Source organism: Camelus dromedarius, chromosome 1, assembly GCF_036321535.1.
Source record: "Camelus dromedarius isolate mCamDro1 chromosome 1, mCamDro1.pat, whole genome shotgun sequence".
In the NCBI taxonomy this organism is placed as follows: domain Eukaryota; kingdom Metazoa; phylum Chordata; class Mammalia; order Artiodactyla; family Camelidae; genus Camelus; species Camelus dromedarius.
The window spans coordinates 36,908,758-37,052,936 of NC_087436.1; the positions used below are offsets into that span (position 1 = coordinate 36,908,758).

Below are 144,179 nucleotides of genomic sequence, written 5' to 3' on the forward strand. Positions count from 1 at the left end.
ACCTCTTCTTAAAATCATTAAAAAGATAAGACAGTTTTTGAAAAGACCAAGCATGGAGGGAAAATGAGAACTTTGGAAGGTAATGGACACAGAAAGGAGGTGGGCAAAGAAACAGCTTTTGACCTGAAGTCATTTCCCAGTCTGGTTAAGTCAGAAGCTTCATTCTGATGGCCTTGTTGGACAAGGGAGATGACACAGTGGAGAATCTAGTAGAAGACCCTCCTTTCAATAAACTGGGAACCCTCCTCCAAAAGGCTGCACATTCAGGATAGGCACGAATCAGAAGGGAAACAGCCCAAAAGAAAATTAAAACCTCTGATTTAATTGTTATCTCAAGACTTAAACTTACAGTTTAAATGGAAATGCTCCCAGAAGCCTAGCAAAAGCAGAAAAAAATTCTCTGGAGTTGAGTACCTTCATCTGGGTCTCAAACTGTTTCCACAAATAATTTTCAAATATAGTGCTCTACATATGAAGAAAATGAGGAATATAAAGAAACTAGACTTACGACCCCAAAAGACTCCAGAGGCAGACAGTAAAAGAACTATGCTGACTTTGTTAAAATAAATAAAAGATAAGCTTGAAGACATCGGTAGGAAATAGAAAACTATTAAGTGGCTGCCTTGTAAAGAAGGAACTTAAGGTGGAAAATGGTAGAGACAACAATTAAAAGGCCATCGTAAGAGTCTGCACAAGGGTTATTATTTAAAGACTATGATGTATAGTTATCAACCAAAATAACGGACTTGTCTTGGCCACATCTTAACACTATATTCAAAGCTTAGATGAAGTTTTAAAACTATCTATCAAATCTGTGGGTAACGCGCAGTTAAGAACAAAGGAGACGACTTGAGGTGATTATTTAGTACCCAGGAAGATATCATCTTCTTGGTGTGAACAAATAAAATAAACTGAAATTAAGCAGAGTAAATGTAACATCGGAATGACAGGCCTTCATACAGCTCATATAAGACAAGAAAGAAAGATTTTCTTTGACAGTGAGTCCAAGATGAGTAAACAGTGATTTCAATAGTGGGTTTATTAATTACTGTAAGTGATGATACCACGTTTCTTTTACTACTTAAAGCAAACCTTAAAGTTAAGGTCAGTTATGGGCACCTTGCCGAGAAAATGAAGACAAAGGTGATGAGCAAGGACACACCACCGTATCATGTTAAGGGTTTTGGAAGAGCTGGGAATATTTAACATTGATAATCGAATCTTATTCCACCAATATTTGCTGAACATTTTCTTTATGCCAAGGATTATAGGCACAGGAGATACAAGAAAACAGGATTGGTTCCCAGTCTCAGAAAGTTCATAGTTTCATTACAGTGTAAACAAGAATAGAAGATTAGAAATAAAAAGCATAGCTGTGTTAAAATCATTTAAGATTTATTTATGTGGAAGAAAAAATGGACGTGACACCTAGCTAAGAGTCAGGACCTATGAATCAAATATTTAACTTACTAAAATGAACTATTTCCTAAACATTATAATTTCCTCAAGATGGAATGGACTGTCATTTATAGTAGTGAGTTTTCTGTCATCTGGACCATTTAAACATAAGCTAGACATGCACTTGGAGGAGATTCACAGTAGAATATAAGGTTGAACTGTGTGATTTTTAAAAAGATTCTTCACACCCTGGGAATCTATTATTCAATGTGTATTGGTTGTCTATCACTGACTAACAAATTACCACAAGCTTGGTGGCTTAAAACAATACACATTCATTATGTCACAGTTTCTGTAAGTCAGGGGTGGTTCAGCTGGGTTCTCTGCTTCCAGTCTCTTACAGGGCTACAACTAAGGTTTGCCCAGGGCTGGGGTCCCATGCGAATATTTGACTGAGAAAGGATCAAGTTATTGGCAAAATTTCAGTTCTTCGAGGGTTATTGGACTGAGGGCTGTTGGCCATAGGTCACCCTCATTTCCTTACCACGTGGACCTCTCCAACATGGGAACTTGTGTTATCAGAGTCTGGAAGGAGAGAAGACTCTCTCCTGTTGACAAGACAGGAGTCACTCTCTTATGTAACCTGATCATGGAAGTGACATTCCATCTTCTTTGCCATATTCTATTGGTTAGAAACAAATCATAGCTCCTTCTCACATTCAAGGCGAGGGGATTATACTCAGGCATAACTACCAGGAAGTGGGCATCTCTGGAGGCCAAGTCAGAAACTACCTGTGTTGCACTAGGAATAAATAAAAGGTGTGTTTGAGGAGATAGAAAAATTGTGAGTCATCAAGTAAAGAATAAAGGGATTGAGAAATAGAAGTAAAAATCCAACCAGAATTTAGCAATCTATGATGTGACGTTCTTTAGGACAAAATCTGTTATGTTGGAAATTTTGCTCTGAACAGAGAGTTATAACTAATACCAAAAACTGACAAATGTATCACAAAAAGAAAGCCATACTCCATTCATATACAGATGAAATCTTAATACCAGCAAAGAGATCAATCAGTGTAGTAAAAGGACTATAACCACAATAAAGTAAAGTACTTCCCAGGCAGGCAAAGAAGTTTCAATGTTAGAAAATCTATTAAGATAATCAATCCTATGATTCAAAGAAGAATTCCAAACCATGACCATCTTCACATATGCAGAAAAGGGGGGGGGTGGCATTTAATAAAATGAAACATTCAGTCCCAAATAAAAAATCTTGATAAAATAGGAATAAGAAAGATACCTTAATAAACGTTTTAAAGTGTTAGAAGAACAGTAGCTAGTGTGGTAGACTGGCCACTGACTGTCTGCATTCACAGCCTGCCTGTCTTCATGCCTTTTTAATATGACTCTGCCTCTCCCCCCATCAAGAGGTAGTGTCTACTTCCCACGTCTTGAATCTGAGTTGGCCTTTTGACTTGCTTAGGCTAACAGAACATGGCAGAGTGAGCCTGTGTCAGTTTTAAGTCTAGTCCCCAAGAACCCTTGCATGCTTCCACTTCCTCTCTGGGACCTCTGCCTCCAGCTTGAGCACAAACTCTGGCCAGCTGGCTGGAGGATGATAAATCATATGAGGGAGAGCCAAGAGGTGCCAGCCAAGCCCTGGAAGAAGAGTTACCACGCCATCACATGGCTGCATGTGGACACACGAGGGAGCCCAGGTGAGACCAGCCTAAACTGCCAGCTTGATTTGTGGTATTAGGAACTAAATAAATGGTTGTTTGAAACCATGAAGTTTTGAGGTCCTTTGTTATGCAACAGGAGCTCATTGATACAGCAAGCAAGTCCGTGAAAATCCTTAATTGACTGTCTTGGTTTTCGGAAGTGATAACTTCTGGCTACTTCATCCCTCCATTCAAAAGAATGGAAGGAAGGAAGAAGGCAGGGAGGAAAGGATGGAGGGAGAAGGGAGTTCAGGTTACACCCAATTCACTATTACATTATATTTCTGAATGGTGACAAAGGGAAACATAATGAAATGTTTAATCTATATAGTTAAGAGATTTTATTAGCGATTTTTAGATCAAACTTAGGATGGCTCCTCATCTCATGAAGTTATTTCTAAGAATGCTTTGATGTACTTAAAGGACAGTTGGCTTGGATGAGAATTTTAGCTAGTTTATCCTTTTTCCCTTACTCACAGCTTGAAAGTCAGATTAATGATAATTACTTGGGCTTCTTATTCATGTTTTGCTTTTGCCAAGATGATTCCTATAAGCTAAATCACGGTGGAGACAGAGAATTTCCAGAGACATAATATTGCCTTCATGTTTTGGTTCAAAATCCACCTACCTCAAACACGTTCTTATGAAAGTTGAGCACTTTTCCCCCTTGTTGTGCAATTAAATTATAACCCTCATATTTCCATGTCCTTTCGGAAATTTTCCAGCAAACGATGGCATTGGAAGCATAGCTTGGGGGATACTATCTCCTTGCTACTTACTGATTTTCATTTGTATTACATGTTACTCATTGTTATGCATTAAATACTACTTCTTTTCCTTTGCTGGTGCTCTGCAGGATTGGTTACAAAGTAAAATATAACTCAAATATTCAAGATTATCCTTTGAGGACTAGCTAGTTGTTCTAACTACTATATGCCATAAAAACAGACCTCTCGGGGAAAGGGTATAGCTCAGTGGTAGAGTGCATGGTTAGCATGCACGGTCCTGGGTTCAATCCCCAGCACCTCCATTAAAAATAAATAAATAAATAAATCTAATGATTCCCCCAAAAAGGGAAAAAAATTATTAAAAAAAAAACTTAAAAAAAAATTAGAGCTCTAGCTTAGAGTGCAAAAAGCAATGTAACTCTGACAAAATTAAACAACCAAAGTCATGATTAAATAATCATTATGATCTCTAGACTTTTCTTGAGGAAGAAGCGATGGGCCTTGGGGATTCTTCATAGTCCTCATAATGTCCTTGAGTCCAACATAGTTGAAGGAGATGAGCAAATTGAATCTGTTTAGAATCTCTGGAACTGAGATCTTCCTCTAAATTTAATTCCAACTCTTGAGTCAAATCCTATAAATGAGTGAACCAAAGAGTCCTCAAGAGTAAACATTCTTCCCTCTTTATTTTTTCTTTCCTCTGAAGATCTATTTATTTTTCAACTACCTGAGTGCAAGATGGCTCTCCTGGCATAAAAGCTTTTAAAATTCTACCACTGCTTAGGATTTCTCTCATCTTAGGTCTTCTCTGTTTGCTACAGTCTTTTCCCGCTATTTATCTTATAGCAGGAGCAATTAGTATGATCATGACACTAGGCTCTATGACAGAGTTTATGGTCTTCCCTCCAGAAGAGAGATATTGAAGCTGTTCTTTGAAAAACATTACTTTAAAAGGTATTGTTACCTCTGTTATCATCAAGAAAGCTTTTTGGCAGCCTTTCCTTAAGAACTACGTTTGCAATCCCTCCTCTTTAATAGTAAAGAGAATTATGCTTTGGTGTCAAGTTCCAAGCTCAGTTTTCCTGCTTAGAAAATGAATGCACTCAAGCCAATAAACTGAATTCTGAAAAACTGTAAAAAAATACATCCTTAATTGCTTGGCAATCAGAGACTCAGCTCTGGCAGGTTCTGATAGCGAGCTGGGAGGGCAATGAAGGTGCAAAGAGCTCTCAACACACTTTTCTTTTCCTCTCCTGTCATTGGAACACACACTTGCTTGGTCAAAAGCAGTACTACTGTTAACCCCAGGAGACAGAGGAGTCTGTTTGCAGGCAGATTCTTTTCACATGTACCCCTTCATCACTTTGTTTTTTGCTTGTTTCATTTTGTTACAAATATGCTCTCAAAATAGCTTGTAAATTGGGAATCATTTCACTAGCAAGATGGTTCTGCAGAAAACATAACACGATGTGAAATAATTTTCAACCTCTGGGACCAGCTTTCCTGACAATGATCCAGTTCCTCTTAATCATGCACTACTCACACCCAATCAGAGATCAACTCCTGTCAAGCTCTCCTCCATAAATTCCCCCACTCCTCTACAGTCTACAACCGTGATCCTAATTCACTTCCTTTCCTCTGCCCTCTGTTCTCTTACTTTGGGCTCTAATTTGGTCTCCCCATGTCCTGTGTTCCCCTTTCCTGTCCATTCTGATTCTAATCATCTTGAAGACCACTTCATTTTTCATCAATGACACGTTTAAAAGGCTTTTCTTGTTGTCCATTACCTACAGGATAAGATCCAAACCTCTTCTTTGGCATTCACAACACTCCTCCGTCTTGACACAGCTTCTCTCTCCCACTCCCTTCAGCCCTCCGCACTCTCACACATCCCATGGCAGTGTCAGCTTGATCACCTCCTTCTGTGCTGTGTCCACTCTTCTCTTTCCTGCCCCTCTGCCTCAGCACGTTCAGTTCCCTTTAACTGAAATATCTTTCTTAACACTGCTAGTGTAAAGGCTATCTTTCCTTCTCAGGTCAAATCTGATGCCTCCTTATTCACAAAATTTCCCTTATATCCCCATGTAAATGAGCCTGATCTAGCCCACTTCCCCAGCTTGAGTGGGAGAAAGAACTACTGTTCCTTTCATTTTCATTTTACGTCAATCTGAGGCTCTACCTTAGAGAACAGCCTTCCCGTTGGAGAGCCCTCCCTCCATGGTAATTCCAGTAACCCTGAGGCAAGCTTTCTCAGTTCCTGTGGGTAATGTTAATTACTCTTATCTCCTGGAGGGGTTGGACACACAGAAAACCTGCTTTCTCAGCCAAGGGGCCCTTTCCTGTCACGCTCATTGCTCTCATTATCATACTAAGGTGTTGGGAAAACACCAAGAGTCTGGTTATCCCTGTGCCACACTTCGTGTCCATTATTTGAGAATCTTCATCATCTTGGACATGTACTACCACCCAGATCTGGCAACTTACCAGCAGGCGCAACCCCTGTTCCCTGAAGAAATTCCCTTGGGCTACCTAGGATTACACCACTGCTGTTGCCCTGACCATCATTCCCGCCACAGGGTGGGCAGAAGAAAAGCCTCTCTACTGGGCAGGCACGCAGAGCTGCCTTCATCCCCTGCCACCCAGAACGTCGCTGTTCTTCAGTCACTCGGTTCCTCAAGTCTACAGCAATGTATCCAAAGAGCCTTTGCCCAGGGCACTGTGAGCAGTGCCAGAATAGTGTGTTCTTGACGGATTTTCACCTCAGCCCCATGCTCTAGCTGGAGCCCTCCATCCCATGCCACCCCACCCCTGGCTGCCTGTCTTGCATCTCATTCCCATGATGAAGCTTCACGCCACTCTCCATTCAGTTAAATGTGCCTTCCAAGTAACCATCCAAGTCCTAAGGAGATGTGTTGGTTAAAATGCCCTTAGTTTTAATTATCAAAAAAAAAAAAAAAAAAAAAAAAAAAGCCCAAAGATGAAAAAACAAGAAAAACCTCAAACTGGATTAAACAAGAATGAGATTTGCTGAATAACATAACTGGAAACTCAGAGGTAGGACAGGCTTAAGGATGAGTTAACCCTGTAGATCCGCCTGCTTCCTTGTGATTCTTAGCTCTGTCATCTTCCTCGTATTGACTTCATCCTCAGGCCTGGTAATGGGGTATCCTTAGAGGTCTGAGTCTCACATCTGCACATGACAACATCCAGAGTAAGAGTTAGGGGGTCACTTCTGCAAGCATTCCTGGAGTAGTGGGCAAAAAAATTCCTGGGAGCCCCAGGAAGCCTCTCCTCAGTTCTCATTGGTCAAAATCCCATTCCTCAGCCAATCACTGGCAGAAGGAGCACGATTACCAATCCAGCTCACCCCACCATGAGTCACATGGGTTGCACAGGGCACTGGAACAAAAGTGGGGTCTGTTAGGAATGTCAGTAAAGAATGCTGAACAGGCATCCTCCAGAGAGAAATTTCACGCATGCCCCTTAATAGCTGCCTTCTTTCCAAACTGGAGATATGGAAAACATCTCATACATGTTGATTAAAATCTTAGACACTGCAATATTACTTATTTTTTAAGAAAGCTTTTAGAATCTTACAAGCATCATATCAAGCAAAAGAAGACAGACACAAAAGAGAATACGCACTGTATCATTCCATTTATATAAAGTTCAGGCAACACTTTACTGTGTTAGAAATAAGAGGGGTTAATGACTGGAAAGGGGCATGAAGAGGAATTCTGAGGTAATGTTCTGTTTCTTGATTTCTGCTAGTTACAGCATGACTTTAAATTGTGATTCATCCAGGTGTCTGTATATGATTTATGCACTTTTTGAAATGCATGTTTTACTTCAATTAAAAAGGTAAAAATTACAAAATGAAACTATAGTGCGAAGTGTTGTGCAGGTATTACAGATACTGAGATAAACAAAATCTCTTCAAAATTCAAAGAAGTCATGATCGGAGGATTCATATAGGTCCATAATCCATTATTATACAGTGTTAGGAAACTTTCTATGATATGGGGCATCAAATCCAAGGTTGGGGAAGGCTATCCAAAGAGGATGACATGGAAGTGGAAACAAACAAAATCTGTGGGTATGACTTTGCCTGGTGAGGGACGAAGGGCTGCTGTGACTGCAGAGATAACAGGCTACCTGAGACTAGGTTAGTCTGACTGGGTCTGAGTGTTTGAGAAGAGCAAACGTAAAAGCTGGAGAGGTCAACACAGGCCTTCTAGGTCACGTTAAGGAGGTAGACTTTATCCCATGGGCAAAGGAAAGATGGAAACATCTCTGATCCGTCACTCTCAGCACCCGGAGTGAAGGGACTTCGACTTGTGTGTCTAGGAGATTGGAAACAACCTCCATGAAGATGGTGAGAGGCCTCAGAGCTTGGCTGAAAGGAATGTGTGGGAAGCTAACTGGCCTACAAGACAGATGACCTAGAGTCTTGCCCCAGTTCTCCTACAATCTGTGCCCTTACGCTAGGGGGAACAGGGAAGGGAAAGAACACTTTCTGAATAGATCCACTCCTTAGGCTTAGGAATCTCTCCAGGCATAACAGAAAGTAGGCAAGTTCATCTCCCAGGACCAGAGGAGGATGAGTACGGAGGCCACTGTACAAACAAAGGCATCGAGGCACTAGGTGTGGTCATGCAAAGTGACCCGACTCAGAAGCAGGAGTGTGGTGAGGGGAGGATGCTGGATGAGTGAGAAGTAGCAGGATAGGAGTTGCAAAGGTATCTTAGGGCGGAGTTCAGTCCTGGAAGGATAGCAGACTAGTTCCTCTGAATGGCTCTCCACGATCACACTGCCAATTCCTTAAAACATTTTAAAAAGCATGCTTTTAAGAGAATTGCTCACCTCACAAGAAATCGAGAGAAATAGCTTAGGGCCAACTTATTCAAGTGATGGAGAGGATGATGAGGGAGACGGAAAATGCAGGTTTGTAAGGGAATTGGCCAGCTGAGTGACCTTCGAGAAGTCAGTTGGATCCTTTATCTCTCATTTTCCTTACGTGTGAAATGAGGGTGTGGGGCAAGGAGATCTCTAAGACCCCGGCTCTGATGCTCTCACTGTCTGGCAGCAGCGTGCTTTTCCTTCCAAGCCCTCAATTCACACAACTAACATTTACCACTCAGATCTCCAAGAGGCAGAGAGGACCTTTGGAAAGATCATAGAATTTCCTTCTTCTATTCTTGTTGTCCTCTGGAAATGTAGACCCTAATAAATTATTCAGGACTTTAAAATTTTCTGGTAAAAATTAACATCAAGAATATTCAGCTTTTGTCACAAAGGTGCTTCATCTTTAAGATTCATAGGAACGTTATAGGAGTGGTTACAACAATTTCACATCATAATGATGGTTATGCAAGGATTCCAGCCCATACCACCCTCTGACTCAAAAACAAGAAGGTGTCCTGTCCCTGGGGCCCCTAGATTAGGCATTCAGAGATTTTTACTCCCTGACAGGCAGGGTCAACGCCCCTACTCAGCCCTGAAGTAGCTACGGAAGACAGACTTTCACCCTTCTGCACCCCAACAAGACTATGGGAGTAAAATCTCTGAGAGGCGAATGAGATAGGAAGGAAGGGGGCAGGGCACAGCCATTCCAGGAATGACACAGCAATTAACACCAAAGTGGCAGAAAATTTAACTCCCAACAGACCTTGAGGCCCAAGATAGTGGGAGATTTGACTTCCAGTAGACTTTGAGCTTCATTATGTGCTCATTGTAATATATTAGCATGGTGAATGGCACTCCCACCGGCACCATGACAGTTCTGAGACTAACTGTGCCAGGCCAAAAAGTGGGCAGTGGCTAAATTCCTGGGAATTCCCGCCCCTTCCCCAAAGTAGTTGGAATAATCCTCCCACGTGTTAGCATATGAAATTACAGACAGAGCTCATAAAAATTAACTCCCACACCTCGTGGCCACTCTCCCTTCTGAGTGAGATAGCCTGCACTCTGTCCATGGGTTATGTATCTTTCCGAATATATCAACGTTAACTCAAAAGAGACAAAAGAATATTCAGCTTGGTCAAAAGCAGCAGAGAAAAAGCAAATGCTATTTCATTTTTTAAAAATCTTAAATTTACCTCATATCAAGTAAATAATGTAAACAGTGACTTCCAGAGAGGGGAGGGGAAATCACTTACTCAGGACAATGTTTCGCTCTGTTCCATCAGTAGTTTTATAAGCAAAATTTCTAGCTTCAGGTATAGAAAAGTACTTAATGAATATTATCTTATGAAAATGATAATGTATTCACCTAAATGAGAAATTTGTGTGTTTTAACAGGCTTATACTAATGTAAGAGTGAGTGTAATGTTAAGAAGTCATTCTCTTAAAAACATTTCTATTTCAGAGAAACAACATTCTGGGAAAACAGTGATTTAATTTTCTTTTTACATAAAAAAATACTTCACTTGAAAAAAGCACTCATTTGGTTATGCTTTTTTTTTTTGTTTCAAATAAATTATTTTTAGGTTTTAAAAGAGCCATTGAAAAGTTCTCTTTCAATAGGCTTCTCTCTTTCAGGAGGCTACTGTTGTTTCTCTTTGGGCTTACTATTTTTGCTTTGTTTCCAGACAAAAGGATTTATAAGCTTTTGTATTCGTGAAATCAGTGAGAAAAGACACAAACGCTCCTCAGAAGTACCTATGGAAATCTAATTTCAAACACATGTATGCAAATTATTGGAAGAAAATAGGATGGAAGGAAAGAAGGGTGGAAGGGAAGGAAGGAGGGAGAAATCTATGATAAGGAAGAAAATATAAATTTTCATTAGCTAAATACATTTGCAAGTGCTGTGGGAAAATACTTATCCCTGCATCTTTCTCGCTCACCAGGCATGAAGTGTCATTAAGACCCTGTTATCACTTTTATTGTATCACTTTTTAAATTTATCCTATGCTTAAGTCTCTTCTGGGGGGAATACACATTCTCATACAAGGTTTTGAAAATCACTCTGTAAGGAAATCTGTGAAAATCTATATAGTGTAACAGAAGGATGTGATTCAATGATTACTTGTCTTACCTACACCATAGGTAACATTTAGGGAAATATAAACCAACATCTTCCATTATTATAGGTAAGAATACTAATTTTCTTTCAGTGCTAAATAATATATTTCTTTCCAGTGGAATTAGCTTCTCTAAATGACAATAATTCATTCCCAGTCTTCCCCATTAGAAGAATTAGCAAACATGGTCAAATACTGAGGGAGAAAAGCAACCAAGTTAGGTCTTATTTGAAATATATTTAGTTTCTCTCAGTTCAACCCTCTTTATTTTACCACTTTACTGACTGACATGCACCATTGTGTTTTGGTATTAGTGCATTTCTACATACGTCTCAAGAAATAGCCATTGACTAAATGACAGATTAATTTACTGTACCCTCCCTTCTTTGGCTGGGAAAATATGTCAAGATCTCCAGAGCAAAAACACATGACTTTTTTTTCCTCCCCCATCTTTTAATCTACATCAGCAAATGGGGAAGGAAGAAAGTTTTACACGCTATCCCTAAGTTGAAATCTCTGACAAAGGATAAAGACTGAAATGACAACTATGTTGTAAAGTTCTTACATGTTACTAAACAGCTGTAGTCAAAGAACTAGGAGGTTCCAGAATTGTGCTTTGCTAAATGCCACTGAAATTGAACTCAAGGACAGGATTATCCACAAATGATGAGGTCATCAATGAAACACGACTAGGCTTAAGTACAAATTTATGTACAAATAGGAATGAGAAAAGCATGAATTTGTTATACTATATCAATGAAACGCAGGCATGTTAAGCAGAAAAGTGATTCTCCCCATAGCAGAAACTGTCAATATAATTAATCAAATATGCTTATCTTCTTTCTGTTCCTGGCTTGACTTGTTATTTAAATATTATTGATTTTTTTTAACATTTTATATTTTTACATCGAATACTTCTGAAATATGTCTGGAAGCTCCTTGACTTCAGGAAAAATTGTCTTTCAGAAATATCTTCTTACAATGTCTTGCACTAGGTTGGTGTTCTATAAATATTGATTTGGATAATGAAATTAAACAAAAACTGACTTTAATCTGAGCAATTTGGTTTAAAAATTTTCTTCTACTTAGAAATAACACATGGTCAGTGCAGAAAATTTGGAAAACACAGAAAAGCTAAAGGAAAATTTAAAAGTCATCACAAATTCTAAACACCTTGTCAACTTCAAAAATAAAATAGCAAGTTATTTTACTAGCAAAATGAGTTTATTTGGGAATGGTAGAGGAATTACAATTCAGGACATGCAAACTATGGCAAAGCATAGGTAAGTTCAGAGAACAAAGGAGAGGAATGTTATTTTTTAGAGAAAAAGGGGGAGTTGGGAGGGGCTGCTCTGAAATGCAAGTTCATTGGAGGAAAGTGGGAGTTTAGAGTGGTAACGGTTTGTCATTGGTTGAGTTGTTGCAGTTCTCATTGGCTGGGCTGTTGCTAGGCAAGGAAAAAAATCTTCCTTTCTCCTGCTAGGGTAGTAAGGTCAGCTTCTTCCTGCTCAGGGATGGGCAGTAAGCTGGGACAGAAGGTCCGTGCCTGAGGGTTCTCCCTTTAGGGTTTCTTAACTCCATTTTAAATGCGGTTTCCCTTTATTAATTTTCACAACCTTTTCCACATTCTTCTCCTGCCCCTAGAAATAGGTGAAAGTTTTTAGAGTCTGTTTTGTCGGTTTGTACGGGGAAAAAGTTTATATAGTTATATAGAAAGTTCAATGGCCCACAAATTTTACTTAATGTGTATCGTGAACTTTTTCCCATGTTAATATCTTCTACAATGTGACTTTTGTGCCAGCACAATATTCTATTGCATGAGATCACCATAGTTACTTTACCAAGATCTTACTGTTTCTAATTTTTTCATTATAAGTTATTCTACAGTGGCTATCCATGTTCATATAATAATCATATATGCATATAATATGATTAATTAATAATTAATCAAGTAATTGAGCTCTGATAAGAGAGGATTTATGATTTAAAAGAGACAAAGAATGGAATTAAATGGATTTGTATAATGTTGTATTATATATGTTACATTTTCATATAGAATAATTACTAACCTTGATTTCTGATGTGGAAATAAGTAAAATAATAAGATTTTACAGGAAAAAAAAGTATGCCTTGATAAAATGACTGATTTCTTTCTTTAGAGAGTAATGTGATTAGAGATAATCAAAGCCTTATATCATTTAACAATGGAACAAACAAAAGGCTTAGCATTTATTTTCTGCACCATTTTCCATATTTCAGTGAGTTACTAAAAAAAAATTAGAATTCTTGCTAATTCAGGAAAGTTTGAAGACAAATGCATTCTAGATAAATTATATAAGTGCTGAATGAATTGATACATGATCATTGCTAAATTTCAATCTTGACTTGTGTCACATGCAAAAATATATGTGGCTTTTTAAAAAAATATAAGATTCTAGATTATAATTACATACTTACTTAATTCTAAGACTGAGACCATCTATTACAGGTCAACATCAGGATGTTTTAAAGATAATTCTATCACCAACAAAGATAAATGAAAAAAACTCAGAAATAACTCAGGCTATGCCATTTAAAGGAATCAGTGTGTGAACTATTGACTTCTACTTCTTTTTATTGGTTATCCCTCCTGATAGCTGGTGACCTTTTTTGTTAATCCAGAAATTTTAATAGGAGATAAAACATCAGATTATTAATAAAGAAAGGCTTTAAGTGAAAGGATTATTACTAAGATTATCATTCTCTTATTCAATTTGATCCCTTGCACACAAAGTAGCTTTATACCTTAATATGGGCCAACAAATAAAAGAGTAATAAAAGAGAGTCACAAGAGTAAAAGACACAAAATGGATTTGGGCCATGGGCTGCAGAGATTCACCAAGAAGCTAGGCCTTCTGCACTGGAGAATTCACAATATTCTCAGAATTAAAATTTGAAGTCTAGCCTCATACATACAACCAGTTATTGCTTAAAAAGGACATTAAAGACTATCAAAGTTCTGAGAGGATGATGTTTAGATAAGATACATTTAAGAAGTGTCTACACTCACATCATCACCATCATTCCCACCCCCACCACCATTTTGTCGATTTACATCACTGCCTATAACAAAGGAATATTCTGGTCAAAAATAATTTCCCAAGCATTTATTGAGTGCTAGGTTGCTAGAACTCAAGAATGAAGAAACATAGTCCTCATCCTTAAGAGTAAAGTAACATCCTGAAGGGAGAGCGATTTGTAAAAACTGTCGTGGTTGCTCATAAATAACATACATTTAAATGTCTGTTTTTCATCACCGTTTAGAGTTAATCTATATGGTTACCCTTTCCCCAAAGAGGACACGACTCTTCACTTATTTCTTCGTGCCTCCATCCCCCACTGCTTTCCACGTTGTGATGGTCAGAGAGCATAAGAGCCCACTGTTATTCTCAGCCTTGATTTCATGTGATTAAATGAAATCAGCTCACTCAGCTGTACAAGTACAAGTAGAGGGATGGTGCAGCAGATTCGTTTTGCCAAGTGAATATGAGGAAGGAAGAGGGGGCAAGGGAGTTGGAGGTATTATGCAGGGAGTGGTAATAATGACAGTCACAGAGTTTAAGTTAAGTAAGGGGGCATGGGGAACAGAGGGAAAGGGGTAGGATCAATGAATTCAAGATTCTGGAAAGACTGAAGTATTGCTAGGGTTGTGCTACTAGAGGGAATGAATGGCAAGCATCGGGGTAAGGCATGAAATGGAGATTATGGAGGGATTTTATGGACTGGTTATGACAAATTCTCGGGTCACAACATGGAGTGATGGCTGAGATAGAGTGTCGGGCAAGACAGAGAAAGGAATTCAAGAAACTGAGAGGCCAGAGTGTTGGAAATATCATCTCTATATATATTGAATCTTCAAAAATTAATACAGGGAAAGTGCTGGGGAGAGTGACAGTGAGTCAGGAGCTAAAATCATAGAGAAATTGGGAGTGGCTCAGGCATAGGTAGATGGTCCCACCAATGAAGTTAATCAGTAAGATCTTTTGATGACATCAGAGTCAAGCTGCAGAGAAATCTACCCTGATTGCAGGTCTATAAATACAAACGGTGTGGTAAATAGCCCCCACTTTCAAAGACTGCAGGGCAAAAAGCATCCTCAGAAGATAGCCAGGTTTTCTGTAAAGCCAGAAGCTGAAGGAAACTTTCAGAAAAGAAGTTGAAGATTAGCAGATTTTTCTTAGGATGGATCTTGAATTCCAGAAGGAACAGTGAAAGGGATTCAAGAATTTGGTGAAGGGTGTGTGGGAGATGGGGTGAGAAGAAGAAATGCACTGAGCTGATGGGAGAGGAGGGGCCACCTGGAATATGGAGTTTCTTGTGGTGAGTGACGTAAACATGTAGACAAAGGGCATAGTGAAGATAGTCCTGGTAGACTCAAGGCAGACAGTGGGGTCATGGGAAGGCTGTGTCTGTTAGGAGGCAGGGAAAGAAGATATTCAGGACTTTCAGTATTCCTTCCTGACCTCAGCAGTTAGACATAAGGAGCCAGAGAAGCCCAATATCAGAGGTTGATGAGGGTATGTGACCCAGGAGATGTGTCTTACTCAAAGTGTACTAGACTCACTCTGGACCCCTGCTGGTCAGGACTGCAGATGGGAATTTAATTGATTCCATACTCCTTAAGGGTAATTCCTTAGTACCTAAGTAAACGAGAAGTGAATATACACTTTGACTCAAAAGTTTTAGGAATTTTCCTGCAAAATACTCTCATGTAGCAATCAACTTAGAAAAAATTAAATAATGAATGGCCAAATCACATACAGTAAATTCACATTACAAAATAAGATAGATAGATTGCTGAGCAAAATTAAAATTTGCAGAACAGCAAGTATAGTATAATTTCATTTATACATTTTTTAAAGCAATATAAAAAGCTATACTTGTATGACATATAGAGCAAACACTTTTTTATGGAAGTATAGTTGATTTACAATGTTCAGGTGTACAGCAAAGTGATATTTATATATTCTTTTTCCGAATGAATACTTTAAAGAACTTACTATGTGCAGCGCACTGTTCTATGTGTTTTATGTATTAACTCAGTCAGCTATGCATTATTATTAATTATTATTAATTATTATTATTATTATTATTATTATTATTATTATTATTACTACTACTACTATTGTTATTCTTGTGGTGACAAGGATAAGGAACCTGAGACACAGAGAGTCTAAGTAATTTGCCAAAGGCCCCCAAAATGTTAAGGAGTAAAGCTTGAATTTTCTCCCAAACAGCCTGGCTCCAAAGTCTGTGTTTTTAAATACATTAAACTGCCTATCAGGTATACAAGCATATAGAAAAAAGCCTGAAACAATATGCCCCTAACTCTTAATTGCAGTTATTTCTGAAAAGGAGAGTAAGGTTGAAGGTGGTGGAAGGTGAAAAAGATTATTAGTTCTTACTTTGAATAACTCATTTGCTTAAACTTCTAACAATTGGAATATATTCACTTGTGTAGTTTTTCACTTTTTATTCCCTCAAAAAAAGGTTGCTTTACGTTCCACCAGCGTTGTGTGCAAGTCTGCACCAGGGTTATATATAAGGACACAGTGGTGGAATTATTTAAAAGGGTGAAAGGAGAGTTATCAACTTGCCTTGAGGAAGGAAACTTCAAGGATGAGATTTTTTGAGTTTTAAAGGATGAAGAGTTTGTTAGGCAGATACTTAGGGAAGGGCATATAATTGGTGCTCGATACATTTTTTTGAATGAATGTATTCTAGTCAAAGGGAACACATATACAAAGTCTCAAAGGGAAGGTAGCAGGAGATAAGGCTGGGAAGATAGTCAAGGGCCAGATCACCAAAGGTCTTACATGTTAAGTAAAAGATATTATCTGGAGGAAATGAGGAGACTTAGAAGGGTTTTGAGTGGTAGACATCTCACTGTTCTTTGCTTGTGGGTTTAATTTAGGCTCACCAGCCTATAGGTGCTTACTTCACATTAAACAGAAAGGGATAGAAGAAAAGGGTAGCGCTGCTGCTGCTGATGGGAGATTCTGGGACACAAAGTATGTGGACTCCGATCATGACTGTGCTGTATGATACACCAGTCTTATATTTTCTATATATAAGATCATTTAATTCATGGCCATATTGGTACTTTGGGATTTTTCATTTCCTTGGGTACTGCTGATTTTGTACTCAATTTTATATTTTGCATTTATATAAAAGTAGTTTTGAAACAGATCTCAACTCAAGGATAAGATCTTCTTATATGTTTTCACAAAAAAAGTCATTCTAATTAAACTATTCCATTTCGTTCCCTTAACGGTACTAATACATAAATCCTTAATACACTCTCATTATTATGAGCTTATTATTCCTCCTGAAATCAATTCATTTGTGGATATTGAGCTTTTGCCAAATTATCTCCAAAAGTGTCTTTGTTGAGGTTCTAATGGATTTGGCTAGAGTACACATAATATTTCCAGCCAAGGATGAGCTGATTATTTTTAAATAAGGTATTATTGGTGGCATAGCCTTTCAGTGCATTTTTGGTAAAAATCCACCTGTGATTCGCTAAGCTGACTTTACATGAAAATTAAAGCCATTATGGCAGGTTTGGGAGGCTGCCATCTTCTTTAGATGTGTGAGCCTCTCTCTCACTTGGGATTTCAGAATTTCAAGCTGCTAGCCAAACAGTTACTGCTAGCTGAGTAGAGAAAAATGTCCTCATAAAACAAACAAAACATCCTAAAGAAATGATTCCTATTTGTGGTTCAGAAGCCAAGACTAATGTCTAACTTCTAAGAGGGATATTTCATGTGCAGGAATTATTTGTTTGATACAGATACCAGCTCCTTCTATTATGATGCCTGGGCTCTGCCTTCACAGGGAGCCAACAAAGTCCCTTGGACAAAGCTCCCTTTCCAGGATAAACCAAATTTAAGCCAAGAGTCAAAGCTTCCAATTTCAAGTTATATTTCAGACCATTCTCCTGTTTTGTAGTCACACCTAAATCTACTGTATACAAAAGTCTGTAATCTGTCTTCTTTCTGGTTTACAATAACATTGATCTTTATTAATTGCTCTTCGCCCCCATCGCCAACTCACAATCATAAGACATTCTGACTGGGTTGTACCCAAGGCTCAAAATTTAAAAGCCCAAACTTTCAATGGAGACTTAATTGTCCTGATTTAATTTGTACAGGTCGGGTTGGACTTTTCCAGTCAGTCCTTGTAGTGCTGGTGTTGGACATCAGTGCTTCCCAGGAACCTTCATAGATATCACTTAACTTCCCCCTTGGGACACATATTCCATCGCTAAGAGATACAACAACCTTCCTCATAAAGGCAGTTACTCATAGATTTGACTCACTGATTAAGATACAAGCTACACAATTTCTTCCCCTGCATCTAAACATCTTCGAAAAAAAGATTTATTGCACTAAAAAGAATCTATGCAGACAGGAGGATCATTTTTAAAAACTGTTGACATAATAAAGCTATTAACGTATACATATGAACATTTAGCTGGGACAGTGCAGAGGGACTGAAGTATGATAAGGTAATCAGATTAGATGTCCTTTAAGCTATGTTTTAAATACATAGCGTTCATGATTTTCTAGACAGTATAATCTCCTCCCTTTACTTTATCCCTAAAGTGCTTAAAGATATTATATTGATTATAATATATCAAAAGTATTAATAATTGAGCTGTATATTTTATGTTGCTGTGTGAATATCTTGTAATTTAATTTTTAATCAAAATTTGCATTAAAATGAGACCATTGAGCATCCATGTATGTAGATACTTCATACATTTTCAGGATAATTTATTCCAAGTGAACACAGGTAGAGAAAAACAGAAAATTCTGAGTCATTTACTTCTCTTTGTTTTTGCTTTCTCTTAATGCTTTAGCCTAAGTTGAGTTTCAAGATAAAGGACTTACATTTGGTGATCAGAGAGAGTTAATGGGGTGGGAGAGGAGGAAGGTCTTGGCTTAAAGCAGTGGGAAACCTTGTCCTTTATATACCCAGAATGTTTAACTAAGGCCCATTTTCCCTTCCCTAAATCCATACCTGGTTAGACCTGGTTACATGTCACAAGGTCAAGTCTCTCTTCATCCATTGTTGGTGAATAAGATAATTATGCTTTTAAACACAACAAAGGACATTAACTGGTAATATGGAGACTAACAACTCTATCCTAATTCTATTACTGAACGATTCAGAACTTAGAATAGGATTGCATTTGCAACGTGTAAAAGGTGCACACGTAGCACAGAACAAATTGGACACTGAAGAGCTATACGATTAGGAAAAGGAGAGAGAATTACACTTGAGTATTTTAAATCACCATTTTTAATATGTTTGAAGGATTCACCCTACACAAAAATAATATAAATAAGAAACAATTTTAGCTCATTTCACTAATGGTGAAAATACTATGACTGGAAAAATTGAAAAACTCTACTTTCTCAAACTCCCTTTCTAACAGGTGACTTACACAGACACATTTCTGCCAGCTTCCAGTACTTATTCCCCTCCCTCAAGGAAGGACAAATATAACTTTGAGGAACATGTCTTTAAATAGGTTTTGGAAGGGGGTGGGCAGGGATCACAGGGGTTGAGATGAGGCAGTTGTTCTTGCCCATGCCAAAAACAGAGGCGGGACAGACTTGACTTCTGCATGTACATGCAGACAGAAGTGGAGGAAGTGAGATCCAGATCTTCACCCTCATCTCTCCTCGCATCTCCGAACACAGCAGCATTCGAAGTCTGGAGGAGCAGTGTTGGCTGAGGAGCAGTGCCCAGCCACTCCTCAGACTGTCAACACGAAGCTGTATCTTACTATGTAGAGGGTATTGACTTCCCTGGGTACTGATTTCACATAAGAAAAACTGCTATTAGCAAGCACAGAAAAATTAATTGGTAAATAATGTATTGAGTCCCAGTGGGAAGTTATTATAGTCCCTTTCAGAACCTAATATCCTCTTGAAGATTTCTGCTTTGGGGAGAGCTGTGAATTTCTTCATCTGTAAAATATAACCTTTGTCAAGAACTACGAAGGGGCTGAGATGTTACAGTATTGGCAAACTAACACGTCAGTCAGTCACAGTCTCATGGATGACGGCAGAAGGCACAAAACTCCCAGACCAGAAACGAAGGACAGCGATATTATTACTCACGGCAACAGCAGTAGCTGGAGTGTCAGCATTTGTGCCAGTTCCCTGAGTCCCCACTCCCACAAAGTGACAGGAAGAGGGCCAGATGATCTCTGGACGTGCAGTGCATTGCACTACCTGAGAGGAAACCCCACTCTTCGGGAATCGAATCTTTCGTAACGATCAGTTAGCCTGCCTGACCTTTGCCCAGTGGGAGCGTTATCTTTATTCTACTGGACAGTCAACAAACCTGCTCTTTACTCCAGAGAGGGACACCTCTCTGCCTTCCAAAGCTATTTACCATACACACACCTTTGAAAAGATATTCCAGAACAAAGGCAGGCTTTGCCTCTGCCTGAGAAATGTATAGAAATGTGAGGCACTCGTGGGGCGTTGCCTTCCAACAATAATCAATTTCTGTCCCTTTTTTCTCAAGATTGAGACTCCACAGAACGTCTCTAGCTCTGCCTCTTTGCCCATTTCGACTCCCTCCTCAAACTGCGAGCCTTTCTTTGCAGTGCTGTGGGGAGATGCTGACGAGGGGGCGAGGGTGCGAATTGAAAACGTTCGGGAAGAGTAACTTTAGTGACCAGGAAGATAAATGTCAGAAACCCTGTAGGAAGTCCCTCCTGGGCCGGCTTGCTACTTGGCGGTCCCTCACTCCTCCCCATCCCTCTAAAAAGTATCTTCCTTTCGCTTCACTTTAATATGCAGCTAATAAGCCCACTAAATGGATATTCACTGCAGTTTTTGAAAAACACAAATCTCTCGGACGCTTAAGAACTCTGAGATATTCATACACATTAGCGTGAATTCATGAAGACATGTTCCCTTTCCTAGCCAGCTGGGACTGGCTGCCCTGAAGGAACAGCTGACTACAGGGGTAGAAGGGTGACTGTAAAGCCGGGCGCACGTTTTCTGCAGAGCCGGCAAGAGAGATAACATTGTGAGAGAAATCAAACCATCTGAAGGCACTGAGTCCAGAAGTGCCAGGGACGACAGGCACCAGAAAGCAGGAAAAGATGTGAGAGAAAGAGAAAGAAGAGATGCCAAAGAGGAACTTGGCTCATTCCCAGACTTCATTTGAAGTTGGCACTGTGCCCAAAGCAGAGGAAGTCCTCTTCTTCCTTCTCACACCTGGATTTTCATTCTATAAATATTTACCCAGTATTGGCTGCTGCAGCTGCCACTGCTACTATTACTAGTTACCATTTATTGAACACTCACTGTTTCCAGTTTTATGATTCCATGTGTGATAATGTCCGATAAGGCACCATCCCCGCCTTAAGTAGAGCTTACAGTCCAGTGGGGGAGACAGACAAGTAAGTCAACAGTTGTGCAATATAGTAAATACTGTTTTCTGAACACAATTATACCATTTAGTAAATGCTTTTATTGAGAGAGGCAACTAAGTCAGAATGGCAGGTCCTTGCCCAAGGACCCAGACTTCAGACCTCCATTGTTAGTTTTATCCTTCACAATAGTGAACTAATAGTAGTTAATTCTTACACAGTACCTGCTAGGTTCCAGGCACAGTTTCCATGCAATTAATCTAGAATCTTTACAGCAATCCCATAAAATAGGTGCTGTGATTATAATCTTCATTTCACAGGGGAAAAACTGAAGCTCAGAGAGGTTAAGTAGCTTCCCTAATGTCACAGAGCAGCAGAGGTGGGATTTGACTCCAGGCCCTGCCCTGGAGTACATGTTCTTAGCTGCTTCCCTATACTGTCACTGAAACAAGTGTAAGTAAGCATTTGTGAGCTGTCCGGGAAATGTAACCATCACTCACAACTTATTTCTATGATAAAGTAAAGTTGGAGTTCCCAACTTCGGACTCATAAAGAAAATATCGAAACAGATGTTTTAAAGTAGGAAACTACCTGAGGCCTCCTGGTCCTGTAAGAGAGCTGCAAGCATTCGTGGACATCGTTAAGAGAACACTGGCAACCCTGCATAAAAGGCGCTAGAGCATCAACGATCACATCGTGCGTTCAGGGATCCTCCTCTTTCAAGTCCAATTGTTCTGATATGCAGCACTCCCATCTTACTAGTTTATGCTGCTCAGAAAAATTAATGACTCGTGTTTACTTTAAAAAGCAAAGAATCAAGGGTGGGGGGAGTGTAGTAGACCAGTGGTAGAGTGTGTGCTTAGCACGCATGACGTCTGGGGTTCAATCCCCAGTACCTCCATTAAATAAATACATACATACATACATACATACATACATACATACATACATAAACAAACAAACAAACAAACAAACAAACAAACAAACCTAATTCCCCCCAAAACAAACAAAGAAAAAAAGTACTTAAAAAGCAAAGAATTAAGAGCATAAGGACAAGCCACAGACAGAGAAAATGCAGTAGTCCTCCATTGTCCTTGAACGATACATTCCAAGACACCCACTGGATGCCTGAAACCATGAATAGTACCCAACCCTATATATTTATATACACTAAGTTTTTTCTTATACATACCAATCATAAAGTTTAATTATAAATTAAACTTTAATTAATCAATTAGACACAGTAAGAAACTGACAACAATAACTAATAAAGCAGAACAATTATAACAACATACTGTGATAAAAGTTATGTAAATGTGGTCTCTCTCTTAAAATAGCTTATTGTACAAATTTAATGCCTTTTTCATCCTAACTAAGCACTTACCACATGTGGTGACTATAACTTTTGCAGTCTGAAGTGCAACAGAAAAACTAGCATCAATTTTTTTTCTTTCCTCACAATTTCATGGATAGAGGATTCGTTCTTACCGTATGTAATCTTAGCAAACTCAGCATACGATTTTTTTCCTTTCCTTAAGGCAAGAACTTTTGGCTTTATAGTTTCTCTTTGGCATATCCAAATTTCCAGCATCACTACCCTTGTGCTTTGGGGCCACTATCAAGTTACATAAGGGTGACTTGAACGCAATACAAGTACTGTGATACCACTATAGTGGACCTAATAACTGAGACGGCTATTAAGTGACAAAGGGAATACCCTGGATAAAAGGATGAGTCACATCCTGAGGAGGATGGTGTGAGATTTCACCACGCTACTCAGAAAAGCGAACAATGTCAAGTTTATGAATTGTTTGTTTTCTGGAATTTTCTGTTTAATATTTTCAAACCATGGAAAATTGAACTGTGGTTAAGAGGGAGCTGCTGTATTTGCAAAAAACATATCTGATAAAGGACCGTTATCCAAAATATACAAAGAACTCTTAAAACTCAACCATAAGAAAACAACCAGATTAAAAATGGGCCAAAGATCTCCACAGACACCTTACCAAAGTCACACAGATGGCAAACAAGCATACGAAAAGATGCTCCGTATTATACCTCATCAGGGAAATTCAAATTATAACAACAACGAGATACCACTACACATCTATTAGAACAGCCAAAATTCAGACCACTGACAACACCAAATGCTGGTGAGGACATGGAACAACAGGAACTCTATTTCAATGCTGGTGGAAATGCAAAATGGTACAGTCATTCAGAAAGACAGTTTAAAGGTTCTCATGAAACTAAACATACTTTTACTATATCCAATAATCATACTCCTTGGTATTTACCCAAAGGAGTTGAAAACTTATGTCTATACAAAAACCTGCACACAGATGTTTATAGCAGCTTTATTCATAATTGCCAAAATTTGGAAGCAACCAAGATGTCCTTCAGTAGGTGAATCAATAAATAAACTGTACTGCATTCAGATAATGGAATATTATTCAGTGCTAAAAAGAAATGAACTATCAAGCCATGAAAGGACATGATGGAAATGTAAATACCTATCACTGATTGAAAAAAGCCAGTCTGAAAAGGCTGTATAATTCCAACTGTATGACATTCTGGAAAAGGCAAAACTATAGAGACAATAAAAAGATCAGCGGTTGCCAGGGGTTAGGCGGGAGGGTGGGATGAATAGGCAAAGCACAGAGGATTTTAGAGTGGTGAAACTACTCTGTGGGATGGAATATGTCATTATAAATTTGTCCAAACCCATAGAATGGACAACACCAAAAGTGAACTATAATGTAAACTATGGACCCTGTGTGATAAAAATATGTCAACGTAGGTTCATCAGTGGTAGCAGATGTACTGCTCTGGGGGGGATGTTGATAATGGGGAAGGTTATGCCTGCGTCAGGGTCAGGGGTATATGGGAACTCTCCATACCTTGCCCTCATTTCTGCTGTGAATCTAAAACTGTTCTAAAAACAAAAGTCTAATTTTTTAAAGCAAAGCAAAATCCACTTATAAAAGAACTTTTATTCTTAAAGATGAAAAAAATGTGCACTGTTTGGAACATTATACCTGCTTCCATGCTCTTGCTCCCTTGAGAAAACTGCTAAGTCTAACCTTCATCCTAGGGTGCAAGAATTACTGTTCAACAGTATCTTCTTATTAGGTGTGTTACAGACAGCCCTGGAGGAAGAGAGAGAGAGAAGACAGAGAGACAGAGAACAGAGCCTTCCACCGTGTGTGAAACAGGATTTAAAGAAGGTATAGCATTTCTTAGAGACTTAGGAGGAACTTGGAATCCATCTTCTGTTACTATGTTTTACAAATCGCTCTTATTTAATTTGGACTTATCATGAAAGTTATGTTTCTCTTATGCCTCAGTGGCCACACACCTCTACTTGAAAATAACCTGCCTCAACAATTGGATTTACTGAATATTGAATATTGATTTTGTTGTTGTTATTCCCCAAAGGAGTAATGGATTTTGAATGTATGTTAGGCAAACACTTATTTCACGAATACATAGACAGCCAACAACATATATGCAGTGATAGACCCTCTTTTACAAAAGAAGAAAAAACCAAAGCCGGCTTATGCCAAGGTGGTCCATGTTTCCTCTCTCTTCTAAGAATCTACTTTCTTTTAGATTTCTTCTCCTCTGGGTTTTCATTAATCTCATAGATGCACTTCTTAAGAATAAAAATGGGGGGGAGGTATAGCTCAGTGGTAGAGTACATGCTTAGCATGCACAAGGTCCTGTGTTCAATTACCTCCATTAAAAAAAAAAAAAGAATAAAAATGTTAGCAGACTCTGGATGGAACAGTTTTCTAAGCCCAGGAGAGAGTCTGTGTTATGGACTGACCTGTGCTTCCCTCCCCCAATTCATATGCTGAAGTCCTAATCACCAGTACCTCAGAATGTGACTGTATTTGAAGATACCATCTTTAAAGAAGTAAAAGAAGTAATTGGCTAAAAAAGAGGTCATTATGTGGGCTGTAATCTAATCTGACTGGTGTCCTTATCAGAAGAGATGAGGACACAGACACCGAGGGAAGACCAAATGAAGACTCCGGAGAAGACAGTCAAGGAGAGAGGCCTCAGAAGAAACCAACCCTGCCGACATCTTGATCTCAGACTTCCAGCCCCCAGAGTTGTCAGAAAACAAATTTCTGTTGTTTAAGCCATCCAGTCTGTGATCCTTTGTTCCAGCAGCCCTAGCAAACTCATATGGTATCGAAGAGTAAACCCTCGTGACTCTGGCACTCCTCTGTTCTCTATTCCCCATCCAGAGCCTCATAAAAGCAGTTCATATGCCTGTAAACATAATATAAAGAACCCGTAGACTTCCTGAATTCATTCAGCAAACATGTATTGCGCTTGTCCTGCACACCAGGCACTGAGCTAAATGCAAAGACAAAAAGATAAACTCCCAAGTAGCTCAAAATAAATAAGACCCCAAACTATCCTAAGGAATTCACAGTCTCAAAAGGAAACAGACCCGTGAAGAGTTCATGTCAATGCTGTGACTAGTGGTAAGATTGTGGTATACACAGAGTGCCTCGGGTGAGGACCAACGGCTGTGGGAAATACACTGGCACACAGGAGGGGTATCAGATTGGAGGCACATCTAATGTAGGTCTTTAGGAAAAAGTAAAAGTGTGCAGGGTGGATGAGGGGAGAGAGATGCTTCAGTGAAAGGAATACCACAGACCAAGGCTGTGAAATGGGAGAGTGGCTGGAATGCCAAGGGATGAATGAGAAGTTCAGGGTAAGTGGAGTTAGGATGAATATGAAGGAGGATGGGAGGAGAGACTGAAGAATTAGGGTCAGACCACAAAGGGCCAGGCATGCCAAATTTGGATTTTAACCTGAAAGCAGTGGGAAGCCACCAGAGATTTTTACAGTGAAAAATCATGATCAGACTTGCTCTGAGCATGGTCTCTCTAGTAGTGTGGAGGATGAAGTGGTGTGGGAAGAGGGGGGGCTACAGAAAGACTAGACGGCAGGGAGGATCATGGGAGCCTGAAATGAAACAGGAGTTTTGGAGTGGGAAAAGCAGACCTGCTTTAGAGATAGTTCAAATGTGGAATTGAAGGGGTCTGCAAACTTGCATTGTGAGGATTTTAACACTTCTATATGTACTGGTATGGGAAAAGTGCTTCCAACTGTAAAACACTAATATTACTTATTTGTTTTTTCTGTACCAGATATGTAAATAAACAGCATTGCTTCCTTAAACATACAGACATTATCATCTTAATAAAACACACAGTGTATTATTTACTTTTTAAGACTGTAGTTCAAAACAGCTAATTTTCCTTGTTTTTTGTTTAAATTCGAGAAGAACTGCTCTTCAAAAATATAGTATAATTGAATACAGTTAAAAATGAGTATCTTATTTTATTTCATTGTAGCATATCTGGTATTTTTGTGATTCTTCCAAGTTGAACTTGCTGGAAAGCGATTCATCTGAAGCAACAGAAAGCTTTGGAAAATACACTCACCTAATTCTAACGAGTTTTTTCACTACCTCGAATAGTTTACGCAGTCTCTAAGCCTCAGTGTTCTTATTTCTCAAACAAGAGATAAATACTTTGATCCCTAAAACTTCTTCTGACTAAAATTCCATGAGTCTATTTCTCCCAGAAGAAATATTGCTCTTGAATTTTAAAATGCAATTTTTAAGTTTTAAAAGAGATACTTTAAATTTTGCTGGAAAATATGTCTTTAAAAAAGTACATAAATCTTGTTAGTCGCTTTGGGGATTCATAAAAAATAACCCCTAAAGCACCAAGCATGATTAAAACATCACCATTCTTGGGGTACAAAAACTCAGGGGAACGTACTTAAACCTCTGTGGGTTCAGCTAAATCAACACGACGAACAAATGATGCTTTTGAAACATCAAACAACAAATGAAACAAATATAAAGTTACATAGGATAAATACGAATGCAGGAAAATGAACAAGCCAGGCGATTTCCATTTCCCCTCGTTAGGAAACTTGTATCTGTAAATGGAAAAGGGCTCTTTTGGAAGAGGAGTGGGAGGACGGAGAGGGAAGTTTCTCTGATTTCCTTACTCCCTACCTGCTGGTTTGTCTGATTCCCTCTCCAGCTCTCACTGTCTGATAAGGAATTGATTCTTCCACTCCTCTCCCCCTCCCTCCCTCCCTCCCTCTCTTTCCTTCACCCTGAGTAACGGTACTGTCCTAGCAAGTGATGCTGTCGGAGACAGGAGACGGGCACCGAGGAGGCATCGCCCTCGCAGCCGCGGGGCGGGAGAGCCTTTCCCAGCACCAGCTCCCGGCTCGGCCCCGGGCTCCCTCCTCGCAGCCACGGGCGCAGCGGCTGCCCCCACGGTTTGATGGTGGGCGGCGGCGGCGACTCTGCTTTGGTTCCCGCCTCTAACTGCTCGGTCTCGGGCCGCACGGTTCGGTCTTCCTGCCTCTCGGCCCGGGCCCGCCCGGGACTGCAGGAGCCGCGGGAAGTGGGGAAGGGGCGCAGCGGGAAGACCGCGCGGCGGCGGCGGCGGCGGCGGCGGAGGCCAGCAGCCGGCATCCCGGCGCTGGGGCCGCGGCCGGAGCGATGTCCACCAAGGTCAGGAAGTGCAAGGAGCAAGCGAGGGTGACCTTCCCCGCGCCGGAGGAGGAGGAGGAGGAGGGCGAGGACCAAGGCGCGGAGCCGCAGCGCCGCCGGCGGGGCTGGAGGGGCGTCAACGGGGGGCTGGAGCCGCGCTTGGCGCCCTTGCAGCGGGAACCTCACGGCTACTGCCCGCCGCCCAGCTCCCCGGGGCCCGACATGTGAGTACCCGGCCGGCCGCGGCCCCGCGCCTCGAGAGGACAGGGCTGGGGCGGGTAGGCTCGCCCCCGGCGGTCCCGTAATGTATCCCGGACCCCCAGAGCCCACCCTCCACGACAGTTATATTCGGGGCGACTTGAGGGTAGACCTAGGCCGGGGTCTCGCCCCCTTGGTCCTGCTTTGTGGAGGGACTTGGGGGGCCACCGAAGGCGTGGCAGGGGTCTGTGCCGGCTCGAGCCTCGAGCGCTCGGAACAGCCCCGCCGACTGACACGACGGATGCCAAACAAGCTTTCCAGTAAGCGGACGCCTGCTCTCCTATAACCAAGGAGCCGCGCACCGCTACCCCATAGTCGGAGGACCCCGCGGATAAAAGGACCCCGGGGTCCCCGAGCTTACCCCGGGAGGTCAATGAAGGGGAAGGTGTGCTTAGACCCAGGCGCGCACTCGAATCCCGACCTCCTCCGCGGCGTCCAGCGTGGCCCCACCCTGGGAACCCGAGTCGCCTCAGACGCTCCGGGCCGTCGAGAATGAGAAGGGAGGGGACCGTGTGCGATACCGAGTGTGGGCTGAAGGTTTGCCCTGTCGCCTCTTTTCCCGACGGTCCATTTACAGTCGGGGGGAAAACTGGAGCCGAAGCCCCAGCGGGTCTCTCGGGGAGAGAGTGGGCGCGGGGCGGCCTCCGGAACTTGGTTGTAGTTCCCAGGCGGCTGAGGGTCAGTAGCTGTTTCTTTTTTAAAGGAAGGTAGAGGTCGGCGCTTTAATGTGTGAGGAAGAGCAACTTTTTCTTAATTTCCAGATCTTGGAAGTAGCCTTTAACCAGCTGCGAGACGCAGAGAGATGAAAAAGAGGGTGGTTAGTTGTATAGGGGTGCATGCTCTTTATTTCTTTTGTCACGTACCTTGGGCGTGTCGCGAAGTTTACTGTCTTTATTTTAGGAAGAACGCACGGATAGGTAGAGGACTTGGGGCCAGTCTTGGCGGGCGGCACTCACCGCCTGGGCCGGGTAACTAATTTTCCCGGGAAGGGACGGAGGTTCTGCAGCGCCCCCTGCTGCCCACGTGCTGTGCATAGCCCGCGTGCGAGACCTCTGGGGCGACCCCGAACCGACCTGATCTCGTGCTGCTTATCTGGCTCAGAGCCCGCACCTGGCTCGGCCGGACTTGCTTACAGAAAACAGAAATCAGTGTCCGGGAGTAGATCGCCTAGGGAAGGTCTCTGATTGAAAATGAGCAACGCATGCAGACGAGGTTCAATTACTGCTGAAGATTAGCCTGGAGTGGAACAGGCCCAGGAAATGGAGGGAAGGTATGTCCTTTGGGATTAAAGCGCGGCTAGCTCTCTTCCCGCCTCACCTAAGGTTTTAAACAGATTGTCCATTTTTCCGTTTGCCAGTTTGGTTTTTTTGAATTTCTTAATTCTTTTATTGATTTGTTTTTTTGTTTTATCTTAAATCCCCACTAAAAGGGACACCAGAGCATTCTTATCTGAGGAAGTAGGGCGAAGCAGAGGTTCCACACTTTGCTTTTTGAAGCTTGAGGTCAATTACACAAAGCATTGGGACAAATTCTATTGTAGACTTGCTGTCTAACTGGTAATAGAACGAACATTTTTCCTATCTGCCGACTTTACAAAATTCAACAGGTAAATGTAGCGTACTTATTTTGTGAAGCGACCTAGAAGACCCAGTCATTTGGAGGAGACACATGTTAATAAATGTTCTTTCTGGAAGCAGGGCAGCAAGCTCTTCATGTTTCTTTGCGTCCTGTCACTTGGTAGCCTTAGAGACGCACTTAATATCTGTAGCACAGATTAGCTCTTTATTCCATCTTTGAGTGGAATATGGCCACAGTTTAATAGCCCAGAAAGTGAACATACACTCCTAGGATGGAAATGGAGAAGGATACCCAGTTTACCAAAGCCCCAGGGTCATTTTCAGTAGGCAGAACAGAACAGCCGAATTTAACATTCAGCAAGATGAATCCCACTTTTAAACCACAAAGATTCCTTAGCAGAACCCTGTTGCTCATTTCACTGCTCCATGTTCTAGTATTCCATTCAGAAATTTTAAACAGACTAGCTTAGGAAGGAAGTGTCATCTGCTTTAGCACTAACAAGACTTTTTTTTTTAATCCTTTGCTAGAACTCTTAATTCAACCATTGATTCAAACCAAGACTTCCTTTTTCCCAATTGTTTTGCAAACCTAGGACCAAGAAGTATGTTACTGGCAAGATGAATTTATTCTTGAAGTTTTTGGTTATTAAATATGATTGATGAACTCCAAAAGCATTTGAAGGGCATTCTTGTGAATTTTCATTCAAAGACATTTCTTAAGCATTTACATGTGCCAAGTGCAGACTAGGAACAACAAGCCATAAAGACAAGTATGACAACTTTACTACACTTGAGGACTTTTAAGTCTCATAAGGGAGAGGTTGAAATGAAACTGGGCATGATCAATTGTACTATTAGTTAGAATACATTTGTGCATAAATACATACATCAAGGATAGAACTATGAAAAGTCAAATGCAAAGGAGAAATGGGCAACATAATGTTGTGGAGAAATCAAGAAAACCTTATGAGCCTTAAAAGATAAATAGGATAGGAAGCAGAGACAGAGTGGATAATTAATCCAAGCCCCCCTGCTTCCAAAATGCCACACATGTCCAGAGAATATTAACTGAGTTTTGTTGGAACACAGAGCATGTGTAGGAGAGCAGTGAGATTTAGCTGGATGTGTTAGTTTGGGGAATTAATGTAGAGGATCTTGTGTGTCAACGGAGGCGGTAGGGAGCCATCGATTGTTTCATAGCAGCAATAGTTTGATCAAAGCCACTCTGCGGACAGGATGGATTGAAGTGGCAGTTGGCAGAATATGAATAAATAAATCAGGGGGCTATCGTAGCTGTCCAGGCTAAGATTAGGATCTGTAATAGTGTAGGACTGATGGGGTGGAATGGAGAGGGAACACACAGATGGAATCTATGGGAATTTGCAACTCCTATCCATGAGGGTTTTAAAGAGAAAGCAAGATCAGAGATGACTTGGTAATTTTGATGTAGATGACTAAGGTCATGAGGTCATTGTTGAAAAGAAAATAATAAAGAGGAGGATCTGATTTTTCAGCCAGTTCTGATAGAAGTGTCAAGCAGGAAGATGAAATGCAAGTTTGAAGCTTGGGAGAATGTGACAGTCTACTGTCTACTGGCATTGTTAGTGAGTTGTATGAGTTTATGATACTATCCCAGGGAGGAATGTGAAGAGAGATACGAAGAGGGGCTGGCTAGTTTTCTGAGGGAATTTTTTTTGTTTGTTTAGAGGGCAGAAAGAAAGAGGAGCAAGCAAAGGACACAGAAAAAGGTGAAGGAGCAGGTGGTACTTAGACAAGAATGCCTAGAGAGAATTTCAATAAAAGGAAAGAATTGACCCAGAATTGGCAAATACTCGGTAAATCAAGAGAGAAACTCACAGGGGAGGGTTTAGCTTAGTAGTAGATTGTGTGCTTAGCATACACAAGGGCTGGGATTTAATCCCCAGTACCTCCATTAAAAATAAATAAGTAAATAAAAACCTAATTACCTCCCTCCCCCAAAGTGGGGAAAAAATGTAAGAGACAAACTTGCGAGTTTGCTTTTAGTAAGAAGAATCAATCCTTTGTATGTATTAACACACATGAACAAAATCATTAGATTTCTCAGCTGTTATCTTTAGGAGAGAAAGGCTTCTGGAAGAGTGTATTTTGTTTAGTTTTTCTTGTGCTGCCAAAAATTTGTCATAATAAAAGCAGTAATTTGTGTTTACGTAATACCTCATGCTGTCATTTATACAAATTAACTTGAGTTACACCTCTTTAAAGCAGGTTTTGTCATTTGGCAAATGAGAAAATTGGTACACAGTGATGTCAAGTCAATTTCTAAAGGTTATTTAGCAAATCAATAATAGAGCTTCTGTAGTCAATATAGTGTTATTAACTATAGTCCCCATGCTCTACAATAAATCTCTATAGATTTATTCATCCTATGTAACTGTAACTGTGTACCCTTTGACCAGCATCTCCTCATTTCCCCCCACCTCTCAGCCTCTGGTAACTACAGTTCTACTCTGCGTCTTATGTATTTGACTTTGTTAGATTCCATGTATAAGTGAGATCATGAAGTTTTTTTTCTTTCTGTGTCTGGCTTATTTCACTTAGCCTAATGTCTTCCAGGTTCCTTCATATTGTCACAAATGGCAAGATCTCCTTTGTGAAGGCTGAATAATATTACATTGTATACACACACACACACACACATGGTTTCTTTTTCTATTCATCAGTAGGTGACACAAGTTTTTTCCGTATATTGGCTGTTTGCTAAGAGAGTAGGTTTCAGGTTCTCTCATTGCACATACACACAAAAGGTAACTATGTGAGGAGATGGACAGTTAATTACCTTGACTGTAATAATCATTTCACTATGTGCAGTTGACCCTTGAACAATGCAGGGGTTAGGGGTGCCGACTCCCCTGCACTGTCGAAAATCCCTGTTTAACTTTTGACTCCCCTAAACTTAATTACTAGTAGCCTACTGTTGATCAGAGCCTTGCCAATAGCATAAATAGTTGATTAACACATATTTTGTATGTTATATGTATCATATATTGTATCCTTCAATAAAGTAAGCCAAAGAACATGTTATTAAGAAAATCCTAAGGAAGAGAAAACACATTCACAGTATTGTACTGTATTTATTGATACCATAGGCTTATGTCATCTGTTACAAAAGGACTCATCTGTCACAAAAGGATTCATCTGTCTGTCAGTATCTACATCAGTATCGTATTGTATGATACAAAACACTGTAGGTATTATACATATGGCTAACACTAGACATCAAAAATGAAAAAATAATTTGAAAAATTCATAATTTTTTGCAGGTATAATGTACATGCATTGATAACAAAGAAGTAGCAATATGATTGCTTTATGGTAGCCTGGTGTAATCCATACGGTTGCTTCACTAGCCTAGAAACTAATGAATGAACCATTATAAAATTTTTACAGCACACAGTATTACCATGCCATATTCATAATACAGTATTGGAAACATTACTACTTTTTCTTTAAAACCAATTACCTGTGATGCTAGATTGATAGACAGTTTCTCCAGCTGAGAGAGAGAGGCAGGCATACTAAATAGTAATGTAATTCTTTGAAAACAAAGTTATAAAACAGTAAGAAAACTAACATTACTATTATTAAATTTATTTTAAGTATATTATTTAATTATTTAAATATATTTAATTACTTAAATATATTATTATTAAATATCACTCATCTTATGGCTATGCAAAGATAGACTAGTATCTCTATATATTTTATTCATTTGTGACATGCCTAACTTTTTCTTAGTATTTTCAATGTTTCTAGGCTACATGGTTTGTCTGTGAGTTTTTTCAAATTGTTGTAAATCTCTAAAAGTCTTTCCAATATATTTATTTTAAAAATACGTGTACAGGTGAACCCACACAATTCAAAGCAGTGTTGTTCAAAGATCAACTGTATATGTATATCAAATCGTCATATTGTATACTATAAACATATACAATTTCTATTTTGAAAATTATGTAAAATAAAGCCGCAGAGTGACTTGATGATTAAAAAAATAGAGCTTTTGTTGCTCAACTTTGTATGACAAGGGATCTGAATTTGAGTACACAGTGCCTTGCATGCCAGATTTTCTAGCTGGATGTTAGTTTCTGTAGTGCTGGCCTTGTGTAGATGTTCCAGTCTAGGCTTAGCTTGGCTGTGGGACTGAGAACACGTTGCACGTGTTGGATTGGATTTCAGGTTAGAAGCAGCACTTCTCTCCCGTGGCTGGAGTGGAAATCAGAGATTTGCCAAGTCACTGTTGAATCTTCAGGGATAGGAATTTGAACTTCAAGGATTAAAGTCAGACTATCATTATTAAGGAAGAGGCAGGTTTCTCCATAGTTATAATTTTCAAGAATAGCACAGCACAGCATTAGACTTGAGACCTTTAATCATCAGATACTTTGAATTATATTTTTAGTTTATCCCCTAGAGTAGTAATTTTACTATGTACAATGTAGAGTTGTCATGTTGGTTTGTTGTAAATTATTTTCGTATAATATTGAAATAATGCATGAATATAGTTTTAAAACTTAGTGCTAAAAAAAGGCTTACAAGAACAACAAGAAGCTCATGGCAGTTCCCTGGTTCCCTCCCCTTTTCTTCCTGTTCTCTATTTCACTCCACTTTCAACTCCTTTCGGTATTGCTACTTTGTTTTTCATGTATTTTAGATGTCATCAGTAGTCTTAAGTAAGAATTTTCACTCACTTATACCTTTCAGTCTCCCCGATCCTACACCACATGGTTTATCACAGTTTTGGGGTAATATCTTCCTTAACGTCTTCCTTATTATGATCATGTAACTGTCACTCACTGCTAAGTCAAGTTGTGTAGTATGATTACGTTTCTTTTCTTTTATGGTTAGTTGTTTTTCTTAGAGAAAATATTTGTCCCATCTTGTTCTTGCCTCTTTAGCTAAATCTTTTACAGTCTCTGACTGCGTGTGTTTTCCTGAAGACATCTCTTCCAAACCTTCTGACTTCCCTTGTTTGTGGACTTTAACTCCCCTTGCCCTCCCCATGAATGATCTCTTCATTAGTGCTGTTCTGAAATGTCAAGATATGGGTCTTGAAATGCCTTGATATGGGTCTTTTTTTCATTCCATGAATTGGACATTTGGTAAACCCTTTGGTGAACCCTCTCATTATTTAAAGCTTATGCCCTTTGATTCTGGGAAGCTCTCTTGTATTATTTCTTTAATTTTTCCTACCTGCTATTTTCATTCTTCTTTCTGGAATTCCAACTATTTGGATGTTGGGTTTCCTGATCTGATACTCTAGTTTTTGTATCTGTACTATGGTGTTTTCCAGTGGTTGTTTTTTCTGTTCTTCTTTCTGAGGTATTTCCTCAAATATATTTTCTGACTCTTTCACTAATTTTTTTCAATTTTATCTATTATATTTTTCATCTCTAAAACTTTGTTTTAGTCTTATGAGTATTCCTTTGTTATAACATTCTTTCTTATTTCAGAGATACAGTATTTTTAAAAAATTTCTCAGGGAAGGAAGGATTAGAGGATAGTACACCTGGCTGCTGGTATTCTGGAACTAGCCAGGGACCCCCTGTTCTTAGTTCCTACCCTCCCCTGGACCTGGTATCCCCACATTTAGAGAATCTTTTTAGTTTCCCCAGAGATTTTGTTTCCTGTATTTCTTATAGGGAGGTGAGAGTGTTGTCACTTGGTCATATCGGCTGGGGGTTAGTGATCCAGTGGGAGGGTTACTACCTACTTCTTATACAAAATTTCAGCCAATTCCTCCATTTTAGGCTCCTGCCTCATCTCTACTTTCTGAGACTTCTGCCTTCAGTTTCTGAGTCTTTTCTAGTATTGGGTAGATTAGCCTGCTTTTTGTCACAGGCACTCTGGTTGGACCTTCTTTCTTTCTGTTAAGTCCTTCACCATTCTTCCAACTCATCTCCTTTTTGTACATTGTGGAGTGGGGTTACACATGTCTCCTGGTTTTGTGGAAGATGAAATTTGTGTTCTTTGTTCTCTGTGTTGTTTAGGCGGGTAATTTTGGAGAGGTGAAGGGGTGAGAAAGGCCTTTATTCCATCATCTTGAAACAGAACATCCCTACAATTCTGTTTTAGGTGTTCATTTAAGTCCAAATGATGACAGTATTATTAATAGAACCAAGATTGCAGACGGAAGAATATTCTTAATTATGATTGATCCTAATAGGCAAATGGAATTGACAGTAATCTATTCAGTGTGATTTTGGAGGAGGGGGAGCAATTAGATATATTTATTTATTTAATGGAGGTACTGGGGATTGAACCCAGGACCTCATGCATGCTACATATGCACTCTACCACTGAGCTATACCCTCCTCCTATACAGTGTGATTTGAGGATCATCTGACACCCTCCACCTAAAATTATCTTAGTACCATACTTCCTAAATTTAACTCATATAGAATATTTTGAAGAAGAATAGAATGTTTGAGTTTATCTAGTCTAGAATGTTCTTTTACAAGTTGATAAACTGAAGCTGAAGGTTGCCATTGAATTCACAGCAGCTGCGGGACATCTGAAATCTCCATATTCCTAGAACTGCAGTGTTTACACTGTGGCCCCTTTTGGGTTAAGCATTTCTTTCTTCAACGAAATTTTAAATGCATTTACTCCTAGGAGGAGCAACACAGGAGACTACTAATTATTACTAACTCATTTATGAGATTCAATTAATTCATCATTTCAATTTGACTACTGATGGGAGATCAGCTTGAGAAAGTTTGAGCTAAGTAGGAGGACTAAGAATGGGGGGAAAGAGAAAAGGACATCTCAAGGCACAACTGTCCCCCTGCCAAATACCATTTACAGTTTTCTATTTTTTAATATCGAAGAGGTGAAAGGATCCTAGACATCATCAGAGGACTGGGTTAGAATTTTAGAGGTTTTTCATTACTGTGCTAGGATAGCAAAGGTCTGTCTGTTGTGTTCTCTCCTTCTCTCTAAAACTCCACAAGAAATGTAATGGGAGGAAGACAGCTTTTTACAGAGCTCTCTGCTCTTAATAGGAAGACTTTCAACTTCCTCGCCAGAGATCGAGATCGACCCCCTTCAGGTGATCAACACTGCACAGTGTTGTTCTGGCAGGGGAGCCAGATTAGTGGCCTGTTCAGGGTGAATACAGAGGAATCTGGCCCCATACAGAAGGTCTGGTAGTTGAGAACTACGGGTGGACAACTTCACACTTGTGCATTAGGGGCCCAGCAGTGACTTTATGAGAATATTTAGGATTGTTATAGCATTTTGTCTTTAGCGTCTAGAGCAGAGATGTTTCTCTTCACTTATCTAGTCAAAAAAATTCCTCTATTCAAAAGAAAACTCCCCTCTTTTCTTTGCACTATTCAAATAAGAGGTGACAACATGGATTTGGTCCTGGACCTTTTTTAAAATGAGATTTAAATGTCCATAAGTGTGTGACCTGTTAAGGAAAGAGCATGTCAGTACTAAACACTGTACAGCAGTTTTGCATTTCTAAATACATTTTGTCAAATAGGACTGATGCATATGGATTCTCTGTTGAAAAGCAGGTCACAGGGTGATGAGATGGGAGCAAGCATCTGAAAACCTCAGACTTCTGACTTGAATATGGATGATACTGATAGAAACCCAGATCCTTTTTCTTCTAATAATATTAGAGATTTATATATATTTATATAATTGATAGTGACTAATGTATTTTAAAAGCCAAATGTGAACTTATCTTGGGTCAGTAGAGGTTTTTGATTTTATTATTGAGTTCATTTGTCTCAGTTCTTGTTCAGTTATAGACTGAATTTGTATTTCACTTGTAATGTCATTGTCTCTAATCTTCCTGGAATAATAGAAATTAGTTGTAGAAAATATTGTTTAATAAATGATTTTCTTTTTGAAGATAAGCTTAATTATTATTATAAAAGCTTATTTTAAAATTTTTATTAAAGTGAAGTTGATTTACAATGTTAGTTTTAGGTATAAAGTAAAGTGATTCGGTTGTACATATACATACATATATATTTTTCTCTTCAGATTCTTTTCCATTATATGTTATTACAAAAAATTTAATATAGTTCCTTGTGCTATAGAATAGGTCCTTGTTGTTTATCTATTTTATATATGGTAATGTGTGCCTGTTAATCCCCAACCCCAAATTTATCCCTTTTCACCCTATCCCTTTTAGTAACCATAGTTTGTTTTCTACGTCCATGAGTCTGTTTTTGGTTTGTAAATAGCTTGTAAAAAGCTTATTAATTCTATGATTTATCCTCTGTTTGCCCTCAGATTTTCCTGATAAAACGTAACTTTATGTAAGACCAAAGTCAAGAGATGTTAAGATTCATCGATTTCTTTGCATGGTGTAACTAAGAATCGATGAATGTGATTAAGCATAAATCTGCTTCAAAAGAAGAATGATTGTTTACATTACTTTAATTTCTGATAATTAATTTATATTAAAGTATTCATGACATTACTCCCAGTTCCCCTCCATCACTACTTCCACACATTATATGTGACCAAGGGTATTCATTAATCTGAAGAGGAAAAGTGTCTGTTCCCTAGGTCTTCAGTCTTAACAGTTTAAGGACACATGCATCTGTGCCTCCAACAGATGAATCTTCATCAGTCATGTACTAAAAGCCAGGCATACAGAGATACAAAGAGACAGCTTCTGCTCTTATGTATGTTACAGTATTGTTGAGGAAACAGGCACGCAAGCAGACAATTACAAAGCAATACAACAGTCAGTTCAGTGGCGTTACACACAAAATGCAGTTCCTGGAAACAGAAACATCTACGTTCTAGAAGACATTTGCTTCAATGCCTTTTGGGGCATATTCGTCAAGAACTCATGCCATCAATGGTTAGGGGTGCTCACCTCTGCTCTCGGTGGACTTCTAGAGGGAGCAACACACTGTTACATGGCTCTTTTGCTTTTCTGGCCTTAATGCTGAAGGGTCTGGCTGCGCTTTCGTGTGAGGGGTGACAGGGAAAGCGACAGAGAACGGGGACCGGAGCTTCCCTCCAACAACAGCTTCTTGTCTTCGACTTAGTCATTAGGGCAGATACCAAAATTAGCAACTGTCTAATAGATTTATTAAAATGATACATGGAGAATTCTGAATATAACACTGGCCATCAGAAACTCTCAGGGAATTAATTACTGTGGAGACCCAAATCTCTCTCTAGACTTGTGGGTGCTGGAATCGCTACATTTTAATTTTTTTCTCATATGGGAATCTTTAGACATGAAAATGATGCCTTCCTGTTTCTAAAATGGAGCGCCTTATCTTGCTGGTTTGGCTGCTGCCATGACAATGTGTTGCTGAGCAGCGCGCGGTGTCGGTAGATGCAGGCTCGCGGCAGGCCGTGTGGGACGTCCCCGCTACACTAGACAGTCGAGCTGATTGGACCACCTTTCTCTAACTTGCACGCTGGTGCGCTTAGGGACTCCTGACATTCTGAGTGTCCCCCCACTGTACTTCTCCTCCACAAATACACAGATTAAGGGATTTTCGAAATGTGTGGTTTTGATGACATTGTTGAGGCTGTTTGTAAGAAGCCCTTTGCTCTCTCCAAGCGCACTCACACGTAGGCATAGCGGGTAGCTATCGGATGTCTCCAGAGGCAGCCGCTTTGACTGACAGGTGCCTGTTTGCCAGGGGAACTGTGGGGTTTGTCTATTTTTTGACTTATCATCTCTGACTTTCTTGTTCTTTGTCAGTGCCTGCTGCTTCCCACCTTCATTAAACTTCCAATTATCACCAGCCCCGATATGGTAACTATCATGGTGGTTGCTCTCACACACCTCTTCCCCCTCCTCTGTGCTTTTCTCACTCCTTACCTTCTGCTTTCTTGCCCTTCACAGAAGGGCAGACTGGATCCTAGCCGGTGGGCACGTTCACTTTCTTCAGCGTGGTAAACTGATTAGACAAAACAATTTGGGTGTTATTCTCATTGCTTTGACTCACATCTACGGTGGTGGTGTTTTGCTTGCTTGCTAGATGAATTGAGTAGCTGTTTAATTCTTCACCTCATTTAAATAAAAGATTTGAGGTGACTTCTTTAATAATGTTCATTTGTTGCTGACTTTTAAACAGCTTGTGATTCAATCCAAAGAGCCATTTTAGTGTTTTTAAGAGAACCAAAATATTCCAACATATAAGCTAAGCATATATTTTAATAATGCTATTTTGACTTGCAACTTGTTATTCATTTTTTTTTTTATTCCCTAGCAACAGCATGGTAAAGTAGAGAGACCCTTGGAGAGAACCTCTGAGCTCTCATTTTCTGATTGTCTACCTTTCAGTGACCTTAAGGAAGTTAACATTCTGACTGAGTCACTTTGTAGATTAGCATCAATTGACAAGTATTTTTGAACTATATTAGGCACTAGCTAAGAAGTATAAAAATTAAGATAGGAAGCATGGAACATTTATCCTCAATCAAATTTAAAGGGCATGGATATCACAGGAGACAATAGTCAAGGAGACAAAAATCAAGGAGCGGGGGGGGGGAGAAATGTATAGATTTATGGGCGGATGCAATATTACAAAAGCTTAGGCTGAAGTAGTCAGGAGTGGTTTCAGAAGGGGTCAAAAGACAACATTTCAGAATGAACAGAACCCTGCTGGTCTTCTAGTTATGACCTGTGAAGCTCTGCCTTGTTTACAGAGGTGTAACGTAAGGTGGACCACAGAAAGTAGGGAGGATTTGCATTGGTGAAGGGCCGGAATAAGGGTATGCCCAGGGATGAAAACAAAAAGGACCATCCCAGAGGCAGGTGTAGCAGGGTCAAGAAGCCAGAAAAGCTTGGATGGGCAACAAGCTCCTGAACTGGTCTTTCTCCTGAACCTCCTGCCCACTGACGAGGAGAGAAAATAATCGACCAGTGTTCAATCTGTGATTTAAATTAGTTTTTTTTTTAAATCTGCTTTATTTTTTGCTTGCTAAACAGACAGTTGTTCTCATTCAACAAGTGAATTAAGCAATCAATAAATTAAGCAATTAAGTTAATTAAGCAATTAAGTAATTATGTGAGTTAATAGGGAAGGAAGGTTGCCCTACATTATCGCAGGGATTTGGTCAACTAGGACAGTGTCTCCCTGTGCGGCAAGCTGGTGTCTAAGGGACTTTGCTTGCTGATTCTTCCCCCCAATCTCTAAAAGGGGTCAGAGTCTCTTTATGGTTTGCATGTCCACTCCCATTTCACTCTAGAGAGATGCTATGAGGTCAATTTCACTGATCTTAGCCTGATACTATAAAGTAAATTTTCTTTTTAAGAAATACTTTTTCATTTGGATAAAATGGCTTGGGCTCTTGGAAAGCTGCCCCTTCCCCTGCTCTTCTCTGTAACATTGGGGCATTGGGGGAGGAGAGCATATGTGTCCCCTGAGGGTGGGTGGAGGGGGAAGGGTGATGTTCTCTTAACAATTCTGGCCTCTGGGCAATATGCATTGCCTATGTGGGTTTGCTTGTTAATGGCAATAGCTTGATCTTGGCTGACTTGCCTTTGTCACCCAGACGTGCCCCCTGGCATATTTAGTTTCAGCTCAGTTCCCACAAGCTACGGAGCTGGGTGCCTGCAACATCCTCTCTCCAGCTCACAGCACCAGTGGTCATCTCTAGTTCTGGTGCAGGCTCCCTGGCTCTCAGGGCAGGGTTCACACTACATGAGAGCAGAGGATGGCTTGAGAAAGCCCATACCATTCCCTGCTTAACCAGGCTGGGCTGCTTCAGATCTACAAATCAAGCAAGTGGGCCAAGAATCCCCCCTCAGTGTTCCTCACCTTATTGGATTCACATCTTGACTTTTACTTCCCTTCTGTTGTTTCTTTCTTCTCACAGGATGGGAGGCATGACGGCACTGCTGTCAAAAGTGGGAGAGCTACCCTGTCTGTGGATGAGGGAGCTCAGCGATCAGGGTGCTTCAGAAGTAGAGAAATAAATTCTTCCTCAAGACAATTCCCCTTTTCCCAAATTCTGCTTGCAAAAATCCCATTTTTCTTGCAAAAAGCTGAAAATTACCTTGATCTTTCTCTTTATGCTCCTCCTCTAAAATTTATCTCCTCCATTTTCCCCCTTAACACACCTACCCAACTCTATACAGCATTCCTCACCCCTGAGGCTGCAAGATGTACTGAGTTAACCAGGGCCAAGATCTCGTATTTGGAAAGGCAAAAGAGAAAAGCATGTTGCTAACTTTTCAAAAAAATATCCTTGATAGCGTAGGAATACCCTTGATAGTACAGAAATAAGCAGAATAATATGTTTATAGGGCAGTGAAGAGTGAATCTGAGGAGCAAGGAAAAGAAGGTTGGTCAGGAAGGGTGGGGCAGGCTGCCAACATCCTTGGAAATCAGCTGGAGGAGCCTAGTACTGTTTTGCTTTTAAGAGAAGTGTGACAGTAAAAGCAGAGTTGAAGAAGCACAGGCTGCTGGGGATGGCCGTTGGGTAGCAAATCTGGAGCAGCAGGAAGCCCTGGAAAGAATAGGAGTCAGACAGCCCCTGGGTTGAATCCCAATTCTGAATTGTACTATGTGGGTCTCCTTGGGCTCTGTCCTTTGAGTTCACTTTTCTTGTTTCTGAAACAGAAAATAATACTTGCTTCATAGCAGTGTTATGAGAATTAAATATGATAGTGCATGAAAAACGTACATATATACCAGGTACGCAGTAAAGTTTGGTTGCCTCCTCTTGTGCCATCTCTGCTGGAAAGCTGTTGTAATAACCCTGCCACGATGTGTTAAAGATCTGGGGGAGAGTGTTGACAATAAGAATTGGAAGGAAGGTGGTCCAGTATAGGAAACATTCCAAAGGAGAAGCTTCAGAACCTTGTGACTGACAGGGTCAAGACAGTGAGTCACAGATGACCTTGAAATTGCTGAGCCTGAATAACTAGCCTGAGATGCAAGTGTTGCGGGGTTTGGGGGGAATGTAGGGAGTACTGATTTAAGGGAGAATGTGAGTTGGGACATTTCAGAGTGACCAGAGGGCAGATAGTTGTACATGTGGGACCTGAAGTCAAGTGACAGGATGAGGCCCGGGAGAAGATTTGGGAACTCAGTTGGACATTTATTGAGCATGTACTCCCTAGGGAGCATTGGGTAATGACAAGTAAAGCATGACTGTACCGTCCAGGAATGTGGGCAGTGGTGGACATAGAAGGGGCAATTTATTCATACTCTATTAAAAAAAAAGAATTTAGAAACCATAAAATAGGCTTAAGACACATGGAATATAGGATAACTGATTTAAAATCTATGTGAGAAATTACTTAGGAGGAGGGGAAAGACTGTGCCAGAAATCTGGGATAGACTAGTGATGGTAGTTGAGCATTTTTAGATCTAAGCCAAATTCCTGGATACCCTGGGCCACAAAAAAAGGTGAGGGTTAAATAGTTCATATTGTTAGATCAAGGGAAGCAAACTCATCTGGAGAGACAGTCTTCTTGATACACAATTCTAGGATGATGTTAGCACTTGAATCCTCATAAAAGGTACAAGAGATGCTATAATGGAAACACTTCTTTAATCCTTTAAAAGCAGTTTTGAAGGAAACATAGTAACCCTTTAAAAATATCAATCCTTGATAAAAGAAAGGGCGTGACATTAAATGGTCACTAGTGAAGGCATTTTGCAGGCTTCTTATTAACTGTGATTCAGGGAAATAGCCTCCTGGAGATGAGATTTGAAGTGGTAATAAAGCATGGAAAACCTAAACGAAGGTAAGGCTGCTTGTCCTCTAGCCAACACTGCTCAAACCCATTATTCCAGCTTTGCTTTTGGCAGGGCCAGTGTGACAAGTGTCTAAAGGCCTACTAATTTGGGCTCATTGACCCAGGATATGTCCATTGCTTTTATATGGGAGATGGTCAGCCTTCAGCGTGCATAGGAATTGCAAAGGATGCTCATTCAAAATACATATTCCAGGGCCCCATCCCTGAGAGATTCTGATTTAGTTCATCTAGAATGGAGCCCAGAAATCTGGATTTTTAACAGGTACTCCAAGTGATCTTGAGGCAGGTGGTCCTCAAGTTACGCTTAGAGAAACACTGTTAGAAGTCAGAGGAGTTGATGGCAAAGTTATGAAAACTGAGGAGTGTTGCTTGTATTTCTGCCTCTGAATAGAATGGAGCAAAAGGATTGCCTCCGGGTACACTAAAATATTTCTTTTTATCTGCTTAAGTGTTTGGATAAGTACTGAGAACCCAAAGTTTGTTTCATAAAGCATGAAAAAATTTTTCTTTGCCTTAAGATGTGTGTTCAGTGTCTTACTCAGCTCGGGCTGTCATAACAAAGGACCACAGACTGGGTGGCTTAAACAACGAAAACATATTTTCTCACAGTTCTGGAAGCTAGAAGTTGGAGATCAAGGTGCCAGCATCATCAGGTTCTAGTGAACGCTCGGTCCCTGGCTTGCAGACAGTTGCCTTCTCTCTGCTTTCTCTTCTTACAAGGGCACTGATTCCATCATAAGGGCTCTACCCTTATAACCTCATCTAACCCCAATTACTTCCCAAAGGCCCCATCTCCAACTACTATATTGGGTGTTAGATCTTCAACATATGGATTTGTGCGTGGACACAGTTCAGTCCATAGCAGTCAGATACTACCGGCCATCCATATCAGCCATGAAGGAGATTGCACATGGCACTTGTAGAGCAATTGATTTAGGTCAGTGGTATTCCAATGCTTTTACCAGAAAGAAGGCTCTACCTAAAGTACCCTTGCAGTTCTGAATGAGTTGACTCATTGGATGGGGATCTACAGGTAAGAAAAGATCTGGCAAAATGATTTTAGTTTTAGCATCATTAAAGTTGAGCATCCTTTCCCATTCACCCTCACTCCTTCCTTATTTCTCATGTTGGAAGAGATGCATTGTCAAGACCAGCTGAGATTTAGGCCATGTTTATGCATTGTGGATGAATTGAATGTGACTCATACCATTTTATCAGTCCAGATTAATGAAGTTTATCTTGATACTGTAAGGAAAATTTTATAAAAAAGACTCTTCTTATGTGGATTCACCATGAAGACAAGCAGCATGGTCAATGCTTTTATTCTGAAATAGCAGTATAATTTGTTCTAATTAAGAAATCTGACTTTACACTTAACTCAGTGTTAGAATCTTTTCAAGACAAAATCAAAATGACTCATGTGACTTGCGTTGTATAGTACTAATCCCACATTTCAGCTTGAATACACAAAATGAAGGTATAGTTTCCAAAAGAAGAAGAAATTCTAAGAAAAAACTTTAAAATACTAAAAAATGCAAAGAAGAAATTCAGGAAAGAGTAATTTCCTAATATTTTGAGATCACATTCTTTTGGAGGAAAAGGTGATGTTTTTATAAGTGATTTTCTTTGTATGTAGCAATCTTAGATAAAAATCCCTATTCCATTAAGATGTGACACTTTAATAATGAGTTTATTTCCCCAAAGATAACTCATCTGAGATTCATTGGAATTCTGCAGATATGTATATTCTGCATATATATTCTCTACTTATAGATAATGTCAGTATATCATCAGTGGTTAAGCACAAAATTCATCATATGGAAATTATACCCAATTGAACAGTACCAATGTGCAGCTTAGTAGCAATTAAGCTACTAATATAACAAGTGAGTACTCACTTATTATAATAAGAATATTTTAAAGATTTTTTAAAAACTCTTGTCACAGCGTTCGGTCTTAAAACAAAGTTCTCTTCTATACAGTCCAGTGAATACTATTTCCCAGTTCTTGTTTACCTAAAAATCGTCATTATACCAACAAAGACACGCACACAACACATGCTTCCACCCAACCTTGCACCTCCTAGTCTCCCACACACAGCACACACTTTACACACTTCACTCTGCACACAACTCTACACACCACACCTATTAATAATAGTCAAGACACATGGCCTTTGTTTAGCTTCAGAAAGATTATGATGTAATGGTTGCCAATATGTACCTATATTTTTAAAAATTTTTGTCAACTAAGGGATTACAATTTTTTAAAATTTAAAGATGATTTTATTTTTTAATAAAAATACTCAAACTATGGTTAAAACTATTCAAAATGTATAAAAGGGTATAAGTGAAAAGTAAAAATCTCCTTCCTCTGTGACTCCTCAGTCTCACTCCCCAGAGCCCCAAGTACAAATACAATGAAAAGCTTCTTATATTGCTTTCTAGAAATTTCTACGTATACATGTGTATCTGTACATATATGTATGGCTATGTATTCATAGAAATGTGTGTGTATATATGAATACTAAATTTAATTTTTAAAAGTTGATCACCTACACTAGTTGAGCAGTTAGAATGGGGGCTAGTCACAGCACTCCCTGTCCTTGGACAAGTTAACAAGCTTGTGTGAGGACTTCTTTGGTTTCCTGACCCCTGTAGGTTTGCTGGCCATGCCTTGGTCTCTATCTGGGAGACCTCTGCCTGTGGCTTCAGTGCTTCTCTCTTAGTTTGGGGCCCACAGGGCTGAGAACTGAGTGGGCACTGGTAACCACCTCTGAGTCCTCCTGCTAGAGATGTCCCTACTGTCCACGCCCAGACCCCCGGGGAGGCCAGTGTCCTCTCTAGTTAGTTTTGAACCCCTGACTATGTGAATATCCTTCTGTCAATGGTAGAAGTTATTTCTGGAATATATATTATAGAAGGAAAGCTCTCCCCACCCCAGCCTTTCACTTTCAATTTGTAACTTTTATTTGTTCTTATTCAAAAGTCAGTAATGTGAAAAGAGCTTAACTGGTACCTTTGGTTTAACTCATGCAAAAACCAAAAATCACATTTTTTTAAGGGAAGTTATCTTAAGCATTTCAGTCAGCAAGAATGTTAGAACTGGGTAAAGATGCAGATGTGTACTTATAATAATAACCACTGAAATAATAAAAATAATCTATTAAAATTATATTGTTTATCTAGCATCATTTTTCAGAGACTCAGAATTTTAAAAAAGCTTTTTATTCATGAGCTCACAAGGAAAATCTGGAGCCCTTTATAAATTTCCATTTTACACTTGGGATAAGGAGGCCCAGGGAAATGAAATTATTTACCCAGCATCACAGAAATTAAAATGTGAACTCAAATTGCTGTACACATCAATTAATGACATGACTTTCATAATGCAGCTAAATCTCAGCTAACATGGTTGGTGTTAGGATTTCAGTGTACACTATTCTGGATGTACAGTTGCTTTATTCACAAAGTAATACTAGTGCTTTTTAAACCATAAATCATACCATCTTCTTTTAGTACAAAGAGGCAATTATATAATATTGGTAATTAAACAACTCTTATAACAAAAGCCAATTATTTCCAAGAATATAATTATTTCCAAGAATATAAATCTAGATACAATTATTCATTTCCAAGAATATAAATATTATTTCCAAGAATATAAATTATTCCCAATTACTTCCAAGAAAATAAATCTAGATACTCTGATTTTATAATTGCTAAATCTTGTCTGTGTCATTGAAAAACTGAATCTTGTAAGTTTTTCGTAAGGGGGCTGGGAGGAGGATACCCTCAAGTGAAAAAGATGACAAACCTGAGATAATACTCGGCCTAAATACTGGTGTGTGTGTGTATGTGTGTGAGTGGTTTTATGTAGTTAAAAACATGCAATGACTTGAGAGGATTGTTCTGACCTAATTCTTGAAAAATTTAACTTCTTCAGCCTTCAAGCCTAGTGCTTTGGTGTCAGGTATCTGCTAGCCCCTGTTTTCAAGACTTCTTAGAGTAGAAGAAAGGTTATTTCCACAAGGTACGATGAGTGTCACAACGGAGACGTTGGTGTCTGGAAGTTGTTTCTATTATTATTCCTTGTGAAAGTCACTTTCTATTGAACAAGAACTCTTGTTCTGAAGGGCTTCCCGCTTCTCTCTGGGTTCAAGCAGCCGTGTTAAGTACAGGTATAAATTTCAGGCGAGTGATGAGTAACTGACCCGGCTGTCCACGAGCCACAGATCTGCGATGGGTGCTGTGGTTGCTCCAGAAATAGCCTGATAATGTGGAGGAAGCAATATGCCTTAATATTCTACAGTCATTTTTGTTCGTTGCTGCTGATTAGGTCCATGGAGGAAAGCCCATCCCTGAGGCGCAAGACGGTGATGCGCGAGAAGGGCCGGCGCCAGGCTGTCCGGGGCCCGGCCTTCATGTTCAACGACCGGGGCACCAGCCTCACCGCAGAGGAGGAGCGCTTCCTGGACGCCGCGGAGTATGGCAACATCCCCGTGGTGCGCAAGATGCTGGAGGAGTCCAAGACGCTGAACGTCAACTGCGTGGACTACATGGGCCAGAACGCGCTGCAGCTGGCGGTGGGCAACGAGCACCTGGAGGTGACAGAGCTGTTGCTCAAGAAGGAGAACCTGGCGCGCATCGGCGACGCCCTGCTGCTCGCCATCAGCAAGGGCTATGTGCGCATCGTGGAGGCCATTCTCAACCACCCCGGCTTCGCGGCCAGCAAGCGCCTGACCCTGAGCCCCTGTGAGCAGGAGCTGCAGGACGACGACTTCTACGCCTACGACGAGGACGGCACGCGCTTCTCCCCAGACATCACCCCCATCATCCTGGCGGCGCACTGCCAGAAGTACGAGGTGGTGCACATGCTGCTGATGAAGGGCGCCAGGATCGAGCGGCCGCACGACTACTTCTGCAAATGCGGGGACTGCACCGAGAAGCAGAGGCACGACTCCTTCAGTCACTCGCGCTCAAGGATCAATGCCTACAAGGGGCTGGCCAGCCCGGCGTATCTGTCCTTGTCCAGCGAGGACCCGGTGCTCACCGCCCTGGAGCTCAGCAACGAGCTGGCCAAGCTGGCCAACATAGAGAAGGAGTTCAAGGTAAGTTGCGCCCTCCACCCGGCTGCCCTGCGCGCTCATCCACTTCCCCACTGCTGCCCGGTGCCTTCCGTAGTTTGCTCCCAAATTAGTTTTGCCCACTGGATTTTAAATCAGGAGGAGTTGGGAGCGTCATTCAGAAATGATGTGATGATCTTCCCCTCTCAGCTGTGGTAAATTCGCTTTGGGAATGGTTATATACTGGATCAGAGAGCCATAATTATAGTGCTACTCGGTGCTCTGGATAAGTGTTAAGTAGAACGTCAGACTTCCCTTTTGTTAAAGGAAGGATTTGGTGTGATCTTCTCCCTTCCAGATTATTCCTCTTTTGTGGTTAGTTATATCGTGGCACCCAGCACAGAAGTTGCATTAGTTTTGCATGCACTGCTTATTGATCTAAACATTTGTATATCCCTTTAGATTGAAAGTCAAGCAGCTAATATAAAATACTAAATGAGTGACTAAAGTCATTTTGTTAATACGACAAAAATTGCCCTCCCTGAAATCCACAAATAAAATCTACAATATTCAGAATGGTGAGCCATAGACATCAGGTCAACCCAGAAATATAAGGACAACTTTGCTTTAACAGTTTTTTTTTTTTAAATGAGTAAAGCTTTTTCTGAACATCATCTCCAGTCAAGTACTGTTACTTATTTTTATAAAAATTATACATTAATGGTAGAAAATTTTAATTTTTATTCAGTTGCTACATCCTGCCATGCATTTTGGATGGTTCTACCTACTAAATCTGAGGCAAAAGGAGATTTCTAGTGCTGGTGAAAGTCAGACTGTTTCTCAGTTCTTATCCACCTAAGAAGATGATCGTAGACATCAATTCCTAGAATTATTCTCTGAATGTTGAGTTATTCTTTTTAGTTTACTGTCAGACCACAGACAGAATGATTATTCTGTTTTTCAGATTGTAGTACAATTTTTCATACTTAAATGAGAGTTACACAAATGCAAATAGCAATATAATTCAAGTAATGGGGTTGAAAGAACATGGTAGGAAAGTTTTGTGGGTTTTTTTTTTTCCCCTTCTATACATACCAAATTCCCTAGATATTCATCAACCTTCATCTTGTCCTAGTGGAGATCTGGCCTTAGTATAATTTTATTAAGTTTTTTTCTGATACAAAAGCTATATATATTTATTATAAAAATTTTGGAAAATGTGGAAAATATAAAGAAGGAAATAAATATCACCTATATCTACCCCTTCTGAAGAAATTCATTGTGTGGTATTTGAAAAGATTTTCTTCTTTGGACCTAAAATGAATTATTATTATTTTTTTTTTGACAGAACTCAGGTGGAGCAAATTTAAAAGTTCAAATTCTGTTTAGAGAGAATAGGAAAGCATTCAGGTAAAAGCTGAAGTGTCATTTTATTTTGACATAGTAATAAAAAGTATAATTCTGAATTTGTTAATTCACTATTCCAAGTGTTACTCAGACCTTGTTTTTATGCATTTTGCTTGCTATATATTGAAAGTCTATAAAAGAGAGTCTAACAAAAGGGACTATTTCCCTACATTATGTTTTAATAATTCATGAAAGATGGTGATGTGTGCAGTTCTGCCCAGAGAAGTCATCTTAGGGAAGCAATGTGAAGAAAATCTGTTATTCATACTTTTCCCCTGAAGTTGGCTAAATCCACACTGATAATACTTAGACTCTCCTCTATCCTGATACAGAGTCACCTCTGATAACCTTTTAAAGGTAGGAAACTATTGCAAAAATGAAGAGGCAAATAGAGGAGAAAACACAACTGAGTTTAAGAAGACATCCATAAAGCTGCCCAATATCTAAGGATATGCAAAAATTACTTAAATCTCACAGCTCCCTTTTCTGAATTATACGGAAAGCATTTGTGTAGCATAACCACCTCTGAGCCAAAATACAGACCATTCTTCGAAAGTTACGGTCTCTAAGGACTACAGGTCTCTGTCCCCTGCCTGAGTGTTCCTTTTCATTCCCATTCTTACCTGTCCTTGTTATTTTTTTCTTATCTGCCTTCCTTTCACCTCTCGGTCCTCTCATCCCACACTCACGTCCATCTGTCAGGGCTTTAGACAGACAGAGAAAATAGTGCTTTCACAGCAAGACCCAGAGATGTGTAGTTCTGAAAGGGCAGGAAGTGAAGCTTATTTCTGAGGCAGGCAGGTCACGTCATTTGCCCTATTCCATGGTGTTCCCTCTATTCTTTCCACTGAGACTTTGAGCTCAAAGTCCTAGCCTTGAAATGAAGAAACAGATCATGCGTTCCCTAGTGAAAAAGGCATGACTTTTTTTTCCCCTTTTCAGACACATATACCTGTTTTATCTTATCCATGGCCTGTAAGATCCAGTATCTCACCTCTCAAATTGCCATCGCTTAGGTGCTTCGGGGAAGGTTCTTAGCCACCATGCAGTTTTCAAATTTCCTTGAAGAGTATAGGAAGCATGGTGCTGAAAACATATGAAGGTCATTACCCCCAGAGATGAACATTCTAGAATATAGATTTAGATAGATTAATGGAGGACAGCTTGGTGACAGGTTATTAAAGAAATATTTTTTGATGTGCAAATGCTGTCTGAAGCTATTCTGAGAAGCAGAATATTGGACAGGATGGACTCCAGGTCTAATCCTCCAAATGTCAGTGGCAAGGAAACTGGTCATTCATTAAACTACAAGAACACAGAGTAAAATTTCCTAATTCTGAATCAATGATGCACTTTTTTGCAAAAAAAATAAAAAATAAAAAGCCATTTGTCTTCCCTATGCCTCAGTTTTCCTCTCTTTAAATTAAAAAAAAAACCAATTTCAACTTATATCACAGTGGGGCTGTAAGGAAGAAGAAAATAAATATATTCCAGAAGCAAGATAGCATCTTATAGCGAGGAGATACTCTAGGAATCGTCTAGCTTTGCAGACTTCTCATTTTACAAATGGGAAAATGAAGGCTGTAGTCAAAGTCCCATCTGCTAAGCCTAGATTTGGGTGCCTTGGGTCCCAATCCTACCTATTCTGACATACTGAGCCTGGTAACAACTGAAGCACTTCTATAGTATTTGATGTGTACCAAGCACACTCAAAGCATGTAATCCTTATGGTAGCAATATTAGATAGGCTTATTCTCATCAGAGAGGCTAAGTTACTTCCACAAGATCACACAGCTCCTAAGTGGTAGAAGCAGTATTTGAACCTAGGCAATCTGGTTTCAGCTTTATGCTTTTAACTGCTGCACTATCTTGTCTCTTTTGTTACTAAGGAGAGGATCTGACAGAACTAAGACTGCTTAGAGCTGAATTTCAATTTTCCTGTTAAGGATGAAAAGAGATTAGAACAATGATTAAAATGATACACAGTAAAGTAAGTGTGCTGAAACCTTGTGATGAGACCCAGGCTTTCCTGTTCTTCCTCTGGCTGGAGCAGATCCTCTAAGTTTCTGCTCTGCCAACTGGGCAGCAGATCCACCTGGTAACTTCATGGAGAACCATGGTAATGGAAGAGTGGCACGATGAGACTAATGAAGGAAAACTAAGTTAAGAGAAAATGATTAGCAAATTCAGACCAGACAAACTGGTCTGAGTTGTGAAGTACCATGAGACAAGACCTCGTGGTAGAGCTAACTGAGTCAGCTCAGGATGCAATGCAGACTTTAGATTGTTCCTTTTGCAACTGAGGAAAGGCTGTCTTTAGTGGAGCTCTCCATCTTTCCCTGGGAGCTCTGCATATATCGGCGAAACAGTACCCCCTAACTGCAATGAAGGAAATCGCCATTACCTCCAGCTCTGATTATTTTCTGTACTTGAGCGACAGACTTCTTCCAGCAGGAGATATTTAAATTGTTAGGAAAACAAAATGTTTTCCTTTTATCTTGGTTACCAGTTTTTTGCTTCTTGACTTATCTTTCAGTGGATGTGAAAAAAACTATGAAGCTTTAAGATCGGACAATTTGCACATTACAATTTTTAAGGATAATGAGTTATAGGGGGAGGGCACAGCTTAAATGGTAGAGTGAGTGCTTAGCATGCACTAGGTCCTGGGTTCAATCCCTGGTACCTCCACTATAAATGAATGAATGAATGAATGAATGAATGAATGAATAAATAAATAAATAAATAAATAAATAAATAAATAAATAAAATTACCTCCCCTCAAAAAAACTAAAAAAAAAAAAAAATAAAGATAATGAGTTAATTAGGTATTACTGCAGAAGTGGTTCCTAAATTTTCTTCAAGAATAGAAAATAGTCTCTTATTTCTGATCAGTGGAGAAATTGCCATCCTATGTTGTACCAAATCTTACAGAACAGTCTGAACTGAAGAGTAACATGAGGAAGTTTCATCTTAAAAAATTGTATTAAAAGGGGAGCTTTATATGGAAACAGACATGGATTTAATACTTCTTCTGGGTGCTATAATAAAATATTTCATTAGTCTTTCAGGAATGGAAGGCAGATGGATATTTAACTGACACTCTGCATAGAAGCCGGAGGCTGAACATTTTATTAATTTTATCAGTTGCATGGTACCAACTTGAATGGAAACCAGAGACTGAAATTTTTATTCATTTTATCTGTTCCCTTATGAGGGGAAAAGGATTAACTGCAACTGTTCTTTATCTGAATTTCCGATATCTGAAATGGAAACTATTCGAGTTTGCATAGCCTTTAAACAGTCTCTCCTCTTCTTGTTTATTTTAGTTGGTGATGTGATTTTTGCCCATCAAATCAAGTTAATTAATTATTTAAGGGGGAAAATGGGAATTCTTCATGTCTTTTCTAAAGTATGAGTTTTGGAAGCCCAGAAATTCTGCTGTGCTGAATATTATTCAGTTATTAGACGTATATAGTATCTTAGGACATGTCGGAACGAGGAATTCCATTTTTCTCATGTGTACCAAATTAGATTATTGTCTGATTAATTTTCTTAATGAGATAGAGTTTTAGTGAAAGCCATACAAGTGGAGCTGGGGGTTGCAAAACTAAGACACTTTCCCAAGAGATGGTCATTGACATCTTGACTGGAACCAGTGGGCTACAAATAGAGCTCCATTCAGAAGGTAACAGGGAATGCTGACAGCTGCCTTCCTTATACCAGTCCATGGCACTATATAAATATGCTAATGAAATTAAAGATTCACAGATTATTTTTAGCAAGGTGTTAGTTCCAGTGGCTTGAAATTTTTTCTCTCAGGTATTGATATTCTGCAACCCTTGAGAATTCAATTACATAGAATCAGACATTTCTCTCCTTCCATTCCTGCAGGACATGATAATGTGCCCTTCAGACAAACAAAGAAAAATACCCTCTATGTTGGTCCCTGTCCATCTCCTTGCATTCTCTGTAAACCGTCATTCTCAAACATAAATGTGTATCAGAAACACCTGGAAAGTGTGCTAACACACATTGCTTGGCCCCACCCTCAGTTTCTAATCTGAACATCTGGAATGAGGTCTGAAAATTTACGTTTCTAACACATGTCCAGTTGCTACTGATGCTGCTGTTCTGAGGACCACAATTTGAGAAACAACGACTCCACCAAGGCAGGGGAAAATAAACTGGACAGGTTATTTTCATGTCTAGTCAATCTTTTATGTCAAATTGCCACTTTAGAAAAATTCTCATTTAAAGAATTTTCATTATAGAAATGGTTTTGTTTTGACTTTAAGAAAACTGTTATCTGATTAAGATACAACTCTTTTCCATCCTTTGGTCTCTCAGCATTAGCATTTAGCCAACATCCCTTAATATAAACCAGCGACTCAGGTGCACACCATTTTCGGAACTGTCTCGTATGGTTGGGCAGGTTGCAGAAGGTCCTGGCTAAAGGGGTGGGTAGGGCCAAACCCAGTCTGTATCTAACTCAACAAACCTTGCAGCCAGCCACCTGCGGGCTGCAGCTTCCTACCAGGAGAAAGGGACACCTTCTCCTAATTCACAAAACTCTGAAACTCTTTCCGTTGCATTAAAGCTACTTCTTTGTATTAAACTCCAAACCTCTTGTTTTTAGAATGACTATCGGAAGCTCTCCATGCAATGCAAAGACTTCGTAGTGGGTGTGCTGGATCTTTGCCGAGACTCGGAAGAGGTAGAAGCCATTCTGAATGGAGATCTGGAATCGGCAGAGCCTCTGGAGATGCACAGGCATAAAGCTTCTCTGAGTCGTGTCAAACTTGCCATTAAGTATGAAGTCAAAAAGGTTAGTCACCTGCTTTCATCCAGCTCTATATTGCAATAAACATGTAATATCAACTATGCCATAATTCCAGGAAGGTTTTTTGAATAATAAAAATAGATGTTATTGATAAGAAGATTTTTTTTCCTTCATGAAAGAGATTAAGTGAAGTATCATGGTAAAGTTTTAAGTCAAATAGCTAGCTTCTAATCCTTTCCACTTTTTACCCATTGTGGGATCTTGGATAAGACATAAAACTTTTAAAAATTTCATTTTCCTCATATACAAGGAGGCTAATACCTCTTATCTATCTCAGGGTTTGGATGGAATTTCAATGGATTAGGATATGCAAAAGAACTTTATAAACTATTTGTTACAATGTGATTAATGATGATAAAATCTGTTAGTTGTATACATTTTTGTAAGGCACTGTTACATACACTCTCAGGTTAATCTTTGCGATAGGCCTTTGTTATCCATTTCACTATCCATTAAGTTCACTTATCCATTAAGTTAGATGATGAGTTTCTATTCTACAAAGAAATCAAGGCTTGCCAAGCTTACATGACATGTCTAAGATTACACAGCTATTGAATTTCAGGCAGTTGCCAGAAGTAAAATTTATGATTACTTTTTTCCTCTGGTTACTGCAGATAGAACTATTATGTGTATGCATTTGCCACTGGTATGGAGCTTTGAAAGAATTCATGTAAATTGTAGTTATGATGCTCTGCTTATAATAAAAATCTCAGTTATCTAGAATCTAATTGCTTATATATATATTTTATACAACTGAAATTTGTTGTACTTTAAGAGAAACTGATAAATCACAAACAAGTAAGCTGTTATCAGGAATAGACCTGGTTTCATGAGCTGATCAATCTATGTATAGTGGAATCTTCTGTCCTTTGTGCAATGTGGCATGGTGCTTAAGAGGGCAGACCCTGGAGTCAGCCAGCAAGGGTTCAAGTACTGGCTTTAACCACATGTGCCCTGTGTGACAGGGCAAGTCACCTGACCAGTCTATACCTCTGTGCGCTTACTTAGGAAAGTGGGGGCAGTAATGGTAACTACTGTTCCAGTTCTTTTAAGGATTACATGCACTAATGCACGTAAAGTAATTAGCACAGGCATAGTACATGGTGATTGCTTAATAAGTATTAGCTAATGACATTTCTGCATTTGAAAATTCATTCTCAGAATAATGACTCTTAAACAAGTTCAATTTTTAGTCACCAAAGACATTACATATTCATTGTGCTGGTTCCTGTCCTTAGTGGTAGAACATAGCCAACTTAAAGAGAAAGGAGTTTAGTGAGGAATATTAGGAGGCTCACAGATCGTTAGGAGAGGTGGAAGAACAAGCTTATCTAGGCTGTGTTTCCAGAAGCCTTGCCCAGAACTGACCTGGTAAGGGAGTTTCTGTGGCCCAAACAGAACGGTTCTGTCTCTGCTGCAGATGGCCAGCTTCTGAACCAATAGAAATGATTCCCTGAGTCCTGCCTGTTACATATGACCTCTTCCAAATCAGAGACCTGCACATATGCCTCTGACCAATGGAACCTAGGCCAGAGTTGGTACCCTAGCAGTGCGTGAGGATGAGGTAATCCCTCTCTCTCTCTCTCCACCCCTCCTCTTTCTCCCTCCCTCTGTACACACACACACACACACACACACACACACACACACCCCACACACAATTCTACCACAATGTTGAAAACTCCCACATTGTAATGTTCACAAGATTATAGCCAGCCATTGATGACAGCTCTCCCCTCTACCTAATAAGATACTGAAATGTGAAGATTCTCAGTAAATACCAAAGTAAAATAACTTTTCAAGGAATTGTCAGTTACACAGTATTTAAATTAGCTCAATTGCCCTCTTCTCAGAGCATTCTTGCTAGTTGGAGTTTGCCATATTGGAGGAAAAAGATAACTTCGAATAAGATTGATATCAAACTGTTTTTAGAAAACTGTCTGGCCATTTATTCATAGATCTTGGAATAGGCATCTCTTCTCTTTAGCACCTGAGAGGAGAGAATTGATTTCAGTTGTCACTGGTCCTTTATCATTGCTTTGAAAGTGTTATATTAGCAGAGACAGCTCATCTAGAGATGTGGTTTTATTAACCAAACTGTCTTGCAGAGTGAATGTCTTCTTGCATGTTAATTTTCAATAAATTGATGTGTAGGTTACAATGTATGAGATGTCAATTAATAATAAATTTGCTGTCAGTCAACTGCTGGGAAACCAAAACCAAAAAATAGTATTTGGAACTGAAAGGAGATTTAGAACTTTGCAGGTATTTCTGGCTTTGTCAGTTTTATGCCATAAAAGAAATATTAAAGTTAAAATCTTTGATTTAGAATCTTCAGCCAATAAATGTATATAAGAACTCTATTCTGAAATGCCCCCCAAAAGCCCCCATTCCCCTTTCTTTGTTTCTTTCCAGGGCTTCCCTCATTCTTCACTCAACACTCACCCATCTTCATCTGGCAAAGAGGATAAATACCATCACCCACTTCTGCTGCTTCCTTTTTAGTTCCCAAGTAGAGCCACCTCTTGGATTATAGCGATTCGTGAACCCTACTCACTATGGCATGGAAGTAGCTCACAGCTACATGCAAAGCATTGGGATTTCAAAATACTTTATATGTTATGGAATCCCCCACTGATAATATAATAAACTTGTATTTATTTAAGCCAACCCATAATTCCACCAAGGAAACCAGCTTTGTGTGATGCTAAAATGTTTAGGTCCCATGAGAGACTCAGGAAGTCTCTTCTGCCATCTGCCCAAGATCTACTCCCAGGTCCAGTTCTGAGCCTCTTGGGCTCTGTCTGTGCTCAGAACTCTCAGGGCTCAGGTCTTCCCTAGTAATCGCCCTGAGTTCAACCCAGGCCTTAGAGACTCAATGACAGGTAATCAGGAAAATGAAGAAAGGGTAGGGTATAGCCTGATGGTAAACTGCATGCTTAGTATGCACAAGGTCCTGGGTTCAATCCCCAGTACTTCGATTAAAAAAATAATAATTAAATTCCTAATTTAAAAACCTAATTCCCTCCCCCCCAAAAAGAAAATGAAAACAAAAGATATGAATTGGAGAGGTCTGAACATGAGTGTAACATTTATGTGGGGAAGGACTTTTTAACATAAAAGCAGTAATAGAAATAAAAAGCAAAAATATATCTTTATTTGACAGCATGCAACTTAAATAGCTCTGTATATCAGGAAGATCACAAACAAAAGTGAAGGGCAAACTGGGAAAAACATTTTTCTATATTATAACTTACAGAGGATTGATATTCTTAATATCCAAAGTGCAGAGACAAATTTATAGGAAAAAGTTTCAGAGCCCTGTAGAAGAATAACCAAAGGATTTGGATAGGTAATTCACAGAAAAGAAAATACAAATAGTATTTAAAATTTTCACACCCTCTAGTAATAAAAGAAGTGCATACTAACATACAAATACTTTCTCCCCTTGCTCAAATTAGTAAAGAATAAACAAGTCCAATTCTCAATGCTGTTGATGAAACGAGCAATTGTGTGGTACTGATGGGGAACAAGCAATGATGTGTCTTCTATTGGGGGTGGATGTTGAAGATTATTCATCCCAGAGTCATTTCTGAGGGGTCTCTAAGGTAAATCATAAAACTGAAAAGATAGGAAATATTATTACAGTTACTAGATTTACTCACCTTATTCGACAAAAGAGAATGAAATAGAGTGGAGGATGAAATTTGGTTTTTTGAAAATGAGTATAAGAAAATTAACTTTTAGGCACAAATATCCATTATTTTCCAGTTAAAATAATAGACTATTTGCTCCCCTTCCCCAAAGTCCAATTCTGACTGTATTGCTATCTTTTCCAACTTGAGGGTGAGTATCAGTCCCCTCCTGCCATAAAAATAACGAGAGTTCTGCCTACTTCAGGTTAGCTGTGTCTATTGTAAAAAAGCCCTAGACAAAGATAAAAGATAGTAGAACTTGCTCACGTTGGAAAACTGGGCTCTTGGGAAAGAGGAGAACATTTCTTGAGTTCTTCCTTCTTGCTCTTTTACTTCCTCTACAGTAAGGTTAGGTTTCACTACAGAAAAATCATCTAGAAAAGAGATACACAGCAATATAGACACATAGAGGTATCCACTGTGTGCAGAGAAAGCCCAAAAATTGAGCAGTGCATTGAGAACATGTAAACACAATGCAGAGACTTTGGGGTGCATGTGCTGGCTGGCACCATCCCCAGTCCCACGCTGGATGGCCTCTGCTGGCTTTGTGCTCAGGCACCAAGAGGTATCAGTGGGTTAGCTCTTGCTAACAGAATTTTGTGCTCAGTAGGTATGAAATCCAGAAAACTTGTACAGTGTGAGTTTTTGGTTTGTATTTCTCAATTTCAGTTTTAATTTCTCAATTAAAAAGAGGATGAATGATCGACCTAGTTTTTATTCACAAGAATATTTTCTTTTCAAGTACATGAACTGTGGCTCCAGCAATATCATGAAAGACAAAAAGTGTTCCTGCCATGTTTTCACACAACATTATTCCCATGATGATCGTGCTCGTAAAGGCTAATTTGATGAAAAGACAATGTCACATGAATTTTCTTAAGTTGAAAGTTATATGTTTTCCATAACCTGCCCTGATTGGTGGTTCAGTTTACAATCCATCAGTTTGGCAGGGGAAAAAAGTTTGTTATTTATGCTCCAGTAGTTTTTTTTCCATTGAAAGATTGAGATCTTCTTGTGTCGAGCATTTTCCCTTTAAATCAGAAAACCTCAAATAAGGGTATTATTTTTGTAATGGTTTCAATTTGTTGGTTCACTGAAGTTAGGAAACAGCATACAAATTTTATCCAGCTGGCTATGACTGGTGTGGCAGGGTAAGGAGATTTTTTTTAGGAGGTAAAGCAGTTTTAAAAGATAAAGGTTACTGCCCTATTTTAAAGTCATTGAAAAGAGCAAATTCATCTCCTAGAGGGATTTGCTTTTTTGCCTTCACTTGGTACTATTATATTGGTTTTACTTTCTTTTTTAAAATGTTCCTTGTGTACTTGTATTAGGATTTTGAATCACTGGAGAAAATATCTGTGTTTTCTTTTTCATGGATTAATAGGAATCAACAGATGCCATATGGAGCTGTATTATGATCTCAATTAAGAAGAAAGTAGAGTGGGAGGAGGGTATAGGTCAGTGCTAGAGTATGTGCTTGGCATGCACGAGGTCCTGGGTTCAATCCCCAGTACCTCCAGGTTTAAATAAATAAATAAAGTTACCCCACCCCAATAAAGAAGAGGGTAGAATTTTAGTAGTATAGGAGATATACTTTTTAAGCTGAATTACAAATTATTTTTAAAAATGAGTACAACGCAATACTATGATTTTAGCTAGTTTTTAACATATATTAAGCGTTTACACTGTATGGTGTAAGTCACAGTGGGTCAAAGATTGATCATTATATAATGCCATATGGAGAGGGTTGATTTCCACCAAGTCTTTGAAGGCTGTGTAACCCTCATATAATTTAATTAATGCCATAAAGCATTTAAAGATTCAAATGTAAAGATTAGCTCAAGAAGGAAGAGCAAGAAGAAAGAGCCATAATACAACATTAATATTTCTGTACTCAGGGGCTTAAAACCTAAGAAGGAAAGGCTAGAAACCCACAAAAGGGAAATTTGTCCATCAATTTCATATGGACATATGTCCCAGTGTCTCTTAACTTCATGCGGATTTTCTGTTTTACAGAAACCCTTGGCGTATTCCAAAAAAAAAGGGTTTGTTGACGTCCCAGTAATCTGGTTTGATGACACTGTATACTCTACCTGTAGATTTCTCTGAATGCACCTTCTCATTCCTAAGCCAAGCCTCGCTGGAGTCACAGGACTGCCTTTATTTAATGTTTATCCAACCTCCCACAAATGCAGATCCTCCAAATACCAAGACATTTGGACCAACATTCAAATTAAGACTATTTTAAATGCTGACTATCTTGGCAAGCATATGGAATCCAAGTCTCCATTGTAATAGCTTTTTCACATTTCTTCAGAGCTTACTGTGTGCCCTAGAAAAGGACCACTCAGCACCAATGCAATGCTGATGCATTTTTGTCTTCTTGTACCAAACACCTGCCTGGCACATAGGAGGGGCTGACAACATTCTGAAGAATGAATGGATGAATGCATGCATGCATGCATGAATGAGACAAACATTTAAGAACCATAGAGGGAATGAGGATTTTTAACACAGAAGGAGCTGTGAAGCAGGGAGGAAATGATCCAAAAGACCACAGGGACAGAGGTGGAAGCCTTCAGACTTGATTATATCTTATCATGAGTTCAAATAAGGACTGCATTGATCTTGAAATCCTGTTTTCAAAAATCAGAACCTAGGAAGAGTGACAAAATCTTGAGTTTGGAAAGAAGATCTAATATATACGTAGCAGCTAGCAATGACCCGTGAGCCTCAGGATCTGGGACTTTTATAACTGAATTGAAAGGAACTTACAATATAAAATATGCTTTTTCACATTGAACTCATTAAGTAAGGAAAAATAGCATCTTTTTGTAGTACTTTCAAGCTCCCAAATCCTCCTAGTCTGTGTTACAGAAAAAAAAATTCAGTTAAGCATTTCAAACTTGACATTTGTAAACTCATCCTCACCACCTGTCAATGGATTGTCAAGTTCTCCTTCTGCACAACGATGCAGCTGTCATAGCAAAGTCAGTGGACTTCCCAGAGGGCGAGTGCACACTTGGGGGCAGGAGTGAGGATTTGGGGGAAATTGACCCTCTACTGCCTATCCTGGGAATGAGTTTTTACTTTTATTTTTTCTTTTTGTTTATCTTTTTTGTTTGTTTAATTAGAAGAGCTGATGGGAAACTGTATACCAGTAAATGGAAACCTGTTCATTCCCTTGTAAGCATGCTATTGATAAGTAGCCAAGTGACTGGAGGGATTGCCCAGAGTTACTAAGAAGCATTCAGATCATTAACTCGAATTTGATTAAAGTTGAATGCTTTGCCCAGAGGAAACTGCTGCCGTTTTCTTTGCCTTTCAGAGTTTGTGAAAACATTTCACGGGTCCTAACAGGTTCATTCTTATTGTTTATTCTTGTTTTTGGAAGACAGTGATACCTTATTTTTTTGTTTATTTTGTCTTGTTTTGGGGGAAGTAATTAGATTTATTTGTTTATTTATTTATTTATTTATTTATTTATTTATTTATTTATTTATTTATTTATTTTTTAAGGAGGTACTGGGGATTGAACTCAGGACTCTGTGCATGCTGAGCACAGTCTCTACCACTGAGCTGTACCCTCCCCTAAAAGACAGTGATACGTTGATTTTTGTGTTGCTAAACACTCTTTTTAAAAAATACGTTGGCACTCATAGTTGATTTGTGAATGACCCTAAATAATTCCAAGCTTGGGCAAAGTGCACCTGACCATTCAAAGAAAGGCATATCCAGCTGCAAATAAGACAGTTTATCCTAAGAAAGGCATATCTAGCTACTTTTTGGCATAGGGACCTTTTCACATTGGCCTGACTATAAACATATTCTGCTACCTGAATAAGGATAGGGCCTTAGAGAAATCCCAGTCCTTCTAAATAGACGCAGACAGATGCCTTAGAAAATCTGTCGGCAAAATCAATAAAATAAAACAAACTAGAATAGAACAAAATAAAATAAAATGACAGGAGTGAAATAAATATAATTTGCTCTTTTTTTTTTTCCCTGATTTGAACTGTTGTTATAAAAGAACTGCTGGAGATGAATGTGTTTTTTTGACCTGTGGGAGCGGAAACAACAAAAAGAGGACAGATTACTGAAACAGGAAGGAAGTAACATTTGATGCCAGTTCCTGGAAGCAGTGCACTTGTGGACCAAGCTTAATACTTGCAGTTTCATTGAGCTTCTGCAGACCTTATGCATACTTGCTATGGTAGTACATACATACACACAGGGCATATCATGTATGTTTCTCATAGATGTAGCATCTTAGAAGTTGCTCATGAAAATTCATAACACATTTCTCTTTTAGCTAGAGTACACGGTAAACCAAATAACTGTTTTCTTTTCCATTTTGAACTGAATGCAAGTAAGCTGGCAGACAGCCCGATGCGACATGTTTCTGCAAAGGAAAGCATGGGTCACCCAGATTCCAGAGAGGAGTCTGAATATGGAGTTTTGATCAGAAAGAACTGTAATTAAGGACAACATCAGTTTTACCCTTGTGTTCACTTCTTGTACGAGTTCTCAAGCAATTTTGAAAAATAGAATGAGGGTAAAGGAGAATACTACCAGAATCCTTCAGTGCCTGTATTCTGGGAAAATATGCATTAATGTCTTTAGGATGCACTGGCATTCAGCTGAACTGTGGACAATGGCATGGTAACCTATCTCTCTCTCTCCCTCTCTCTGTCTCGACCAACAGTTTGTGGCTCACCCCAACTGCCAGCAGCAGCTCTTGACAATCTGGTACGAGAACCTCTCAGGCCTGCGGGAACAGACTGTAGCTATCAAGTGTCTGGTGGTGCTGGTCGTGGCCTTGGGCCTTCCCTTCCTTGCCATCGGCTACTGGATCGCACCTTGCAGCAGGGTACAGGCTTTTCCACTCCCATTTCCTCTGTGGTTAGCGTACCGTGTCCTTTGAGGATGAAAAGGGAAAAAGCTTCCTACTTAAGGGCCTTTATCAGTTTTACTCTGAATGTTAATTGACTCAAGAACACGAATTCTGCTTTTTAAAGACTGGATCAATCCAAATAAGGGATGAAAAAGGATTTGGTCCTAGTGGGATAGATCATATTTGCAGGCATATCATACTTAAGCTTTTAAGATAAAATCCCCATGGTAGGCAGGAGGAAAAGCTGCTTAAGTGAAGTAGCACTTGTGCTGATTCCATTGCCAGCTTAACAGAGAGTCCACCGGGCTGGCCTGCGGAAGGGGAGCAGCCCTACTGCAGTTGTTCCAAGAAACAGTTAACCTGAGAACTGAAAAGGCAGCTCGGTAAACCTGGAAGGAGATCCAAGGCTGAGAATATTAAGCACAGTTGTGAACGGTGATATTATCCAAATTCTTCAAGAAAGCTCATGTCAGGTTCCCCTAGCCCTTTGTTCCTTCAGAAGATTCTAAAAATGTAGAATTGGGGTCTGGGGCTTTGGATTTTTAAAATTGTTTATCTGTTCAGTTTTGCTTGAATCATTTTGGTCACTACCTTTATCCCGCTCTCAACTTTGCCAGTATACAGTCAACTTAATTGTGTCTGAGCACAATGTGGAAAGAGCAGAACTCACGCTAACAGAATCTGGAGGAGGTTACTAAAGGGCACTGCCAGGGAGAAGACGCTGTTCTGAGATCCTTTAATCCTGTTTTCATATTCTGAAATCTGGTTTTGTTTAAATCAGAGACAGTTTCAGGCAAAGTGAGTCAAGGCCACTCAGAAATGACCCTGGAAATCTGCCATCTCTCTGGCGCAGCTGCCAGCCCCCGCAGAGTCCTGTTCCGCAGGCCCATATACGCGTGAGAATATTCATCCATCTCACTTCCTCGTTGAGCTGCCCATGCAGTTTAAGGCAGAAAGTTTGTCATTTTGATCAATTTTGATGACTCAACTAAGTTCCTTTGTTATATATCATGGAAAAGTACCCTAAGAGTCCACTAATACATAAACACTAAAAACTGGAAACTAAATAAGGAGAGAGCACACGTTAAAGCAAAAATCATAACCCACCCAAATAATTTCCCCTTTTGGGGGGAATACATTGGAAAATTTATGTTTATATGTGTTTGTCTTTTAGGGCAGCTTTCTCAGGTAAAACATCAGGTCTGAAGTAGGCATCTTGAAGGCCATTCTTTTTCCTCTTCACTTTGTGTAGCTAATGGTGTGATGAACTCTGCCCCGCAGAGAAGGGAAAGGAGGGAATTGAGTCATTTTTTTTAACCTGCCATACACCACTCATCCTTGCTGAACAGACAACATAGCAAGAATTCTCCACCTGTATCCCAGTTTTAAGATAGGCATGCTGCTCTTTTTTTTTTAATGTTATCTAACATTTTCAAAGATCAACCTTTAGGAGAAGAGACTTGCAACTCCCAAGAAATCACTATGTACTATGAATGAGCTGACCCAATGTGCCCTCTGTGCAGCTGTGGAACAGAACAGTGATATGTAAATGTGTGGTTTATTTTTCTGTGTCTAATATGGAAAATGTGACATTTGTCTGTGTGCATTCATGTCCAGTCCCAGAAATGCTGGACATTCTTTGGCTATTTGTTGACATCAAATTAAGCTTCTGGACATACAAAAACATTTGTTTGAAGTTACAGTCTTTTAAATGTGAACCTTGGTAATTTTTAAGGTCACAGACTAAGTTTGAAAGTAGGGTCTGAGTATGCAGAATAGAGAACTTGTTAAATCTGTTAAATATACTAATTCTTGGACTGCAGAAGCCCTTGCAACGGGAGGATTTGTTTTTCCTTTCTACTAGAACATAGGGCTTTTAATCCCCTTATATCATGTGGGATTTTAAAAGAGTTACCTTAAAATCATTATAAACTGAACTTTAAAAATGCTTTTCTACTATTCATATGATTTTTCAGACCCAGGGGTGACTTTTAATTAAGTTAACCTATTTAGAGGTTTTAGTTATTGTGTATCTCTCTGTTGTTATTGGGTAGTAACAGGTATTTATCTTGATTATAGTATTTTCTGCCTTTTATATCATACAAAGTACAAATCGACTATGGAATATTTAGAAATGAGAAGAAAATTTTTCTTCTGTGGTAGTTAAGCTTTTTTTCGTCTTTAAAGCGTTTGTAATGTGCTAGAAACGCATCAAAACATTTCAATTATAAATGAATGAGGACGCAAGTCATCATAACATTTCAGCTACAAAGAATTACACATTACAAATTTGGAGTGTCTATTCCTAGACTCTAAAAACCTTGACATTGCATAGTCTTTCATATAAAATAAGAATAACATTATATGCCTTGTGATTTCCAGAAATGCATCTGTGATTATGTATAGCCTAAGACAAACTAGATATTTAGAGACAATGAAGTTTGAAGACTTCTTAAATCGTTTTTGGAGGACACAGCCCCTAAAAGGAGTAATTTTCACAATGCATAACTCTTCAGAAATGGAAGCAGAATTTTGAAAAAGTATTCTCATTTCACCTTTTTTTTTTAACCTGTATAGTAATTTTCATAAGCGGAAGCCAGATTTTCTGAAGTAAAAGTTTCCTTTTTGTTTGTTTGTTTTTGGCCTTATTTCAGCTGGGGAAAATTCTGCGAAGCCCTTTTATGAAGTTTGTGGCACATGCTGCTTCTTTCATCATCTTCCTGGGCCTGCTTGTGTTCAATGCCTCAGACAGATTCGAAGGCATCAGCACGCTGCCAAATATCACTGTTATTGACTATCCCAAACAGATCTTCAGGGTCAAAACCACCCAGTTCACGTGGACTGAAATGTTAATTATGGTCTGGGTCCTTGGTAAGCCTTTTAAGTATTCTTATTTCTAACAAAAATAATGTCTCTATAATGACTGCCATTTTCTGTTTAAAATGCTACTGTACATTATGTGGTGACAATATCACCATTATAAGATAAGCAGAATAGCAAAATAATTGAATCATTTGGGAGCTTGATAATGCTAAACAGTATCCCTTAACACTAAGTAAAATTTTTATAAGTAGCATGAGCCTAACTAGAAGTATACCACATTTCAGAAATCTAATTTCAAGTATTGAGTAAAATGCAGTCTTTTTAATGTGACTCACTGTAATGATCAAATATTTAATCGAAATACTTCTGAAATAACCCAGTGGCAATTAACTGATGATCAAAGAACATTTATTGCTTTAGTTTCAGAGGTTTTTTAAGGAGAACTTCCATTTTCAAAATGTTTATTACCTCACCTCACAATAGCCCATTTTGAATAGCTATGTTAAGGTAAAAAGTTTAAGCAATGTGAGAAAAAAATGGAGATTGGAACCAGTTTATCTATTGATCATTAATCCAAAGTCATTTCATATCTTGTATCTATTTCACCCAGCGTGTTTCTTGGTATCTTCTCAGTTCCTGAATTAACAGATTGTTTCTCCTGCTCATTTGCTCCTGTGGCCTCAACCTGGGCCAAGTAATTATTTTATGAATTTTATTTTAAGCCATTTACGTATCTTTAAAAAATTCTACAATACTTTTCCCTTACGTAGTCAGGACAAGTTATTGAATTGGACTATTTTGTCCTCTTCCCCTAGAATGGCATTTTCTGCTTTCAGTTTCTTCATAATGTCCTAGGGCCTCCTGCTTAAGGGTTTCTTCTTTTTTCATTGATATTCCTCACCTTTTCAGCGTGAAGCTGAAATGAGGAGAGGGTAGGGGAATGAGGTAAGTGCTCCTGAGTGATTGGGAAACTGTTCTTGTTAAAAGTCTACAGTGAGTTTCTCAATTATGGGCTTATTTCTCCAATAATCACCATGATTTGATAATTAACCATTGTGATTTTATAAAGATGAATTTTCTCTTCTCCTCCAAAAGTCATTTGACATGAGGAGCCTTTCTTGTTTATTTCCTTCCCTCCTTCCTGCCCCATCCCCTATAAATGTAGCATCGTTTCTGGTGTCACGTGTGGAACTATATTTCACCAAAATCTAACATGGTGGAGCTGAAGCTGCTTCTTCCATTTAACTCTGCCCAGCACCTCCGTGAGCTGTGGTCAGCAGTGCTTTCGGGTACCTAGGGGCATGCTTTACATTTGGGGCATTTTATAGATGGGGACTGATGGTGCATGAAATAATAGCATCTCAGCCTAAGCTGTAAAATCTCCTCTGGAACCTGTGTATCTTGTGACAGGCATGATGTGGTCCGAGTGTAAGGAGCTCTGGCTAGAAGGACCCAGGGAGTATATTTTGCAGTTGTGGAACGTGCTGGACTTTGGGATGCTCTCCATCTTCATCGCTGCTTTCACGGCCAGATTCCTGGCTTTCCTTCAGGCAACGAAAGCACAGCAGTATGTGGACAGTTATGTCCAAGAGAGCGACCTCAGCGAAGTTACACTTCCACCAGAGATACAGTATTTCACTTATGGTAAGTTGTCAGATGCAGAATTCTCTTATGTCTCAGGAAGGGTACTGGAACTACATTTTGGAAGGAAATGCCAATAAAGAGAATGTTTAGGGGGGCATATATAGCTCAGTGGTATAGTGCGTGCTTAACACTAGGTTCAATCCCCAGTACCTCCACTAAAAATAAATAAACCCAATTATCTACTCCCCCCCAAATAAACCCCACAAACAAACAAAAAATAAATAAATAAAAATAACACAAGGAAAGGACCATTTAAAAAACTATGCAAGTATGTTTAGTATGAGATATGTGTTGAATGTGCAGAGACAGTGGAGAAAGCATGAGCTTTAGAGCTCTATAAAACTGTATTCATGTTAAGGCACTGCCTCTCCCTTGCTGTGTGACTTTGTTCAAATTAACTTACTTCTCTGTGCCTCAATTTTCATATCTATAAAAAGAAGGTTTTTGCAAGATGGGAGAAAATTACCTTTAAGCCTAACAGCATAATTGCTCATGTATTCTTAGGACATGAAATTGTCTTAATTAGGGGGGAAGATGGCTTGATAAACTGCTTAATGTGGAAGATAAGTCCCTGAGGGCCTGAGTTGGAGGAGATAAAATAATAAAAGATGCTGAGCTGCTATACCGGTGCAGTGAACAAAAATTCAGCAGAGGCAGGAAGTAGGAGCTAAAGTGACAGTGAGAATGTAAACTTTGCAAAACGGCCAGAAATGCTGGGGAGGATGTTTACTCCTCCTCAACATGACGTGGAATGGAGTTCATGCTGAACTTCCCTAGATCATGAAGAGCAGGGAGACACCAGTGATGTCCAGTGTGCAGTGATACAGATGCTTTCCTTGCTCGGCACAAACTGATGTTAAGCAATGTTAGCCACCCCTTGAGGTCAAATTAGGGAGCTGCTGTTAGCAAATTTTCATATAGTTGCAACATCTTTAAACCTGGAAAAGACTTTAGCACTTATTATCTAACCTTCATTTTAAAGGTAAGGAAACTCAGACATAGAGTTTAAATGTGTTATGATTGTGAAGAATAACTCTTTCGTAAGTGTAATTAAGGCTTACATTGGGATAAGTACAAGCAGCATGTTAACGTTATTGAATAAGGTTGGGTGCCTGCTCTAAAATGAAGATGTACATTTATCTAAAATATGTGTAGTTTACAGGAACCATACCACAAGAAAGGAGTTATAAACAAACAAACAAACAAATAAATAAATAGATAAAATAAAGATATGCATTTCATACATTGTGAAATTTACACACGTTATCTCTTATTGTCAGCAAGCAAAGATTTTTATATACCAAGCAGGCCAGATCAAATGAATAAATGATTACCATTTCTAATGAAGGAATTAGATTAGATTGTATTTTTGTGTAACACGCATCTTGACTGTTTCAATAGCTGTTTATTTAAATTTTCTCATGTGTGTCTAATGACTATCATCTGGAGGGAAATCTGTGAATTTGGCCTTCACTCCTTGTTATGATTTTGATTGAGTTTTTAACCTTTCTAAGTCTTGATTTCTGCATCTCTGAAAAGAGAATAATAACCTCGGGTCCATAGGGTCATTGAAAGCACAGTGTCTGATACATGTTCAACATTCAATAAATGTACATTTTTGTTATTGTTGTAAATGTCTACAATGCATCTGTCCTTCTGGGAGTGACCTAGTTTGCACAAAATTAACCATGTGGTGTTCCATTGATCTTCCAAGGAAGTGAGTATCCAATAGTCTACTGTGAACTGACTAAGTGACCTTGAAAAGGATATTTTGGGGTCCTCATTTGGAATCTGTCTCCAAGAATTTTGTACCTCAGTAGCATTTTAAACCTTCCAGGAACCAGCTATATTGCTCAGACATTGCATTGACACAGCACCAGTGTGATTCAGTGACATTCTCACTTCTTGTAATATGGCAGTTTACTTGCATGAACTGTTAGATGGACAAGTTTCCCCACGAAATATGGAAAAGAAGTTTTGTGCTAAATGAGCCTGTAGGATGATAAAATACCTGGTCAATAAACTTGGTAACCGAGGGGACAAATGAGTCAAGTCAGTTGTTTTGTCATCCTGGACACAGTCTGTGTCTAATGAAGCATTTTAACCTCTTTCTTCATCTTTTGTGCTTTATTCTGTTTCTGCTCAATGCAAAGTCAGCTTCACATCTTTATAATAGCGTTTCCTCCATTAAAAGAAACCGTATGAGTGTAGAATTCATGTTTCTGGTTTAACATGAAAAATAGTGACTGGACAGTTAATTAAATGTAGAGTAGTTTCAACTGAGATAATAACCACCTACTTACAAGATACATCCTATTTAAGGGATTTGGCATAGTTAGCAATGAATAGAACGTTCCATTTTTAATCTCTCTCTCTTTTCTTGTAGCCAGAGATAAATGGCTCCCTTCTGACCCTCAGATCATATCTGAAGGCCTCTATGCCATAGCTGTCGTGCTCAGCTTTTCTCGCATCGCCTACATCCTCCCTGCAAATGAGAGTTTCGGCCCCTTACAGATCTCCCTTGGAAGGACTGTGAAGGACATATTCAAGTTCATGGTCCTCTTTATTATGGTGTTTCTTGCCTTTATGATCGGCATGTTCATACTGTATTCTTACTACCTTGGGGCTAAAGTAAATGCTGCATTTACCACGTAAGTAAAACATCTTACAAAAAAGATATGATAAAGGGAAATTCTAACAAGTTTAGGTGAAGCAGAAAAAATTATTCAATGATTGTAATAAAGATATTTTTAAGAGCAGAAAAAATCCATTAAAAGCAGTGCTTCAAATAACCAATGTTGGTGAGGATGTGGAGAAAAGGGAACCCTCCTACACTGCTAGTGGGAATGTAAATTGGTATGGAAGTTTCTCAAAAAACTAAAGACAGAACTACCTTATGACCCAGCAATGCCACTCCTGGGTATATATATCTGAAAAAAACAAAAATAATTCACAAAGATGCATGCACCCCAATGTTCATAGCAGTATTATTTACAATTGCCAAGATATGGAAGCAACCTAAGTGTCCATCAACAGATGAATGGATAAAGAAGATGTGGTATATGTATCCAATGGATTACTACTCAGCCTTAAAAAAAATGTTGCCATCTGCAGCAACATGGATGGACCTAGACATTATCATACTAAGTGAAGTAATTCAGGCAGAGAAAGACAAATACTGTATATCACTTATATGTGAAATCTAAGAAATACAAAAAAACAATGAGTATAGCAAAAAAGAAGCAGACTTACAGATATAGAGAACTAGGGTCACCAGAGTGGGGGGAAGTGGGGAGGAGAAAGATAGAGGTAGAGGAAAGAGGTACAAACTACTATGTATAAAATAAATGAACTACAAGGAGATATTATACAACACAGGGAATATGCCAATATTTTAGAATAACTGTAAATGGAATATAACCTTATGTTGTACACCTGAAACTTATATAGTAGTGTACATCAACTATACCTCAAAAAAAAGTAAAGAAATGGAGAAAACCTTAAAAAAAAAAAAGTTAGTGCTTGTCTGTGATTACACTGCTCCAAAGGTTCATCTTGTTGAGTTAAGTGAATGCTCGACCACATAATGGATCAAAATTTCATAAAATCCTAGACAAAACTGTCTATTTTAAGACAATTGGGTAACAAATTTGTAAGACTGGATGGCATTATGTGTCACATTAAATTTAGTTTCATCATTTTGTAGACATTACTATTATTTCCAAAAAGAAGCATCGACTTTTGTTTTAATGTATCATCAGTCAGTACAGGGAGTTGAGGAAGAAGAAGTTATAGCTAAATGTTGTCAGTCCACTATAACAGTAACACCACTTCCTTCCTTTGGTCATCCTGGCGTCTGCCTGGGGACTCACCTTCCCCATGAAGTCTTTCTTGATTAAGCTTCCTTAGTCGTCGTCCTTTTGAGTTCTGTCAGCATGGACACATTCAGATGGAGATTCTCTCTCACCCATTGCTGTTTAGTGGTAGGGAGGCAGGCGGGTCTGTACTGTAGTCCCCCACCAGGTGAGGGGATCAGAAGGGCCCCTGCCTCCCTCTGTACCATCTGTACCCTGGAAAGCCACAGCTGGCAACAAACTAGACCGTCTATAAGTTCTGTATAGACTGAAATAGAGTATCAAGCCCTTCCAGGCATCTAAATTGTCTTGAAATGAATTTTTTTCAAATAGTTAATACAGAGCAGATGATAGGGGTGAAAGAGAACTGAGACTTACTTTATTGTAATGAAAAACAATTCTGTTTGAACCCAATGGGGAAGGCACTGAGAAACCCTGCACGCAATAGCACCCCTTTGACCTCTGTGAGAACTCATTTTACACTCTATGTTGTCCTCGCTGCTTTGTGTGAGGACACGGCAACGTGATGCAGGGGAAAGGAACAGGGGCTGGAAAGTCAGGCAGACCTGGATGTGAATGCAGTATCTGCCATTTTCCGGCTGTGGTCTTCGGTTAAGTTACTTAACATTTCTCAGCATTAGTTTCTTTGTTTTTAAAATAAGTGCAATAAAACAAAACAAAACAAAGATAAAATAAGCACAATAAGGTTTGGATCTGGTCCTTGTGAGAATTACGTAAGGTAATTTATATAAAGCCTGTTGCCCACAGTGGGAGCTCAGGAACAGCCAGTGTCCTCTCCTTTTTAACAATCCCAGTCTCCCCACACATACAGATTGCTCAGGAGTTTATATTCCCAAAGTCAGAGGCAGGAAGGTTTGCAAAAGAGCAAGAAGAAAGAGTGGGAGAATTTTGTGATACTGTTAAATGAATGGTAGGAGCAAAGAGGCTACAATTTTTCTTAGTCTTCTTTTAGCATCCATGCTATAGCCACACCATCAAATGTGTCGTAACAGAGAGGAGCTCCACAGGAACAGGAACAGGAATAGGAACCTTCCTAGTCAGTCCTCCATCCCCAGGGCTCTCACAGTTTCTAGAACATAATAGGTACTCCGTTAATATTTGTTGAATGAATAAATTAATAAAATAGTCTTAAAACCTATAAATCTATAGAATTATTATTTAGAATCTGTTATAACAAATCAATAAAAGTACTGTTTCATAAATTTTTCTTTGAAAAAAAGGGCTTACTTTTGAACCCTCCTTTGTAATGGAATTCTCCATGTGTAATTAACTTAAAGATTATTCTTATGGTTCACAGATCAGTGATTACCACTTGGTTGTATGACAAATACCAGCCAAATTCGGTTGATACAGTTCATTTAAGGGATAAAAGTAGCTAATTAGTCTGGTGAGGGCCTAAGTGCTAACTGGTGTGATGGAAGAATCAGGAAGTCGATTATATAAATTAAGGGAATAGAATAGGAATCTTTAATTCTGTTGACTTCAATTCCACTTAAGTATAACTTCTAGGTAAGTAAGTAACCTAAAAGTTACCTGTGGCATAAAATTCACGTACAGTGGTATCTATAGTGAAAAGCCTGTTCCCTTGGTCACCCTGGGACCCCAGTCTCTTAGTTCTCCTTGGTTCCAGAGGCAATGGTTTCTTTGGGATACTTTCAGGGATATTTTTTGCATCAACAAGAATATAAGTCTTTGTGTACCCCTCTTTTTTATTCAAATTGTAGGCTATTTCACACTTGCTACATCTTATTTTTTTCCCCTTAATATATCTTGGATATTATTTTATATAAACAGATGAAACGAGATCTATCTCATTTTTCCCCCAGTGGCTGCAGAGCAATCCATTTATAGATGTAGCAGAATTATTTATTCACTCTTCTATTGATGGATATTTTGGTAGTTTTCATTCTTCCCTACTGCCATGCTGCAAGGAATATGTTTGTACCTACTTTTCTTGAAGTGAATGTATAATTTTAATCCCGACATGCTCTACTCCCAAAAACCTGATTTAAATTTCTGAAACACCTACAAAATCAAACCCCAAACTTCCACCCTTCTAGGAGAAAGAAATGGATATCGTGGCGTGACTTCAGCTTTCCCCTGTCAAGTTCAGAGAATTTTCACTTGCTGATAACTGACAGAAAAACTAGGCATCAGAACCCCTTAATCACTGGTTCCTAAAAACCTGAGAGAATAATTTCTATTAAATACTATAATAAAATAATTATATTTTGGGTATTATGATGATTTTTATGATGGCGTTTTACATCTGTGCAGTATGCAGACCCTACCTTGCTTTTTACTTTTGACTTTTCAATACTGAAAACTGTTAATTTACTGTGAACTTTATTCTTTCAACAGTGTAGAAGAAAGTTTCAAGACTTTGTTTTGGTCAATATTTGGGTTGTCCGAAGTGACTTCTGTTGTGCTCAAATATGACCACAAATTCATAGAGAATATTGGATACGTTCTTTACGGAATATACAATGTAACTATGGTGGTCGTTTTACTCAACATGCTCATTGCTATGATTAATAGCTCATATCAAGAAATCGAGGTAAACCTGCTTTCTATCCATGGTGTCTGTCTTTGCTGTCTTGTTCTTTTATTTATTTTCTTTAAGTTAACATGTGCGATTTGGGGGGGTGGTGGGAGGTAATTTGTTTTATTTATTTATTTATTTATTTATTTATTTATTTATTTATTTATTTATTTATTTATTTAATGGAGGTACTAGGGATTGAACCCAGGATCTCATGCATGCTAAGCAAGTACTCTACCACTGAGCTATACCTTACCCCCACCCCATTCTTGTTCTAATAGCACACCTACTTTTGTGCCCTGTGTGGATCTCCAGCTCACTTAAACAAAGTCTCTTATACCCAAGCAGGACCTGGAACTTTCTCTGTGTTTTCCATCTGAATTGATAGTAATACACCTTCCAGGATCTTCTAGGAGCACAGCAGGAATCCCCAGAAATTTACCATCAGTCTGGATTCTCTCAGTATATTGCTGAAGTTTTGCAATTAGTGGCTAGAAGCAGCATTGGCTGTAGGGAAATTATTCTCTCCTAGGTTAGCCAGCCAGCCTGGCAGAGGAATCACCAGACATCTGGCAAACATCGATGATATTCTTTATCCAGTGAGAATGTTTAGTATTCTAGAAATGGCACTGGGGAGGGTAGAGCTCAGTGGCAGAGTGCATGCTTAGCATGCATGAGGTCCTGGGTTCAATCCTCAGTGCCTCCATTAAAAAAAATTATAAATAAATAGATTAAACAAACAAACAAACAAGCAAACCTAATTACCTCCTTCCCCCTGCCAAAAAAAATTAAAGTCACTTTACTTTTTGCTTTAGATTGGACTTGGTATGGTACCTTTCTTCATCATCGTATATAAGTTTTTTTTTCCTTACATCCTCTGGTTTAGTGGTCTTTTTAGTCCTTTGATGTTTGTTGAGTGCACTGAGTTTCTGTCTGTGTTTTAGAAACACATAAGACTGTGTTCCCAAAGCAAAGTTAGGTCCCAGACAAGAAAACGGTACTCTCTCTGAACACCTGCTTGGGTGTGGTAATGGCAGCCTGGGCGGTGTGAAGTGACTGAGCCAACTTCTTCCACCTGTGGACAGGCTCCTCTTCATTTCTTCTCCATCCTTCCTGCCAGCTAGAATGGTTATGCCCAGCACCAGGGGGCAGCACTGAGGATAAAAGCAGATACTAGGCAGGAATAGGCCACTGAGTGCCGTATGTGACATATGGCAGACACGGTAAGCAGCAAAGTGCAATTCATCTGAATGCTGCTCTTTTTCGTTTGCCCTTGGAGTATAACGTGCTGTATCCACAACCTGGCTCGGGTGGGTCTAGATGAGGAGGGAGGCTGGCTGGAACTATTGTTGAATATGCCACGTTAGAAGAGGGGGAAGGAAGGAGGGAGGAATTAATCTTTTCATCTTTCCTTGACCTGAATTTTTCTTGTGTTTTTGCTTCATTTTTGGACGGGTGACAGGAAATTCTGATTAAATTTCAGTGGATATAGACAGAAGCATATGGAAAAGAAAATTTTTAAATGAGTATCATAAAAGTGATACTGAGACTACTATGTAGGCCAATAGAGATTATATGCAGATAAATGTATATATGCCGCTTTTCTATTTCAAAAGCATAATTAAGGTTCATTGTAAGGCCCTACTGGAATCCATTACTAGAATATTTAGTTTTAAAAATCAGTTGTTATATGTTTTTCTATTTTTGTGACACAGGATGACAGTGATGTAGAATGGAAGTTTGCTCGTTCAAAACTTTGGTTATCTTATTTTGATGATGGAAAGACATTACCTCCACCCTTCAGTCTAGTTCCCAGCCCAAAGTCATTTGTTTATTTCATCATGCGGATCATTAACTTTTCCAAATGCAGAAGGAGAAGGCTGCAGAAGGATATAGAAATGGGAATGGGTAACTCAAAGTCCAGGGTAGGTATCAAAAACTTATTGAGACCTGAAGATAAATGTTTTGTCTTTCTCCTTGTCTTTTGATGTTTGTTCAATAATTTTTGTATGTGAACTTAGAAGATGTTGAAAGTAACTGTCCATTCCATAGTCTTTCATAGACTAATACTTAATGTATTCATAGTGAAGTCACTTAGTCTATGCCTTGCTTTTGGTCAGAATCTCATGTAAACTACCAAATTAAAAACACACTAACAAAAAAACTTCTCTAACTTGTTAAAAGTAAACAGAAAAGTTATTGTTAGAAAACATTTTGTTTTTTGTGTGTGTTCCATGCTTCTCAACAGTTATTCCAAAGTTAAATAGTTCTAACCTCACATTTTCCTCTTGGTTGTATGTGTAGTTCACTACCACCTTATTCTTCTCATTTGTAGAAACCCTTTACTGGGCTAAATAATCTGTTTTGCTCTAATATCATAACATTGATACAGGCTTAAGAGCATCCTCAAATATTAACTATAAATACCCCCTTTTATAAATAACCCAGAATGGTTTGTTCTTGAGTTGTCCTGGTTGAGTCATGCCTAGATTTTAACAAAGATGAGTTTCAGGCTAGCACTTTATTATCATGAACTTAATTTTCAGAGATAGAATTGGCATAGGAGACAGAAGGATACAGACAGAACCTCAAATAACAGGGAGTGAGGCAGATAGGAGCAAGTGTGTGGGTTAAAATATAATTTTTGCCTAAGGTTGTGAAAATGGTCTGTAGCTGTAATAGCCTGGGAGCCCACAAGATAGTGATTTTACCTCCATAAAGTGCATTTTTTTTTCTCATTTGAAGCTTGTGGGAAAAAACTAAATTAATGCAATTTATTTTCTCACCTTTTAAAGGAGATGTGCCTCTCCGAGATTTGTAATACCTTGGCACCTTTAAGAAGGTGGCCTTTTAAACCTTCTTTGACCTGGATGTGGACTCTTCAGGCTATTAGGTTGCAAGACGGTGACTGGCTGTGACATCCCATGATTTCAAATAATACTTCACTGTATACAGCAAGCGAGAAGCAGTAATGGAAGGAAGAGAGTTGCCATTAGACCTGCATTTAAATTCTGGCTTAAGGCTTAGTAGAAAGTGACATGGATAAATCACTTTATCCATGAAAGAGAGAAAACTTCGTAGGGTTCTCGTGAGGATGGTATGAGATGCACAAAATTCCAGCCTCAACAAATATCAGTGCCCTTCCTCATTCACAGTTTACAGAGTGCTTTGCTGTACATTTGAACCTCATGAAACACTGTGAGGTAGGTATTACTATTATTCCATTTCATAGATAAGACATCTGAAGCTATTAAAAATAACTCACTTAGGCAAGGTCACAGGAGCTGGCCAGCATGGGGTAGGTGTGGAATTTGCCTTTTCCAGCATCAGATGCCCAGCTCTTCCTGCTGCACCTGGCTGCCTCCTGCTCAGGCAGGGCAGCTCTGGCTTGGTTGCTGCCCCACCTCCTCCCCACCGGCTGCGCTGTACCTTCAGCTTCATCTTCGTGGGTCTCTTAAGGGGTTGGGCTCTAACTGCCAGCCCTGGTAACTCCTGCTACTGCCGGGATGGACTTGGTTTTGAAGGTGCCTTGTTTCTCTAAGGATTGACTCATTCTCTAAGGCTTTATTATTGAAAGAGGAAGCTGTTCAAGCATGGGAACTCACTGCTTCTGCATTTCACACCTTAAAGTTTTCTCTCTGGAGGCAACTGATTTCACTGACTTCTGACCTCATTCCTGATCTTGTCGTAGTGTAGGAGGGGAAACACTATCCCTTTAAGAAGAGCACAGTAGACGCTAGGTAGATGCGGCTACCTAGACCACTGTTTAAAAATAAAACAAGCTTGCTCACAAGGATGTGAGGGGAGCCGCCGATGTGCTCCGTTAGGGAGCCCTCTCCTGTCCCTGCCCGCCTCGTACCACTGGCAGGAAGAAGCGCTTTCCTCAGAGAGCTTGCCGAAAACAGAAGGAAGGATCTTTCAGAAGCCCTGCTCCTTGGCTTCCCTGTCTCCCCATCTCTGGTTAAAAACTGTCATTTTGATTTTATTTTTTAAATTGTGCACGGAGCTGTTATTATTGCTTTAATCTTATATTCAAAGATATTCTCTGTGTACTGAATTTAGTAAAACTTTGGAGAAATTATGTTTCTGTTTTTCCTTTTTAGAAGTCAGGAAGGAGCCTCATGAAATCAAACGTATACAGCTAACCTCAGTCAGCAGTCAGATACTGACCTCCCGTGGCAAACAGGAGAATTGGCTTTGTCAGTCAAGGTTGTCTCCTGCCACGATTAAGAGGACAAAATCAGGAGGATCATTGCCTAGCAGTGCCACTTCCTCCCTCCCTAGCATCCCTCCCCTTCCTTATGGTGGGAAGGCAGGTAGTGGGGTGAATGCATGTTTTTGGATAAAGGGCCCTGCCTTAATCACACCTTCCAGGTAGCAGCTTACCTACAAAAGAAGCAGGCCCTGCTCACAAACGGGAAGGGCAGATAGGAACAATGGTCTCTTGCTTTCTATTCCTACTCACTCGAAAGTTAAACCTTAAAAAGAAAAAGAGAAAGAAAAAGAAAACCAGAATTCTCTAGCCCAGTTCTCTCCAGAGCAGTGAGCCTGTCAGAGTATAAGGCCAAGATGCTTAGGAAGATGCATCACTTTGGCTCATATTTTGGGGTTATAAAAAACCAAATGCTACCATCGGAACTTGTAATGCATTTCTGTTTAAGTGCATGTGAGGAACACAGGCTCAGGAGTAGACAGAGTTGCTTCTGCACAACTTCTTCTAGGTGCTGTGAATACATTTTGATAAACTATGCAAGGACCCCCAGGAGCAATTATGTTTAACCCGAGCCAACTTTTAAAAATGTGTTTTCAGTTAAACAGTTCTGTGGCAGTTCATCTTGCCAACATTTTGATAAACGTCAGCATGTTGCCCACATTAACTTTTACCTTTGGAAATATACGAGGTCACTTGTAAAACTCAGCGTCCACAGAATGTTCCTTAGGAATGTTGACTCCACAAATGTTGTCGAGGCGAATAAAGTAGATTATAGTTATGCTTTCCATATAAATGTATTCTAATTTACTAGGTTAATTGTATTTTTTCCTAGTTAAACCTCTTCACTCAGTCTAACTCAAGAGTTTTTGAATCACACAGTTTTAACAGCATTCTCAATCAGCCAACACGTTATCAGGTAAGCATTCATTAGACATATCTCTTATCTGTGTGTAGTTCCACATATGTCTCTGTGTTTGTGTGTGTGTGTGAATAGTGAGTAGAATTATATTCTTCAGATGTGCTATGAGGACAGAATAGAACAGAGAAAATAGTATGTTAGGTGGAGGGCACTTTAGAAATCAGAGTCCAAGTTCTCTCTCTTTTCTTTTTTTTTTTTTTTGGTTGCAGAAGAAGAGTGCTTTGTGATATTGAAAGCAAAGTGTTGCCACAATTTCCAAAGAACACTTTCACATACCTTGAGCAGAAAGCACTGGGAGATTTGGTACATTAGGAAAATAATGGTCTCACAGTATAAAAAGCTGGTACATTTATTTCTCCAGATAGTCTATTTTCCAAGTGAAATCCTAGGCTTTACTTTTGCATCAGTACTACTTTCAAATATCTGTTGCATTTTGATATTGGATGTGACATTTCAACACTATTTTCCAACTCAGAAGAGGGTATAGTCCTTCCCATCTGGTTGTTCATTTTGACTACCAAATCTTTAGATTTCTGACGCAGTACAGGACCACAAAAATGAGGATCAAGGAATTTATAATGTATGGTAATATCAATTGGCATAGTCCTCTTCATACAATTTTCTTGGAAGCAGCACATTCTGCAAAATTGCTTAGCACACTGATTGTCAAAGCCTTACTTTTTAATGGTTATATTATATTCCATTATATGGTTGTATTTAATCTATCAGCCTTCTATTGATGGCAATAGAGGATATTGCCAATATTTAGCTATTACAAGTAATACTGCAGTAAGTAACCTTGTATACATGACATTTGAAATGTGCAGATCTATAGAATTGTCTGGTTAAAGTATATGTGCATTTTAATTTTTCAACTATCATCAAACTGATTTTGATGGAGCTTGTACCAATTTATAATCTTACGATAAATGTACTAGAGTGCCCATTTCCTCCTTAATTTAGCACTAGTATGTTACCAAAGGTTTTTATCTTGGCCAAATTGTTAGGTGAAAATGGTATCACAGTGTAGTTTTACTCTGCATTCTTTGTAATGAGTGAACTTGACCCTTTTTTATGTTTAGTGTTCTATATGCTTAATACCGTATATATTTAATTTTCTTGATGGGCTCTTTGTTATAAATTAGGAGTAATTCTTTTAAGAATTAAAAACTGTTTTAAGAAAATCAGCCCTTTGCCTGTGGTGTAAATTGAGAATTTTTCCCCCAGTTTGTTGCATATCTTTTTAATATTTATGGGTGTTTTTCCCCCACCTTTTAAAAAATTTTGTGTAGTAAACTTTACAAATTTTTATGGCTTCAGATTTTGTGTTCTATTTTGAAAGCTCATCTCCCATACAAGGATATTTAAGAAAATTTTTACCCATATTTTTCTTGGTATTTTCATGGTTTCACTTTTTACATGATAATATTTGATCCATATAGAATATATTTTGATGCAACATGTGGATGGAGATCCAGTTTTTTTTTCAGATAATTACACAGCTGGTTGTGTTGAAGAATGTATCTTTTCTACTGATTTGAAATACCACCTTTATTGTTACTAATTAATATGTCTACTTAGGTATATTTCTTGGCTCTAGGTTTATTTCTCTGTGCTATATAACCAAATTCTTACAGTTTAAAACACAATCAAACAAAATACACAGACACACATACATACGTCCTTTCTTCAAGATTCTTATTTTGCATAGTTTTCCTGGTTATTCTTCCTTTTTTATTTTTCTGTATTAACTTTAGCATCAGCCTGTCTAGTTTGCAAAATATTGTTGGTATTTTTTATTGTGATTGTGTTCACTTAAGTAGAATTGACGTTTTTACAATGTTGTGTCTTCCTTTTCAAGAACATAATGTACCTTTCCATTTGTTCAGATCTTCATTTGTGTATTCAGTATCATTTTAAGGTAGTCCTCAGAGTGTGCGTATTAGTTAGGATTAAGTTTGGTGCAAATCACACAGTATCACCGAATACCAACCACCAAGTAGCTGGAAGAACATAGAAATATGTTCCTCTCTTTTTTTCAAGAATTCAGGAGGTAGTCATTCCATTGATGTGGTATCTCCCAGTGTTGGGGCCCCAGGCTGTTTCTATCATACTGCTCTGTCATGATTGCATTTCATTCTGACATGATCTCATGATCCAAGAAAGTTACTGGGGCTCTTCTGCTATTACTTCTGCATTACAAAATACAATCAGAAGGTGATAGGGAAGGAAGATGCCTCCTTCCTGTAAGGAACTTCTGTCAAGTTACACAAACGACTCATCTGCAATGGAGGCTGGGAAATCAGTCTTAATTCTTAGTGGCCATGTGCTGAGCTAAGAAGCCAGGGAAGAGAATTGGCAGGCTCTAGTGAAGTGGATTATATTATTTGTCTGGTGCTTTGCACATACTTATATCTATGTTATTTCATTTATAAGTTTCACATTTTATCTTTTGACCCTCCAGCTCTATAATATGAAAAAAAATCAATGTGTTTATTTTATCTTTCACCATTTCCCCCTTCTCTTACCAGGTTTTGTTAGTTAAATCATTAGAACTTTGAGTTGGGGACAAAGGACAAAACACACAAACAAAAAAGACAAAAACCTTTCCTCTACCTATTAGGTTCAGTCCCTGAGGCCTGTGAATTAAACTGACAAAAGATAGATTAACAGGAGAAAAACAGTTTACTTACGCATGCAAAGTACAAACACCTGTGAGAGAACTTGGTGATGAGTAACTCAAAGGGGTAGTTAGAATTTGGGGCTTATATACCATCCTAAAAAGGGGGATTAATTTCTGGAGAAGTGACAAGACAAAGGAAAAGAGATTTGGGCTCTTAGGGGTGGTAAATTGTGGGAAGGTGAATATATGGGAGATTATTGTTACTGTAGAAATGTCATGCAACTCTGTGCCAACTTTCTGTGTCCAGTGATGACGGTAGTTTTTCTTCCCCTAGGAAATGGGAGAGGGAAAGGGGAGGACCTTCACAAAGGGAAGTTTATGTCCTGCTTTTAGGCAGATGGGAGGAAGGCAGTGAGCTCTTTCCACGTTTTCTGCTTCTGAATTGACTTTAGGTCAAAATAATCCTATGTCCAAGTGATGTATTTTGGGGTGGCGTTTTCTGATCCCCTTCACTACCTTGTCAGGATTATAACCCACATTTGTTTGGTTTTAATCCCACAGTTAAACAGAGTCAGTACTCACCACCAGTCTTTTTGACATAAGTTTCCATTAATCTCTTTGTCAGCTAAAGTTTGTCTTCCTCTAGTTCCTTCAAAAAGAGTTTCTGGGAACCATGTTATCTGAGTTATGTAATGCTCTAAATTGCTTTCTATTTTCTGTATATCTGTGTGGACTAGCTGTAAAATTCTTACATGTGACTTTATTTTCTTAATGTATTGGTAAACATTACTCCACTGTTCCTACGATGGAACATTGAAAAGTTTGAGGCCAGCCTGATTGGTTTTCTTACATAGTTGACCCGAGATTTTGAATTGAATGCTCAAATTTTCTTCGTTTATCTTTTAAATCCAGTAACTTGCTACTAATTGTTCTACTTGTACGTGAGTCTGTATGAATTTTTCCTGGCACAGAGTATAGCCTTTCAATCTGCCAAGTCTTCTTTTATTTCTGAATAATTTCCTTGAACTGTATCTTGAAATATTTTTTTATGTTCCATTCTACTGAGTCTCTTCCTCCAAGATACCAATTAGATGCCAACTGAATCTTCTTTGCCTGTCTTCCACAGCTACCATTTTTTCTCTATGCCCTTTGAATTTTTCATCCATTTCTCCCTTTTGGGTCCTTTTTTCTTTTCCTATATTTTATTCCTGTCTATCTTCACATGTGCTGCTTCAAAAATATCTTTCATTTCTGTGGTGATTTTGTGTCTTTTCTTCCTCCTCTTATTGAGGTTTTCCAACTTATATATCACTTCCTTCTTTGGCTCATTATATTTCCCCTGACCTCTTTGTGCTCGTATTTTAAAGACATGACTGCCTCATCATATTTTTGAATTATGATTCGATAGATTATGTTTCAATAGTGGCATTATGTCTTTTGATCTTTAACATTTTTCTGGTGAGTGTTTATTATTTGCTGTTTGTTTTATCCATCTTTCTTGGACTAGCTTAGTATAGATTTCTGTAGATTCCTTACTGACTGTTACTTGGTTTTGAATGAAGTAAGTTTTCCTCAGACCAGCTACTTTCAGGAGGTTGGAGAGGGGTCAGAGAATTCCAGGGCCACGTTCCAGGCTGAGGAATTTGCCTTTGGGCCCAGGGTGCTGCCTGTGGGTTCAGTTTATTCTTTATTTCCCTCGTCAACCATAGCACTGTGGTACTTTGCACAAGGCAGACTCTCCCTCTCCACCTCACTGACAAAGCGCTTCTGGCAAATAGGGCTTCTCTTTATCATTTCTCCTGCAGTTCTGGATTCTAAGCTTCCGTAGACTTTGTATCAAAAGGTCAAGGGATGTTCTCAGCCATGAATGTCTGCTTTTGGCTTTTCCCCACACCTTCATTTGACCTTTTCATCTAACCTTTCTAAAAAAGAACATGGATTCCTCTAAGTCTCATTAAAGAAGGAGTGAGTGTTTCTGCTTCCTATACTCCTTGATGCTTTTAAGTGATTTAGAAGAAGTGGAGGAACTTCTAAGTTTACTGTTAAATTGAAAATTGCTATATTTCTACATGAGATGATCCTTGCTAAATGCCCAGAGACTCCAGAATCCTGTACATTTCATATTTTCTAAGCAGAATTCCCTGCGCCTGTGGTATAATCTTCTGTGGCTCCCCAAAAGTGAGAGTAGAAAAAGAGAAACTGAGGCTGAAAGTCTCAATCAGCTATGTACACATCAGTCAAACTTCATATAAATGCCTTGATTATATTTAAATAAAATCTCTTTGTTATGAACTCCATGAGTGATAATAATTGGTTTATTTGTTATGGATTTTTGTTTCATGCAGTGTGATTATAATATACAACTTACCTTAAAGAAATTCCAGATCTTAATCTGCTAAATGGGGATTTTTCCTTCAAAAGGGTGACCTTTGGGATACACTAGTTCTAGTGATTCTACCACAGCTCAGAACATTTTTGGAATAATCATACTTTTATGATTAGTTTATGAGACACACCAAAGTGCTTTATTATTTTCTCACTACTGAACTTAGCTAATTATTCACCTTATTAACAAGACTCAGTGCTATCTGACTTCACATTTTTTTCAAAAATAGTCACATCCGCCTTGAAAGAAAATGTGGCCATCACCAATCAGGTCATCACCTTACATGTTTTCCATTTAGATGAGTATTTCCTCTTCAAAACAATTACTTCAAAGACAGAGATTCAAATGTGCCTCAAAGGGCAACAAAGAAAAAGTTTCAAAATGCTTTGATCAATGGCATTATTGTTTATATTAATATTATTAATAGCATGCCAAGGCAATTTTTTTTAATGTATGTACAGAATTTTTGGTAAACAGGGATGATTTTTCTGGAGAACATAAAGACTTGGAGATAGCCATGATTGAATTCTGCTCATGAATACCTGGGTTAATTCAAGTTAAAGTACCAAGACATGCTGAGTCCTGAAGAAATGGGAATATAGTGTAAGACTCCACGAAAGATGGGCTGAGGGTTCTTGGGGCTTTTGTCTCTCCGCTTTCTGGTGTGGCAGTTCTGCTTTAATAGCCTTCTTCGGCTTGAGAAGACCTTTGGCCCATATGGTCTCTGATCCAACCCATGCAGGCCTGGTTTTACTGGAAGCACATGGCCCTAAAGGAGGCAACAGGAGGCATTCACATGAAGCTTCGTGGCACAGTCAGGATATCCTCTATTGATAGACATCTGTGAAGCTTCATGTGAATGCCTCCTATTGCCTCCTCTATTATGCATGGTCCCAGGTTATAGGAACACAAAGATATAGTCCTTGGCTTTAAGGATCTGTTCCCTGGAGTGGAAGGGCAACATTGAGGTGGAGAAGAAGGGAAGGGGAAAAAAAAAGTAGGTGAACATTCATACAACCCTCAGATGTGGCTGTCTGGTACAGGTGAGATGTACTGAACCAAACTTGGGCCCACTCGCCCGTACGCAAGGCCCATCTACTGACACCAGTGGTGAAGGGAAGTGCAGGGTTTACTGTAAAGGAGCCAATAGAAGGAGGACTAGTGGCTCATGCCCTAAAACCTCGAATTCTCCAAAGGGTTTCAGGAAAGCATTTTTAAAGGCCAGGTGACAGAGGGGCATCCCAGCGTATGCGATCAGCTGTGCACAAATCTCTGATTGGCTGATGGAGATCCTTTGGCTCCAGTGCATCTCGGGGCTATGTGCTCACAATCATCAAGTAGTTAATTTCTTCCATTTGGTGGTGGTTTTACCATTTGAAAAACTCAGGAAATGTGCATCAGTTACAGTTACCTAGGCACATCAGTCAGAGAGGAGCTAAAGCAGAGGACGTGGGGGAGGGGTCTGTCCCAGGAAGGCCCTATAGGGTCTTGATCAGTTCCAGGAACCCAGGGGAACCCAGAGAAGGGAACTATTTGAAAACTGATCAAGTAGAAGAAGCAAATTTATTCTCTCTCCAAAGAACAGAACTTGGACAAGTAGTTAGAAAGTACAGTGAAGCAGATTTTGGCTCAATACAAAGGAATTTTTTAACAGCTACAGTTGTCCAAAAATAGAATTAACCAGCTGTCTGGAAAGAGTAGCAGGGTCTGAATCACAGATGTTTTCAGAGGCTGTGCCATGGTAATCCATCCGGGTGTGTCACAATGAGTGGTATGAAAAAATGAAAAACACAAGATTTCCAAGGACCCTTCCCTCTCTAACATTCTACTCGCTGCTTCCGAGTTCTTTATGTTTGTCTAAATCAGTCTCATTACCTTATATTCATACTTTATAGATTGCTGAAATTCATATTATAGAACCTACTGATGTCAGTTAAATTTGGCTTCTCTGTAGGCACAAGCGAGAAAATGAATGTAAGAGTGCCTGAGAATGTACTTAATAGTTGTTAGTTGAATTTGAATCAATAAAAAATAATTAAGTGAAAAGACAAGTTTTGTGGCCTTTCGGGAAGGAAGGGCAAACCCAGATATCCAACCACCAAAATCTCATTCCTCCTCCCAGTCTTAATGGAGGGCTGAGAAATGAACTTGGATTTCTTTGCAAGAGGAAATGTTCGAGGTCACTACTACCAAGCTGTCCATACCTTGGACAGAAAATATCCATAGTCCACTCCACAAAGTTACAACATCTTCCTTAAAGAGTGACTTACATGCTCATACCAAGAAATATGGATAATTCCTGGAGGTTTGTGGAATGTGGAAGTTAATCTATAGACTTCTATTGTGTTAGCAATTTAACCAAGAGGGAAAGATGATTCGGTTATAGATCAGTTTAATTTGGGGTACTGGGTTTGATTAAAGAATCCGTTGGAAATTTAGGTGAAATAATATTTTAAATGATAATTACTGCATACAAGTTTCATGATCCTTGACTGTAGTATCACCATTATTAAGATTGGCTAATCAAGAATTGCTTTATAAAAGAAGCATAAATTATAATAAAAAATAATAGTTATATTAATTGAGCAGCTTCTATGTAATCTACCTGTATTGTCTTTTACAAGATTGATTCTAACATTTCCACTATACAGATTAAGTCACCAAGATTCCACAGCTTACAAGTAATGGAGTCATAACTCAAATCCAGGTAATCTGTCCTTGCAGCCTGCTTTCTTAACCTCTACATAGTACTAACTTGGGTTCACCAGACAAGCTGCCTGAAAGAATGGAAAGGCTAACTTTTCCCCCTTCTTTGAGCTGAACATCATTTTGGAATTCATACCAATTATCTTTCCAATGTGAACTGAGGGATGGACTATTACCACGTAGTGTCATGTGTGGGGAAACTGATTTGTCCAATAGCAGGTGTCTTCTTGCCTTTTACAGGGACTCAAACTTGGTGCAGTGGTTGATAAAAATATTTAAGCTGTAAATATTAAGGGAAACATTTTTGTGGGATACATGGAAAGCTTAAAACACATTAAATTTTGAAGGGAAAAAAATTAAGCCTGTAACCATAATTTTTTCCCTGCAGGTTAAAGATGAAATGGAGATGAATATATTTTCCTGGTTTCCCTTCACTGAGGGAATTTAATCTGAGTAGCTTTGTTCAGGATGTTTCTAGGGAACTTGAACACTGTATGAATGTTTAAAATATTTTAGTTTCTTGTTATCATCCCTTCTGGCAGTAAATGCCAGTTTTCATAGACTTTCTAAGTGCAGTTTTGGATAACGTTACATAAATATTTTATTATACTTGAGAATGCGGGTAGCAATATCTTAATCTTCAAACTTTATTTTTATATATAATACTAACAAGAGCTAATCTTTTCTAAGCAGGAACTATGCTTTTACGTGCATTTAATTATTTAATCTGCAGAACTTATGAGTTGAATTTTGTTACCCCGCATTTTGTAGATGAGGAAATGGATGTTCAAAGAGTTTAAACACCTTAAGTTCACCCAGCAGGTAATTAAAAGCCTGCATTCAAATTCAAGATTTTTGTCTCCAAAACCATTCTGACTCACTTTAATTTTTAAGAGGTTTTCTTATCTTTTGTAGAGATACGATTTCTAAATAATGCACTTCTGAATGGTACTAAATAAGACCCTTTTAAGCCCTGAGTTATTCTCAGTTTCTTTACAAGCTACAGTTTTTACAACTTTGTAAAAGTGAAAAACGTTTGTCTCTTTGTCATGACTGAAGGACTATTATCGGTACTGAAGATGGAATGAATGCCCCGGCCAGGGAGGCACATCAGTTTGCTAGGCAGCATTAAAAGCCTATTTATTAGAGCATTTTAATTGCTTTTATTTTGTTATGTTTTAAATTTTAATTGTGAACTATTTCAAACACGGAGAGGTATCACAAAATAATCCTGTTAGACATCTATGCCACTACCATCTTAATTTAATGAATATTAACATTTTGCCATATTCTTTTTGGACTTTTTTATAAGAAAAATTTGATACAACTAAAATACCTCTACCCTATTACATTACCTTTCATCCCTCCCTAGTGATCTTCCCTACTTTGAAGTTCATGTGTGTTTTTCCCATGCAAACTTTTATATATTTAATACTTACATAAGTATATTCATACCATTAGGTGCTAGTTTTATGTTTTGGGAATATGCATAAATAAATATTACATATTCTGCTTTTTTCACTTATCTTTATATTTTTGAGAATTATCTGTATTGATACACATATGTCTTGTTCTTCATTCTAACTGTTGTATAATATCCCATTGTATGAATAAATGATTTTTGTTCATTCATTCGTCTGTTGATGAATATTTAGCTTATTTTCCATTTTTGACAATTATAAATAATGCTGTAATGAACTCTTAGTAAATGTCTCCTTTTGCACATTTGTAAGAGCTTTTCTGGGTTGTATACCTGGGAGTGGTTCTATCAATTTCTGTTTCCGATAACAGGGTACAAGAGTTTCCCAGTGTTCCCACAAGCACTTGATATTATCAGATTTTTTTAAAAGAACACTATGAACTCATCTACAAAACAGAAACAGATCCTCAGACTTAGTAAACAATCTTAAGGTTATGGGGTAAAGGGAGTGGGAGGGGATAAATTTGGGAGTTTGAGATTTACGAATGTTAACCACTATATATAAAAATAGATTTTAAAAAATAAATAAAATTTAGCCAACTACAAAACAATTTCCCTCTATGCTTTTAAAAATGTCAGCATCTTATAAGACAAGGAAAGGCCAAGGAGCTGTTCCAGATTAAAGGAGACTAATGATACAGGATATGTAAAAGCAACATGTGATCCTTGACTGGGGAAATGAGACAGAACATGGACTATGTATTAAACGATTTACCTCATGTTAATTTTTATAAAGTTTGATCATTGTAGCATGGTTATATAAGAGAATATATAGAAGATACGGAAGTATTTAGGGATAAACGGACATGATGTCTGAAAATTATTCTCAAATGCTTTAGCCATAAATAATGATAGACACAGAGAGTAAGAGAAGGCAAATGTGGCAAGTTTCTAACACTGGTGAATCTAGGTGAAAGGTCTATTTGAAGTCACCTTATTTTACTTCCAGATCCTCTATGGGTCTGAATTGTTTTCAAGAGAAAAAAAATGTTTGCCAAACTTATATATGTGAATTGGTATTTGTTTTTTTAATTTATACTTCTCTGACTACCAGTGAGATTGAACATCTTCTCATCCATTTGTTGGCCATTCAGTTTTCCATTCTTGTGAATTTAAATTCTTTTTCCTAATTCTGCTTGGCTGTTTGTCTTTACCCTATTGACCTGTCAAAATTCTATCATGTTCTGAATGCTGATTCTTTGTCAGTGTGTTTTGCAAGCAATTTCTCTCACTCTTTGGTTTGTCTTTTAACTTCATGTAATGAGTTCAGTAAGGAGTCCCAGCCTGTGAACGTATAAAAGTGACTTCATTTTCAGTGATTTCCCACTAACTTGTCTTATTTTGAACTCTTCTTTTCTGCTGAATGGAGGATCCCTTTACAACATCTTGTCAAGACCTTATAACTTTCCAATGACTTTCGGTTGTTAGAAAGTCTCTTTTTTTTCATTAAAGAGACAGTTGTATTTATTTTGAAACTTAAATTACCAAATCAAATCTAGCGCCCTCCTCCTCACCCATCAGAGAGCTACACCTTTGTGTGACTGGTGGCTGAAGGCTGTGGTCTGCTTTGTTCCCACCTCCCCTGCTGACTCTTCTAGGTGCTGGTCCTCTGCCACGCAGAGAGGGAGGAGGAAGGAGCCAAAGGCAGACGTCTTTTCCCTTCATTTAACTGTAGGGTGCAGTTCCCTCCATGTTGTTTGTCACCACTGCTCTAACACTGACCAAAGTTTGTTGTTCTGCCTGTGGCAGGGCACTGAAGTGCTGACTGTCTAATAGAGCAGGGGCAAGTTCAGAGGATTTTAACAGGCAAGGTGGGCTGCTTCCCCTTTGCTCAGCTCCCTGACGCAGAGATTTGGCCCTGACTTGCGATGTGGGTCTAATTGTCTGAGCCTCGTTTACTGAATAGAGTATCGTTTCCCTCTGATGTGTATTTCACACAACTATATAGTGGAAATGTATATCTGTCAAGTATTGAGATTAAAGGTTGATCCAATGGCTGTTCCTCTTTTATCTCAGTTCTTTTTCCTTCCTGACTAAATTACCAGGAGCAAGCCAGCAAGTCTGCTGGAATAGACATTTAATTTTGCTGGATGCCAGGCCCTGTTTCATATAGGTAACCCTAATCATTATGAGTGATTACCTTAGAGTTCATTCTTTCCTTAGCTTCTGGGGAGGGGTTGGGGCAGTGCACCCCTCCCTTCCATGCAGGTAAGACAGAGAATAGCCTCTCTCCCCCAAAAGCCCATGATCCCTCCCATGTCTCATTCCTTTTCCTTGTGGGGAGTGAGGAGGAAGTTGGTGGTAAGTTCAGTACTGGTCTAGTGATTCTCAATAAACCCTGAAGGGAGGGAGATGGCTGGCTCCAACAGCAAGTGACAACGTGGTCTTAGACCATGGGGTACTTGGCATCCTTTATCATCAGTTTTGGGTTTATCAACAATTCCAGGACAACAGGAAAAATCCCATCTGACATATGGTTACATTTCATTGGTATCCTTCCTTGTATGAAAGTTTTAAATTGTCATAATAGGGTCAGATTTATCAACCTTTTCCTTATGGCTTAGCCTTTCTGTTAGCTTTCTGAAGAAACATTTCCCTATTCCTTTCAAAGTTTTTGCTTTGCACATTTAGATCTTTCATCCATTTGGGTCTTCTTTCTGTGTGTGGTGTGAGGAAGATCTAATTTTAACTTTCTCATAAGGATAGCCCATCATCTCAGCACCATTTGTTGAATAGTCTTTTCTTTCCTACTGATATGTATTACTGCTTTTCAAGCTGCTTTTAATGAATAAACATTTCTTTGTTTTTCCTTTCTATAGGAATCTGCCTGCACTGTCCCCTAAACTTAATTATATCCCTGATATGTTTACCCATCATAGTGAATTGTTCCAATGAACTTTGTGTTCACTGTTGAATCCCCAGTGCCTAGTACCTGACACAGAATTGATCTTCACTAAATATTTGGTGAATGAATGAATGAGTCCTGGCCGAGATCCACCCAGCTGTGAGTCTGTCCTGGAGTCCAGTTTCCACACAACTCAGCAGATGTTATACATATTTTATTAAGACCGATAAAATGGGCTTTTCCTTTTCCATAGCATGGCTCCCTCTTGATCTGTCATTATTCTCTGAGACAGACATTTCAAATCATCCTAGACTTCTCCCTTTTACTTGACCTTGGCATCTAATGGATCACTTCAGTTTATAATTTCTACTTTCTTAAAACTGAGATATATTTTTCACTCTCACGATACCTGCATTTTAGTTCAGATCTTTTTTCCTTTCCGTTGTTATCTGTTTACTGTGCTATTTGACATATTCATAAGAATATGTGTAACACATAATTAATTATGAAGGATAATTACATGCATACCTAGGAAACCACCACCTCCCCAAGAGTGATAGCGTTATCTGTCCATTGCTTCTCCATGGGTCTCCTTCCTAGACCGCACCCTTACCTCCACCGAAGGGGTAATAACTATCCTAAAGTTTGGGTTTCTCATCTTCTTGCTTTGGTTTTCTTTTCAAATATAGGTTTGTTTGTTTGTTTGTTTTTTAACATTTTTAATAGTCCTAAAAGTACATCATGTAGATTTCCTCATTGTTGAGTAACTTTATAAGAATATTTTCATACTTCGTGAAGTCTGCGAGTTGAATTTTTCATTCAACAGTAATACTTCTAAGATTCATCCATACTGTTGTGTGGCTGTGGTTCACTAATTTCAGTAATTAATTTCATTAGTGAACACAATGACAGTACGTTCTATAACATACTATGATTTATTTGTCTCTTCTCCTCTTGGTACTTGTTTGGATCATTTCCAGGTTTTTTGCTGTTTCAGACGAGATTGCTGTAAACATTGTTTATGTTTCTTGGTCCACATGTGCAAAGATTCTCTAGGCCCTGTACCAAGGAGTGAAATTTCTGAGTGAAAGCATACTCAAGTGTTTAACCTTAAAAGATAATGCCAGATCGGTAGGGGATTAAGAGGTACAAACTATGATGTATAAAATAAGCTACAAGGATATATTGTACAGCACAGGGAAATATAGCCATTGTTTTATAATAACTTTAAATGGAGTGTACTCTATAAAAATACTGAATCACTGTGTTGTATACCTGAAACTAATATAATATTGTAAATCAACAGTACTACAATTGAAAAAAAAAAGATAATGCCAAATTGTTTTCCAAAGTGATCTACGTATATTCAGGCCAGTAAAGTACAAAAGTCCCAGTGATCCATGTCCTTTCCAGCACTTGGGATTATAAGATTTATTAATTTTTTCCCTTTTTAGATGTAAAATTGTGTCACTCCCCCCCCCCCAGTTTTACTGAGATATAATTGACACACAGCACTGTATAAGTTTAAGGTGTACAGCATAATGATTTGACTTACATATATCATGCAATTATTATCCTAATGAATTCAGCGAACACCCACCATCTCATATAGATGCAAAATTAAAGATATAGAAAAATTTTTTCTTGTAATGAGAACTCTTAGGATTTACTCTCTCAGTGGCTCATATATAACGCACAACAGTGTTAATTGCATGTATCATGTTGTACGTTACATCTCTAGTACTTATTTATCTTATAACTGGAAGTTTTTACCTTTGACTGCCTTCTCCCAATGCCCCCTCCCCACAAGCCCCTGTATCTCCTTTTCATTGTAATTTATATTTCCCCAAGAAAAGAGATTGAGATTGCTTTATATGCTCATTGACCATTCACAGTTCCATTTCTGTGAAGTGCCTGTTTGTCTTTTGCCCATTTTTCTATTGGATAATTTGCATTTTTCTTATTAAAAAGTTCTTCACATATCTTGGATCCAAATTTTTTACCAGCTATAAGTATTATCGGTATTTTCTCCCAGTTTGTGGCTCGCTTTGCTCCCTCTCTTTATGGTATCTTTATAAACAAAAGCTTTAAGGAAGTTTTAATTGTAAGGAGGTTGAGTTTATCAATCTTTTCTATTGTGATTAGAATTGTTTATCTTGTTTAAAAAACATCTAGCTCAACACTGAATTTATAAATGTATTCTCCTGTACTTTCCTTTAAAGGATTTAAAAGCCTTATCTTTCACATTTAAGATGCATGTGGAATTCATTTTTGTGTGCATGGTATGAAGTAGGGCTCCAATTTAATTTTCTTCATACGGATAAACAATTATCTTGTAAAAGCATTTATTTAGATTGAAATATATTCACAATATATATTGCTATGAGAGGAAAACATAATATAACAGAATATATGGTATTTCTGAAAACAAAATGTAGTAAATGTAGTAATTAATATACATACAACATTTTAAAAAATATTGGAAGGACATACACTAAAATAACAACAAAGATTATCTTTGGGCAGTGGGATAACTGATGATTTTTGTTTATTTTTTTCTCTCTGTATTTTCCAGGTTCTCTCTATTGAGCATATATTTATATAGTTTTTAAAACAGTGAGAAATAAGGTAGTGTCTATAGATGATAATATATTGTCAGCACCTTGAAGAGAAGTCAGTAGTTGAAAGAGAAACCATAAATTGAAGCCTTTCAACTGAACTTTTTTTTTTTAATAACTTCTTGCATTCCCAGAGTAGGGTGTGGGTGGGTGACGGTGAGGGTGTGGGGGTGAGGGTGTGGGGGTGAGGGTGAGGGTGAAGGGTGGGCAAGAGGGATGTTTGTGGATTATTCAGTGAGACTCAGTACAAGATGAAAAGGGATTAAATTCTGAAAGCTGAGTGTGTTTTCTGTAGATAGTTACATACAATTTCTCTGCCCTGAATTGTTTGCTTTACAGGTATGTAAGGTTCTTTGGAGAATAGGATCCAGATTACTTATGTATACCATTGGTGACATAATTTTTTTTTTTGGCCCAACAGCAGATAATGAAAAGACTTATAAAGAGATATGTTTTGAAAGCACAAGTAGACAAAGAAAATGATGAAGTTAATGAAGGTAAGCATCTTCACCTTGAGAAACATCCTTTTACAACTAATTTAATGAACTTGGAAAACTTCATATAGAAGGATACTTTAAAAATCCAATCTCAGGTAACAGTTCGGACTCCTCCAAGATTGACAGGAGAACCTTAACGTTACATTTCTAAAAGCCTGTCTTTTTAAAGAAACAATTATTTAAAGTGTCAATCAGAGACAATTTATCCCTACAGAATGCCCAAACTGATTCTTAGAATGTAAACACTGCCATCTTTCTGGGAGCTTTTAATCCCTATTACATAAGGTAGTCCATCATTTCAGTTGTGTTTCAGTGAGTTCACGTGAGTGTTCACATTTTTCCAATGATGCAGGTGAAATAATGGTTGGTGCAAACAGAATCCACATTTTTTCCAGGAAAATCTTAACTTTGTTGTCCAGAAAGAAATCTCTAACCCACTTTTCCCATCCAGCGTTTCTCTTTTGCCTTTCACTCTTCTTCTCGTGCCTATTTTTCCAGGCATATCCTAGGCAAGGCATCTGTCTGGACTATAAAATTTTTTTATCAAAGGCTGGGGTGCAAGCCAAAGCACAGGTCCAGAGATGGAAAGAAATCAACCTGGGAGAAATAAGTTGCCCTAAAAACAGAAAGGGCAATTTTCGACACCAATGAGATGCCATTAGATCTACCTGCACTGATAAGAAAGGGCTAGCCTAAATAAAATTTTTGATGAGCTTTGATTAATGCAAGGAATCCCTTGCAAGTCTGAGTCAGTACAATGGTATGTGGATATAGAAAAGAAATCTAAGAATGTGTGATTGGGAACCAGCAAATATCCAATCACGGTGACCTAGAAACAGCCTCAGGGAGACAGGATTGGAATTAGGTTTTAGTTTAGAAAGCAGAAACCTAGTCAGTTGTCCCTGAAAACAAACAAAAAAAGTAAGTGATGGGGGGAATTGAGCCACCATAACATCGTCAAAAACAAGGTGCCATCTTCCAAGCCCTTTTACCCAAAAAAGGAAAATGAATTAACGAGAATTTGGAGTTTTGAGCAAAGTTCTAACTAAGAAAGTATATCATTTAACTCAACCTCCTCGTTTAATAAATGAAGAAACTAAATGCTGAAGAGGTCGAGTAACTTGTGTTTCCTGTATTGGCAGACTAAATTCGACACTTAGTGTCTAGGCACCCCAGAACTCAAAAACAAGGAAGAAGGATATGGCAGTAAGGAGGTGAAAGGGGGCGCACTGGGCTTATGGTCCAAATAGGACACTAATTGGTATGAGAATCCATTTCTTCCACCAGACTGGCCTCGTGATTTCAAATTTGATCAGTTTATTTTGTCTATAGTGCCATTTGCAAAGGAATAAGCACTTTTTTTTTTCCACTGCAAAAGGAATCAACAAATGTTTTGTCTGTATTCTTAAAGGAGAGTTAAAATTCCTTAAAATAAAAAGGTTCTGACTTTTATATAATAAAAGAACATAGAGATTACACTTTAAAGCATCATAAAGATACCAGGAAATACCAATAAAAGATACATTTCTCATGTGATTCTATTGTAAAAAACTGTTAAAGTGCCAGTGAGTTGAAGAATCATTTCTTAGATTCAAGATAAATTCCTGTCCCAAAGTTTACCTTCCAAGGCCGGTGGCTTATCTACAATTATTTGCAAGAGAATCCAGTTTTTGATTGCAGTCTACATATGCTCAAAATACTGCCAAGATGAATTATGGGAATAGTTGTGTTTTAATAGCCAGAAGTCTCCTGTGGAGACTCCTATGTATGTACACGTTGCCAGTGGCATCACATCTAAACTTAATCTCACCATTGCTTGTTATCTCCTTAAATATCCGTCCCCTCGGCCACACAAACTAATCTGTTTGTTCCTTGACTCCCTGTTCATTACTGTTACCCTCCCTAAGAAACACCCCTAAACTTTTTCCTTCCTTTTCCTTACTTCAAACTTGACCTAAAATTTACTTCCTCCATGTATTTTCCTGTTAAATAGATTGACTCATTTTTGGTAACGTTTTGTTTTGCTGGGGTTCCTTTCCATCCTAGCAGTGGGCAATGATCTATGCAGGTGTCAGCCCTTATGACTGAGGGACTGGAGGAACTCCCTGAAGACAGAAGGGAGATACTCTGCTTATAGAAATCACTCCATGTTAAAAATTGGCTGAGCCACAGGTCAATACTTGAGCTTAGTTTTACTTTTAAAACATAGATGGACTATTTTTATAGCTTTTCCCAAAGGTCAGTACGTTTTTAATGGCAGACACTTCTTAAACATTTTAAAGGAAAAAATCTGAAATAACTAAATTAGAGATGTTATGAGACCAATGTATTCATAGTGTATGAATTTCAGTCTTTATTTTTTTTCTAAATCCAAAGAGCAAATTACCAATTAAATATTTTCTTTCATACAAATACTCTAGGTGAATTGAAAGAAATCAAGCAAGATATCTCCAGCCTTCGTTATGAACTTTTGGAGGACAAAAGCCAAGCAACTGAGGAATTAGCCATTCTAATTCATAAACTCAGTGAGAAACTAAATCCCAGCATGCTGAGATGTGAATGATTCAGTAACCTGGAATTATGGCTTTGACTATAGCACAAATGTGGGCAATAATATTTCTAAGTATGAAATACTTGAAAAACTATGGTGTAAATTTTGGTATTAACTACCTTTATCATGTGAATCTTTAAAAGTTAGGTCTTAATGATTTTACTGTTTTATCACATGCAAATGGTCTTCATTTTAATTGTCTGCCTTGACATGACAAACAACGACATGCCATTGTATTTAAAGGCCCAATATTACCACATTACTGACATTTTTGTCCATTTCAGAATAAACTCTATGTCTTTGCACTACCTGTTTGCCTCCAAGAGACTGTAAGCTCCTTGGGGACAGGGACCATGTCTTGTTCATCTTTGTGTCTCCAGCATCTAGTACAGTGCCTGGTACATAGTAGGTGCTCAATAAATGTTGAAACCAACTCAACCGAACTGCCAACAAAATACAAATAAAAATTAAAAGGCGATCACTATTGAGCATACCTTCCCTTGTCCAAGTGCTGAAGAGATTTTTTTCAATAGAAACTGAAGAGATTTTACAAGCAGCTATGACTTGGTCAGATTTTCTTAGAATTTTTGGCATGACTGAATGAAGAATTTCACAGTGAAATGGGTTAATAGAAAATCTAATTACATTAACCAATTTAAGTTTCATAGAATTGTTCAAAACAACACATTACAGATTTTTCTAAACTATATACTGTTTACTTTCTGTTTTAGATTTTCATCTGTTGTTTTTCAGTAATATGAATTTAGTCAGAAGGGTGGTGAATTTTTAAAGTCGGGGGTTATGCAGGGTTGTTAGTTTGGTATAACCTCCTAATTTCTGCCTCTGATGCTTTAACGCTAAATAAATTATCAAAAACTGTCTTCGTATCTTGCCTGTTAGCTCTACTCTGACTTTTGGAGGGTATGCTATGGGAAAAAATGGGAAAGAGGGTGTGTACCTGGAAAGGCACATATCCAATCATCAACAAGTGTGTTTCATTTCCCTTTGAGGCATCTCTTGCCATCATTGCTTACAATGATTGACATCCTTTTTTTTTTTATCAAGGCATTTCAGTTACACTTGCTACACAAAATAGACTGTGATGTATCTGTATCTGACTTACTGTATAACTGAACTGAACACTGGAAATATCCACAACGTCTCATGACTGTACTAGGAAAGGGGATACAGGCCGGTAAGTTCTCTCATCTCTGCACAGACCAGAAAATACTCAAAGAATTTTTTTAACCAGTTAAGTTTAAATCTGTCATAGAGTTATGCTTAATGTCCTGATTATCTTAAGTCTATTCCTATCAAGTCTCACCAGAATACAAATTGTGATCATAGCTCAAAGAGTTTTATAGGTTCTGAAGGCCAATTAAATACATGATACTAAAAAAATCATTACTATCATGAAGGAAGGGTTTCTAGACATGAAAACAAAAATGAACATTAATGGAACTACATAAAACTCTTTAAATATTGTTTCTTAATGTCTACTTTTTGGGACTTAAGAAAAGAACTTTATACATTTTTGCTACCATTGTAGAATATTTCATTAACTTTTGTACTATGCTAATAGCATTTTGTCTTAAACATTTTTCAAGCTTTATGTAATTTATGTTATGCCTCAGAACGGAATAAAATACTGAATTTTTCATTGTTATATGTTATATATACTTTATATTAAACCACTGAAGATGTGGATTTTCCATAATAGACAACACTTTCAGTCTTATATATAGTGTTGTCTGGGATTCCAAGTATGGAAATTTTTGCTTACAGTTACAGAACAGAATATGAAGTCATATTTTTAATTAGGGTTGGAAAAAGGTTGAATATGAAAGTGTCAGATTCAGTTAGTCTAGTATTCTTAGAGTGTTGAATAAAGATAAAACTCATGTCATCTCTGCCATGTGAGTACACACATCTTTTTCTTTAGTCCATGCTTTTTGCAACTCCAGAGCTCTCAACGTAGATTGTTTTCCCTTTATTTACTGTGCTTGTGTAAAACTAGTATGTTTTCGCTGTTTTGTTTTTTTTCTTTCTTTATAGTTTCTGGGTGGTAGTCAAGAAGGAAGACGTGATGCCAAGGTGTGGTGGGTGCTATGGATCCTATGGATGCCCTGCATAGGTTCCCTTTAATGGGCCGGTGCATGCATCTCTCAGATCCTGTGATCCTTAACAACTCCCAGCCATCCTGTTCCCCAGGGGATTGCCCTCAGTGGAAAGGAAGCCACCTTGCCGTGGTTGTTAGGACTTTCCCTCACAGCCAGCTGGGGTGGAGGCACAAAAGTCTGGCCCCTTGTGTCAAGGTAGGGCCAACTTTTTTGGTGCAGTTCATGCCTGAGAACTCTGGAAAGGATTAGGCTGAAGCTAGACTCCAGCTGAGACCTAATCTTTGTTTAGCTCCTTCCCTGTTTTACCCTGCTTCCTTCTCCCCTTCTCCTGAGAGGGTTCCCTCAATAAATCACCACATCCAAATCCTGTTAAACTTTGCTTTTAGAGAACCCACACCAAGACACAGGTATTACTGTGGTAACTTAGGGGAGAGGTGAAGATTAGTTAAGAGGATTGCTGTCAGAATTAATACTTCTTTGAGGTTAAGGATAGCCCTGGGCCAGCAAGTCCTTGCCCCACTATCTATTGTAACAGGCACATTGTGCTTAAGAGTAAAGCTCGAAGAAGTTGATGTGGTGACTTGGAGAGGGGAGCACTTTAATGGGACTAAAAGCAACTTGTCTAGCAAAAGACATTTAGGGGCTTATGATTAATTACAGGACCATCCAAATCCAATCTCTCTCACTTTTTGACCTCTGTGCTGTTCTTAGTTTTTTTCCTCAGTTACAGAGACAATCAAGGAAAGGAGGTAACACTGAAATGCCTTCTTAGGCTTATTGTGTAAAAAGTTTGGCACTTTGTAAATGCTTGCTGTAGTAAACCTCCTGAGGATCTTTGACTTGATGGAATTTACAATATGTTGAGAAGCTTGGATTCATAGATTTGAAATAAAATAGAGAATTATGCAAAATAGTATGCAGTGTCTTCAAAAATTTCTGTGCACTATAAAAACTTAGAAATGATATAAATATACTGTGATTATTAAAAGCAAAATTAGTATAATTTAGGGTAATTCCCTTTCCCCATCATGTCTAATATATTTTGATTCAAATGTGTAAGCCAAGTGAGAGCAGATTTTGTAAATGGGAAGGTTAAGTGTCTTATAGCCAATGTCTAAAGAGACCTAAAGCCACATTAATTGTTAATTGTGTGGCCTGAGACAAACTTCTCTGGTCTCGTATGTTGTCCAGTCAGACAGGGTTGTGCTACACCATGGGGTTCCTGGTCTCTGCGCATTGGAGGGGTATTTAGTTAATATCATCATCCAAGGCGGTAATGATCTCTGTTTCTACATATTTCTTTTTTATAAAGTCAATTTAAAAGGGGTATTTATTAATTTTTTTCTTTTAGAACAAGAGAGTTTCCAAATTGGTACCATATGTTGGAGACCAATATGTACACTCACGATTCAGTCACTCAGCTAACCACCTCTAGCTGTGTTGATGGTTTTGACTTTAATGCAATTTAATTGCTTTTATTCTTAGTGATGAGTTGTTTAATTTATGCTTACAATGATTGCTTTAAAACCACAACATAAGATTATGTTACTGTATTACACAATAATTCAGTAAATTTGTTTCAAGATGTATTTATCACATCTGAGATGCAAGCATCTGTTTTTGTTTTTAATGTAGCCCACCAAGATGTCTCTAGTATCTGAAGACATGTTTAAAAAGAGAAAATATAGTGGCAGTTTTGTCTAACTTGGCATTTCATTTATTGTGAATAAAAATTCCCTATCCTGCTGATTATTTGAGAAGTGCTTAAAATTAGCATGAAAGCTTTGCTCATCATTTTGAAACAAAACACAATACTTAAAAAATAATACATTCCCTGCCTTTTCTAGATGCAGAATGAAAGAATTCCAAATAACATATTATGTAAGCTCTTTTTATTTATTTTTGATGCTGTGTCGTAGCCTCTTTTCTATGTTTTGAAATAAATTTGATCTTCAAAAAAACCTCTTATCTTTTACACAGTTAACTTACAGTGAAATAAACAGTGGGCATCACTTGTTAAATGGAAAATAAGCATCACCAGTATATGTTTTTATTACAAATATTGTAAATATTGTATAATGATCAATTTTATAATGCTACCTTAAATAATATAGCAATCTAAAATAAAATACCTAAAGTCTTTAAAGTTGCATTTCTATTGAAAAATTACCTTTCTACACAAAATTAATTGCAAAACTGTACAATCAAAAAAATGAAATAATTATTAAAATTCCTAAGGGTTTTGAAGGGTTATATACTACTATGAAAATAGTTTATGAATCCAAAACGAAAACATTGGATTAATGGTTTCTAAGATTTTACCCAGCCCTGGAATACTATTTATACTCAGCTGTCATTTTTAAAAGGGTAATTTCTGCCCTCTTCACTAGGTTTTCAACATTTTTTTCTAACTTTTATTGAGTAATAGTCATTTTACAATGTTGTGTGGTTTTCAACATTTTGATGGTTTGTTTGCTATAATGCAAATAGCAATATTGATATTGGTACCATTTTCCTTAAATTGTTAACATGCATTACAAGGACCTAAAAGGAAACAAGAAAATAGGCAGTGGGAGGATTTGGTACCCACCGTCTTCGATAACCCTTTATTAGAACCTTGCAATCACTGGGACAGTGCAGTGCCACTCTGGAAATTATGCGGAGTTAAACAGAGGATTCTTATAATCTCTTAGTTAATTTTTAATTTTATTTTACAAAAATTTTACTTTTAAAGTGCAAAATTTTATTTTAAAATAATGCAAATATCTTATGGAAAACACAAAAAAACAGGTAGGGGAAGCTCATAATTCTTCAGTTTACAACCAACTAAAGGTTTTTTCTTAACAGACTTTTCCTATAAGTGAAATCATAGAATATACACAATTTAATGTTCTTTTAAAATTATTGTCTTTAGTGCTTTCCACATTGCTATACAGCCTTCATTATTCTCACTTTCAATGGCTGCATAATAGCCCACAAAATGGATGCACTAGTCCCCAGTTATTGGACAGTTAGGGCCTTATTTTAAATACTGCCTCAATTATGGCTTCTAACCTATTTTGTGTCTTTTTCATGGATTAAATATCCAGAATTGGGGTTATGGATATATATTTATATAATATATATATATACATATGTAAAATACAGCCACATAGATTTGTAGATTTGGAAACATATTACTAAGTTGCTTTTTTTGTTTGGTTTGGTTTGAGGGGGGAGGTGATTAGGTTGGTTGGTTTGTTTGTTTATAACAAAGGTACTGGGGATTGAACCCAGGAACTTGTGGATGCTAAGGACACTTTCTACCACTGAGCTATACCCCCGACACCAGGTTGCTTTTGAAAAGGGTTTTATTACTAGTTTAAAGCATCATAGTTGATGAGCACTTGCTCTCTCTACAGCATATAGTGGTATCATTTAAATTTTTTCTAATTTGAAAGGCAAAATAAAGAGATATCTTGCTCTAATATTATTGTTTACAAGTGAAGGTAACAAATTTCTGTGTTTTTTCAGCAGTCACCTTCTTTGTGAATTGTCTGTTCATGTTTTTCTCATTGGAGTCCTAGTATTTCTTTTTAAAATATTTGTATGAACTGTTCATAGAGGTACTAACTGCACATATGTATCCCAAATTTTTTTATATTTAAAATTTTTGTGACATATTGAAGTGTTTAATCTTTATTTTCCTATCTATTTTTTTTTCTTTGTGGTTTCTTCTATTCTCTTTTAAGATCAGACAAATTCTTTTCTGTTAATGGCTGAATTGTGTTCCCTCCTAAATCCATATATTGAAGTCCTAACCACCAGTACCCCATAATGTGACTGTATTTGGAGATAGGACGTTTAAAGAGATAATTAGGTTACTAGGGTTAAAATTAGGTTACTAGGGTGGGCCTTTATCCGACATGACTGGTGTCATTAGACAAGGAGATTAGGACACAGACTAACACAGGGGGAAGAACATATGAAGACACAGTATGAAGATGGCCATCTATAAGCCAAGGAGAGATGCCTCAGAGGATTGGTTTGGTTCATTACTGACACCTTGATTTTGTTCTCCTAGCCTGTGAGATCCTATAAGAAAATTAATTTCTGTTGTTTAAGCTACTCAGTTTGTGGTAGTTTATTGTGGTGGCCCTATCTAACTAATACACCTTCCAACCCCCTAAATTCCGTAAAATGCTATAACAATTCTGTTTTATCCTATCTCCCCTATGGCTTTATTTTTAAAATTTATTTGTATTTTTGTTGAGTCTAAATTGATATTTTCTCCAAATTGCTATACTGCTAATCCATCTTCAGGCATTGTTGTTTATTTCAATATGGAGTTATTTTAGCCTCAGAAGATGTTATTTGCCTTTTTCACTGTGTTGCCATTTGAGTGTGAATCAATGCAGTGGCTTCAAACTGTAGTTGTCATCTTATTCTTCATGCCACACATTGGCAGGAAACAAAGCTTCATGTAAAAATGTCCTTTATGAAGCAGTGAAAATTGTTCATTTTAAATCTATACTTGAGTACATATCTTTTTTAATATTCTGTGTGGTGACATAGGAATTATGCATAAAACATTTCTACTGAGTATGGAAGTACATTAGTTGTTCCAAGGAAAAACACTTGCATGATTATTTGAGTTGCTAGCTGAACTTGCTGCTTTTTTCACAAAACACTTTTTTTTTTGAAAGCATGACTGACAAATTATGATTATTCAGACTTGGGTACTTGGCATACACTTCCTTGTGAATTCAAGAAGAGAGACTATCATTTCAAGGCAAACAACTAACATTTGTTGCCAGCGGTTAAAATTTGAGCTTTTAGGCACAAATTGGTGTTTTGAAGAAATTTGTGACAGCTTTCCAATACTTCAAAAGTTTTCTGATGGAATTTGTGATTATATTAACAAATGGACTTTTGGAGGTGTTGTATAATGGAGCCATATTCAACACTGCAACTAACTTTCCAAAAACTACCACTTGTTAAGTTTGGACCATATTTTCTTCATATACTTAAAAAACAAAACCAAAAAACAACATGTACCAATAGGTTGTATGCAGAAGTAGATCTGTGACTCCCCTGTTTACTATTCAGGTGGACAGTAAATAGATTTGCAAACAAAGCTAGTCTTTTTACTTTTATTTTGGAAAATAGTTATTTTTCATTAAAATATTTATGTAGTAAGTTTTTTTTACTATATTTTTTAAAATGTAGTTTTAATTTATCATATGGTAACTCATAAAAGGTCTTTGGGTTCTCAATTGTAAAGGAGTCCTAAGGCCAAAAGTTTGAGAATTGCTGCTGTAAAGCTAACTCCTACGGAGGTGAAACCAAATACTTGTGTGGGACCCTTTCCAGTGCCGGTGAATCACGTTAGAATCTACACAGGATTGGGACTCACCTTCAGACTTTACACAGAAAGACTTAGAGGTGCGGTTTAGGCCTGCAGTAGGGGTGGAGCGAAGACTGCGTCTCCCGTCTCCCTGGAAACCATCCATCTCGAGTCTCCTGGGCCACGCCCTCCGTTCGTCTCCGCCTCTCATTGGAGCGGGTTAAGTCAATGGGCTGTCTGCTGGGAGGGGGCGGTGCTTCATTTCCGTCCGGAGCCCACTCGAAGGGACGTACTGACGTCACGCAGGACGCCGCTGCCCTGACGCTCCGCCCTTGCATCCCCGCGAGCCGAGGCTGCCGTACCTGGCGTTGCCCCTTAGAGGGGACGCGAGTCGTTTCCCTTCAGAGGCCTGGCGTCCGGTAGCCTCTGTCCCACCTGTCCCGGCGTGACGCTCCCCAGCGCGTCCGTGCCGCCGTCATGGACCTGAATTTAAACCGAGCGGATTATTTACAGGTAAACCTGAGGGGTTGAGGCGGGCGCTGCGCGGGGTGAGCCCCGCTCCCTGAGAGGATTCCATCCTTCCACCGCCGTCTGTTGGGTCTCCCGGAGCCGAAGCGGCGGGGAAGGAGCGGGTCTGGGTGTCGCCCCCACGACGCCTTCCTCACGGGCAATTCTGCCTCGTTGGTGACAGTCCACTGGGACCTGGAAAGAAGCGGCACGGGCCCCCGCGGTGCTGGCGTCTGCCAGGTCCTGAAGATGCTCCGAGTGTCCTGACGCGATCCCGGGTTCCTCCCCAGGGCCGTTCTCCTGTATTACGGTATTATTACCATAATAAAATTATATCATCATAGATCATAAAAGCAATGACAACCATTTTGTAGCACCTAGTTTATTCTAAGAGCTTAACATATATAAATATATTTAATCCTCATAAAAATTCTCAGAAGGGCTCAGAGAAGGTAACGTGCATAATAGTGAAAAATGTCGCTGTTGTTCCTGTTTGAAGCAAAGTCTCTGACTCCAGAGCTGGTGTTCATTCTGTTACACCACCCTGCCTTTCAGTACTTCAGCCCGAGACTTTCTCTCCTCCAGCTCCTCCTTTTTCAGTAATTCTGCTTTGACTAATAGTACAAATGTTTGCCAGGTTACGTTCCTTCAGAGTTTTGCTAGGTACTTCCCATCTTAATGTCTTCCATATCTAACTGGTCCCCACATATTGCTGCTTTTATCTCCTGAATATCTCTTGAATCTGTCCCATTTTCTCCCTCCATCTCCGTTATCCGCGGTTCAATCCTCATCTTCTATTGCTTGGATAATTGAAATAGCTTCCTAATTGGGGTCCTAGCCTCCAGCTTCACCTTTCTCAGATCGCTTGCTAGATTGAGTTTCAAAGATAGAAATCTAAACAGATTAGTTTAAACTTTAATACTACTCCCTAGAATACAGAATAAAAAGATAGATCTATATTATATGTAAATTATTTCATGATCTGTTGTTTTCTACAGTTTCTCTCCCTTTGGTCCCAGCCTCCTCCCCTAACTGTGCACCACTAGTGATAGTTCCCTGCTGAATAAACCATATTTGTAAAATAATCTTCATCATCAGTTAGACTGAATGTCATTGTCATCTGCATGTTTGGTATTTTAGCAAAAATCTTCTGTGTTGCATTTTTAATAATAACAAATCTATTTCCAAAGATTTTTAATTACTTTACAAAAACTCTTTAACAACTGTCTGAAGTTGTAAAAGAAGGCTTCTAAAAATATTTTTATGTGTGTGAAGTATCTTGCCAGTAATGTCACATAATTATTTTTGGCTTGACAACTTCATAGTATGAATTTTACTGTTTTTGGTTGTTTCCTATATTCTGACTTCTGTGGCATATTTCATTAGAAAATAAGTTCATTGCTGATGATAATTATTTCATATCATAAGTAATTACAATAAAAATAAGGATTACTATGATTAGAATCTGCTGGTCCTTTTAATCTCTGATGTATCAGAAGACTTTCACTAGGTGGCTGGTTTGTTTCCTTAGGTGGGAGTGACCTCTCAGAAGACTATGAAGCTACTTCCTGCCTCAAGATGTAGAGCTACACAAAAGGTAGAGATACTGACTTCTCCATATCTCCTTAGCTCTGACAGAGGAGAGTTTTATACTTCCTTCTTTATTGATAAGTTATTTGTTTTTAATTCCAAGAATAAAATGGAAATGAATTCTTTTAATTTGAATAGAGGTTTGAATATTAGGAACATTACAGACAGCAATTTTCTTGGGCATTATAATTTTTTGTTTAAAAAAATTTTTATTGAAGTATAGTCAGTTACAATGTGTCAATTTCTGGTGTACAGCATATGTTTCAGTCATACATAGACATACGTATATTCATTTTCATGTTCTTTTTCATTAAAGGTCATTGTAAATTATGTACAATTAGTAAATAGTGTAAGCAAACTCATTGAAAACCATCTTCCATTTTTCTGGTAATAATTTATCCTGTGTGTACTTATGTGTACCAGGTTGTGGTATATGAAAAAAGAAATATAAAACGCAAGAGTCTGTAGAGAAAATGCTTTTTAAAAACTTTATTGTATTTTAAAAATAATTAAGTATTTTGATGTTAAACATTATATTTAACTAACAATATTGATTATTTTTATAGAAACATTATATATTTAACTAACAATATTGATTATTTTTATAGAAACATTAATCCTATGATTTCCATAAGATAATTATAATTTCTTAGTAGACTAATAGGATTGTTTTAATAGCTGCAAAATAAATATAGTATTCCTATAAATTGACATTTTATCAAAATAAATCAACAGATTTTTGACTGTCATTTATTGTATTCAGTCTGCTAAATCAACACTTCTCAAACTTTTGGTCTCAAGACTCTTTTACATTTTTTTTTTAAAGATCAGTTTATTTATTTATTTATTTAATTTTTAAAATTGAAGTATAGTTGGTGTACAATATTATATAAGTGGAAGTTAGATAATATTATATAAGGTAAAATATAGCAATTCACAATTTTTAAGGTTATACTCCATTTATAGTTATTATAAAATATGGTCTATATTCCCTATGTTCTACAGTGTATCATAGTAGCTTATTTTATGCATAATAGTTTGTACCTCTTAATCGCCTGCTTCCATATTGCCCCTCCCACTTTCCCTCTCCATACTGGTAACCACTAGTTTGTTCTCTATATCTGTGAGTCTCCTTTTTTGTTATATTCATTAGTTTGTTTTATTTTTTATGGTTTTTTTTTTCACTTAGCATAATACCCTCTAAGTCTATCCATGTTGTTGCAGATGGCAAATATCATTCTTTTTTCTGGCTGAGTTGTATTCCATTGTGTGTATACCACATCTTCTTTATACATTCATTTGTTGATGGACACTTAGGTTGCTTCCATATCTTGGCAATTGTAAATAATGCTGCTATGAACATTGGGGTGCATGTATCTTTTTGAATTTGCATTTTTGTTTCTTTTGGATATTTACCCAGGAGTGGAATTGCTGGATTGTATGGTAGTTTTTTGAGAAACTTCTATACTGTTTTCCACAGTGGCTGCACAAATTTTCATTCCTACCAGCAGTGTACGAGGGTTCCCTATTCTCCACATTCTTGTCAACATTTGTTATTTGTGCTCTTTTTGATGATAGTCATTCTGAGAGATGTGAGATGACATCCTATTGTGGTTTTAATTTACATTTTCCTAATGATTAGTGATGTTGAGCATCTTTTCATGTGCTATCGGCATTTTCTTCTTTGGAAAAATGTCTGTTCAGTTCTTCTGCCCATTTTTTTCATTGGGTTGTTTGCTTTTTTGATGAGTTCTATGAGCTATTTATATATTTTGGATATTAACCCCTATTGGTCATATCATTTGCAAATATTTTCTTCCATTCAATAGCTGGTCTTTTTGCCTTATTGATGGTTTCCTTTGCTGTGCAAAAACTCTTTCAGTTTGATTAGGTCCTATTTATTTACTTTTGCTTTTACTTCCTTTGCTTTTTAGGAGACAGAGCCAAATAAATACTGCTATGATTTACGTCAAAGAGTGTTCTGCCTATGTTTTCCTCTAGGAGTTTTATGGTATCTGGTCTTACGTTTAGGTCTTTAATCCATTTTGAGTTATTTTTGTATATGGTGTTAAATTACTGAGGATCGTAGGTTATATCTATCAATGCTTACTATATTAAAATTAAAACCAAAAAATGTCTAAAATATTTACCATTTCATTAAAAAATAAACACATTGCATGTTTACATAAATAACATTTTAATGAAAAGTAACTATTTTCAAAAACAGAGAGAATTTAATGAGAATGGTTGCATTGTGTTACATTTTTGCAAATTTTTTATTCTGGCATTAAGCAGAGGCACTTGGCTTCTCATGTCTGTTTTCTACATTCAGCCTGTTTCTGTATGTTGTTTTGGTTGAAGTATATGAAGAAAATCCAGTTTACATAGATACGTAGTTGAAAATAGGGAGCACCAGAACTTAACACAACATTGTAAATCGACTATAGTTCAATTAAAAGTATTTTTAAAAAAGAAAATAGAGAGGAGTATTTAAATAGCAATTCCATATAAATTTTGGCTCTTCATATTTGATACGACACCTGAGCTTGATAAGTAGTAGTTTCTTAAACATTAGTTTCTTAAACAATGTGGAATCTAAAACCGTATTGATTAGCTTTTTGTATTGTGGTATATTGAAATACTTTTGGTCTGTTTGGTACTTTGAATGGATCTTTTAAAACCATACATGATTTATAGCATCCTGTAAATGTTGACATGTTTTATTATAGAACATCAAACAAATCACATTTGTTGATATCACTACTAATCTCATCAGAAAAGTTGTTGAGTATCACATAGCTGTCAAGCTTATGGTGGCAGATACTGATTTTTACTTGAAAGCTCAACTTTTATCTTTGGAAACATATTCCTTTGAAATGAGAAGATCACTTCCTTCAGTTTAAAAAAAGTCTACCAAATACCCAAGTGTTAATAACAACTTGTTATTACTGGTTGTTAATCACTGTCTGTTGTACTTTCATTCTTAAAAATGGTGTTTCTTGAAAAAAAGTACACAGTTCAGCCTGTAACTCAAACAATCACACAGGTGCTCTCCTGTACACAGCAAAGGTGCTTTGTGCATACTTTCTATTTTCTCGCACTAAATGTTAAAAAGAGATGTACTCAAGCATCAGAATTTAATAAGATTAATAATTTTTATTGCTTCATTAAGGACATATTACATGAAACTAGATGGAATTTTTTTCTGTACTCTCAAATGGTGATGAAGATTACAGTGATTATAGTTTGTCATTGCTTTGACTCTTGCCATATACTAGCAATTTTACCATTGCTTCTGCACCAGTATCACAAATATCAACCTAGGGAAAAAGGAAAATAAAGACTTACTTAGAATGGTTTTGACCTGAAAGATTCCCTAGAAGGTTCTTATTGACCCCAGGAGTCCAGGAACCACACTTTGGGAATCCCTGTAATAGATTACTGTTTATTTACAAATTATTGGAGAAGTGTATTATCAAAAATTTCAAAACTTTAACTATTCCTATGTATTTTTCATCTGAAAAAAAAATTCTGGCAATACTAAAGGTCTGTAAATCTTCTGAAAATATGTGCATAATTATTTACTAATGTTCATTGTTCTGGGAAGAAAGTCCCAGCTTTCATCAAATACATGAAGGGATTTGTAATCCCCCACACATATATACATATTTACATATGTGTGTGTGTGTGTATATGTGTATTAGATACATATACATACTGTATACATAGTATACACACAATGTATATATGTGTGTGTGTGTATATATATATATATATATAAGATCAAAGGTAATCGTTTTTCTAATCTATATCCTTATCTTTTGTTTGCTTGATTATCAATTTCTGAGAGAGAGGTGTCAAAATCTCCCTCTGTATTTAATTCAAAATAATTCATTGGCCGCATGTTGATAATTATTGAAGCTGAGTGATAGGTGATGGATACATGGTAATTCATTATAATATTCTGTCTACTTTTGCATATGTTAAAATTTTTCCATAAAAAGGTTTTTAAAATATCAAGTAGGTCAGTCACAACATTACTTTGATAATCTGTTTTGAAAGTTAATCTTAAAACGTTCTTATGCTCCAGTTAAAGGGGAAAAAAATGACCTCCTTTCCATTTCTGTCCTGATTCTTTTGCTCTGTTTAACCTGGAGGAACAGAACGGAAGGCCAGCTACTTCCATAACAGCTTTTCATAGCCGCCTTTTTGACCCTTTCTTATAATTCTTTGGAGGATTATTTTTTTGTGGGGATATCTTTACTAGATTTTCTGATCTCTACTTTTAAAATCATAATTTACATATTGCAAATGTTGCTTTCCCCATATAAGTTATCAGGGCATAATAATTGTAATTTTAGATTTTATTAACTCTTTTACAGGTGGTTGTTGGAGATCATGATGGAGTAATTATGTGCTTTGGCATGAAGAAGGGAGAAGCAGTGGTATGTGTAGCTTTTGAACACTCCTGTAAAATTTTTCTAAGGCATAATATAAAATGGGTTATGAGGGAAGTGGTTATATGAAGTATGAGGCTGCAGGCCGCATAAGAGTCATTTGTTAGCCATTTGCAAAACACCTGTGACAGCCTACCGCAATGTATTCATTTTCTATGCTGTGTAACAAATTGCCTCAAACTTAGAGGCTTAAAAGGACATACATTTATTATCTCACAGGGGCAGGAGTCTAGACTGGAGGCCTCATGTGGCTGCAGTGTAGATGTCAGCAGGCTCTACTCCTTTCTGGAGCTCAGTGTCCTGTTCTAAGCCCACAGGGTTGTTGGAAGAATTCAGTTCTTTATTGTTGTTATACTGAGGTCCCCATTTTATTGCTGTCTGTAAGCTAGGGACTGCTTTCGGCACTTTGAGGCCCCCACAGTTCCTTGTCATGTGGTCTTCTCACAGGCACACTTACAACGAGGTGACTTACTTTAAGTCAACAGGAAAATCTGTCCAGTCTGCTAAGATGGAGTCTTATGTAATATAATGTAACATGGAAGTGACTGTCACATCACGTTGCCACTTAATGGAGCCTAATCAAGGAAGTGGTTATTACATCATCATATTCACAGATCATAATTTACAAGTGATTGGTCTGAAATGTGAATTCTTATATTCATTATGCATTATATGGAATTTGTAAAAAGATGAAGAGGGTAAAAACTATCAGAAACTGAGTGTTTTCATTATTTGTATATTTTTCCAGATATTTTATTCTCTGTAGATGAAGTCAATGGGGGTGGGGGGGAAGGGAAGAAACTGATGTCAATAATAAAATAGAAAACAACCAGGAAGAAATAAATAATGCAAATGTTATTTCCAATTAAATAGAGAGGTATTAAGTTATACACTCAGGTTTTCAGGAAATTCTGTAGTCCTTCATTTGTACTATCAAAATTTATAACATTGTAAGGCAACCAGGAGAGATGAGTTTTAAAAAGATGACTGAAGTGTAAAAACAAGTCCATTGGAACCAGCTGGGGAATCTTGTTAAAATGCAGATTCTTATTCAGTAGATCTGAGGTTGGGCCTGAAAGCCTGCATTTCTGATAAGGTGAGTGATATTAATGCTGCTACTGAGTGGGCCATACTTTTGAATTGCAAGAGTTTAGATTTTAATGATGTCATTGAAATATGTGTGGGAATAAACATTACAAAGTTTGAAGATGTTTAGCAAAAAAACCCCAGAGGACCTCTAAAGTAAATACATTTGCACTTAAAGGTGTTCCTTATTGTAGAACTATAATATTTTGTAGGTTTAAAATCACAGAATTTTTTATAGTAAAGGAAAATGCTTGCAATAAATTTATGTACCTAATTTTTTCCCCAATGATTTTTGCAGACAGTGTTCAAGACTTTACCTGGGCAGAAGATTGCAAGGCTGGAACTAGGAGGGGTTCTTAACACACCCCAGGAGAAAATTTTTATTGCTGCAGGATCTGAGATTAGAGGCTTCACAAAGAGAGGAAAACAGTTCCTCTCTTTTGAAACAAACCTCACTGAAAGCATTAAAGCTATGTATGTTTATTCTCTTTTTGTTTTTACATGTCCACTTAAAATATTTTGGATAGGTGGCAGACATCTGATTAAGTATCATATCTTAATAGGTTATCTAGGAAATAATTAAAGGTACTTTATTAGGCAGAAATTAAATTTGACCTAGAATCAATACAAAAATCAATTCGTTGTTGATATGTTGTTTCCTTTTTAAGACTTTCATAGTATTTATAGATTCAGTTTTGACTAGTTGGTCCAGTTATGATTCATGATCAGAGTGTAAAAGAAGTGAAAGAAATCTCCAGATATTTAGGTTTCCATTGCTTTGCTGTCTCTGGTAGTTCTGGTTTTGAGGTACTATCATTTTGTTAAAAGGCTGGCCATAAAAGTTAGTGACTATCAAAAAAATATAATTTCAGATGAGTCAGGTAAGACTCTAAGTGAAAAATAGCTCCCTAAATGGCTCCCTGATATGTGAAATTTTGCAATTAAAATTTTAGTTTTTTAATCATGGAGAGCTGGGAGGGGCTTTAAAGTTTATCTAATCCACTGTTCTTCAATCCTGCTACTTTGGAGAATACTGTGGAAGCTTAAAACAGTAGATTCCTCGTCCCACCTCATACCTGCAGAATCAGAAGTATTAGGAGTGGGTTAAAAGGAAAAAGTTCTTCATCTGAATCCTATGCAGCCGTGTTGTATAAGTAGCCAGACCTTAATTTGGAAACTGCTGATTCAGTTCAGAGTTCAGTGCAATTCATAGCTGTCTTGTGTAATTTTATATAATGCATAGATAGCATGCATCCTGGTATCTGGGCTGTAAAATTTTGCTTTGGTGAGATTGGATAAGAATTAATGGTAAGTGGAAGCAATTCAGTAGTTTAACAAGAATGTCATTCTTTTGAAATGCTTTTCTAGATAGACATGGCCAGTGATAATTGTGAAATACTAAAACCAAACTAATTAATTATTGGCATACCTCTACATTCAGAAATGAATGTGGGCTGAGGTGTGAGGAAGATAAGGAGTTTCCCAGCCAATAGCCTCTTTGCTAGTTTCTTAAATGTTTTTACTTGAGTGGGAGAGGAAAGTTTCTTCACTTAATTTTTAAAAATTTATTATCTGAATCTCCACATTTATAAGGTTGCATGGGAAAACAAGATTATAACTTGAAAATATTCAATAAGAACACTGACTGCTTATAAAACTGATTACCACTCATGAATCCTTCCCTGCCTAATGTTTCTATACTCTTGTCAGCAATAGTGATTGCCAAGTAGTGCTTTGAATAATATAATGCATATAAAATACATATGGATTTCAAATCTTGAAAAAGATACAGAATTTCAAGTTGATAAAAATGATATTAAGAGGATTGCTGAAATCATATGCAGAGCCACAAAGTGAAGCCACTTAAATAATAATTAAAGAAGATAAAATCAGTGAGGATCATTATAGGATAAGGAATAATTGTATCAAAAAATTTAAATAGACCTTAGAGATGGAGAAATAGGTGAAACCTTCAAATAATATTCTTCTCTTTATGATCACATGGTGAAAGTTATCTAGAAGTGAAAGATAATATACTAGTATATAATTTTTGTCAAAATATTTCAGGTCCCCCAGTGAAAACTTGATTTATTCTAAGAATTAGAACATAGTTATGACTATTATTTAAATTTTGTTAAATATAATTTGAAATGAACTTACTTCTTTTTTCAAATTAAAATTCTAATGAAATCATTTTCCAATATTTATTATTTAGTTTCAAGTAGATTAACTTCAAATAGCCTTTTTCAGGCTGTTTAGTGTGTTAGTAAGAAACTGTAGAGTAAAAAACTATCTGAGTTGCATTCTGCTCTACTATCTACTAGTTGTATGCCATTAGGAAAGAATGTTACTTAACACTATCATTACCCTTAAAAAGGGCTAATAATGGTCCCTGGTTTATAGAGTTCTGAGGATTGAGATAATACATGTAAATCACTTAGCACAGTGCTTGGCACAGAGTACACATTCAAAAAAGTTACTTTTTGATAGATTGCCTTCAGATACAGACAATTAAATTATAATCTTGTCTTTGTTTTCAGTTTTCCTGAGCTCAGTTTTTTAGAAGCTTGAGGCATTAAGATTCTCATTTTCAGCTTTCAAAATCAGTGTTATACTAAAGGGCTAGAAATTAAGTGGGTGAAAATGAAAAACAAACTGTTCTCTGAGTTTGTGGTAGAATGATAGTAAACTGTATATAAATAAACTTTTATTTTTATCTCTGAAAATAATTCAGGAGTTTCCTATGCTTATTTTTTAAAATGTGGATATCTTAAATTACTTTAATATTCTTAGGCACATATCTGGCTCAGACCTTTTTCTCAGTGCAAGTTACATCTATAACCATTATTGTGATTGCAAAGACCAACATTATTACCTTTCTGGGGACAAAATCAATGACGTCATCTGCCTTCCAGTGGAAAGAGTACTTCGTGATGTTCCTGTGTTGGCCTGCCAGGACAGAGTGCTTAGAGTTTTACAGGTTGCTGTTATTTTTTTTTTTATAATTTTTCATAATTTAAGTAAATGAATATTGATGAACAATCAGAACATCATTAGGATGATGACAGTGCAATTGAATAAAGTCTAGATGGTTATTCTGTGCCACAACAAGCTATCTCACTATTTGGAACTTCATAGTCAGAGAGCCATTTCTCGGCATTAGCCCTTTTATAGAAGGAAAAATCCAGTGATTCTATGAAGTGTTTTTTTCTCTATGGGAAATTAAAGTAATGTTCAAATTTCACTCTAGCAGCATGAATGATTGATTTCTCCCCTAAGCTTGTGCTCCCAAATACGAATTGTTTGAGTAAGACTTTTAATAGGAGCTAGCTCTCATTCAATTACAGATTGATCTGGCTGCATTCTAGGATTCTGCTTTGTTTAATAGGAAGAGATCCATATGCTTATTGTAAAAAAAAAAAAAATCACTAAGGATTTGTGGAAAGTAAAAAGTGTAAGTCTTTCCTCTGCCCTGCACGCTTCTCCCCTACTCCCCATCTACCTTTGTGGGCAATCTGTTGCCCCAAAGGTAACCTTTTTTAAACAGTTTTGTGTGTATTCTTTTGTGTTTATATAGTTAGATGTAAATATCTGTGAATTTGGAGGGGGAGGTAATTAGGTTTATTTATTTAAGTATTTATTTTTTTAATGGAGGTACTGAGGATTGTGAAAGACCTTGTGAATGCTAAGCACACATTCTACCAATTGGCTATGCCACTCTCCCCTTGTATGTTTAACATTTTTAAACAATAATAATATACTATATTTATTATAATTTTATGAATATTTTTTCATTGAATGATTTATCATAGATATTTTTTCCATGTGAATTGATGATTTCTGCCTTATTCTTTGACAGCTTCACAAATACCATACACTAAATGAAAGGATTATAAGCAGCAAAATGGAAGAAAAGACAAATAAAAGAATTTAACTTGTTTACTTATCCAAATAGCAGGTCATTCTGCCTCTTACTGGAGTGGGTTTTGGAAATACCCAAGGCAAGGCCAGAATTTTCCTTAGGAATTAATTCTGGGTCTGTTTGAATGTGCTCTAAGTAAAGCTCTCAAGTTAGAGAGGACTAAAGAAACAGCTTGTTCACGGAAACATTTGATAGGGAGATTTACCAGTACCAAGTTTTCAGGTAAACAAAGTACTTAAAAGAAAAAGTATTGAAAGTGGAGAATATTTTTAATGTTTCTTTCCTTGATCTTTTTACTTTATCTATATATGTGTATATACACACATGTATTATTATAAAATGAGTTAACATATGCAAAATTGCTAACAAATCCAAGTTGATATTCATAACCTAATTTTTTTTCAGTAGTTTTATTCTAGGGTTCTTTATATAAATATTGATGTTATCAATGAGTTCCTATATTATTTTAAGTTTGTATTCTGTTTTAGTTTTAAAATACTTGTTCTTCAGGGATCCGATGTGATGTATGAAATTGAAGTTCCTGGCCCACCTACTGTTTTAGCACTGCACAATGGAAATGGCGGTAATCAGAGTTTCATTTTTCATAATCTAATAGGAAGAGAGTTATATTATTTAAGTCTAGATATTTCAGATTTTTAGTCATTTATATATTAAGTGAAAACGGGAAATTGTAGAAAGAGATAGTTGTCTTCTAACTTGCCAGTAACTAACAGTAATGAGTTATTGAACTTTAATTTTCAGTTTCCTCATCTTAAAATTAGTTGATGAGGAGAGATCTTATCTCTTATGATCATAAAATTCTCTGAATGTATGACCATCCTTCCAAATTAATTCAATTAATTAAAATCTGTCTTTTAGTATTTTTAAGTGAAATTTTTCCATGAAAGTTAATATATATGAAAATGTTTTAATTTTAAAGAGATATTATGAGTTATGGGATAACTGTTATATATTGATTTTAATTATAACTAGGTGACTCTGGAGAAGACCTTTTGTTTGGAACATCAGATGGAAAACTTGGGCTTATTCAAATCACTGCTTCTAGACCATTACACAAGTGGGAAATTCGAAATGAGAAGAAGAGGGGAGGTATGTTCTTCATGTAGATTCTGAAATTTCAGTGATTATTAAATAAAGTATCCTAAATTATAGTTTTCATTTTGTTTTATTTATTAATATTTATAGCAGATTTAGCAACTTACAGAGCCACCTCAGGTTTATTTACTATTTGTTTATTTAACAGGCCTACCATACTTTGGGTATAATGTTTTAAAGTAAGAAATGCTAACAGTAATTTATAGACTGATTTCCATCTGTAACATCAGTCTATGCTCAAATCTGTTTTTCATTGTTTGGTGTAGGGAGTTAATTAATTGGAATTTGGGAGTACTTGGTATGAGGCAAAGAAGTACCGTGGGTCAGGGAGTAGTCCTGTTTTCTAAGGAATTTATACCTTTCTAAGGGGAATTTATATCTGACTTGGTAGGTGGTGAGATGGCTACTTATAGGTACAGCATATTTATTCATGTGTTCCTTTATTCCTTCAACAAATACTTTTTATGGGAGAGAGAGGATAAACAAATGAATAAATAGGATAGCTTCAATTAGTCACCTGAAGAAAATTTAACAGAGTAATATGTTTGAGAGTGATGGGTGGAAGAAGGAAGGCTACTTATAGACTGAGGGATCATGGAAGGTGTCTTACAAGAGGTAAATTTTGAGTTGAGATCTGCTTTATAAGGAAATGAGTGAGTAGTGTAGGAGATTTAGGGGAAAAGAATGTCAAGGAAGAGGAAAAAATAAAGGCAGAGGAGTTGAGACAGAAGTAAACTTGATTCAGCTGAGGAGCAGTAGGAAGATCAGTGTGTCTCAGGGCATTACTGTGCCATGAAATCAGAGGTAGAGTAAAGCCAAATCATGTAGGTCCTTGTAAACCTTGGAAAAGGATTTGAATTTTAATCTAAGTACAGTGGGAAATCATTGGAGAATTGTAAGTGGGGTATGACATGACCTAATTTACAAAATCAAGAAACAAACAAAAACACTCCATAGAGAGTGGATTTGGGGGAAAACAGGTCAAAACTGGAGGCATGGAGTTTAGTTGGAAAGTTACTATTACAGTTATTTTAATTTACCCTCGTCTAGACCAGAGAAACCAATAGCCTGGACTAGGCTAATGATAATTGGAAATAGAAAGTAAGAGGTGATTTCTTTTTTTGGAGGTAGAGCTGATAAAACTTGCTAATGGGTTTGAAATGGAAAGTGAGAAAAAGAGAAGAATCAGAGATGCAGTCTAGACTTTTGGCCTGAGCGACTGGGTGGTATCATACTGAGAGGAGACTGGGGAAGGAGCATAATTGATGGGGTGTGATGAAAAATAAAGAATTTTGTTTGAGGCAGCGATAGTTACAGATGCAGCCTTACTGATGGGGTGTGGTTAAAGAATAAAGAATTTTGTATGGGGCATGGGAAGTTTGAGATGCAAATGGATGTTTAAAAAAAGAAGCTGAAGAAGGACTTGGATATATGAGTCTGGAGCTCTGGGGAGAAGCCAGAGCTGAAGATGTAAAGTTAGGGGCCATTACCATGTAGTAGATTTATATTTAAAGCCTTGGAAATGGCTGAATGTGGATGGAAAAGAGGACCCCTGATTATGCTCAAAGTTTTGTTTATTTGTTTATTTTCCTATTCTGGTTTGGCATATATATTTTTTTCATTCATACTTGGTATATACTTGCTACAATGTTAGTTTTATTAATAACATATCACTTATCTTTTTTAAAGGTATTTTATGTGTTGACAGCTTTGACATTGTGGGTGATGGGGTTAAAGATTTACTTGTTGGAAGAGATGATGGAATGGTGGAGGTGTATAGTTTTGATAATACGAATGAGCCTGTTCTACGATTTGATCAAGTAAGTTCATTTTTTAAAAAGAGTATATGCTTGTTATTCATTAAATAATTATAGAGATGACTATGATAGTTTGTGTTTTAATAGATGAAATGTATTAAAATTTTGTGTTTGGCTTTGACAGGATTACTGCTTTGATATTATCAAACTCTTCTCTAGGCTACTCTTATGTGTGAGTAATAGAGTGTTGCCCTCAGGCTAAATAATAAATCGCTTCTTCATTTGGTTTCTAAATATTGTATTTCCAAAGTATTAAATATTTTGCCTAAGTTTCTATAATACATAATAGACTACAGGAGTAACATTTATATGTTGGGGTAACGTAAATGAGACTGTGTTGTTTTAAAGCAATAAGGTTTTAGGAATAAATTTCATATTGTAAGACAACATTAAAAATATTCTTAAGTGGAAAGGGAAAAGAGCAATTTCCTTCTAGCCACCCAAGGTCCACTGTAAATGAATAAATACTAGATAAGAGTAATTTTTAGTTCACATATTTTAAGTGTAATTAAGCTTGTTTATCCCCAGGTACAAAGTCACATGGAGAAGCATTCTTGTATATATTGAATTTTCCATTTTCGTAAAGTGGTATTCTCCAGTCCAGGGTTTCCCTATCCTGCTTCAATGTGTGATATATTGAGGCTGTTTAACAACAAGCCACAACTCAGTATCAACTTTTCTTTCTTTGTCTAATTTCTTAATTAGTGGTTCCTTCCAGTACCAACTTTTACTGCAGATCAGTAAATACAGATGTTTTGGTGCATAAAAATATTGTTATATTGATAATATGGGGATTAAAGACATTATACAATTTACTTCCTAGATTTATTTCATATTTGTTCAATTTACCTTGGTATAAAAAGTCACCTTGCTAATGATGCCAATAATAGTTTAGGCTTAAAAGTGTATAATAATCCTATGTTGATAATCTCCTGTTTTTTTCTTATCGACCCCTGAGGAGGTTCCTGTTTAGACCCCACATCTCCTCTTTGACTTGTAGTCCAAACCTCAGTAATGACATAGCATGTCCCCTCCTCTGCTGGGTGAGACACTAAGAATTCCTATCTTCCCACTTTTCTGTTAGTATGATGATAGAGGTACCACTTTCAGGTTTTGTTAAGGCTTCAAATATGCTGCCTCATCTTGATTCATTATATCACTCTTTATAGTTTTCCTAATGAGGAGAAGTTCTCTTATCTGACACAGTCTGGACTGACAGTTGGTTAATTAAAAAAGTTAAGGGGCAAATCATAAAAAGACAATATATACCTACCTTAAACATCATATTTTAACTTAAACTTTTAAATATATATTCATTCACCAATATTTTGAGCAATGGCCAAGGCCTTCTTTTGGTGAATTCCCCTAATTGGTATTCTGTGATATTACTTCTGTGAACCATATCTGTACTATATTGTCTAGGATCTCCTGTTTTATGCTTATATGACTGTTTTTTTAAAATATAAGTTGAATTAGCTAAATCTTTTACAAAATACTTCTGCAAAAAGGTACTTAAAGTACATAAGAAAAATGAATTTCACTAAAATGTTGCATTGGCAAAAAAAAATAGCAGTTTTTTAATTTTTGTAACTTTTTCTGAGTACATTAGGCTAAATAAGATACTTCTAAGTGAGTAAAAGAGTAAAAGTTACAATAGTTACTTGATAAACCACTCAGAAACTGAGAATATGTGTGACTGTGTTGATTGGATAAAACATCCATCTGTAGTCAGATGGTTTCCAGTGTTTTGTTTTCAATAAATAGGAGGAGGACATAATCAGATGTCAGATGGTATATCATTAAAAACATTTTTGGTGGTAGATTTGGTGATTTTAGGTTATGACTTGGGAGATATTTAAACAATCAAGTGAACTTTCTACAACAAAATTTCTTTTATTTTCATCAATATCTTTATGGGACTAAGGTCGATTAGTGCTTGCATCTATGAAAATTAAAAATAGGAATTGAACTGACTCGCAATATATAAGAATACTCACTTGTGATACATGAATAATTTGGAAGGGAAAAAAGTCCCACTCATGAGATGTATTTCCTATAGAATTTTGTTTTTGTGGTTAATTATTATTTACTAAAACTCTTGATCAATTGTGAAATTCTAATAATTATAATGATAGAAATTTCTAATGCTTAGAGCTTTGTAGTCACAGAAGATTAAAAAAATTCAGTTTGTTTTGTCTTGGTTGCAGAGAAGTGTAAAAGAATTTCAAGCATATGAGTACATTACATTAAGATAAATGTATATGGGGGAAGTGGAATGAAAATAAAAGTTCAGGGAGAAAAAGGAGCAATATAAAATTTCCAACTGTTAAAGAAGAATTTGTTTTTCCATTTCCATCTGAAAAAGTTGGTTTTTCTCCATAGTAGCAAATTCCCTAAACGTTCCATATAAGCTATTATCTTTATTCTTCTAAAAAACTATTTGGAGAAAACACATGAGAGGTGGTCTGTGGAATTCAGATAATAAACTAAATGTACTGAGAGTTTTGCTTATGTAATTTTTTAAACAAATGACTAGACTATGTAATTTTTTAAAAAATGACTAGTAGTTGACTACTGTAGCCAAGTGGTACACAGATGTACAAATCATTTTCAATCTTCTTTCACCGAATTAAAAAGCACTGGAATTTTCTGCCATTTGTGCAGGATTTTTACCTTTCCAATATCAGTGTCTGCACATAATAAATATTCAAAAAATATATGTTGAATCTTGGCAGACAGGAAAATAAGTTTTGTGGCTTATTTTAACATATCTGTGCAATTTTATTGATGACATACTTGATCTTAAATTTATTTTAGACATTGTCTGAAAGTGTCACATCTATCCAGGGTGGTTGTGTAGGGAAAGATGGCTATGATGAAATCGTGGTGTCCACATATTCAGGTAAGGTAAATGGTAATTAAGGTACTTGAAGAAAGAATTAATAATAAAAAATATAAATTTAATAATTGCTTTTGATGATTAATTTTTAAAAGTTTATTAGTAAGTCATTCCTACCTACAGCATTAAAAGCTTTATTGGTTAAAAAATGACAGTAGAAGTGGGTGTATTGATTTATATAACAGTTAATATTTGAATAATGCTTTTTAAGAATGCATAGTATATCTCTAGTATCTTTGAAAATAAAATGATATCCTTTGGCTTAAAAAGAAGTATTTCCTGAAATCTGTGTTTTATTACTGTGTATATTTCTTACAAAAGCTTGCTTGCTTTTGAGTAAGTCATTTTTGTATTTCCACAATAGTTATATGAGAGTTTCTTTCCATGAAAATAATTTTTGAAAGGCAATTATTATTCATCAGCTATTTTTTCATTTGCTAGAATATGTTGACTTACTCTATACTTGAAAACTAAAACTGTAAATTAAGAAGTGAAAGATTTTCTTTATCATAGTATTTATTATATAGTATTTCAGACAAAACAAAAATAGTATCCAAAATGCTTAAGTAACTTTTTTGTGGTTTGAGTATCTTCCAGCTTGATTTCTTTTATGTTTTGTGTTTTGAAAAGGAGTAAGTCCAAGACTAAGTGAGCTGATGTTGGTGGACAAACGGGCATGTATATTGGGTTTCTTTTAACACTAGCAACACTTAATAGTGCACGACTGTAATTCCTCTCTGCAGGCTGGGTTACAGGTCTGACAACGGAGCCTATTCATAAGGAAAGTGGACCAGGAGAAGAACTAAAAATTAATCAGGAGATGCAGAATAAAATTTCTTCTTTACGGTAGTTTTGGATTTTTGTTTGCTTTATTTTTTTCATTTCATGAAGTGTGTGATTGTTTTTTTTTTCTTACTTATAGATGCAGTATATTTTACTGGAAGGAATTATACAATTAGTTTATCACCTTTTTAAGTGAAAATTAATCAGTTTGAGTAAATGAGCAGTAAGTGGTGATTAATGGTTTGGAGTTAGAATACACTTTTTGTATGTTTTATTCTATCTTGACTTTTTCTTAGAGCAAGAATTAATTTTTTCATTTGTTTATTATAGATGGTTGTAGTTTTTTTTTCTTAGACATTAGAAAGAAACCAACACAGCTGGCTCTGTTCCTCATTAATTCTGATGTTCACTGCTCCTGTGAACCCTTCTGAATCTATAACTTTTGCTTATAAGTATTCCTACTGGAGATGAGTAATGTTGACTCCCTTTGATGCAGGGATTGCTTTCATGGCCTGTTCAGTTTGACAAGTCCTGTGCAAAGGGACCCCAGCCTCTAGTAAAATTGCTTCATACAATGAAGAAATGGGAGTTGCTGAAACTTTTAATGACTGTTCTCCCTACTTCAGCCCTTGCCAACCTCTTGAGGGAGTGAGAGCTGATCTTTTTTGGTGGTAGTTGAGGGCTACAGAAGTTTTTAAGGCAGCAAAATGCCATAAGTACTAGTTCACTAAAGGTACACAAGAAGTTCACCACAAGCCAGTTCGCCAAAGCCACCAGGAGAGAAAGCTCTAATGTTCATGCAGGAAGGAATGCAAGTAGAGACATGACTACTATCTCACATCCTCAGTAAAATACCTCATATTTAGAACCAGGTCAGCGCCCTCCTGATTCCACTGGAATGTATGCTCAAGAGAAGCTTATGTCTGTTTTGTTCATTCAGCAACCAGATCATAGGTACATATAAAGTCACTCAGTAAACATTTCTTAGGTGAATGAATCTTTTCCTTTGTTCATCACACAGATCCCTTCCAAGCTCCTTCCCAGGCTTTTCTCCCTAAGCTGTGGCTGGCTAAGCCTCATTTGTTCTACCTCAGTTACTATTTGCTTCATTTGCATAAGGCCTTTCCCCTTAACTGGATCAACCCTAAGCAATGTCTGTACAGTTTAATCTCAGCAAAATCCTCTCCAACACTTGGTAGAACTTCAGCTGTACCACTGGCTTGTGATTATCCTTCTGGTCCCCCAAATATTCATACTCTGCAGCCTCCTCATTTTGTCTTTCTCTAAAATGTCTTACTGAAAGGTACATGTTTACTGATGGCACACATTTTGTTTCTTCTCATAAAATCTGATAGTTCCTCTCCCATACAGTCAGTTCTCTTCTGATTAGTACTATATGTAACTGTAACCAGATTTGTATGTTAGAACTGAGTATTTGCAGCCTGCCTTGATTCTTATAACTCTTTATTAATATTGCTGGTATGAGGCTGAGTAGATGTTTTAATTTTTAGATTAGAGATAATGAGAAATCATTTGATTAGTCATGCCAAAATTTTGTTACTATTAGTGTCATAGTTCTAACTCAATTAATAAAAATCCATTTTGCAGAAGTAAATGTCTCAAATTTTTGTAAACATTCTAAGGATGTCAGTGTTTATACTTATAGGTGACAAAATTGTGCATATTTTCTTTTAGGAGTGAGTTGGAACATCTGCAATATAAGGTACTACAGGAAAGAGAGAAATATCAACAGTCTTCTCACTCAAGCAAAGCAAAATCAGCAGTACCTTCATTTAGTGTCAATGACAAGTTTACATTAAATAAAGATGATGCGAGTTACAGCCTTATTTTAGAGGTGCAGACAGCAATAGATAATGTCTTAATACAGGTAAGCAAAATGTCTAATTTCTTTGTTTTATGACTAGATCTGTTTTGCTTACCAGTCATATACATTAATTATTATTGAAACACTTTTAGTTTTAGATCATGATTTGGGTGTTTATCTTAATCTTCCATTAGATAATCAGTTTGCACATAGATTATTTACATTGTAGCTTTACTTTTTATTTATCCTATATGTACTAAACAAAAGACTAATGGACTTAAGTTTCAGAAAGACTCAAAAAGGACATTAAGGATTTTGTTCTTTGGCTAACCTTTAGGAGAATCTTAACAGAGATGTAGCTTAGAAGACTCCAGTATTTATTATCCTTATTTGAACCCATTTTTCAGCTCAAAATACTAAAATAATAGCTTACAGTACAGCCTGCTTATTAATCATCAGTTTCTAGGAAGGTCAGTAGGTAAAGCAGATAATATCAAATGGTAAAATTTAGGGATAATAATGTATAAAATCATTTGTCAATATATTTAATTAATTTTTCTTTAAATAGAAGAGATTCAGGGAGTGGAAAAGGATAATAGTAGGATGAATGAAAGGCAAGCAAGATGGAAAACTCATCAGAAAATGAGAAAAGAATAAAGAGGAAGATGAAGACGAAGTTTTAAAAGATGTGAGGGAGAGATCAGATTATTAATTAAAACTTAAAGGCAGAAGTTTCTCTTAAGTAATGCTATCTCAAGAACTGCTGCATCAAACAATTCTAGGAGCACATAACACGTTGTCCTAGAAACTACCTCTCCAGGGGAGACAAAAATTGTCCCCTTTTTGTGTTACAGGTGAAATTAAAAATGATAAAAATGAACTGACATAATTGGAATAGCCGTATGATTATTTGCAGTCTATGGTAACATTTTTAGCGCTGACAAGAATAGGTAGGAAGATTATACTTTTAAGAGGAAGGTGAGAGATGAAATTCAATGATCTCTGATTAATCCAAATTAAAAAAAAATAGGTCACTATAGTACAACATTTATTCTTTATTATTTTCATTTTCTAGAAGTACGTATTAAAATACGTGTTGTGAAAATTTTTAGTTTACTATCTGAACCTTTTTTTCTTTTTTAATAATGACTGCAGAGTGATGTTCCAATAGATTTACTTGACGTAGATAAGAATTCTGCCGTTGTCAGCTTTAGCAACTGTGATTCTGAGGTGAGTAAAAAATGTTAGGAACTCTTCATGTGCTTTCATTTCTGTTATGCCATTTTGTGTAAAGCCTATAAATGCTACTGGGGTTTGATGTTTCTTCTTCAATATTTCTTTTCATAACCTTTCCCTCAAAATCTACTTCCTCTCTCTTCCTATCCTCAGATAATTCAGAAACTGGAGTGTTACCCTAAATTCCTTCTTTTCTCTCATCTGTTAAATCCAATTACAGTAGTTCCCCCTTATCTGCTGGAGATATGTTTCAAGACCCTCAGTGGATGCCTGAAATCACAGATAGTAGTGACCCCTGTATAATACTGTTTCTTCCAGCATCAGTGTTCTTGTGCTTTGGGGCCATTGTAAAGTAAAACATGGGTGACATGAACATAAGCATTGTGACACCGTGACAGTGGATCTGATAACAGATGGCTACTGAGTGACTGAATGGGCAGGTAGCATATCCAGCGTGGACAGACTGGACAAAGGGATGACTTATGTCTCAGGCAGGATGGACTGGGATGGCGCCACATCTCTTCACACTTCTCAGGGCGATGTGCAATATAAAATTTATGAATTGTTTATTTCTGGAATTTTTAACTTAATATTTTCAAACCACAGTTGACCATGGGTAAGTGAAACCTTGAAAAACAAAACCACAGATAAGGGAGGACTGCTGTAGTCGCTAGTTCCTGTCAGCTCTGCTTCCCTTGCTCTTATACATCTGCTGTGCTTCATTTCCATTTCTGTTAACTTTCCAGGCCCTCATCATGCTTGAACTACTCGTCCACTAGTTTCTCTGCCTCCAGTATTGCCTCTCAGCTCCAGGCTGTGCTGTACACTGCCACCAAACAGGCCTTCATAAAGTACAAACATCACTCTGTCATTTCTTTTCTCAAAACCTTTTAAAGATTGCTTATTTCCCAAACTGAATGTAAGTCTAGATTTCTCACTGCAGCATAAAAAACTTTCTGGAATTCAGCTCCTGATTACATCGCCAACTTAATCTCTCACCAGCTGCTACCTTCCCACCCATGCACATGATTTCTGCCAAACTGAAGTTCTCAAAATTTTTTGACAGTGCTGTACAGTTTCACACATCCCTTCATTTGAACATGATCTGTTCCATCTGCCTGCCTTTCTTCACTTTTTTTAAATTGACTCTTGCTAAATCTTTATTCAGCAGACATTTATTGAGCATTTGCTATGTGCAAAGCACCTGGAATGAGACTATGTCAGAGCTTCTGGATGTGCTTTCTATAGCACATCTTTCTGCTTAGTACTAGACTGGCAGTCTTGGAGTTCAGTGTGGCTCCTGAAGAGAATTAATCATAAAGACAAGGTCTGGAGTAGCTGCATTGGAAAAGGCAAGCCAGAGCAGGAACTGGTGGCTGGAGTTGGCCAAAAAAGGGAGGGATAAAAAGAACTGATAAAGAACGAAGTTGATAGCTTAATATATTAGGGAATAATTTTCAAAATAATTTCAGAGTGAAGCTCTTTTTTTTTTTTTTTTGGATAAAAGATTTCATAACAGTTGTATTATGTTATCATATATGATTTGTCATCCTTTTTGAGAATAAAACATGAAAGATCAAGACCTACATTTTTATGATTATTTAAAAAATCAAGTTAATATAAACTTAAAATCTTTAACAACTAAGTTACTGTGAAAGATTAACCTGTTTATATCACTGCAGGATTCTTTGAAATGAGTATCTTACACTAATTTACAACTTATTTTCTAGAATGATGGTTTTAAAAAAAAAACTATGGAGATTTCAAGTATATACAGAGGGAGAAAGAATAGTATAATGACCTCTGGGTGCTCATCACTAACTTCAACATATGGCCGGTCTTGTTTTATGCTCTTTACCCTCTTCCTCTCCCTCCCCCATCCCGAACGTAATCCTAGACATTTTATCTCTTTTAATCTATATGATTTTATCCATAAATACTTAAATACATAAGATTTCCTTTTAATTGGACAAAAATATTTTTATTTTTAAATTGATTAATCACCTGTGCTTAATGAGTTTAAATGATCTGAAGTAAAAACATTTAAATGTTTTAATATTAGCATTCACACTTTATTTCTTCAGTTATTGATTAAAAGTAAGGAAAGAGCAGTACATGAAAATTTCATGTCAAATAGTTCCTGTTGCTTTGTCTGCTTTTGCAATTCATGCACCCAGATATACTTTTCTGTTTTTAGTAGTTTATTATTCAATTTCAAGAAGTTACAATACTTGAAGTAACCTCTCCAGTTTTATTTAACAAACATGTATTGAATATATGCAGTATGCTTGGGATTGTGCTAATTGCTGGGAAAACAGAGATGAGGTATTTCTCAGTTGTCTATAAGTATGTGTGAAAGTCAAATACATTCACACCAAACATTGATGTTTTTGCCTTTATAATATTAAGCATTAGGAGTTTGCACTGTCAATTAAATTTTTGGAAAAATAGTATTTTAAAACATTACTGGAGAGATTCAAGATGGTAAGAGCATGAGCTTTAGAGTCTTAAAGATACTAATTTGAATTCTAATTTGATTACTTACTGGTTTAGGGGAAATTTACCTAACTCTTCATGCTTCAATTTCTTCATCTGTTAAAACTTATTTTGTAAAAATTACCACATAGGGTTGTTCATAGGAATAAGCATAAAGCACATAGCACTGTGCCTCCCAAATGATAGGTGCTCGGAAAAATGGTAACTCCTATTATTAGTATTATTGATGGTGTTATTATTGTTAAAAACATGGATTCACCCTTTTCCTCAACTTTGAATTCTTCCTAGTCAAATGACAACTTTCTTCTTGCCACTTACCGGTGCCAGGCAAATACCACGAGGCTGGAACTCAAGGTAAAAATGTTTGAAGTTGCCTTTCCTTGAAAGTATAAGCTTTCTTTTTCCTTTGGTAAATTTTGCAACAACATATGATATCATTTTTCTGCATTAAATTTCCTGAAATGAAGCGTATTGGAATAATTTCTTTTGAGTGACCATTGAACTAGGTTTTAATTCAGACCAAACCACGATCTCTGCTATTAGCACTCAACCAATCACCTGCTCTAAAGTTACCAATTCTAAATTTTCTCTAACTGGAAATCTTTTTTCTAATTTTCTTTTATGGAAAATTTCAAACATATGTAAAAGTAATGACATCGGCTTCAGCAGTGATCAATTCATGACAATCTTGTTTATACTGTCACTCTCCATTCCAAATTATTTTGAAGTAAATACAAGATATTTTATAATTTTACTTGTAAATATTTGATACATATGTCTAAAAGATAAGAACTCTTTTAAAAATATAACCTTAATACTATTATTACACCTAGGAAAAAGTAACAATAATTCCTTAATATTGTCAAATATTTGGTGTTCAGATTTCAGTGATTTTTTTTTTAGTTTGATCAAATCATGATTCAAATAAGGTAATTTCATTATTGAAGTCTCTGAGCATTTGCCCTATATTTTTCTATTATCTGAATTTTTCTGATTGCATTCCAGTGATGTCATTAGCATCTATTCCAGTGAAAAAATCTCTGGTTTTCTTTTGCAATCTATAATTTTTATAAAAATTAACTTATATAATTAAATATTGATTGTTGCACACATATCTATTTTGTAGTGTGACTTTTTTTTAAAATTTATTTTTGATATACTTATGATCCAAAAATTAAGGACTAGAACTTTTTTCCTGGTATTGCTGATGTTCTGAGACTCCAAGTATGTTTTTTTTCAAGAGAGATGCTGTTACACAACAGTATTTTCACATCAGGTTTAGGAAGTTCCAGTTAAAATGTAATTTTTTTTCTGAACAGCTTACTATAGTCTGCATAAGTCACCTTTCATATATTTTGAAAGAAAGATGGAAAACTGGGACACATTCATTTTTAAAGGAATATACTCAGTGTATTTTATGTAAATTAATTAAATGTTTTAAATTACATTTTCACTGAGCAAGATTGTGCCAATAAATTAGGAAGTAGGCCTAAAAACATCAAAAAGGTATGCTCTTTTTTAAATTGGATACAATAATTTGAAGTTCAGAGTAAAGAATAAATGCCTGAAAAGAGCCAACAAAACTATGAAAAAGAAGAAAAGGTGGAACTTACCTTGCATATGGTAAAACATACTATAAAATTACTATGATAAAAACAATGTAGGGTATTTACAGGGCAGAAATAAATAGATAATGCAATAAAATAAAGTCTAAAAATGGAACCCCACACATATTTATGGAAATTAAATGCATGGCATTTGTATGTAGGAAAAATTCTATTAAATCACTATTTTTATTTAAAAATTGACATTGGCACAATTGACATTTGTCTGGAAGAAAATCAAGTAGATTCTTATGTCATATATTATAAAAAATAAATTCAGATGAATTAAGTACCTAGTTATTTTTAAAAGGAAGGAAATTTAGTTGTCTTTTAGATAATGGGTGACTATCAAAATACAAAGACTGCCTATAAGTTGCTAAGAAAGAGTACCCAATTAGGAAAATAGGTGAGGAATATGGATAGGCAATTCACAGAAGAGGGATTCAAAGTAGCAAGCTAACAAATATTAAAAGATGTTCTCCCTCATTATCCATTAGCATACTCAGAATAACAAAAATCAGTTTCTGCTTTGTCTAGCAGATTGGCAAAATTTTTTAAAGAGCAGTATCACCAGGTGACAGGATAAGGAAAAGGACACTCTCAATCATAGCTGAAGGAAATAAAATTTGTTAGGGCCACTTTGGAAAAGCAATAAGGTCATAGCCCCATTTGGAGGAATCGATTTCATAGCAATAAAATGATAGTATTGTATACACGATGTATGTATATAATTAACTGAAACATTACTTGTTGAGGCAGAAAAGTGGAACCAAAGTGAACACTCAGTAATCGAATGCTTGAATAAAAAGCTGTTTATCCATTCCATGGAATACTACACAGCTACGATAAAGAATGAGTTGATCTATTCCTATTAACATGGAGCAAATTCCATGAAAAACACAAAATGCACATAAAAATTTCTATATATGTATATATATTTTTTATCTATAATGATATAAATATGAAGAAAGATATGAAAAGAAACATACCTGTCTGGTGTGATAGGTCATACAATAGAGGGAAGGTACGGGTGAGATGGGAGTGGGAGGGAAGTGATAGTATTAGGAGAGACAGACATAAGGGGGAAAATGTGATTATTAGAAATTAAAGATGTTTATGATATAAATAGAATTTATCCATGTGAAATTATATATTTGTTTTTGTATACCTGCATAGAGCAATGTATGAAAGGTTAACTACAAAATAACAATAATGATCATCTCTGGGTGGTAGGATAACAGGTAACTTGTATGTTTACCCTAATTTTTCTTTATTGTTTAGAGTTTTAAAATAATGATTATGAATTATACAATGAGAAAGCATTATGACGTTTTATTGTGGAAAAAAATTATGTGTAAGCTTACCCCTGAAAAGAAAATTCTAAATACAGCTTTCCCAGATCTACTTTTAATTTTCTATTTGTATTTTTTTTCCTTTAATCTTTTCTCTCTTCCCATTCAGAGCAATATTTTCAGTGTAACATTTGCAAAAAAATATTGCTTTAAATTATGATTTATGTTTCCCATTTAGGTAAAACATTAACTTTTTTTCCACCTCACCTGCCAGGAAAAGTATGAGTTGATAGATTAATTAGATTAGAGAAGCTGCCTTTGTAATACAAGAGGTACTAAGTCCATCTCATGAATTGGAACATAGAGGAGCTAGAAGAGGGGTGGGAGGGAGAAGCTGAACCACTTTCTAACTCCTCTAAAATTAGGTCTTCAGAGTTTCATGAATTAGAGTTTTCTGTGTTGTAAATACTCAGGATATCCAACTAGCCATATTCAAAATAGCTCAAAAGAATTTCCTAATTCAAATATGTCATAATTAGATTATGAGTGTGCTTCTCTATTTTCATAGAAAGTAAAGAATTAAGGTCTTGGAAACATGTTTTCCTGTCAATAGATTTTTATAACAGCCATATCTTATAATACCCCCATTTCTGAGAAAATGAAGTATGAGTTATTGATTCAGCTCTTCTACAAACATGTCTAAATTTTAACCATTTGTATGTGACTCTTATATAGTATATTCTACACCTATGTTTTTATGTGTAATAAAGTGATATGTGGGAATGTCTGTCTTTTGGAATGACATAGCATTGCTAAGTGTAGACAAATCACCTAAAATATGTAGTGGGGATAACTTTTACAGATGGATTAATTTTGCTTTTGATTGCCAAAATCTTTAAAATTTTTCTTTTATTATATGGTAAAAAGTACTTGTTTAATAGAATGTCATTTTTTTCCTTCCAAGTATTACAGAAGAGATTAAGGGTTAAGTACCTGTGTTGAGAATTTTAAAGATAGCATTTATGTTACTGGATTATTCTTATTTTCTTTCTTCTTTTGTGTTGAATCAGATTCGCTCAATTGAAGGCCAGTATGGAACACTTCAAGCATACGTGACTCCAAGAATTCAACCCAAAACATGTCAGGTCCGCCAGTACCTTATCAAACCCCTTTCACTCCATCAAAGAACTCACTCTATTGACCATGACAGGTAGGACAAAGGAGGGAGAAGTTTATTTTCAGAATATTACATGATGCAGATAACCTTGTTTTTTATATTAATAGTGTAAACTCTGGTAGCTCTTGGTACTTTAAAAAAATTAAACATTCAAATGCTATGTACAGGTTTCCCTGCTATCCAAAAGTAGAGTGTTCCTGTGAAACTTTTTTTGGTAAGCTAAATTGGCATGTATCAAAGAAGCAGTTACTTAGGACATGTCTGGCTACTTCAAATAAAGCACAGATACTGACAGACACAGGTCAAAGTTGTGGGGGCCTGATGCTGAGATGCTGAGTGTAGTTCCTTGAGAAGGAGTTTTGTGAGGCCGCTCTCACCACTCAGGGAGTGCCACTTCTACAGAACAAATGCTGACACTATTTTTGATTTTTTTTTTTTTTGTAAAAGCAAAAATCCTCTTTGGATTTCTTTTGGTTAGGGAAAATGGGTACTAATATAGGCCCTTCATAAAAGCAAAGTGGTATAAAATGAACTTTCAAAAAGCAGGGGATAATATATACCTGTATTAATATTTATAATAGATATAAAATTCTTTGTCATCTTTTAGAGGCTGGTTTGAGTTGAACTCTCCTATCTTTCTCATATATTCCCATTCTGAGATCAGTAGAGTAACACTTCTCTGTCTCAAACACCTATCGTGAGTAAATACTGTTTAGCATTTGAGTTCTTCGTGAACAGGACCTTATTGTTCTGTTTCACCTCAGGGAATTAATTATAGAGCAGCTGGTTGTGATAGTCCCTGTTATTTATGACATCCATTCCAGCTTAAACATCCTCCTAGCTATAGCTTTTCGCTTTCTTTCCTGCAAAGGAGATACCATGGGCTTAAATGAAGGAGAAGGGAAAGAAATGAGCAATTATGGAATACTGTCCCTGTGCCATGTGTTGTGCTAGTTGCTTGGGCATCATCATTTAATTCTTACAGCAAGACACATAGTAATGTGTCCATTTTACAGACGAGAAATGGAAGTTTAGAAAAGTAAATAACTTGTTGATATAAGAAACAGAGCTAAGATTTGAGGCCAAAGCCTATGTTTCTTCTGTTACAGCTTGTAATTTTAAATATATGTAATTTAAATAAGATGTAAGGAGAAATGTTCTGAAGGAAGATTTTCAGAAAACATTAAAGAGAATAGATTCTTTTGGTGGTGTCTTCCTCCTTAAAAGTCAGAGTTGTTAATGGAAGTAGAGTGGTGTGCCGGAAGGAACAGCAAATGGAGAATCAGGAGACTTGGGTTATAATCTTATATCGGTTCCTACGTGACTTTGGGGAAATAATTTAATCTCTCTGGGCTTTAGTTTTCTCATCTGCAAATGAGAGGGTTGGTGTGGATGATCTCAAAAGTCAATTCTATTCGGTGTCCTCTTAAAATTCCTTCTGAATTCCATAAATTCACATTTTCTTAACTCTTTATAACTATCCATTTGATTTATTTTAAATCTGTTTCCTAACCCTTTGTGTGTATGTGTGATTTTGCAAGACAGAAAGTATTATTCCATATCCTGCAGGATAGAAGTTATTATTCCCTAATTTGCCCAGTGGTACATAGCTACTAAATAATGGAGCAAGGTTTCACTTCCATGTCTATCTTATTTAAAAGCCTAATTCTTTGTCTTTACATTATGCTGATTCTTTCCTTAAGGAGATTCTTGTGTAAGTATGTTTTGTAGTTTGTATAGTAGAAATACTAGATGAACTTTTAAAAAATGAAATCTGCCTGAGTGAACTGAATTGTATTTGGAAAGCATGTTATAATGAAAACAAGCTATTTATGTCACTTACCAGAATATTAAAAGTGTAAGAATAGATAAGCATTCTTTTTTTTTCATGAAATCAAAATACTTATCTGATGGGTAAGATTAATCTGAGAAAAATCAAATGGATGCTTTTATATTTGTAACTGCTGTTGCAGAATTCTGTTTGTTAATGTGTTGAGTACATATAATCCTTCCATGTATTCCCACACACAAATGTGTACTTCTTCTGTTAAATTGCAGACCCATGAATACACTGACTTTGACAGGCCAGTTCAGTTTTGCTGAACTTCACTCCTGGGTGGTGTTTTGCCTGCCTGAAGTTCCTGAAAAACCTCCAGCAGGAGAATGTGTGACATTTTACTTTCAGAACACCTTCCTGGATACGCAACTTGAAAGCACCTACAGGTGAATAAAGCTTATTACTTGTTCACAAATGTTTTTATACAAATGGAACTTCTAAATTTTCATATTTTGAGGCAAGAATAATTTTCAAATAATTTGATTGAAAAACTATACTGCTCAAGAGAATCTATTGAAAAACAAGTAGAATAAATGGGTTTAAAAAATAATAGAATAAAGATGAATATGACAGATTTTCTTTCCCATTCTCAACAATAACCAATTAGAAAATAAATTGTTTAAAAAGACCCTTTCACTGTAGCAATAACAATAACAAAATATCCATATAAAATCTGTAGGGATATTCTTTATTAGAAATATGTAGAACTTACATGAAGCGAACTATAAAAGACTTGATTAAATGGAGTAATATATTCTGTAGTGATCAATATGAAGACATTGTAAACATGGCAGTCCCTCCCAAATTGATTCAAACATTTATGCTAGTTCCAATTAGAATTCCTAATGAATTTCTTTATGCAAAAGTAGGAAATGGCTCAGAACTTGAGAGCTTAGAACTGCAGGCCTTTCAATCTACCATGTTACGAGGTGGAGGTCATTATTATTATATACTCTTCTCAAGCTCCAAGTTGCCCTCCTGCCCCCTTCACTGTCACTCCCTGCTCATCTGTCATAGGCTCCCCTAGTTTCTGTTTCTGAATACAGTAGCGGCTGAAATTTCTTTCTCCTTTGTTCTTTTTTTCTGAATGTGAAATGACCTACTTCTTGGGTAAGGCTGATTTCTCTAGTCTGCGTTGAGTTTGTACCCTCATACTTCTTCAAGTTCTTTACATTCTCATTCTCTGTATCTGTAGGTTTTGTTTGTTTGTTGATTTTTTTTTTAAATTTTGTTTTTTTGTAAGGGAAGAGGGCTTCTTAGCCTCTCTCTGTCTCTTAACGATTCTTTCCCTAAGTAGTTTATCGAGATAGTCTACTTCCTGCTTCCTAGCTGAGACTTCACCATGCTGAGTTCTGGAAACAGCAGTCATCATATTATTTTACCTCTGCATGCAGCCTTTGGGGCCAAGAACTCTCCAGAAATCTAATTGGTTTTAGCATCAGTTCTGTGGCAGTGTTTCACTGTGCCTTCCAGGGGATCTTACCTGTGTCTAAACCTGCAATCATGACTTCTGCTTTGAAGTACCACAGTGAACCTCACTGTTTAATCATGGCAAACAGTTAGACAGGCCCCTGGCATATTGTGTATTTTTATAATAGCAAACCTTTGCTTTTTACCATTCTGTGTCCTTAAATATCAAAACTCTACTTATATTTCAAAGCCCAACTCAGTAGCTACATTTTTGAAGACTTCCTTTCTTTTCCATAGCATTTTATTCTTACCTACCTTAGATATTGTTATTTGCTTGAAGTATATAATAATTTTTATGTAAGCTTATCTGTAAACTAGACTCTGCTTCTGGGTAGAGTTTATTTCTTAATTGTCTTTGTATTTAACCTCCAAATACGTAACATATGGCTTTGAACATAGTGATATTCAGTGTTTTTTGGGTGCTTGAAAAAAATACATATATATGGAAGAAGTATGGAAGTGTGTGCTTTGGAGGCAGACATACTTAGGTTTGAATCTTGACTCTGTGACTCATCAGCTATTTGACCTTAGCTGGATTACTTAACTCTCTGAGTTTCATTTCTCTTTTCTGAGAAATGGAAATAATGCACTTACTTCATTGAACTGTGATAATTAAAGGAAGATAAAACATGTAGTGCCAGGTACTCTACATGTTTAATGTTAAATATCAGTTAAAATTGAAGACTAGTGAAAAAAATCTCATTATCTCTAAAACATAATTGGGATCAAAATAAGTGTGCATTATTCATCTTTCTAGAAAAAAGAATTAGCATTTGCCTACAGCTAGTCAATATAAAACCAAATGAAAAGGCAACACTGAATATATGAAAGTTGGTATGTATTAATTAGGAAAATTTTGGTTATCATGAAAAGGAACCAAATGCATGCACTCCTAACCAAGTCAAAAGAATTTATTGGCTCATATAGCTTGAAAGATTAGCAGTAATCTGCCTCAAGCATAACTGGATTAGTGGTTTAACTGATGTCATCAAGACTTTATCCCTTTCCATTGCCCAGCTCTATTTTTGTCTTTTCTTGGCTTTCTTATGTAGTGCCATGGGGCCCACCAGCAGCTGCATCCAGCTTTACGTCTTTTCAGCCACCATAGAGCCTCTCTTTCCCACTAGTGCTATTAAAAGTCCCAGGATTGAGTATCATTGTTGAGTTGTGAACCACTGTGGTCAGGGGTATGCAATATGCTGCTAAAATCTTCCTCCTAAAGTCCCAGAAATGGGGTTGAGGCCAGTGCCAGTGAAACTTTATAGTTTGAGAAGGGTGAGAGACAAAGAGAAGGAGGCATTCCCTAAAGAAAAAGAAGGGTCCTGTGAGATAAGAAGTGGCATTGGATCCTGGGCATGGAGGAACAGATGTTACTCTTAGGTTTGATATCAACTTAAGTGTCAAGTCATGCTGTAATTATGTGATTACATCAAAGAAAAACATACTTACATGTAAATAAGCCATTCTAAATGCATTTTATATACATAAGTTATTGAAAATTTTATTAGTGAAAATGAAGGAAAATGTTATTTTAAATGAAGGACTTATATAAATTATATCTTTAGGGGTCATATATCTAACATCTTTTATTTAGTTTTACAAGTATGTTCAGAACTTAAATTAATATAACAGTAAAAGCTTACATGTTTAAATACATTTTATATTAATAATGAGATATGTCTATAAAGAAATCTAAAATCAACTGAAATCTAAAGACTAGTACTAGTTACAAAATATGTATTAGTTGGACATATTTGTCAGATGTATTTCCTTCTAAAGCTGTTCTTTTAAAAAATATTAATTTTATAGAAAAGGCGAAGGAGTTTTTAAATCTGACAACATTTCTACTATATCCATCCTAAAAGATGTGCTCTCTAAAGAAGCTACAAAAAGGAAAATTAACCTCAACATATCTTACGGTAAAAAAAACCCAACCAAACAAAAATGAATCTTTTTTTATGGGTTTTTTTTTGTTTGCTTGTTTTGTTTTGTTTTGTTTTGTTGTTTTTGTTACAATAAGAATGTTTCTAATCATAGTGACTTATCTAATTCTGCCTGGCTCAACTTTTTCCAGAGATAAATGAAGTATCAGTCAAACACACATTAAAGCTAATCCACCCAAAGCTGGAGTACCAGTTGCTTTTGGCTAAGAAAGTGCAGTTAATTGATGCTTTAAAAGTAAGTATGTATGTTATGGACTCATGATCATTATTTTGTTGTGATGGGATTTCTAAAATTGTAAAGATTTTAAAGTTTTACCACTTTAAATCCACTTTATACTGGATTGAATTTTGAACTTTAAGGTACTTCTGTTTTTAAATAAGGAATTGCAGGTTCATGAGGGAAACACAGACTTTCTGATACCAGAATATCGCTGTATTCTAGAAGAGGCAGATCACCTACAGGAAGAATACAAAAAGCAACCTGCACATCTTGAAAGACTCTATGGTTAGTGGACTATTCTAGAATACCTTGTTATATTTCTTTTCTACTGGCTATTTATTCAGGGTCACGTGAGAGAAGCTGGGCAGGAGGAAACAGGCAAAGATTACAGCATCATGAACCAGTAACCAATTTTTTGCACAATATATTCATTTTGTTGAGTTAATTTTGATGTTTAATGTTTTTACTTGGTAAAAAGCAAGTAAATGTTAAGAAATGGAATAAGTGTAATGCAATGAATTAATCTATATATATATATATATGAAGAAACCTGGTGTGAAATGAATATAACTTATGAAGTATTACAATTTAGGCTATATTTCACACAAATAATTTTGAGGTATTGTTGCTGTTTTGAATAACAAAATGCAGCATTTAACATTTTTTAGGTGAAATTTAATAAGGGCTGTACACATGCAATGTCAATTTACAGTTCAAAACATTTTGCTTTGGTGGTGATAAGATGGGAGTTTCACAAACTGTACTGAAAAAGCAAGAGGGAGACAGGGGAGGCAGAGAAGGAGGGAGGAAGGAGCAGCTTAAGAAAAAGATTTTTTTGAAATCTTTACATGAGACCTATTGTGTATAGCATACCCATTTATTTATAACATCTTTTTAATCAGGTGAGATATTTAAACCTAATAACATCTCTGCAAGTAGATGGTGTTATCTCTGTTTTTCACATTTTTTAACTGAAATCTGAGACTAAAGAATTTGTTGTCACATAGGTAGTTAGTGGCAGGGCCTTCACTGAAACCTGCTTGCCCCAAAATGCATGCTTTTTGCACTACGCCAAGTCTTCTAGAAAGTCAGTTGGTATCATCAGTCCATATTGATCCTTAAGCCTACCTAATGAATATATTTTATACTCAGAGACTTGCTCATAAACTATAACAATAATATCTACTATCTTAATATTTACTGTATGGCAAGCACATGATCTTTTATCCTCACAGCAGTTTAGAAAATGGGTGGTAGAGAATCTCCATCTCTTGTCACTAATTCCAAAGCCCAGGAAGCTTTGAAATTAAAAACTTTTTTCATAAATCATTTGGCAATAAATCTGACTTGATCTGAATTAATTTAATAACAAAATCTCACTTAAACTGATACGAAGTTATTTATAGTTTTTTAATTCCACTTAGCATGAATATTCATATATTTTATTGCAGAAATGTTATCAGATGCTGCCACTCACTTTCCACAAGTATTATGCCATATATATGGTATATTATGGTATATTCTTTTTATTATCTTTCTAAAATATGAAAAATTTTGAAACACATCTTGCATCAAGGGTTTTGGATAAAGGATTGAATTATTCCCACTATACATATGTGAAACTCAAAAGTGAAATAATTTGCCCAGATCTTTGACTCTAGAAATATTTTCTTTTAAGCCAAACCCTAAGAATGGTCAACATATAGATGGGATATTTTCATTCAAATAAAACTGTTGTGAACAGTCTGTCAACATTATATCAAAATGGTCAGATTGTTGTGATTTTATATATACCAATAGCAGTTCAAAACTGGCCAGGAGTTGATTGTCTGAATTAATAGCTTGTAACCAATTGTTAAGAGGATTATTAGCCAAATGACTTATATTTTGAAACTTGCCTTAAAATCCCCTAAAATAAATATTTTTAATGCATCAATCCTTTTAGGTTTGTGTGTGTTAAATAATGGAATTATAGGTCCTTAGAAATAGATTTTCAAGCAGTCACTTTCATTAAATAATGTGTCATTACTAAAACTAATCAATGACAGGAAATTAATATTTTTTCTTTATAGGCATGATCACTGATCTTTTCATAGATAAGTTCAAGTTCAAAGGCACCAATGTGAAAACAAAAGTGCCTCTTTTACTGGAGATTCTGGACAGTTATGACCAAAATGCATTGATTGCTTTCTTCGATGCTGCATGAAATATAAACGAGGTAAAGTTCCAAAGAAGTTGTCTGTTTAAATGAGAAATGTTAAAACAGAATTACAGACTATCTTTACATTCTTTTATTTCATATGCTTTTTAATATCATCTAAAATATGTGAGATACAAGTTTTTTTAGTAATGCTTTTTTTTGACAAGTAGAACTTTTTAAAGATAAAGAGAATGTTTATTTTTAAAACAAAAGTGGAATGATTATAAGGAATTTTAATGAATTTTTTCAAGTGGATGTTTTAACTTTTAAATCAAATACTATTTAGAAAATAAAAATATATTCAAATAATTAACAAGCTAACACACATATGTATAAACTGCTTTACAGTTTTCAGAATGTGTTTACAAATGTTATCTCATTTGATCTTCACAACACATATTTATGACTATTTTGTCAAATCATATAAGAGAACTGATTCTCAGTGGGTTGAGTGTTTGAGAGGATATGGTATTATTTTGTAAAGGTGGGACCCAAATCCTGATGCCTGGATTGTGTTCTGGTCACTATGTATGTTGTCAACCAGGAGAAATAACCTATAAATTATTTCTTCTAGGAATTGAGGTTGATTTGCAGCTGATTTCACTCTTGCCTGGTAATGTTTTGTAACCCACGTTCAGTTTGTGAAATACTTGAGTTGGCTTAGTGCTATAAATTGTGGCCAGAGAAATCAGAATTTGCAGTTTGAGGGGATCTTAACTTGATGTGCTGTAACCAGTAGGGCTATACAAGTGTACTAAATGTATATAGTGCAGAAATAATGCTAGCTTCTTAGGTTTTCCTAAACTAGTATCCACTAATTTCCTTTTTATCATATACGGAGGGAAATAAGACATTAAGGCTACAGAATTTTTGTTCATTAATCTTAATTCACATTCATTCATATTCAGGTGATTGTATTTAAAGGTTTTAAAAATAACATAAGGATTTTAATAGGAAATAAGCAATTTATGTTTTCAAGAAGGGCAGTCATGAATTTGTTGGAAAACAAGAATGCTGCTTAATTATATACCATTTTATTTGTTAGTTATGTGCAAACCTTGTACATTAAATGTGAAAATTTGTTAAAGGCACATATTGCTAAGAGTTTTATTTTAATAAGTCATATTAAATTAACTTAAAATTTAAATTGACTTAAAAATAAGTCATTTTTACTATATTTAAACAAAATTGAACACAATTATATCTAGGTCACTAGAATTTTACTTGGTGCTTTATTGTTGGCTGCCACAGCTTGGGGAAAAAAGTTCTATTTCTTGTAGTATCTTACTATCGGTTATACATATCAGCAGTAGTTGAAGGTGGCACCTTAAATTAATTGCATCTTCATTAGGAAAAATAAAAAAGCATAAGACTGTGAGGAAACACCTAAATGGTATGATGACATTATAGTCTCCCACTTGAGTATCAGTTACTCGAGCAGCGTGTTAAATGATTTACGCACGGTATTTAATACTAACGACAACTGTGTAATGCGCAGATGTTATTACTCCTAATTAACATAAGAAAACCGAGAATTGGAGACATTGAATAATTTGAACAAGACCACCAGGCCAGTAAATGGCCGGATCAGTTTTAGACCTTGGGAAAATAGTCAAACTAATTGGAGGTCCTAGGATTGAAGGCCTGGGCAGCCCACTAATAAATGCTAAAGTTTAATTCAGTTTATTCTAGAGACAGCCCTTGCCCTGAGACAGGAACCGCCTACTGGCTGTGTTAAAGTTACCGTAAACTTTGGCCCCGCCTCTCCGCCCGGCGCAGGCGGACTTCCTCCTGCCGCCGTTCGACATTTCTTCGCCGCGCTCCGCCCCTGCTCGGTTGCCTTCGCAGCCGCCTTCACTCGCCTGCGACCGCGTCGCCCCGAGTGACGTCACGGGTCTCGGCCCTTTTCATTGGTCCATTTCAATAGTCGCGGGATACTTGAACTGCATGAACAGCCGCCGCTCCGGCGGGCTGCTCGCTTCATTTCGGGGGCGTCCTTGACTCTCCACGCCCGCAGTGCCTGCCTCCGCCTTTTGGAACCTCCTCGGCCCTACGCGATCCCAAGCAGGCGGGCAGGCTGGCCCGGGCTGTGGCTGACGGGTACGGCTGGAGTGTTCCTTGGCGGGGTCGGCGGAACGAAGTGCACGCTGCTTGGCGCCGCAGGCTGATCCCGCCGCGCCCCTGGGAGCAGTGATGTTGGGCAGCTCCGCGCCCGGGCCTGCGGCCCGCGAGTCGGGCTCGGCGCTGCTAACATTGCAGCAGGCGGCGCTCCAGGAGGACCAGGAGAACATCAACCCCGAGAAAGCGGCGCCCGCCCAGCAGCCTCGGACCCGGGCTGGGCTGGCGGTATTGAAGGCTGGTAACTCGCGGGGTGCAGCGCCACAGCAGAGGCCTAAGACGCGACGGGTAAAGAGATGAGCGATATCTGTCCGACGGTGGGCCGAGCGGGAATTTTGCGTGGATTTAGCCGGCAGAGTGGCTAGAAAGCATTCGCTGGGCTTTTTGCGGGAGGCCAGGGTTTAGAGTCCCTTGACCCCTGGTTTTCTGGAGTGTGGGATGCCACGTTACTCCCATTAGTTTCACCCACTACTCTCCCTGCCAGCACTATGCATTTATGCTGCCTGTTTGCTCTCTGTTGGGAGTATTTTTCTATAGATAATGGGGTCAAACCAAGCCCTGCAACGTGAGTGTGGTCTTTACCCGCCTCCGCGCCTTTCTCTCGACTTTTAAGCCCCAGGCACTGCCCGGACCTCCTTCATCCTCCCCATATAGTTAAGACATTATCTCTTATTTTGGGAAAGGGTATAAAAAATACTTTGCTTTTGGTCAATTCCGCCATCTTACCGGATTTGCTCTGTTGCTCCACCCTGGGGCGAGAGAGGTGAACCACTTTGTTGCCATTTCTTTCCTAAATTATGTCATCTTTCGGCCTGCCACTCCACCCATCTCGTGGCCTTGATTAATTTTGCATAATTCCACTTAGCATGACTCTAAAACCTTTCCAGGAATGCCTGTGACAAATTAGAACATCCCTTGTTTCTCCAACTACTCAAATTTCCTTGCCTGGATTTTGCCCCAGAAAGTTTAATTTTCCTGATAATGCATTTGGGAGTAAACTCAGAGGCTGAGACCGGTAAGGGGATAAAAGCAAAACCATTAATAGGCTCAAAGCCAGTTATTTATTTTTTAGGTTGCACCTCTTAAGGATCTTCCTATAAATGATGAGCATGTCACTGTTCCTCCCTGGAAAGCAAACAGTAAACAGCCTCCATTTACCATTCATGTGGATGAAGCAGAAGAGACTCAGAAGAGGCCAGCTGAATCTAAAAAACCAGAAAGTGAAGATGTCTTGGCGTTTAATTCAGCTATTACTTTACCTGGACCAAGAAAACCACTGGTACCTCTTGATTACCCAATGGATGGTAGTTTTGGTAAGTTTACAGTATCTATATCAAATCAATGTAGTTATAATTATTAAATAGATTGGATTAATTATATTCTGTCTTTTAAGACATTATTTTACCGGATCCTTTCTACATTGTTAGGTTTAATGTATCAACTTTAGAAAGGGTGTGACTTATCTCAGACCTCACAGCTAATATGAGACCTAGTGACCTACAAAAGGATCCTAATCTGGTCCTTTTGGTACACTGCTAATCACATCAATTTCATCCCAGAATTAGATCTCACTCACTTTAATCTGACCCTGGAAATGTATGCTTGGTTGGGAGAATATATTTACTTTTATTCTTAAGACTCATTTTGTACATTACCACTTCAGAAAGTGCTATTTGAGGATGCAGCTTTGTGACAGCCAACATCTCTTACAGCTTTAAAATTTTGTTTCTGTAAAACCAGTCTAAGTAATCCTCTGATACCAGAGGAGGCCATTGTCCTGTGAGTTAGTAGTTGAACCATGAATGTTTGCATTTAACCACATGTAATATAGAGTAGCTGCTGCAAACGACTCTGCCTACAGTTTATGCTGCTTCTTTGCCATCAGGCTATTGAGTCACTGGACAGTTCATGAAATCCATTCTCAGTTTAGTTCTATTGATGAGGGGTGGTCTGGGAGGAGCAGGGAAGTCCTTTGGAAATAAAATAATTTTGTGTATTTTTATTTAAAATTTGCAACAGATTTTAACCTGAAAGTAAACCCTGAAGTAAGAATAATGGGTGATATTCTTTGCCTCTAAA

At 37.2% G+C, this 144,179-nt stretch overlaps 3 protein-coding genes across 3 annotated transcripts in view; all 3 read left to right on the top strand.

Moving 5' to 3' along the window:
• Positions 1-27,866: 27,866 nt before the first annotated feature.
• TRPC3 (transient receptor potential cation channel subfamily C member 3) lies at positions 27,867-97,752 on the top strand. Its single transcript, XM_031466597.2, has 12 exons — positions 27,867-28,081; positions 47,775-48,546; positions 54,545-54,733; positions 63,149-63,313; positions 65,992-66,208; positions 67,571-67,804; positions 70,191-70,455; positions 74,041-74,236; positions 75,937-76,146; positions 79,267-79,350; positions 94,433-94,508; positions 96,929-97,752. Exons 1-12 carry the CDS (start codon positions 27,867-27,869, stop codon positions 97,069-97,071), a joined length of 2,766 nt encoding a protein of 921 aa, XP_031322457.2. The 3' UTR covers positions 97,072-97,752.
• A 7,076-nt stretch (positions 97,753-104,828) lies between these two features.
• Positions 104,829-140,118, top strand: BBS7 (Bardet-Biedl syndrome 7). Its single transcript, XM_031466611.2, has 19 exons — positions 104,829-105,018; positions 106,544-106,609; positions 110,985-111,047; positions 112,444-112,619; positions 114,939-115,125; positions 116,578-116,650; positions 117,061-117,177; positions 118,873-119,003; positions 121,818-121,902; positions 122,643-122,745; positions 124,378-124,570; positions 125,663-125,737; positions 128,528-128,593; positions 132,206-132,345; positions 134,371-134,535; positions 137,429-137,538; positions 137,694-137,797; positions 137,944-138,067; positions 139,855-140,118. Exons 1-19 carry the CDS (start codon positions 104,983-104,985, stop codon positions 139,986-139,988), a joined length of 2,148 nt encoding a protein of 715 aa, XP_031322471.1. The 5' UTR covers positions 104,829-104,982; the 3' UTR covers positions 139,989-140,118.
• A 1,800-nt stretch (positions 140,119-141,918) lies between these two features.
• CCNA2 (cyclin A2) overlaps positions 141,919-144,179 on the top strand; it is a 6,131-nt gene continuing 3,870 nt past the window's right edge. Inside the window, exons 1-2 of the mRNA XM_010985542.3 lie at positions 141,919-142,388; positions 143,173-143,413. Coding sequence (XP_010983844.1) covers positions 142,176-142,388; positions 143,173-143,413 — 454 coding nt within the window. The 5' untranslated portion in view covers positions 141,919-142,175. The remainder of the gene's footprint in view (positions 142,389-143,172; positions 143,414-144,179) is intronic.

Bases quoted from the DNA above. Each gene is read 5' to 3' on its own strand.
- TRPC3 (XM_031466597.2), top strand. From the start codon at position 27,867: ATGTCCACCAAGGTCAGGAAGTGCAAGGAGCAAGCGAGGGTGACCTTC. The intron at 74,237-75,936 runs GTAAACCTGCTT...TTTGTGACACAG, and splicing joins GCTCATATCAAGAAATCGAG to GATGACAGTGATGTAGAATG. The intron at 94,509-96,928 runs GTAAGCATCTTC...CAAATACTCTAG, and splicing joins AAATGATGAAGTTAATGAAG to GTGAATTGAAAGAAATCAAG.
- BBS7 (XM_031466611.2), top strand. From the start codon at position 104,983: ATGGACCTGAATTTAAACCGAGCGGATTATTTACAG. The intron at 124,571-125,662 runs GTAAGCAAAATG...TAATGACTGCAG, and splicing joins TAGATAATGTCTTAATACAG to AGTGATGTTCCAATAGATTT. The intron at 132,346-134,370 runs GTAGGACAAAGG...GTTAAATTGCAG, and splicing joins CACTCTATTGACCATGACAG to ACCCATGAATACACTGACTT.